This window comes from Salmo salar, chromosome ssa02, assembly GCF_905237065.1.
Source record: "Salmo salar chromosome ssa02, Ssal_v3.1, whole genome shotgun sequence".
NCBI classification, from domain to species: Eukaryota; Metazoa; Chordata; class Actinopteri; order Salmoniformes; family Salmonidae; genus Salmo; species Salmo salar.
Genome location: NC_059443.1, coordinates 31,820,323 through 31,964,501, shown reverse-complemented (window position 1 = coordinate 31,964,501; position 144,179 = coordinate 31,820,323). Strand labels below are relative to the sequence as shown.

The 144,179-nt window shown below is 43.5% G+C and overlaps 3 protein-coding genes and 1 long non-coding RNA gene across 8 annotated transcripts in view; 2 read left to right on the top strand and 2 right to left on the bottom strand.

Annotated features, from left to right (window-relative positions):
- The window catches only part of LOC106580009 (ubiquitin carboxyl-terminal hydrolase MINDY-3), a 51,211-nt gene extending 44,071 nt beyond the window's left edge, over positions 1-7,140 (bottom strand). Inside the window, exons 1-9 of one of the 2 annotated variants that reach the window (XM_014160548.2) lie at positions 6,294-7,140; positions 6,096-6,175; positions 5,685-5,745; positions 3,686-3,871; positions 3,406-3,457; positions 2,876-2,990; positions 2,712-2,785; positions 1,128-1,207; positions 563-633 (exon numbers count right to left, since the gene is read on the bottom strand). In XM_014160548.2, the coding sequence (XP_014016023.2) occupies positions 563-633; positions 1,128-1,207; positions 2,712-2,785; positions 2,876-2,990; positions 3,406-3,457; positions 3,686-3,871; positions 5,685-5,745; positions 6,096-6,175; positions 6,294-6,387 (813 nt within the window). In that variant the 5' untranslated portion in view covers positions 6,388-7,140. Of the gene's footprint in view, positions 1-562; positions 634-1,127; positions 1,208-2,711; positions 2,786-2,875; positions 2,991-3,322; positions 3,458-3,685; positions 3,872-5,684; positions 5,746-6,095; positions 6,176-6,293 lie in introns of those variants that run through there. The other variant, XM_045702356.1, reaches the window with a different exon arrangement.
- Positions 7,141-7,289: 149 nt separating this feature from the next.
- si:dkey-12j5.1 (probable assembly chaperone of rpl4) lies at positions 7,290-35,968 on the top strand. 4 transcript variants are annotated; one of them, XR_006760717.1, is made up of 12 exons: positions 7,300-7,687; positions 11,465-11,574; positions 11,723-11,869; positions 11,987-12,139; positions 12,318-12,439; positions 14,098-14,221; positions 14,935-15,039; positions 15,191-15,259; positions 22,044-22,097; positions 25,228-25,368; positions 32,691-32,945; positions 32,977-33,610. XR_006760717.1 is itself a non-coding variant. In XM_014160570.2 (12 exons), the coding sequence occupies exons 1-11, from the start codon at positions 7,621-7,623 to the stop codon at positions 32,859-32,861; spliced, it is 1,263 nt and encodes a 420-aa protein (XP_014016045.1). In that variant the 5' UTR covers positions 7,300-7,620; the 3' UTR covers positions 32,862-32,894; positions 35,579-35,968. The 4 variants fall into 4 exon arrangements, 3 of the variants coding, with proteins under 3 accessions (XP_014016053.1, XP_014016045.1, XP_014016035.1); XM_014160570.2 differs by lacking the exon at positions 32,977-33,610 and adding an exon at positions 35,579-35,968 and having other exon boundaries at positions 32,691-32,894; XM_014160578.2 differs by lacking the exons at positions 32,691-32,945; positions 32,977-33,610 and adding an exon at positions 15,513-15,664 and having other exon boundaries at positions 7,290-7,687; positions 25,228-25,359.
- An 18,865-nt stretch (positions 35,969-54,833) lies between these two features.
- Positions 54,834-127,225, bottom strand: LOC106579994 (G patch domain-containing protein 8). The gene is made up of 4 exons (XM_014160507.2): positions 126,082-127,225; positions 89,826-89,963; positions 65,210-65,340; positions 54,834-64,869 (listed from the first exon to the last, which is right to left on the bottom strand). The coding sequence occupies exons 1-4, from the start codon at positions 126,202-126,204 to the stop codon at positions 60,621-60,623; spliced, it is 4,641 nt and encodes a 1,546-aa protein (XP_014015982.1). The 5' UTR covers positions 126,205-127,225; the 3' UTR covers positions 54,834-60,620.
- On the top strand, positions 109,489-111,526 carry LOC106580004 (uncharacterized). Its single transcript, XR_001322781.2, has 3 exons — positions 109,489-109,738; positions 110,504-110,593; positions 110,996-111,526. It is a non-coding gene; the product is annotated as an uncharacterized lncRNA (long non-coding RNA).
- Positions 127,226-144,179: the final 16,954 nt, after the last annotated feature.

Sequence of the window (144,179 nt, the reverse complement as noted above, 5' to 3'; positions counted from 1 at the left end):
ATATGTACAGTAATAGAGAAGAAAAGACTGTCATATTGTTGCTAATACGATGGTTGTTCAATGAGCAGGTTTATAGCATGAACATACCAATGTACCCAGGTCTAACTCATCTACCCAGACTTACTCAGCCATTCTACTACTCTACTGTAGTCCCTGCTCCTTACACATTTCCTGTAGCCACTCTTATTTTTATATGTTTTTTTTTCTGTAAAATGTTATTTTCTCCCTCGGATCTCCCAGTATGTGTGAGTGTGGGTAGGGTTGGGGTTAGGTGGTGAGGACTATTGCCTCAAAACCCATTTTCACATGGGATCTCGCAGAGTGGTTTGTTTTCCACCACCAATCATAAATGTCCTACTGCACAGTCAGTCACACACAAGAAGTGGCAGTATGTGTGAGAGAGGAGTGTGTATGACAATGTGTTTATTTGTGGTGCTGATTCTCTCACAGAATGTTTGAATCTCTCTCCGCAATCATTCGTGACTAGTGAACAAGAACAAACTCACCACTATGGTTTGGACATAACAAGCCTGAAGAAATGTCAGTCTGTGTTTGTTCGTACCTTGCAGTAGCGTAGTGACTCCATGAGAGTGAGGAAGCCCACTGATGCCTGGTTGTGGATACCATGGAGCTCTGAGGGAGGGAGGGAAGGAGGGAGGGAGGGAAAGAAGACCAGCTTAGACCAAAAAAACTAAGTGAAACAGCTTCTTTGGTCTCTGTGTGTATGAAAGTTTGACTGATCACTGCCATCTAGTGTTCAGATGTGGGATCACAGTCATCAGGAAACTGGACAACGTCTTCGTAACACCTTCCGTAACCTGAGCAATAAAGTCACCTAATGCTCATTGAAGAAAAGATTCAAATTAAATTACGCTGCCAGATAATGAGGTTTATTGGAGAACACTTTGTACTAAGATAATGTAATCCGCTGTGTGTGTCCCGTTTGGTAGAGCATGGCGCTTGCAACGCCAGGGTTGTGGGTTCGATTCCCACAGGGGACCAGTATGGGGGGAAAAAAGTATACAAATGTATGCACTCACTACTGTAAGTTGCTCTGGATAAGAGTGTCTCCTAAATGACAAAACCATTTACAAATAAATAAGTCAGCCTGTGTGTGGAGTACTTACTCATGCCAGAGCACTCCCTGTCTCCGTCCCACACATTAGAGACAGCATGGCCCGTCACTAAGAGGTTAACCAGACTCTGACTGCAGAGAGAAAGAAAAGTAATGGCTTAACCTGTCTGGGCTAGGAGGCAGTATTTTCACGGCCGGATGAAAAACGTACCCAATTTAAACAGGTTACTACTCTGTCCCAGAAACTAGAATATGCATATTATTAGTAGATTTGGATAGAAAACACTCTGAAGTTTCTAAAACTGTTTGAATGGTGTCTGTGAGTATAACATAACTCATATGGCAGGCAAAAACCTGAGAAGAAGTCAACCAGGAAGTGGAGGATCTGAGAATTATAGTTCTTTCTAGTCCCTTTCGAAACTACAGTATCCGTGGGGTTACGTTGCATTTCCTAAGGCTTCCATTGGCTGTCTAAAGCCTTCAGAAAGTGGTTTGAGCAGTCTCCTGTCACTGGGCAGATAATAGGAGCTCAGTTTCTGAGTGGACTGCCTGGCAACAAAGGGATTGGATATGCGCGGTCACGCGAGCACGCCGTTCCTTCTTTTTCTCCTTGAATGAATACGCTATTGTCCGGTTGGAATATTATCGCAATTTTACGTTAAAAATAGCATAAAGATTGATTTTAAACAGCGTTTGACATGCTTCCAAGTACAGTAATGGAACATTTTGATTTTGTCTCTGGTTCCGCGCTCGCGTGTTATGCCTTTGGATAAGTGATCTGTACGCACGAACAAAACGGAGGTATTTGGACATAAATATGGATTATTTGGAACAAAGACAACATTTGTGGAAGTAGCAGTCCTGGGAGTGCATTCTGATGAAGATCAGCAAAGGTAAGAGAATTTCTAATACTAATTCTGAGTTTAGGTTGCCCCGAACTTGGCGGGTGTCTGAATAGCTCGCCGTGATGGCTGAGCTATGTACTCAGAATATTGAAAAATGTGCTTTCTCCGTAAAGCTATTTTAAAATCTGACACAGCGGTTGCATCCAGAGGTAGTCTATCTATAATTCTTTAAATAATTGTTATACATTTTGTCAACGTTTATGATGAGTATTTTTGTAAATTGATGTGCACATTCACCTTACGTTTTGGTGGGAATGTAAAATGCTGTTTTTGGATATAAATATGAACTTTATCGAACAAAACCTACATGTATTGTGTAACATAATGTCCTAGGAGTGTCATCTGATGAAGATCGTCAAAGGTTAGCACTTCATTTAGCTGTGTTTTGGGTTTTATTGACACGTCCTTGCTTGGAAGATGGCTGTGTGATTATTTTTGTCTATGTACTCTCCTAACATAATCTAATGTTTTGCTTTCGCTGTAAAGCCTTTTTGAAATCGGACAATGTGGTTACATCAAGGAGAAGTGTATCTTTAAAATGGTGTAAAATAGTTGTATGTTTGAGAAAGTTGAAATATGACGTTGTTTTTTAATTTGCCGCCCTGATATTTCACTGGCTGTGTCCCGCAGGTGCCATAGAAGTTAAGCTTTTTGGAACATCACTAAGCTCAAGTTGTCAAAAGAAATGTAGCTGATAAAGATTCAATAAAGTGAGGGATCAGGGGTCATACCTGCCGTGGCCATAGACTGGATCTATGAGAGGCTCTGTAGTATCTTCAATCTCATTCCTGATGTTCTCTATACTCTGTAGAGACAGAAAGAGAAAAGTGGTTATATGCACGCACACAAGAGTGCAGAGTAATATGCACACATACAAACACACGCAGAGCCTTACCTTGGTGAGGATGACAGAGTAGAGGAAGAGCAGGACTCCACAGCGCCCTTTCCAGGTTTCGTAGAGAGACACCACCTCCTCTCTAAGCTCCGATAATGACTTCACAATACGCTTCCTGTAGAGATTAGAGGTCAAAGGTCAGGGGCTAGAAGTCAGCGAGACCACCTCTAATGGCATTGCACTCATTTAGAGGTCAAAGACAGGAGGGCTCATGCTGACAGTGTTGTATAATGTCATTATGCAATGTGCCAGATGGCAATCGGATGCTCCTCTGGCAGAAAATCAAAGATTGTGTGTGTCTCATTAATGAATCAATGAGGAGTGTGCGTGCTGAGTCAGGAGTGTGTGCTGAGTCAGCAGGTTGTACATCATTATTGAGAAACTCCAGTCACACACACAGGCTTAGCCAATCCCAGACAGATGGAGACACACACTAGCATTCCTGACTTTCCTGCAATGCAGTGGTCCTTTCATCTCCACGGAAGTCATGGCCAATAGAGAGATGAGCCACAGTCAGTAGAGTTACTTACTGGAGGATGCTGTGAAACAGCTCAAAGCCAAGATCCTCAGCAGCCAAAGCAGCTACACACAGGAGACACACACAGATGCAAACACACATGTTTTAGTCAAACAATTTAGGTAACCTTGACAGAACACAACATGTCATTATTCTAGATTAACAGTGACAGCAATACTACTCACTATGCGGTCTAACCACTATCATATGCGATGATTAATACCATCTCACTACAGCAATGCAGTTATTCATATTAGATGGGTATTAGTGGATAGATGAGTAGTGGGACTCACTGGGTTGCTGGTCTTGCAGGGTCTGGCTGGTCTCCGGACCCCCTGTGAGGGGTGTGTGAGTGGTAGTGCGGGGGCACTGTCCTTTGGCCCAGGTCACCAGGCAGTAGGTGGTGGTGGAGGAAGTAGAGCAGGCCTGTTCCAGGATCTCAGCCAGAGTAGAACATAGGGCCGCTTTCTGCTCCTCCTCTACAAGGAACAGAAGATTTAGGCTAGGTTTCTCATATATATATATATATATAGCTCAAAAAAATAAAGGGAACACTTAAACAACATAATGTAACTCCAAGTCAATCACACTTCTGTGAAATCAAACTGTCCACTTAGGAAGCAACACTGATTGACAATACATTTCACATGCTGTTGTGCAAATGGAATAGACAACAGGTGGAAATTATAGGCAATAAGCAAGACACTCCCAATAAAGGAGTGGTTCAGCAGGTGGTGACCACAGACCACTTCTCAGTTCCTATGCTTCCTGGCTGATGTTTTGGTCACTTTTGAATGCTGGCGGTGCTTTCACTCTAGTGGTAGCATGAGACGGAGTCTACAAACCACATAAGTGGCTCAGGTAGTGCAGCTCATCCAGGATGGCACATCAATGCGAGCTGTGGCAAGAAGGTTTGCTGTGTCTGTCAGCGTAGTGTCCAGAGCATGGAGGCGCTACCAGGAGACAGGCCAGTACATCAGGAGACATGGAGGAGGCCGTAGGAGGGCAACAACCCAGCAGCAGGACCGCTACCTCCGCCTTTGTGCAAGGAGGAGCAGGAGGAGCACTGCCAGAGCCCTGCAAAATGACCTCCAGCAGGCCACAAATGTGCATGTGTCTGCTCAAACGGTCAGAAACAGACTCCATGAGGGTGGTATGGGAGCCCGACATCCACAGGTGGGGGTTGTGCTTACAGCCCAACACCGTGCAGGACGTTTGGCATTTGCCAGAGAACACCAAGATTGGCAAATTCGCCACTGGCGCCCTGTGCTCTTCACAGATGAAAGCAGGTTCACACTGAGCACATGTGACAGAGTCTGGAGACGCCGTGGAGAACGTTCTGCTGCCTGCAACATTCTCCAGCATGACCGGTTTGGCGGTGGGTCAGTCATGGTGTGGGGTGGCATTTCTTTGGGGGGCCGCACAGCCCTCCATGTGCTCGCCAGAGGTAGCCTGACTGCCATTAGGTACCGAGATGAGATCCTCAGACCCCTTGTGAGACCATATGCTGGTGCGGTTGGCCCTGGGTTCCTCCTAATGCAAGACCTCATGTGGCTGGAGTGTGTCAGCAGTTCCTGCAAGAGGAAGGCATTGATGCTATGGACTGGCCCGCCCGTTCCCCAGACCTGAATCCAATTGAGCACATGTCTCGCTCCATCCACCAACGCCACGTTGCACCACAGGCTGTCCAGGAGTTGGCGGATGCTTTAGTCCAGGTCTGGGAGGAGATCCCTCAGGAGACCATCCGCCACCTCATCAGGAGCATGCCCAGGCGTTGTAGGGAGGTCATACAGGCACGTGGAGGCCACACACACTACTGAGCCTCATTTTGACTTGTTTTAAGGACATTACATCAAAGTTGGATCAGCCTGTAGTGTGGTTTTCCTTTTTTGAGCAGTGTATAAGAAACAGCCTATATCTTCTGTTCCTTGTGTGTGTATATATATATATATATATATATAGTTATGATGCATCTGCGTCTCCATTTAGAGCTCTCTCTGTTTAACAGGGTCAGTAGTTAGGGTTACCTGTGATGTTTCTCTAGTTACAACTTTTTCTGTTAAACAGGGTCAGGGCAAGGTTTCCCAAACTCAGTCCTTGGGACCCCAAGGTGTGCATGTTTTGTTTTTTCCCTTAACACCACAGAGCGGTTTCAAATAATAAACTAATCATCGAGCATTAAAAATTTGAATCAGCTGTGTAGTGTTAGGGCAAAACCCAAAATAGGCTCCCCTTGGGGTCCCGAGGACTGAGTTTGGGAAATGCTGGGTTAGGGTTAGAGGTCAGGGTTACCTGTGATGTGTCTCCAGTTAGAACTCTCTCTGTTAAACAAGATGTTCTTCAGAAGGAAGGCCTGCAGAAACACACAATCAGGAAAAATTCTACAAGCTGTAACCCATCTCTATAGGATCAAAAACACAACCTGACGTCCTCATCAACCCTATCCACTCTGTCTAAGAACATATGTTTACGAAGACACTCCAGCACAATAGAGTACTATAATAAATAAACAGTAGTAGAGAAGGCTTCTCAGCTGAGTGCCTGTCGGGTGATTTCTGTAACCTCTAAGAAGAGGTGTGCCTGTCCTGATATCATCATTCTGGTAACAGACACCAACACCCTCTACCTGGTCATAGGCTGGGCCACCTAACTCATGTTTGTGTGTAAGGTTATGCACGGTCTGGTCTGGTGACTGGTCCATACCTGTACAGGAGCAATGACAGCGCAGGGTCCTCCTTCAAACTGCTCCAGTGCTGTGTGTTCGGTCTCACTGAAAACCAACCCTGAAATACAGGAATCAGAGTCACTTATTTTGCCCCACCACTGACAATGTCTAGGATTGTGTTCAGGTTAGAGGGGGTGCGCCAGAATGGAGCGAAGTTGAGGCGAGAGGTAGCTTACCTTGGGTCCATCTCCGGAAGAGTGAAGCGGACACCGCGTTGCTACCTGGTCTTTCCCAAACTAGATCCACAACCTCTTTATTTAACTCCCCCATCGCTCTATAACACTGGTCCAACAGCCCTGGCAAACGGTTAGCTAACTACAAATCAAATACAGAGCCGTCACTGCGCACACAGCCACGGTCCCGTTCGGGTTGGAGGATAGCTAACCTTAGCTAGCGTTGTGGTTTACTCTTCGACTTTCCAGGAACTGGTGCTTCGATTCCCTCTGCAAATGGGGCCGGTGGCATCGGCCACAACAAAGCTCCGTGGCAGGGCAGTCTCCCCGGTCTGACCAGCGGATAGACGGGAGATAGGAGCATCAACGTTAGTTAGCTACCTAGCTAGTAATGTTATGTGGGCGCGTCTGACCAGCTATCTTAGCGTAGGCCGACTTCAACAGCAAAGCAGCGTGCGTAAACTAGTTAGTTGCCTGGTCAGCTGTCCAGATAACAATAAATTATGGAGCCAGACTGATAGTTGACTGCTCAATTCTCCTTGGTCCAAGTCGTAACGTTACCTTGCTACTAGTAGCCTGCTAACGATAACTCGTTAGTACCAGTTTGCTATGTTTTAACTAGCTAAATGCATAACGTTTTGACGTTCCAAATAGCGCTGAGGCGGTGGCAGTTTAAATTCAGGTCTGAATGCCGGTAACTTTCGTTTAGTCAGTTGTTAGAAGGCAAACGCCTGTAATAGATATCCGAAGTAGTAAAATCTTGAAAATAAATTTGCTTGTCGTCGGTATCAAAGACTAGCTAGAAGTATGTCATTCGTCTATTTACAACAGCTGTTTGGAAATGTGTATTGAGTGACGAAACCGCTCGTAGCTGTGGATTGGTCCAAATCCAGAATGTTCTTGAGGCACGTGCTCCAGCTTGGCAGCCCATTGGTGAGTTCAGACTGTCATTTATTCACATCATATCTTTCCCGCCTATTTTCCGTCTACATTACTTCAGTGACGTTTGTTTCAACACTTTCTCAATGGAATTTGATGAAAGACTCAACTAATTAAGGTTGTATATAGTACATGAGACAAGAAAACGCAACATCAAATCGATTGCCTTTGACATTCTCAAACAGCGACTGTTCTTACTGTCATTCATTTAACTGGAACTGTTTGTCCACTATCATTCTCCGTAGCTGCTGGGTTAGCAGTACTGAGCATGTGCACTCACATATACGCAGTACTGCGCGTGTGCACTCACCTGACGCGTGGACTAATTTATCCCCATATTTTTACAGTGTTTCTAACATAAATTATTTGATCACAAATCGTCATTGTTGTAATGGGAGGTCAAACCAAGGGCAAAAAGAAGAGCAAAGCCAGAAGGAAAGATCCGCGCTCTAACGGAGGTATGTTACACACAGTAACTAACGTGTTAGCTACATCGCTATAAAGGACAGCTAGTGTTGTTGTCCATGTGTGATATCGGTTATATTATGTGTGATAGCTACAGTGCCTTCAGAAAGTATTCATACCGGTTGACTTATTTCATATTTTGTTGTCTTACAGCCGGAATTCAAAATGTATTAAATATATTTTTTTCCCCTCACCCTTCTATACACAATACTAAATCAAATGTATTTATAAAGCCCTTTTTACATCAGCAGATGTCACAAAGTGCTTATACTATTAACCCCAAACAATGCAGATGTAGAAGCACGGTGGCTAGGAAAAACTCTAGAAAGTCAGGAACATAGGAAGAAACCTAGAGAGGAACCAGGCTCTGAGGGGTGGCCAGTCCTCATCTGGCTGTGCCAGTAAGGCCAGATTGTTCTTCAAAATGTTCAAACTTTCATAGATTACCTGCAGGGTCAACAAGTAATCACAGTGGTTGTAGACCACCGGTCAGTACCTCAGGAATAATTGTCAGTTGGCTTTTCATAGCCGAACAGAGGTCGAGACAGCAGGTGTGGTAGAGGGAGTCGAAAACAGCAGGTCCGGAACAAGGTACGGTAGCACGTCCGGTGAACAGGTCAGGGTTCCATAGCCACAGGCAGAACAGTTGAAACTGGAGCAGCAGCAAGACCATGTGGACTGGGGACAGCCAGGAGTCATCAGGCCAGGTAGTCCTGAGGCATGGTCCTAGGGCTCAGGTACTCTGGGAGGGGAGGGAGAGAGGGAATTAGAGGGAGTATACTTAAATTCACACAGGACACCAGATATAACAGACTGACCCCAGCCCCAGGCACATAGACTGTTGCAGCATAGCTACTGGAGGCTGAGACAGCGGGTGGGTCGGAGGACTTTGTGGCCCCTTCCGATGATACCCCCGGACAGGGCCAACCAGGCAGGATATAACCCCACGACATTGCCAAAGCACAGCCCCCACACCACTAGAGGGATATCAACAGACCACCAACTTACTGCCCAGAGATATCCCATATTAACAAAGTGAAAACATTTGTCAGTGATTACAGCTGTGAGTCTTTCTGAGTAAGTCTCTAAGTGCTTCCCACACCTGGATTGTGCAACATTGGCCCATTATAAAAATAAAAAAAATATTAATGTTATTCATCTTTGCTAGACAACCATTTGCAGGTCTTTCCATAGATTCTCAAGTAGATTTAAAACAAAACTGTAACTCGGCCACTGTCTTCTTGGTAAGCAACCCCAGTGTAGATTTGGCCTTGTGTTTTCGGTTATTGTCCTGTTGAAAGGAGAATTAATCTCCCGGGGTCTGGTGGAAACCATTCTGAACCAGGTTTTCTTCTAGGACTTTACCTGTGCTTAGCTCCATTTGGTTTATTTTTTTATCCTCAAAGTGAAATCCCTGATCAGTTTCCTTCCTCTACAGCAACTGAGTTAGGAAGGACGCCTGTGTCTTTGTAGTGACTGGGTGTATCGATACACCATCCAAAGTGTAATTAATAACTTCACCATGCTCAAAGGGATATTCAATGTCTGCTTTTTGTTTTACCCTTCTACCAATAGGTGCCCTTTTTTGCGAGGCATTGGGAAACCTCCCTAGTCTTTGTGGTTGAATCTGTTTGATTTTCACAGCTCGACTAAATTACTTTACAAATAATTGTATGTGTGAGGCACAGGGATGTGGTAGTCATTCAAAAATCATGTTAAACACTATTATTGGTCACAGAGTGAGTCCATACAACTTACAGTTGAAGTCAGAAGTTTACATACACCTTAGCCAAATACATTTAAACTCAGTTTTTCACAATTCCTGACATTTAATCCTAGTAAAAAGTCCCTGTCTTATGTCAGTTAGGATCACCACTTTATTTTAAGAATGTGAAATGTCAGAATAATAGTAGAGAGAATGATTTATTTCAGCTTTTATTTCTTTCATCACATTCCCAGTGGGTCAGAAGTTTACATACACTCAATTACTATTTGTTAGCATTGCCTTTAAATTGTTCAACTTGGGTCAAACATTTCAGGTAGCCTTCTACAAGCTTCCCACAATAAGTTGGGTGAATTTTGGCCCGTTCCTCCTGACAGAGCTGGTGTAACTGAGTCAGGTTTCTAGGCCTCTTTTCTCAAACACGCTTTTTCAGTTCTGCCCACAAATGTTCTATAGGATTGAGGTCAGGGCTTTGTGATGGCCACTCCAATACCTTGACTTTGTGGTTCTTAAGCCCTTTTGCCACAACTTTGGAAGTTTGCTTGGGGTCATTGTCCATTTGGAAGACCCATTTGCGACCAAGCTTTAACTTCCTGACTGATGTCTTGAGATGTTGCTTCAATATATCCACATAATGTTCCTGCCTCATGATGCCATCTATTTTGTAAAGTGCACCAGTCCCTCCTGCAGCAAAGCACCCCCACAACATGATGCTGCCACCCCCGTGCTTCACGGTTGGGATGGTGTTCTTTGGCCTGCAAGCCACCCCCTTTTTCCTCCAAACATAACAATGGTCATTATGGCCAAACAGTTCTATTTTTGTTTCATCAGACCAGAGGACATTTCTCCAAAAAGTACGATCTTTGTCCCCATGTGCAGTTGCAAACTGTAGTCTGGCCTTTTTAATGGCGGTTTTGGAGCTGTAGCTACTTCCTTGCTGAGCGGCCTTTCAGGTTATGTCAATATAGGACTAGTTTTACTGTGAATATAGATACTTTTGCACCTGTTTCCTCCAGCATCTTCACAAGGTCCTTTGCTGTTGTTCTGGGATTGATTTGTACTTTTCACACCAAAGTACATTAATCTCTAGGAGACAGAACACGTTTCCTTCCTGAGCGCTATGACGGCTGCGTGGTCCCATGGTGTATATACTTGCGTACTATTGTTTGTACGGATGACCGTGGTACCTTCAGGCTTTTGGAAATTGCTCCCAAGGATGAACCAGACTTGTGGAGGTCTACATTTTTTTTCTGAGGTCTTGGCCGATTTCTTTTGATTTTCCCATGATGTCAATCAAAGAGGCACTGAGTTTGAAGGTAGGCCTTTAAATACCTCCACAGGTACACCTCCAATTGACTCAAATGATGTCAATTAACCTATCAGAAGCTTTTAAAGCCATGACATCATTTTCAGGAATTTTCCAAGCTGTTTAAAGGCACAGTCAACTTAGTGTATGTAAACTTCTGACCAACTGGAATTGTGATACAGTGAATTATAAGTGAAATAATCTGTCTGTAAACAATTGTTGGAAAAATTACTTGTGTCATGCATAAAGTAGATGTCCTAACCGACTTGCCAAAACTATAGTTTGTTGAAAATACATTTGTGGAGTGGTTGAAAAACGAGTTTTAATGACTCCAACCTAAGTGTATGTAAACTTCTGCCTTCAACTGTATGTGACTTTAAGGACGTTTTTGCTTCTGAACTTTAGGCTTGTCATAACAAGAATAGGGGTTGAATAGTTATTGAGTCAAGACATTTCAACTTTTCATTTTACATTTTCAAAAACATCATTCCACTTTGACATTATGGGGTATTGTGTGTAGGCCAATGACAAAAAAATCACAATTTAATACATTTTCTATTCCGGCTGTAACACAACAAAATGTGGAAAAAGTCGAGGAGTGTGAATGCTTTCTGAAGGCACTGTAGCTCGCTAGTCCACTCTGGAAAGAACAATTTTGCGAGCTAACTTGATAGGTCTGGCTACAGTTACAGTAGCTAACTATGTAGGCTATTGTTGACAATAGGGACTGTGTTGCAACAGGCTCTGGATTGGCAGGTCTGTCACCTCAAGATAGAATGAAGCTGAAGATGCAGGAGAAAGCCAAGAAAAAAACTGCTGAAAAATATACTGTAGAACAACTATTGGAGAAGGTAGGACACACACACACACACACACACACACACACACACTCCAGACATGCTCTCTCTTTCTCCTGTTTCAGATGGAGTCAGGAGTGTACGGACAGTTTGGAGTTTGCCACACGCTGTACACTAACATCTGTCCTGTGTTGTGTTTCAGACAGAGGAGTGTATGGACAGTTTGGAGTTTGAGATGGCGGGGAGGTTCTGTCAGCGAGCACTAGAGGTGGCGCCTGACAACCTCCTTACCCTGGACCTGCTAGGTCACATCCACTCTGAACTGGGAGACACACAGAGGGCCAAGGAAATATCCTTCAGTGTATGTGTATGTGTATGGTGTTTGCATGCATCTCTGTGTGCATGCATCTCTGTGTGTGTTGTGCAAATGCACATTTGTGTTTGTGTTCCTTAACCCCAGCTCTAAGTGTTTCTGCGTGCAGTGCAGTTGAGTCCTGAAGAAGGTCATAGTAAATACATGTCTCTAGGGCAGATGCACACAGGCCAGGAGGCTGTGCAATACTACACCAAAGGAGTACAGATACTACTGTGTATGCTGGAGAAACACGCACAAGCCACAGTGAGTACACACACACACACTCATGGATCTTGTTGAATGCATGTCTAACACAGAATACTAGGAGGAGCTGTTTCTTCAGTCTGAACACTTCTACTGACTGTATCATAAACTGACTGTCACAAACTGGCAGCCAGAGATGCTGAATACTTCTACGCTCAACCATCCCCTGTCACCCCAGGCTGATGCAGGAGCTGAGGCAGCAGCCTCCCCACCCCAGGACTCGGGGTCAGAGATCCCGATAGCCAGAGACTTGTGTGTGGCCTACTGTTCTGTGGCAGAGATCTACTTCACTGACCTCTGGTAACACAAAAATCATATATACACTGCTCAAAAAAATAAAGGGAACACTTAAACAACACAATGTAACTCCAAGTCAATCACACTTCTGTGAAATCAAACTGTCCACTTAGGAAGCAACACTGATTGACAATACATTTCACATGCTGTTGTGCAAATGGAATAGACAACAGGTGGAAATTATAGGCAATTAGCAAGACACCCCCAATAAAGGAGTGGTTCTGCAGGTGGGCACCACAGACCACTTCTCAGTTCCTATGCTTCCTGGCTGATGTTTTGGTCACTTTTGAATGTTGGCGGTGCTTTCACTCTAGTGGTAGCATGAGACTGAGTCTATAACCCACACAAGTGGCTCAGGTAGTGCAGCTCATCCAGGATGTCACATCAATGCGAGCTGTGGCAAGAAGGTTTGCTGTGTCTGTCAGCGTCGTGTCCAGAGCATGGAGGCGCTACCAGGAGACAGGCCAGTACATCAGGAGACGTGGAGGAGGCCGTAGGAGGGCAACAACCCAGCAGCAGGACCGCTACCTCCGCCTTTGTGCAAGGAGGAGCAGGAGAAGCACTGCCAGAGCCCTGCAAAATGACCTCCAGCAGGCCCCAAATGTGCATGTCTCTGCTCAAACAGTCAGAAACAGACTCCATGAGGGTGGTATGAGGGCCCGACGTCCACAGGTGGGGGTTGTGCTTACAGCCCAACACCGTGCAGGACGTTTGGCATTTGCCAGAGAACACCAAGATTGGCAAATTCGCCACTGGCGCCCTGTGCTCTTCACAGATGAAAGCAGGTTCACACTGAGCACGTGACAGAGTCTGGAGACGCTGTGGAGAACGTTCTGCTGCCTGCAACATCCTCCAGCATGACCGGTTTGGCGGTGGGTCAGTCATGGTGTGGGGTGGCATTTCTTTGGGGGGCCGCACAGCCCTCCATGTGCTCGCCAGAGGTAGCCTGACTGCCATTAGGTACCAAGATGAGATCCTCAGACCCCTTGTGAGACCATATGCTGGTGCGGTTGGCCCTGGGTTCCTCCTAATGCAAGACAATTCTAGACCTCATGTGGCTGGAGTGTGTCAGCAGTTCCTGCAAGAGGAAGGCATTGATGCTATGGACTGGCCCGCCCGTTCCCCAGACCTGAATCCAATTGAGCACATCTGGGACATCATGTCTCGCTCCATCCAACAACGCCACGTTGCACCACAGACTGTCCAGGAGTTGGCGGATGCTTTAGTCCAGGTCTGGGAGGAGATCCCTCAGGAGACCATCCGCCACCTCATCAGGAGCATGCCCAGGCATTGTAGGGAGGTCATACAGGCACGTGGAGGCCACACACACTACTGAGCCTCATTTTGACTTGTTTTAAGGACATTACATCAAAGTTGGATCAGCCTGTAGTGTGGTTTTCCACTTTAATTTTGAGTGTGACTCCAAATCCAGACCTCCATGGGTTGATAAATTGGATTTCCATTGATTATTTTTGTGTGATTTTGTTGTCAGCACATTCAACTATGTAAAGAAAAAAGTATTTAATAAGATTATTTCTTTCATTCAGATCTAGGATGTGTTGTTTAAGTGTTCCCTTTATTTTTTTGAGCAGTATACATTTTTGTTACCTGAAAGGCCTGTTGTGTATTGAATTCACAGATTTGTGTGTGTTTGTGTGTAGTATGGAGGAGAGGGCAGGAGATCAGTGTCGAGAGGCCATAGAGAAAGCGCTGACCTATCACCCTGACAACCCAGAGGCTCTACAGCTGATGGCCAGCTACCTGTTCAGTACAGAGAAGAACCAGGTCAGTACACATACACAATATGACTATAAATCAGAGGCAGGTATGTCTCACGCTAAGTTATCATCTTGTTAAAGCAGCGATCAGAGTTAATTCATGTGAGAAAATGGAATCATTTGGACACAGGGATCACATCTGACAAAGAGAGGAGGAGGAAAGATGGGGAGAGAGAGAACAAAAGAAAGTGATGAGGGGAGAAAGAAAAATGGTAAATAAGTGAACAATCAGAGCATTTGCAATTGTCATACAATTTTATGATAATCTGCTAGTCCTAGCACTGCAATGAGACAGGCCTCCAATTCTTCGGAGAGCCTTAATCTTTAGGTAGCAACAATAACAGCTAGCTAAGGATTTATTCCTAAATGACTCTTACATTTCAAAGAGGGGACAAGTTTTGGAATACTGCAGCTCTTCTCAAGGTTACTTCTGTAAATATCTCCTCCAGCCACCAGATGGCACTGTGGATCTAACCAGATGGAGTTGATTTGACAGTTGTGTGTAACCTTTATTTAACTAGGCAAATCAGTCAAGAACAAATTCTTATTTACAATGACGGCCTACTCCGTCCAAACCCCGACGACGCTGGGCCAATTGTGCGCCGCGCTATGGAACTCCCAATCCGGCTGGATGTGATGCAGCCTGGAGCAGGGGAGCAGATGTCAGATTTTGTGTGTGTGTGTGTGTGTGTGTGTGTGTGTGTGTGTGTGTGTGTGTAGGAGGGGAAGGAGTACCTGATGAGGAGTGTGGATGCGTGGCTACCTGCCCTGAAACAGAGTGAAGCTCCACCCAGCAGAGAGGACATAGAGGAGGAACACACACAGGTGAGAGACTTATACCAAACACACACACAGGCGAGTCAGACAACCCAGAGCATAAAAGCCAAGTCAGAGGGCCAACTTATCGCTCTGTGTGTTTGTGTGACTTTGTGTGTTTCTGTGAGTGTGTGTCTAACTGGTTTTGTTCCCTTTCCAGAGTGACATCCCACCATATGAATCCCGCATCACCACGGCCAAACTCCTCATAGAGGCAGAAGAGTACGAGGTAGGAGTATGTGTGTGTAGGATGAGTTTTCTATGTGAAAAGGCCAGTGCTCTGTATTCTTTATCTTTGCCAGAGATCATCTTCAATAATAGAGGAGTGGTCATTACCCAGAGAGAGAGGTAAACGGAGGGAGGAACAGAGATGATAGGATAGATGGCTTTAGAAAAGATCTGGAGGGAGAGGGGTAGAAAGGTGTGTGTGTGTGTGTGTGTGTCTGACACATTGTTTGTCTTCATCCTCCTGCATGTGTCAGCAAGCCACACACACAACAGACTCAGAATCAGAAACAATTGAGGTGGAGATGAGGATGAAGATTGCTGTGAGCCTGGAAACATTCACCACGATAACAACAAGATGGAAGCAGCAGATAACAGGAGATGCAGGACAAGATTACTCAGATCTAGAGTAACTGAGACTATTTTAGTCTTCTATTGTTAAAAAAAGTATAATTCTGTGTTGTTTCCACACAGCATTGCTAAACCCAGAGGCAAGTCATTAACATCACAGTTTTCAACTCCAAAAACAACAACATTCTAACTCATAAATTACACACACACATCGGAATCGAATAGGGAATCCGTTGTTAAACAGCAGACAAGAAGAATTTGACCCTAGTAGAGCAGAGGGAACAAGGGACGGAAATGGAGGAGAGGAAGACGGTGGTTATAACCAGGGTCAAATATAATTAGCAGAGGCTACGAATACGGATTTCTCACCCACCTCCCGCCCATCTGGAAACCTTTTTCTCATAACTATGGATCCGAAAGTTCTACACATGTTATTTTACACATTCAAGTTTTTCTCTTTACTGTACGCTTTACTCACCCTCTTCTGAACTCTTAACCAATTTGATATTTCTGAACAGCTGAAATAAAAACTCAGTGGTGATACACTATATATACAAAAGTATGTGGACACCTTCAAATTAGTGGATTCGGCTATTTCAGCCACACACGTTGCTGACAGGTGTATAGAATCGAGCACACAGCCATGCAATCTCCGTAGACAAACATTGTCCTTACTGAAGAGCTCAGTGACTTTCAACATGGCACCGTCATAGGATGCCACCTTCAACATGGCACCGTCATAGGATGCCACGTTTCCAACAAGTTCATCAAATTTCTGCCCTGCTAGAGCTGCCCTGGTCAACTGTAAGTGCTGTTATTGTGAAGTAGAAGGAACAAAAACTGCTCAGCCGCAAAGTGGTAGGCCACACAAGCTCACAGAACGGGACCGCCGAGTGCTGAAGTGCAAAGCGTGTAACAATCGTCTGTTCTCGATTGCAACACTCACAACTGAGTTCCAAACTGCCATGGAAGCAACGTCAGCACAATAACTGTTCGTTGGGAGCTTCGTGAAATGGGTTTCCATGGCTGAGCAGCCGCACACAAGCATAAGATCACCATGTGCAATGCCAAGCGTCGGCTGGAGTGGTGTAAAGCTCGCCGCCATTTGGCTCTGGAGCAGTGGAAACGTGTTCTCTGGAGTGCAGAATCACGCTTCACCATCTGGCAGTCAGACGGACGAATCTAGGTTTGGCTGATGCCAGGAGAACGCTACCTGCCCAAATTCATAGTGCCAACTGCATATTTGGTGGAGGAGGAATAATGGTCTGGGGCTGTTTTTCATGGTTCGAACCCTTAGTTCCATTGAAGGGAAATCTTAACGCTACAGCATACAATGACATTCTAGACAATTCTGTGCTTCCAAATTTGTGTTCAGCATGACAATGCCCCTGTGTACAAAGCGAGGTCCATACAGAAATAGTTTGTCGAGGAACTTGACTGGCCTGCACAGAGCCCTGACCTCAACTTGGGATGAATTGGAATGCCGACTGCGAGCCAGGCCTAATCACCCAACATCAGTTTCCGACCTTACAAATGCTCTTGTGGCTGAATGGAAGCAAGTCCCCGCAGCAATGTTCCAACATCGAATGGAAATCCTTCCTCAGAAGAGTGGAGGCAGTTATAGCAGCAAAGGGGACCAACTCCATATTAATGCCTATGATTTTGAAATTAGTTGTTTGACGAGCAGGTGTCCACATACCTTTGGTCACGTAGTGTGTATGTATATATACAGTTGAAGTCGGAAGTTTACATACACTTCGGTTGGAGTCATTAAAACTCATTTTTCAACCACTTCCCAAATTTCTTGTTGACAAACTATAGTTTTGGCAAGTCGGTTAGGACATTACTTTGTGCATGACACAAGTAATTTTTCCAACAATTTGTTACAGACAGATTATTTCACTTATAATTCACTGTATCACAATTCCAGTGGGTCAGAGGTTTACATACACTAAGTTGACTGTGCCTTTAAACAGCTTGGAAAATTCACGAAAATGATGTCATGGCTTTAGTAGCTTCTGATAGGCTAATTTACATAATTTGAGTCAATTGGAGGTGTACCTGTGGAGGTATTTAAAGGCCTACCTTCAAACTCAGTGCCTTTTTGCTTGACATCATGGGAAAATCTAAAGAAATCGGCCAAGACCTCAGGAAAAAAAAATTGTAGACCTCCACAAGTCTGGTTCATCCTTAGGAGCAATTTCCAAATGCCTGAAGGTACCACGTTCATCTGTACAAACAATAGTACGCAAGTATAAACACCATGGAACCACACAGCCGTCATAGCGCTCAGGAAGGAGACGCGTTCTGTCTTCTAGAGATTAACGTACTTTGGTGCGAAAAGTGCAAATCAATCCCAGAAGAACAGCAAAGGACCCTGTGAAGATGCTGGAGGAAACCGGTACAAAAGTATCTATATCCACAGAAAAACGAGTCCTATATCGGCATAACCTGAAAGGCCGCTCAGCAAGGAAGAAGCCACTGCTCCAAAACCACCATAAAAAAGCCAGACTACGGTTTGCAACTGCACATGGGGACAAAGATCGTACTTTTTGAAGAAATGTCCTCTGGTCTGATGAAACAAAAATACAACTGTTTGGCCATAATGACCATTGTTATGTTTGGAGGAAAAAGGGGGAGGCTTGCAAGCCAAAGAACACCATCCCAACCGTGAAGCACGGGGGTGGCAGCATCATGTTGTGGGGGTGCTTTGCTGCAGGAGGGACTGGTGCATCACGAGGAGGGAAAATTACGTGGATATATTGAAGCAACATCTCAAGACATCAGTCAGGAAGTTAAAGCTTGGTTGCAAATGGGTCTTCCAAATGGACATTGACTCCAAGCATACTTCCAAAGTTGTGGCAAAATGGTTTCAGGACAACAAAGTCAAGGTATTGGAGTGGCCATCACAAAGTCCTGACCTCAATCCTATAGAGAATTTGTGGGCAGAACTGAAAAAGCATGTGCGAGCAAGGAGGCCTACAAACCTGACTCCGTTACACCAACTCTGTCAGCAGGAATGGGCCAAAATTCACCCAACTTATTGTGGGAAGCTTGTGGAAGGCTACCCGACATGTTTGGTCCAGTCAAACAATTTAAAGGCAATGCTACCAAATACTAATTGAGTGTATGTAAACTTCTGACCCACTGGGAATGTGATGAAAGGAATCAAAGCTGAAATAAATCAGTCTCTCTACTATTATTCTGACATTTCACATTCTTAAAATAAAGTGGTGTTCCTAACTGACCTAAGACAGGGAATTTCTACTAGGATTAAATGTCAGGAATTGTGAAAAACTGAGTTTAAAAGTATTTGGCTAAGGTGTATGTAAACTTCCGACAACTGTACTTGTTAACAAAAAATCAAGACCTAGAATTGCCTTTGGTGTATCCCACAAAAAAGGTTCACTGTTATAAGCTAACCTTTTTTGATTTCAAGCAAAATTCCCGGGCTTAACTTCGGAAACCGGAAAGTTTCAGACCCTTTGCAACCCTAGTCCCCAGCACAAGGTCTACCTGTGTAATAATCATGCTGTTTAATCAGATTCTTGATATGCGACACCTGTCAGGTTGATGGATTATCTTGACAAAGGATAAAAGGCTCACTAACAGGGATGTAAACAAATTTGTGCACAAAGTTCGTGAGAAATAAGCATTTTGTGCATATGGAACATTAATGGGATCTTTTATTTCCATCACATTTCAATATTTTGTTCAGTGTATATGAAGGCTAGGCCTGTCTGTTTTATCGTATATTACCATAGCACAAGAAAAACGTAGTCTACACGTTGCATTGCAGTGATGTTAAAGGCCCAGTGCAGTCAAAAATGTGATTTCACAGTTTTTTTATATACACTCGACCAGTTTATTAGGCACGCCAGTCTAGTACTGGGTTGGATCCCCCTTTGCCTCCAGAACAGCCTGAATTCTTCAGGGCATGTACATGTTGCTCAATTGGTATCAAGGGACCTAACTTGTGCCAGGAAAACATTCCCCACACCATCACCATTACAACACCCCCACCACCAGCCTGTACTGTTGATGTTAGGCACAATTGGGCCATGGATTTGTGCTGCTTCCACCAAATTCTGAAGTTGTCGGACCAGGCAATGTTTTTCCACTCCTCAATTGTCCAGTGTTGGTGATAATGTGCCCACTGGAGCCACTTCTTCTTGTTTTTAGCAGATAGGAGTAGAACCCAGTGTGGTCGTCTGCTGCAATAGCCCATCCGTGACAAGGACCGACGAGTTGTGCATTCTGAGATGCCATTCTACACACCACTGTTGTACTGCGCCGTTATTTGCCTGTTTGTGGCCCGCCTGTTAGTTTGCACGATTCTTGCCGTTCTCCTTCGACCTGTCACCAATAAGCTGTTTTCGCCCACAGGACTGCCCCTGAAATAATGTTTTTTTGTTTGTCGCACCATTCTCTGTAAATTTTAGACACTATCGAGCATGAAAAGCCCAGGAAGCCGGCCGTTTCCAAGATCCTGGAACCGGCGCTCAGTCACTTACGTCACTCATTTTGCCCATTCTAACGTTCAATCGTACAATAACTGAATGCCTCAATGCCTGTCTGCGTGCTTTAAATAGCAAACCACAGCCACATGACTCACTGTCTGTAGGAGTGAACCATTTCACAATTTTTGTGAATGGGTGGTGTACCTAAAAAACTGGCCACTAAGTGTATATTTCCACACTATAATAATATTGTGAAAATTATCATAATGCCCTTTTAGTGTAAGAGCTGTTTGAAAAGACCACCTAAAGTATCAGCCTGTTTTGGTGGGATGCAGTTTTGGCCTACTTGGTGACATCACCAAACCTTTTCAGTTTTCTCCTCCCCACTCAGACCAGTCATAGCTAAATTCTTGCTTGAAAACTTGCTCTTTTCTAAGAAGCTATTTTAGTTTATTTTTGACCATTTTAATTGAAAATCACAGTAAGGTACTTAATTGTTACCCAGAAATGATTTGATATTGATATGAAAAATAAATAGAAATGCTGCATTGGACCTTTAGGTCAATACAATGTGTCAAATGAATCACTTTGTAACCTCCTGTCGTATGAGTGAAAAACAAAGGTACGGGAGTCTGACTGAACAGACACTAATAAAGACACTTCAAACAAACACAAGCATGCTCACGGGTACACACAGACACACAGACACACACACACACAGAGGGAGTTATAAATGAGCTACTCCCAGGAGGGCGGTTTCTAACTGGTTCTGAAGCAAAGGGGGCGACACGTTTCGTGTGTGTATTTGTTGTTGCTGTTGAGTAATCTGCAGGCAACGTTGCTAAACAGAATCATTTTACCAGAGTGCAGCGCATGGATAGGGACAAGACAAATGACTATAACAGTCTGGAGGGCTGTCTCGCTCTCTCTCACACACACACACACACACCGTTTCAGAGACAGAGATGCAGGAAAACCAAAGCAACTGTGAATGACAATCCAGTGTATTTCAACTAAGTAAATAATGCAGGAGGTACATGTATATAAAGAACATATAAACAGGTAAAAGTACCTAGCAATTCACACAGGAATAATATTTTGTCCTTGCAAGAGGTAGTGTCATGACAACCAGTCTTAGAGTTGAGTTGTTGTCGTCGGTGGAATGTCTGTCTGTCTGTTGTGAGTTGATGTCTGTTTTCTAGTAAGCTATTACTCAGTGGTTGGCTCCATGGAGGTCTGGAACTAACACCGATAGTTGTGTGTTTCACTAAATCGGCTAAATAGTTTATTGATCAACCTCAGCTCTAATACAAAACATGTATCTGACCATCAGGAATGAGATGTTGATTTCCCTGTAATCAGAATGTGTTAATTAATAAAACGTAATACCTCTCAGTAAGTAATCAGCCCCACAATTAATCAACACACACACCCTCCGTCTCTCGCATACACAAGTGATGATAAAAAGTGGAAGAGGGATGAAGGAAATGGGACAGGTAACTCTTTGAAGAGGAAGAGATGCATGAGATCGTGTAGACTGGGGAGGGGTAAGGTGAACTAGTCTGGAATCATCAGGACAGGAGGGTGTGGACTGGTGATCAGGTCCGTTGATGAGGACTAGCTGTTGACCATGACCAGTTCTGTATTGGTTGTTGAGGTCAAGGAGTATTGGACAGGAGGGATATTGACTGGTTATTGATAGTAATCATGAGATTAGCTTCATTGTGTATTGATGACTGTGTAAGCTGTCTTGTTGCTATTGACGACCGTGTCTACAGAACACTGGGTTTTGAGAGTGATCAGACTCCGATCACACCCATTGATTAGGGTGGCAGAGAGAGCGAGATGTGTGTGACAGGAAACACCTCGCTCTCTGCCTCCACACACATAGCGACTCAGGCTAGGAGCAGGATGTGCTTAATGTATAATGAACAATGGAAATGATGGTTTGTGTGTTTTTTATGATTTCTCTCTCAGACAGCAGTAGATGTGTTGGAGGGTCTACTAGAGGAAGACGACGAGGTGGTACAGGTAAGTCATGATGATAATGTCATTTTTTTTTTTGTATTATTATATATGTTTTTACAATACAAAACATTCACATACAAACGATAGCATACAGACGTACACAAACATCAACAGCATCACCCTTGCCCAGGCCCACCTGCTCACACCCCCGTCTCTAGCACTCGCATCACTCTCTCCGCCACATGGCCTCAGACGGCACCATTTTGTTTCTCTCTGTCGCCCACGCACTTTCAACATTTAGACAATAAAGCATTTTACCTTTTCCATTATGTTAACAATGGATTGGTTGATTTGCAGTTTTAAGTATGTTTTTTTTCAGATTGATGAAAAAAGTATCGTCCAACCCATCGGGTATCTCACTGTACCCTCATATGCCGTGTCTTGAAATGCAGTATGCCGACAGACTGATTTAAAAGTTAATTTACATTAATACTTCTGACAGCCAACTTTCTAACGCTGCCCATAACTTTTGGACTTTACCATTCCCAGAAGGCATGGATTATTGAGTCATTGTTAGTTTTACACTTAAGACATGACTCTGCCATTATATAGAATGTTCTGAATTTTGTCTCTTGCATAAGAAATGCTGTACATTAGTTTATACTGGATTAAGAATACATTTTTGTTAACTGTAATTCCATTAGTTATGTTCCAACATTCCCTCCATCTTGTGCCAATATCAGTTGTTTTTAAGTCTTGGTTCGAATAGTTTATATATTCTTTTTCTATGAGATTGTCAGTTGGATAGTTTTTCTGCAAGGTTTTGTATATCTCACCTATCATATGAATATCCTTTTCTGACTCAAATGGGATTCCCTCAAGATTGCTCTGATGTCCATAAGATTTCAAAGTAAAATATCTTGATATGAAACTTGGGGCAGCAGGTAGCCTGGCAGGTTGGAGCGTTGGGCCAGTAACAGAGAGGTTGCTAGATCGAATCCCAGAGCTGACAAGGTAAAAATCTGTCGTTCTACCCCTGAGCAAGGCGGTTAACCCACTGTTCCCCGGGCGCCGATGATGTCGATTAAGACAGACCCTCGCACCTCTCTGATTCAGAGGGGTTGGGTTAAATGCGGAAGACACATTTCAGTTGAATGCATTCAGTTGTACAACTAACTAGGTATCCCCTTTTCCCTTTTTAAGTTGCATGTATTTGAAAATATCTACATTGGTCAGTTCAAAATTGCTTTTTAATTCTGTAATGGAAATACATGTATTTCCTATTACCTAGTAATTTATGGTTTCTATGCCTTTAGTTTTCCATGTGGACTATTTTATCATTGTATTATGAAAAGCTATCCAAGGATTGTTCCGTAAGGTTGTGTTTTTAGGAAGTGATTGGTTCTTGAAGAATACGTTACATTTTCTTCCATATTGTTATAGTGTTCTTAACTATGAAGTTGTTAATGTTTTTAGCTTTATCCTTTGAAAATAGACACGTGAAAAGATTCTGGGGCAGTTTTGTGTGTGAAGTGAGCAGGAGACACACCTGCAGCCTCCATTCAGTTCTCTCTGCTCCAGAGCCATATTAGTATTCTTTGCAAGGTGTATGTGTGTGACGATCTAACCTCAGTGTGCTCATTCTTTCTCACCCTTCCTCCTACACACCTCAGCTGACAGATTGAGAGCAGTCACTTGCTCAACCTTTGAACTCATTCAGGAGACACCTGCTCTAAGCAGAAACACTCACACACATATATATATATATACACACACACACACAGAGTTTTAACTCCTATGAATATACAGTGTAGTGTTCTCGAGCACCATCAGAATAACACAACTGGAAATGATGATGACACAACCTAGTCTAAACCCTCTACCCACAGCTCAAACTGTTTTGTGCTAACCATTCTTTTTGATAACTCATGCATTGTTAATGGACCCAAACAGCTGCCAGTAGTCAAGGTGGTGGTACCTAACTAACTCCCTGTACAATGTAGTACTTTGTCAACAGGTTTGGTAAACTTGGAATTCTGACTCTTTCTAAGTCTTTACATAGACCTTGTTAAAACTCTCTAGAACCAGATGGTATCTGTGACTGTTGTCTCGTCCAAGAGGACTGATTGACACCTACTTATCATTAAGAGAGTAACGTGTGGGTGTTGTGTGGATTCTCTGAAGTTCTTAATTAGCTGGCTCGTTAATTTTGTGAGACGAGTGGTGGGTGTGCTCATGAAGACTGTGTGTGTGCTTAGTTTAATACAGCCATAAATACGAGCAAAACGGACCATATTTCATAAACACTTTCAAAGAGACTTATTCTAATGGAGTTTCTTTTGAGGAAGCAAAGACATTCTGATTGAAGTAATTACCCAGATCTAGACACACACACAGGTCAGTATTCAAAAGTTCTGAAACCGCTATGCTCAACTTAAGTTACGGAGTTGTAGATCCGGTCATGAAGAGGATGCTTCTAATAATTGTATAATCATTCAAAAGGCATAAAGTTATGTTCAGCCTTCAAGCCTCTCGTCTTCATGAGTGTGTGCGTGCATGTAATGGGTCTGCTGATAGAGGTGGAGGTCGCTGTTGTTTTCTGCTGTAAAATGAATAGTAAATGAGGGGAATGTTAATGTCCTGCTTCTGCAAGAATTGTGGGTGGCTGATCCTTGTCCTCAGATGAAACACACACCCACACGCATGTTTCTGAAGTACAAGTGTGCGGTGTGTTGTAGGTGGAAGGATGAGGGTAAACTATGTAGGGTGTGTTTAATGTGGGTGTGTACAGTATTGGTATGAGGGAGAGAGAATACAACAGGTAGTTGAGAGGAGAGAAGGAATGGTGTGTGTGTGTGTGTGTGTGTGTGTGTGTGTGTGTGTGTGTGTGTGTGTGTGTGTGTGTGTGTGTGTGTGTGAGACAGCGCTTTCAGATTGACGCGTGGAGACGAAAGTTTGCAAAGACAAACTGCAGCAGCACAGGCCCAGCTCGTTACCATAGTGGCAGCTCATGAGGATGCCGTGAGCATTTCAATAAGTGCCTCCTGTGTGTGTGTGTGTGTGTGTGTTAAGCCTGTTTGTCACAGTTCCAGGTACAGATTTCACGTAGACTAGACCGTTAAATGTGTTTCCCCCGTCACAGCTGAGCTCACTTAATAAAACACACATATTTCTTTCTCTCTCTCTCTCACAGGTGTGGTATCTCTCAGGCTGGGTGTGTTACCTGCAGATGGAGGAGAGAACAAGGGAGGAGAGAGAAGAGATCGATGAGGAGAGGGAGGAGCGTGAAGCATTGAAGGAGGCAGCCAGATCTTACCTGACCAAAGCCAAGAAGGTAAACACACACACACACACACTGATGAGGCTATGTATTGATGTCCGTCTGTTTGGTCGATATTGTACTGTCCGCTTGTACAGTCAGTAATACACATGTACGATACAGAGCTTCACTGCTGGCAGTGATTCTGAAATTTTAGCCTTATCTTAATTGTTTTCTTACATCGAGGAGCTATGTGTCGGTCTTAGAATGTTGTGTGTTTTTGTGTGTGTGGTGTGGATGTGTATAGCTATACTTGTGGAGACCAGAAGTCCCCACGAATAGTAAACAAACAAAGGGGGTTTAGGGTTAAGGTTAGAATTAGTTTTAGGGTTAGGAGCTAGGGTTCATTTTTAAGGTTAGGGTTATTAGGTAAGGTTTTGGGGTTAAGGCGAGGGGTTAGGGAAATAGGATTTTGAATGGGACTGAATTGTGTGTGTGTCTACAAGGTTAGCTATACAAGACTGTGTTTTAGTTATGCGCGGGTCAGCTGTTTGTTCAACCGCCCACAATTGCTAATAACCCATCTGCAACTGCCAAACTATGAGCAACAGCCAACCATCCGACCCGCTCATATAGAAAATGCGCTGTACAGTCAGAGATTTTATTTTTTTACGCCTAATTTAGATAGGCCTATGTTTCTGCTGTCCAACATTTTGTTAGGCTATTTGTTACTCAACTTGTCTATAATTAGATACATGCAGCTTCTGTCATTTACTTGTTGCCTTAGAACAGTGGTTCCCAAACTTTTTATAGTCTCGTACCCCTTCAAACATTAAACCTCCAGCTGCGTACCCCCTCTAGCACCAGGGTCAGCACACTCTCAAATGTTGTTTTTTGCCATCATTGTAGTCTGCCACACACACTATACAATACATTTATTAAACATAAGAATGAGTGAGTTTTTGTCACAACCCGGCTCGTGGGAAGTGACAAAGAGCTCTTATAGGACCAGGACACAAATAATAATATAATAATAATCAATAATTTTGCTCTTTATTTAACTATCTTACATATAAAACCTTATTTGTTCATCGAAAATTGTGAATAACTCACCACAGGTTAATGAGAAGGGTGTGCGTGAAAGGATGCACATAACTCTGCAATGTTGTATTGGACAGAGTCTCAGTCTTAAATCATTTTCCACACAGCCTGTGCCTGTATTTAGTTTTCATGCTAGTGAGGGCTGAGAATCCACTCTCACATAGGTACATGGTTGCAAAGGGCATCAGTGTCTTAACAGAGCGATTTGCCAAGGCAGGATCTGGCAGTGGCTTCTGATTTTAAATAACATTTTCACAGAACCGCTTGTTGCAATTTCGATGAAGCTCTTGTTCAGATGTGGACTGGAGGCAGGGCATGTAAGGGATAGCGAATCCAATTGTTTGTGTCATCCGTTTAGGGGAAGTACCTGCGTAATTGCGCACCCAACTCACTCAGGTGCTTCGCTATATCACATTTGACATTGTCCGTAAGCTTGAGTTCATTTGCACACAAAAAAATCATACAATGATGGAAAGAGCTGTGTGTTGTCCTTGTTAATGCAGACAGAGAAGAGCTCCAACTTCTTAATCAAAGCCTCAATTTTGTCCCGCACATAGTTGCAGAGAGTCCCTGTAATCCTAGATTCAGATCATTCAGGCGAGAAAAAACATCACCCAGATCGGCCAGTCGTTTGAGAAACTCGTCATCATGCAAGCGGTCGGACAAGTGAAAATTATGGCCAGTAAAGAGAACTTTAAGCTCGTCTCTCAATTTAAAAAAAACATGTCAATACTTTGCCCCTTGATAACCAGCGCACTTCGGTATGTTGTAAAAGCATTACATGGTCGCTGCCCATATCATTGCATAGTGTACAAAATACACGAGAGTTCAGGGTCCTTGCTTTAACAAAATTGACCATTTTCACTGTACTGTCCAAAACATCTTTCAAGCTGTCAGGCATTCCCTTGGCAGCAAGAGCCTCTCGGTGGATGCTGCAGTGTACACAAGTGGCGTCGGGAGCAACTGCTTGCACGCGTGTTTCCACTCCACTATGTCTCCCTGTCATGGCTTTGCGCCTTCAGTACAAATACCAACATGAGCCGCAGCTACGTTTGGCTACATACGGACCATTAGTGGAATTCCCGCAAGAGAGTAACGGTTAATGTGATTGGATGTTAATTATTTGACTAGGCTACCTGTATTTGACATTGTTGTTATTTTGCTGAACACTAGATGGTTTAATTTTATTTTGGGCAGTGAAACAAGGCTTCTCAGTCGAGGAAAAAAAACTCATCCAAATGTATAGCCCCATTAGAAAATATAAATGGACTGTTTGAAAATGTGGATATATGTAAAAAAATATATATATATACACACACACACACACACATACAATTGAAGTCGGAAGTTTACATACACTTAGGTTGGAGTCATTAAAACTTGTTTTTCAACCACTCCCCAAATTTCTTGTTGACAAACTATAGTTTTGGCTAGTCGGTTAGGACATTACTTTGTGCATGACACAAGTAATTTTTTCCAACAATTGTTTACAAATGGATTATTTCACTTATAACTAACCGTATCACAATTCCAATTGGTCAGAAGTTTACATACACTAAGTTGACTGTGCCTTTAAACTGCTTGGAAAATTCCAGAAAATTATGTCATGGCTTTAGAAGCTTCTGATATGCTAATTGACATCATTTGAGTCAATTGGAGGTGTGCCTGTGGATGTATGTCAAGGCCTACCTTCAAACTCAGTGCCTCTTTGGGAAAATCAAAAGAAATCAGTCAAGACCTCAGAAAAAAAATTGTAGAGCTCCACAAGATTTCATTTTGGCTTGGATACATATTTTATGTGGTTGAAATACTATCAGCTTTTTCAATGTTGATAAAGATGGGACCTTTACAGACAGTCCCTAACTGCGCATTCATTCTCTCAAGATAAATAAATAATATTTCTCCACTGCTCTTTCTAAGTCAAAATTTACATTTGGTGTATAAATTTACTGCAAGAACTGCTTAATTCTGCAGGAGTTAATATTAAGACTGTGAGAGGTTATAGACCCACAGTTAGTGACCAGATTTCAGTTCCTATTCCATTTAACCCATCTGAACAGTACAGGTCCCTTGACATATTTGAAGTCCCAGTCTTGTGCCTGTCAAATTTGTATACCTCCTCACAACCATCACACATCATCTTTCCCATATATTACTTTTCTGGTCCTCCTTCTCTTTATTTTAAATTCTCCTTTTCGCAGCTCTTCTCTTATTAAATTATACGCCGACATTGTCCTTTTTGCTTCAGTAGACCACCGTGAACTTTTTCTGCTAGTGTTCCCAAAAGCATTTGGCAATTGCTGTATATTTGGCGCCTGTACAGTTAGGCCCTGAAGCTTAGGCTTACGCACTGACGTAAGATACAAATAATTAAACAAAAGCCCCAATGTAACCTATAGTTATGAATTGCACAAGAATTATACATTTTATATGATTTTTCTCTTTATTCAGCCCGCCCGCCTGCCAGCCCTTAATCCACAAAATATTTCATGACCATAAACCTGCCCACCCCGCGGATATATCTATGGGTACTGCGGGTTAGCGTCAACCCGCGCATCGCTAGTGTGTGTGTGTGAGTCTTCCCTTGTAACAGACCAGTGTTTGTGAGCGTGCTAATTATTAAAATGTTCAGTCTCAGTTAGTCAGAAAAACTGAAAATGTTAATGAGGCCTAGTTCACACTGGCTTGTTTAGACACAAGTCCACTTCTAGCATACTTAATTATGTTGTTAGCACTCTTTGTGTGAGTGTGCATATTTAATTACATTTTTGCATGTCTGTGTGTGTGCATGTGTCTGTGCACATTTTGATTATGTTCGTTGAAATATCTCCATTATTCATTTCCCCTCTGATGAATGTGCTTCACCACATTACTTCTAAAGAGACAGACCTTGTTTCTCTTCGGCTCTTTCTCATGGAAGGTTACAAGGGGGTTGGATGATGGTTGACCTTGACACCCCTCCAACCATCCCTCAACCCCTCTGAGAGGAGAGAAGAGGAGCTGTAAACTCATAGCCCCTTATAAAGCCACACATAGCTGTATGCAATTTGTATGTTTGTCACAGGCCACAGGCATGAACACCATGCATACTGTACACACACACACACACACAGGTAGTGGTGTGAACAGTACATGTCTTTGGCAATTTATCTCTCTAGGGGAGTCGCACACACATACATGCACACACCAGGGTTTCTGTTAGCTGACAATAGCCGGCTTTTGGAGTAAAATATATATATATATTTTTCAGCCTTTAAATAAAACTGTCCAGCGAAGAAAAAGAATCCCATGGCAAAATATAGCTTTTTGGAAATAGCAGTTGTTGTAAACATTTGACCACTCATGCTTAATGGTCTTTAGATTCATTTGCATAATTTTGTGGAATTAAATTGGCGGCCTGGTAGGCCTAATTGAAGCGCGCTTCCCATTCGCCATTCAAGTGCATGTAGGCAACTTTAGGCAGGCTTCAGGGCGTCGCACATCACTTTGCAATGAGCTGGAAGCCAGTATGCATTTTGAAAACATACTTAATTGTTTGAAACCTGAACATTTGACTTCATATGATGAGGCATGTCTTACCTTGCTTCCAAGTAAAATCCGACCGTAGAACTGGGGAGGCAATTATTTATTTCTTTGTCCAGTAGTCAAAGGCACAATCATAGTCATATTAGCAACCCATGCTAGTTGTTGCATCTTTAAATCTCCCCTCTTTCTAAATTTCGAATGGATATTTTTCATCTGTCACATGAAACTACTCGCATGTGCGGTGTGCTTTTGACAACAGTGTCTTACCACTAATTGCATACATTCGCGTGTAGCCTTGTGCACATTGCTGCGCTTATAATGTGAAGAATTAATACTTTATCAACGTTCAAATCTGTTGCATCAGCCTCATTGCTTATACATTTTTGTTATGTAGCCTAGGCCTACTGGTTGTATGAATTTGGGATATATTGTCCCACAACTGTCCCAGAGTCTGTTTGGAATAGGCTATTTCTTTCTCAACAAGCTGACCAATATAATAGGTCAACTTTTCTACTATGTGGATAGTAGATTGACATAGGCTAGTGATTTTTCTGTTCGTTACTCGTCTTGTTGGCTGAGGAAAAGTATATGTGGCAGTTATTCTAGCATCTTCAAATAGCTCATCGAAATTCGGTAAGACGGACGCACACTGTTGCATTGTCGACTTGCATGTTCTGAGTAACCATTATCTTAACGTGAGTTCTGTCATTCTGAGCACCCTGGGTGGATGCCCTAATCAGGTTACGCACCCAATGCATATAGGTCCGGTAAATCTCTCAAATGTCAGTGAAGTTAAAATGCTGCCGGTCAAATGTCCGGCGCCACATTTTCCTAACAAAAACCCTGACACGCATACACACACTATTAACACTTCACCACTCCTGGAGTTCACACACGCTTTTGAGCCACAGCATTAAAATTACATCACACACATGCCCTCCAAGCCATCCATACCCTAAGGGATCGCCTTTAGCTCATCAAAGAGTAAAACGCTTGACCTCCACTTGCTCCTTCCCACCCACACACATTTATACACACACACATACACTCTTTTACTCCACGCACACAATGCTGCCTCTCTCTGTGATGTTTTTACTATTGATTTCACCTCCTCTGCTGTTAACCATACCACACCATCCCTCAGCCCTCTACTCCCCTACACTCCACCTCTCACATCATTCCCTACCCTGCTCTCCTCATCTCCTGAGAGAGTGTGTGTGGGTGTGTGTTTCTAGGTTGGAGTTTGAGCAGTGATCTGTCACACAGACAGGAAGGTCACTTGTGGAGCAGAGAGACAAGGGGGGATGGAGAGGTGAAGAATGAGGGATGGAGAAAGTAGTGTGGGTCAGGAGGAAAGGGTGAAGCATGGAGGGAGTGGAGACACAGCAGGAGAGATTTGTGGGAAGTTTGAGAGGAGCTGAGATAGGAGAGGGGGATTGTGATTTAGAGGGAGGTGAGGAGAAAGTCCTTGATCTCTATTAGATTCACCCAAAGAAAGAAAGTAAGTATATCATTCATTTTGCCTCAAGGGCACATCGACTCTCGCTTTCACAATTCTTGCTTCACTTTTTATATGAGATATGTGCCATTTATTGTATGTACACTTAATCAACCTGAACCTCAAGAAAATAGATAGAGATCTGGAGCATGAGGAGGGGAGAGAGAGAGTGCGATAGTTAAAGGGTTAATTTCCCTCCTCTCTCTTTACAGGTCAACACCCTCACCCCCTGTCACAACGGCTTAGGAAAGACGTGTTATTGGGGGTGTGTGTGTGGCAGTGGCCAGATGTGCCTCAGAGACTCCAGGCTTTGAGGGAAAGCTTCTTCTTCTCACACACAGAGAAAGACACAAACACTCTCTCACACATACACACCACACAGAGCAGCCAACCTGTGAAAGAAGGGAGGAAAACTTGCATTACTCTAAATGAGTAATGTGTTGAATTGATTGTGTGGCTTTGCTGAGCTCAGCACTCATCTCTAATGTATAACACAGTTAAATAAACAAACGGCTATCGCAATGAAAAATCATACTCTCCTGGCAGATGCATTCCTTTTTCTGTATGGGTATTCCATAAACGTCACAGCTTAAGTTGAATAAGTACATTTTATCGATATGCCATGCTACTCAAGTGATCAGCTTGAAAATGAAGGACATCAACTTTCTCCAAATGAGCTCCTAGGGGGCCAATCGTCTTCAGTCAGGGCCTACTGCTTGGTGACTGTTCCTGGGGCAACACCAACGCATGCACGTATGCGCACACAAACTATTTTGGCCGGGTTACACTGGCAGTGTGAAGGTGATCTGTTCCTTCTGCTGTTTGTACTTTGTGTGCACGTGTGTGCATGCATGGATGAGACAGAATAATGCAGTTCAGCCCAGATTCTCATACCTGCTTTTCTCCCTCACTAGAGGAGAAGTTGTTTCGAGCAAAAGGAATGTGTGTGTGCTCGTGCGTGTGCTGATTGCTGTGTCGGTGGGTTCCATTCTGTTATCAGTCCAGTGCTTCCACTCAGGCAGAGAGTTTTATACACCGGGAAATCTACTGGTCCCCTCTACAGGGGGACCAGCTTTTGTAATGGTCCCGCTTCACAGCACATTTCACTGAGATAACAACAGCAATACTGTGTATGTGAGAGAGAGCAGAGAAAAATACTATCCGCTTTCCTTGTTCTGCTGAGCCCAATACCCAAGGAAAGAGGCATTTTTCACATTAAGTCCTGGTGGAAACATGCATGTATGTAACAAACTGTGTGTCTCTCTCTCTCCAGCTGTACATGAAGTTGCGCTGTGACGACGGACCCATACTGGAGCACATGGAGCAGCTGCTGGGGGAAATGGGTGGTGAGACAGAGGGGGAGGAGGGGGAGACAGACCCTGCCTTGGACGAAGACTTTGAGCCCAGCAGTGACGATGAGGAAGAGGACGCCATGGAACATTGACCACACCCCTCTCTCCCTACCAGCGATCTAGTGGTAAAACAGTGGGTTGGTAAACGCTGAGACGTTCGCGGTGAATAAAGTAACACTCCCTATGTTTCCAATGTCTTTTTCTGCGATAGGTGCATAAATAAATAAAAAAGTACGTAAACAGCGTTTAGCCTGCATACCACTCTCTACTTTTATAGTGCACTATTAACTCAGACATTTAAATAAAGGTAAAGTTTATAAAAATGTTGTTTATAAAGACCTCTTACCTATCTTTGTACACCTCCACAAACTAGACCCAGATGCAACACTTTGTTGGAAAGCAGCAGAGTTGCGACAGTCGATGGGCCCTTGAGAGAGGATGAATTGGCCCTTGAGTTTTCTCTGAATCTTTCTCTCTCGCTCGCTAGATATTGTCTGTATCGTGTTCTCAGAAGTGCCTTTCTGCTGTTCAACCCTGAGTTTCCCAGAATCATATAACCTCTCTCTCTGTCATATTAGTGCTGAATTGTTTTCTGTATTAGAAAGGAGTGATTGACATGTCGACTCGAGCTTTGTTTCCATTGTCCTGGAATGAACTAGATAAAAAAACAACTTGAATACTGTTTGAGAGAAAAAGACAAAGAACAATCAGCTTTTTTGGGGGGGGTTCGTGTTGTAATAATGAGGTGAATGTTTGCTTCCCTTCATGACCCAGGCTCACTTTAGAAAGAAATTCCAATCTGAATGTGACCTGCTAAAATAAAGAGCTAATGCAGAACAGATTCTGTAGTGTTGTAGAGTTCATGAGAGGAGTGAGCATTAAGAGATGGATGGGTGAAGTTTCAATGTCACATGCACAAGTACAGTGAAATGCCTTTCTTGCAAGCTCTAACCCCAACAATGCAGTAATCAATAACAATGTAATACTCACAATAACGAGGTAGAACAAATACACACAAGATATAACAAAGGAAATGATCAAGTCAGCACACTATATACAGTTTCAGTACCATATTTGCAATGTTAAGGGATACTGGATCGATAGAGGTAGGTACTGTATGTATTAGGGGTAAGCTGACTAGGCATCAGGATATATTATAAACAGTAACAGCAGCGTATATGATGATTGTATGTGAGTGGGTGTGTTGTCAGTATAACATGCAACTCCTGTAAAGTAGCCAATAAAAAGTCATTTTCAAACATTTGCCAAAATTAAATTAATGGGAAAACACCATTCTAAACAGTGCAAATTATTTGTGTGGTTCCATATCAAATAAAAGTTTTTTTTGTCGCCATATGCAGATTAGCAGATGTTAAAACATGTTGAGCGAAATTCGTATGTTTTTAGCGCCATAAGTGCAGTAAATGTCTAACAGTACAATACTAAAACACATAAAGAAGAAACAAGAAACTAAAAATTAAGAAAGCTGACCTGGCTGGAAATATCAGAAAGAGCAATATCAGAATTAGAAATGTCAGAGTCCACAATATAAATACGTGGTGTATATAGACAGCATGGACAATATATAAGTAGGAAAAGGTAGTTATACCGGATGAGCTATGTCAAGAATACAGTATGTGCACTGTAAATGTAAAGTCAGTATTCAATTAACTTAGTTTCTCACGTGACAGAAATGAAAATCTCTGTTAGAAACATAGAATGAGGGGGAGATCTAAAGATGCAACAACTAGGATGGCTTGCTAATATGACTAGGATTGTGCCTTTGGCTTCTGGACAACAAAAGAAAGTTGATATGAAAACCAATATAACAGGAGAGAAATGCTGGTTTCAATGGCATATGAAGAAGTCTTTAAAACATAATTGTCTCTGTTTCTATGGTCAGATTTTTCCTAGGCTACCTCGAAGCAAGGTAAGACATACCTCAAAATATGAAGTAAAACATTCAGGTTTCAAACAATTAAGAATGTTTGATATACATTCTGCCTCCAGCTCACATTGTAAAGTGGTAGGTGATGATGGGCTGATAGCCTGCCTACCATTGCCTATGCACTTTATTGGGAAATAGGCTCTGTATGCTGTGGTGCATGTCTGATAAATAAGATACATGAGAACTAATAAAAATACACAAGGCTCAATTTAATTCCACAAAATGTAGCAAATTAACATATAGACCAATAAGCATGACGGTCAAATGTATTTCCATCTACTGATATTTCCATGAATGTATAAAAAGCATTATTTTGCAATGGGATTGTATTTTCTCCTGATCAATTTGGCCGGCAACAATTTAATTTATTGGTTTTTACATTTTTTTAATCGGCCAAAAGCCGGCAATTACAGATAATAGAAACCCTGTTGTGTGTGTGTGTGCTTGCACGTGTGTGCATGGATGAAGCAGACTAATGTAGTTCAGCCAAGATTCCCAGATCTGCTTATCTCCATCACTGCGGACTAGAGAAGTTTCATTTTGGAGCAAAAGGAATTAATCAGTGTGTGTGTGTCTGTCTGTCTGTCTGTTTCTGTGTTGTGATTGCTGTAGCGTATGCGTGTGATAGTGGGTTGTTCATTAATCGGTCCAGTGCTTCCACTCATGCAGAGAGAGTATTACACACAGGGAAATCTACTGGTCCCCCCTACAATAGGCTTTTATAATGGTCCCGCTTCACAGGGTATTTCACTGAGCCCAATACACCAGGAAAGAGGCATTTGGTAGCAGTCACATTAAATCCTGGTGGAAACATCTATGTATGTAACAAATGTTTATTTCTGTGTGTGTGTCTCTCTCCAGCTGTATGTGAAGTTGCGCTGTGAAGACGGCCCCATACTGGAGCACATAGAGCAGCTGCTGGTGGAAATGGGTGGTGAGACAGAGGGGGAGGAGGGGGAGACAGACCCTGCCCTGGACGAAGACTTTGAGCCCAGCAGTGACGATGAGGAGGTGGAAGAGGACGCCATGGAACATTGACCACACCCCTCTCTCACTACCAGTGATCTAGTGGTAAAACAGTGGGTTAGTACACGCTGAGAGACGTTCGCAGTGAATAAAGTAACACTCTATATTTCCAATGCATTTTTCTGTGATAGGTGGGGGAAACGCTTGGGCAAAATAAAGTGTAAATGGACTGTATACCCCTCTACTTTTATAGTGCACTATGAACTAAATAAAAAACAACTTGAATATTGTTTGTTCTTTCTATTCTCCTCTCAATCTGATTATTTTTTGGATACATGTTCTAATAATGGTGAATGTGTGCTTCCCTTCATGACCCAGGCTCACTTTACAAAGAGATTCCAATATGAATGTGACCTGCTAAAATAAAGAGCTAATGCAGAACAGATTCTGTAGTGTTGTAGAGTTCATGAGAGGAGTGAGCATTAAGCGATAGAGGGGGTAGAGATGGATGAGGGGAGAGGAGTGACAGATGAAGGGAGAGAGGAGAGTGAAGGTTGAGAGGTGAGTGTTGTAGACACACAGGCATGGTCACTAACTAAAGCTATAATTGTTTTGTTTTTATCTGTTTTGGTCTAGTACTGATTTTTGCTAGCTAGGGCCATCTACTTTAAGTGCTGCCTGTCTTCCCAGTGGTCTACTTGGTGTGTGAACTGCTGACTGCTCATAATTTCCAGATAGTTGTTGACACATCAACCAGGATCAAGCGGCAGGGCAATTTGTGATTTGTTTTGGTAATCAGTGGCTGTATTGGAGGGGGAGTGGTTTCACCTCTCCTAGGCAACCAGCTATTAGTATAGGGAGGTGTGCTCTCCACCTCTGCTAGGCAATTAGAAATTAGTGTTAGTTCTTCAGTCTCCCCTGGTTTCTCAGCAGCAGCTGTAAGTGACGGTCGTGTCAGTTCTGTTATAAACTAAGAAGGTTGACGAAACTAAGACTGTTCTGCGGAGTTGTTCGAGGAAGGAAAGAGAGGAAAGCTCCACACCACGCTCTCACTTGAGTATCTTACCTAGTTATCTACAGATCTTATTTTGCTCTTTTTTTTTTAGCTTTGTCAGCAATGTGTGTTTTCTTTACCCGTTTGCACCTCTCCCTGTAGGCTTCAGAGATGCTCCCCACCCCTTCCAATTTAGTGTACCCTGCACGTGCAACCCATGTGGAATTCTGTGTCTCTGGCAGCATTTGGAACTGCTGATTTGCGGTCATGAACGCTGAGTTCATCTCAGCCTATGCTGCCCTTCAGTCCCTTGGCTTTTTGGTCCTGACGGAGACCTGGATCACCCCAGAGAACACTGCTGCTCTTTCTTCATCTGACTGTTTTCTCTCATAGTCAGAGAGCATCCGGTGGTGGCACAGGTCTACTCATTTCTCTTAATTGGAGATTCTCTTTTCTCCCTCTCACCTGTCCATCTCAATATTAGAATTCCATGCTGTCACTTGTCCACTCAAGTTTAACATTATTGTCATCGATCATCCACCAGGTGCCCTTGGAGAGTTCCTCAATGAGCTTGACACATTAAGGTATTTCCCTGACGATGGCTCGCCGCTCTTCGTACTTGGTGACTTAAACCTCCCGACGTCTGCCTTCGATTAATTTCTTTCTAACTCTTTCCCCTCCTTGCCTCTTGACCTCACCCTTTCCCAATCCCCTCCAACTCATAAGGCAGGCAATATGCTTGTCGTCATCTTTACTAGCGGCTGCTCGCCTACTAGTCTCACTGCAACCCCCCCCCTTCAGGTCTTTGATTACTACTTTGTTTCCTTTCCTATCTCCCTTTCCTCCAACCCTAACCACTCAGCCCCTACCCAGATGGTGATGTGCCATCACAATCTTCTCTCCCTCTACTCTCTCCTCGTCTATCATCTCTTCCTTCTGCTAAATCCTTCTCCCTCCTGTCTCCTGATTCTGCCTCTTCGACCCTACTCTCCTCCCTTTCCACATCCTATGACTCACACTGTCCCCTTTCCTCCTGGCCGGCTCGGCCCTCCCCTCCGTGGCTGTGACTCACTCTACCTTCTTTTCCTCTGTATCTGCTGCTAAAGCCACATTCTACCACTCTAAATGTCAAGCACCTGCCTCTAACCCTAGGAAACTCTTCCACCTTTGCCCCTCCCTCCTTAATCCTCCACCCCTTCCTCCTCCCTCTTTGCGAACGACTTTGTCAACCACTCTGGAAAAAAAAAAAAAAAGGTTGACATCTGCTACTCATACACTAATAAGTCCACTGGTCTCACTCTCACAAGTATCGTATGTCTTGACCTCTTTCTCCCCTCTCTCTCCAGATGACATCCTGCGATTGAGATCTGGCCCCGCCATCCCCTGCTCCCTTCTCCAGACCATCTCTGGAGACCTTCTCCCATTCCTTGACCCTAACCAGTCAAGCTTCAAGACGGGTCATTCAACCGAGACTTCTCTTTTGTGTCACGGAGGCTCTCCGCACTGCCAAAGCTGACTACCTCTCCTGTTCTCATACTCCTAGATCTAGCCGCTGCCTAAGACACCATGAACCATCAGATCCTCCTCTCCACCCTCTCACGGCTGGGCGTCTCAGGCGCTGCACACTCTTGGATTGCATCCTACCTGGCAGACGGCTCCTACCAGGTGACGTGGAGAGGATCTGTGTTTGCACCACGTACTCGCACTACTGATGTCCCCCAGAGCTTGGTTCTTGGCCCTCTCTCTATACACCAAGTCACTCAGCTCCGTCATATCGTCACATCATTGCTATGCGGATGACACTTTACTTCTCTTCCCCCCCCTTCTGACACCCAGGGGGTGACGCGTATCTCTGCGTGCCTGGCAGATATCTTAACTTGGATGTTGGCCCACCACCTCAAGCTCAACCGTGACAAGACGGAACTGCTCTTCCTCTTGGGGAAGAGTCATCACAGTTAACAACTGTAGTGTTGCCCTCCCAGTGCAAAGAACATTGGTGTGACCCTGGACAACACACTGTCGTTCTCTGCAAACATCAAACCAATGACACGCTCCGGCAGGTTCATGCTCTACAACAACTGTAGAGTATGACCCTACCTTACACAGGAAGAGGTGCAGGTCCTAATCTAGGCACTTGTACTCTCCCATTTGGACTACTACAACTCGCTGTTGGCTGGGCTTCCTGCTTGTGCCCTCAAACCCCTGCAGCCCGCCTAGTTTTCAACCTTCCTAAGTTCTCTCATGTCACCCCGCTCCTCCGCATACTCCATTGGCTTCCAGTTGAAGCTCGCATCCACTGCAAGACCATGGTGCTTATCTACAGAACAGCAAGAGGAATTGCCCCTCCCTGCCTTCAGGCTATGCTCAAACCCTACTCCCCAACCCGAGCACTCCATTATGCCACCTCAGGTATCTTGACCCTCCCACCCCTACGGAAGGGCAGTTCCTGCTCAGCCCAGTAGAAGCTCTTCTGTCCTGACACCCCAATGGTGGAACTAGCTTTCCCCTGAAGCTAGGACAGCAGAGTCCCTGTCCATCTTCCAAAAACATCAAACTCTACCTTTAAACAGTATCTTAAATAATCCTCACCTCGACAATTCTCCCCCTTCTAGTTCTGACTCTACGGATGGTTAAGTTGAGCAAAAATGTACTTTCTATGCTTGTGCCACCTAGATATCTTAAGATGAATGCACTAACTCAAAGTCACTCTAAATCAAACATGTACAATGTTTTTCCTCCCAATTTAGACAGTCTCATAGATTATTCTCTTGGTGCCTGACCAAGCAGCCATACAATTGCACACAAAAAATACCCACAATCCTTCAGTGTAAGAGGGAAAGATTCAAACTTGAAGGACTTTGAATTAGTGGTGGGGGGAAAGTACTCAATTACCATACTTGAGTAAAAGTGAAGATTCCTTAATAGAAAATGACTCAAGTGAAAGTCACTCTAAAATAAACTCAGCAAAAAAAAGAGGGTCCTGAAGGGACATTTGTCTTTCAAAGATAATTCGTAAAAATCAAAATAACTTCACAGATCTTCATTGTAAACGGTTTGAACACTTCCCATGCTTGTTCAATAAACAATTAATGAACATGCACCTGTGGAATGGTCGTCAAGACACTAACAGCTTACAGACGGTATGCAATTAAGGTCACAGTTATGAAAACTTTGGCCTCTAATGTCCTTTCTACTGACTCTGGAAAAACACAGAAAGATGCCCAGGGTCCCTGCTCATGTGTAAACGTGCCTTAGGCATGCTGCAAGGAGGCATGAGGACTGCAGATGTGGCCAGGGCAATAAATTGCAATGTCCGTACTGTGAGACGCCTAAGACAGCGCTACAGGGAGACAGGACGGACAGCTGGTCGTCCTCGCAGTGGCAGACCATGTGTAACAAAACCTGCACAGGATTGGTACATCTGAACATCACACCTGCGGGACAAGTACAGGATGGCAACAAAAACTGCCCGACTTACACCAGGAACGCACAATCCCTCCAGTGCCCAGACTGTCCGCAATAGGCTGAGAGAGGCTGGACTGAGGGCTTGTAGGCCTCTTGTTAGACAGGTCCTCACCAGACATCACCGGCAACAACGTCGCCTATGGGCACAAACTCGCCGTCGCTGGACCAGACAGGACTGGCAAAAAGTGCTCTTCACTGACGAGTCGTGGTTGTGTCTCACCAGGGGTGATGGTCGGATTCGCGTTTATCGTCGAAGGAATGAGCGTTACACCGAGGCCTGTACTCTGGAGCGGGATCGAGGTGGAGGGTCCGTCATGGTCTGGGGCGGTGTGTCACATCATTGGACTGAGCTTGTCATTGCAGGCAATCTCAACGCTGTGAGTTACAGGGAAGACATCCTCCTCCCTCACGTGGTACCCTTCCTGCAGGCTCATCCTGACATGACCCTCCAGCATGGCAATGCCACCATGCACAGAACGAGTAGTATGACTGATTTCCTGCAGGACAGGAATGTCAGTGTTCTGCCATGGCCAGCGAAGAGCCTGGATCTCAATCCCATTGAGCACCTCTGGGACTTGTTAGATCGGAGGGAACTTCTGGGAACTTGCAGGTGCCTTGGTGGAATCTGGTGCAGTCCATGAGATGCACTGCAGTACTTAATGCAGCTGGTGGCCACACCAGATACGGAGGGGGATACACCCCCCCCGCAGCTGGTGGCCACACCAGATACGGAGGGGGATACACCCCCCCCCTTTGTTCAGGGACACATTCCATGTCTGGAACTTGTTCAGTTTGTCTGTTGTTGAATCTTATGTTCATATAAATATTTACATGTTAAATTTGCTAAAAATAAACAGTTGACAGTGAGAGGATGTTTCTGTTTTTGCTTAGTTTACTTGAGTAAAAGTATTTGGTTTTAAATACTTATCAAAAGTAAATGTAACTGCTAAAATAGACTTAACTATCAAAAGTAAAATTTCAAATCTATTATATTAAGTGAACAAGATTGCACTTTAAAAAAAATATTTACGAATAGCCAGGGGAACACTCAGACATAATTTACAAACAAAGCATGCGTTTAGTGAGTCTGCCAGATCAGAGGCAGTAGGGATGTTCTTAAGTGTGTGCATTTGGGCCATTTTCCAGTCCTGCTAAGCATTCAAAATGTAACAAGTATGGAGTAAAAAGTACATTTTTAGGAATGTAGGAAAGTAAAAGTAGTCAAATATAAATAGTAAAGAATAGATATCCCCAAAAATGTCTTAAGTACTTTACACCGCTGCTTTGATGTCATTATCACTACTGAAACAGTCAACAACCAACATTAACCCAATGGCCATGCAGTGCAGTCGGAAAGTATTCCGACCCCTTTACTTTTTCCACATTTTTTAACATTACAGCTTTATTCTAAAATGTTTTAAGTCAATATTTTTTCCTCAACACACAATACCCCATAATGACAAAGAGAACAGGTTCTGACAATTTTGCACATTTATTTAAAATTAAAAACAAACCTTATGTACATACAGTTGAAGTCAGTTTACATACACTTAGGTTGGACTCATTAACTAGTTTTTCAACCACTCCACAAATTTCTTGTTAACAAACTATAGATTTGGCAAGTCGGTTAGGACATCTACTTTGTGCATGACACGTAATTTTTCCAACAATTGTTCACAGTGAATTAAAATTTCACTTGTCTGTATCACAATTCCAGTGGGTCAGAAGTTTACATACACTAAGTTGACTGTGCCTTTAAACAGCTTGGAAAATTACAGAAAAGGATGTCATGGCTTTAAAAGCTTCTGATGGGCCAATTGACATCATTTGAGTCAATTGGAGGTGTACCTGTGGATGCATTTCAAGGTCTACCTTCAAACTCAGTGCCTCTTTGCTTGACCTCATGGGAAAATCTAAATAAATCAGCCAAGACCTCAAAAGAAATTGTAGACCTCCACAATTCTGGTTCATCCTTAGGAGCAATTTCCAAACACCTGAAGGCACCATGTTCATCTGTACAAACAATAGTACGCAAGTATAAACACCATGGGACCACACAGCCGTCATACCGCTCAGGAAGGAGACGCGTTCTGTCTCCTAGAGATGAACGTACTTTGGTGTGAACAGTGCAAATCACTCCCAGAACAGCAGCAAAGGACCTTGTGAAGATGCTGGAGGAAACTGGTACAAAAGTATCTATATCCACAGTAAAACAAGTCCTATATCGACATATCTTCCTTGCCGTTCAGCAAGGAAGAAGCCACTGCTCCAAAACCGCCATAAAAAAGCCAGACTATGGTTTGCAACTGCACATGGGGACAAAGATCATACTTTTTGGAGAAATGTCCTCTGGTCTGATGAAACAAAAATAGAACTGTTTGGCCATAATGACCATCGTTATGTTTGGAGGAAAAGGGGGAAGACTTGCAAGCCGAAGGACACCATCCCAACCGTGAAGCACGGCAGTGGCAGCATCATGTTGTGGGGGTGCTTTGTTGCAGGAGGGTCTGGTGCACTTTGTCACGGACCTGCTCGAAGTTCGTAACAAAAGGAGACAACGTGGAGATGAGGAATAACAAAATATACTTATTAACTGAAGTCAACTAAATACAATTAACAATGGTGTGTGTAGTCAGTAATCAGTAGTGTAAGTGAGTGGTTGCGTGCATAAATGTGATGAGAGATGTTGAAACGTGCCAACGCAAACAAAACAGCCACAAAAATGCCACAACCAAAATCTAAAGTGTGTCTGCATGGAGAGTTTCCCCAATGAATGGGGAAGAGGTATTTATCCTGAGACACACCCGAGCCCAGGTGTCCCATTTTGCTGACAACCCTCCTGGCTCCGCCCACTGACATCCTATTAAGGAAAACAAGAGCAAATAGACAGAATATGGCAGGCAGCGCTTCTTTTTCAATGACCGAGTAGTTCAATTGATAATGGTTAAACTTTTTGAAAAGAAACTAAGAGGCCTCTCAACACCAGACACATCTGCTTGCAGCAAAACTGCACCTGCCCCCACATGACTAGCAGCCACCTGCAAGGTAAATGACAAATCCACGCGAGGAGCAGCCAGCACCGGAGTTGAGGTAAACAACTTCTTTGCATCTTCAAAAGCCTGTTGACAACGAGAAGACCATTCGTAAACAGCCTTAGCTTTCAGCAAATCTGTCAAGGGAGCGACTACAGTAGAGAAGTTCCTTCAAAAACTACGGTAATAACCAATCATTCCCAAGAAACACATCAGTTCCTTTAGTGGTTGGTGGAAAAGTATCAATAGCTACCACCTTAGCCCGAACAGGACGCACTTCACCCTGCCCAACCACCTTTCCAAGGTATGTAATGGTCGCCTGAGCAAACTCACATTTAGCCAGATTGATCGTGAGGCGACCCGCATCTAGGCGGTCGAACAAGGCTTGAATACGGGACAGATGTTCCTCCCAAGTATCTGCATATATCACTACATCGTCCAGATAAACAGAGCACCCAGCCAGACCGGAGACAACCCTGTTCGTAAGTCGCTGAAAAGTGGCAGGTGCATTACGCAGGCCGAAACTCATAACCAAATACGAGTACAGACCAGAGGGTGTAATAAAGGCAGAGATTTCACGTGTTCTACTCGTCAGTGGCACCTGCCAATAGCCCTTTAACAGGTAAAATTTGCTCACAAACTTAGCTGCTCCGACTTGATCAACGCAGTCCATCTGAGGAAGAGGAAAGGAATCTGGCTTAGTGACACTGTTTACCTTATGGTAGTCCGAACAAAATCTGTTTGTCCCATCCGGTTTACTGACCAAGATACAGGGAGAAGCCCAACTAGAGAAAGGCTCTGCCATCTCACTCTCCAGCATGTTCCTGACCTCAGCATCCAGACAACTCGATGTCTCTGCAGAAACTATAGAACCGCTGACGATTGGGGTCAGCATCTCCAACGTCAATATTGTTCTATTAAGTTTGTACGTGTAGGTGTATCTGAAAACAAACCTGGAAATCGTTGAATCAGACCTACCATCTCGTCCCGTCCATCAACAGGTAGATGGGCGAGAAGCCTGTCTAAAATATCCAGCGTCTCTGAATTTTTCAATCTACCCTGCAGTATGCAATTGTCGGGACCAAGAGCATCTTCCTCCTCATGCATGGACCTAGCATGACAAGAGCCCAGCGAAATAACGGTATCAGCCAAAATAACAGGTTTTACCGTCCTCTGTAGACTCCCACTGTTCAGCCTCAGAGGACCGTGCATAATAGGGTTTTAACAAATTTACATGGCACAGTTGGTGTGCTTTTCTCCGTTCTGGAGTGGCAACTGGATAGTTTTGCTTTGTGCACTGGCTCACAACAGTATATGGACCTTGAAACTTGGCTTGAAAAGCAGAACCAATAATTGGCAGCAGAGCAAGAACCTGGTCACCTGGACTAAAGTGACGAGGCTCAGTTAGTCGATCAAATATGCCCTTCATCCTCTCCTGTGAAGATGATAGCTTCTCTTTAGCCATTTCACCAGCGGCGTACAGGCGGCGGAAATCACACACAAGATAACAGGTACTGAGGGGTCTCGTGAAACTTCCAGTCATCCTGGAGAACAGAAACAAGTCCACGCACCCTATGTCCAAACACAAGGTCATTTGGACTGAAACCCGTGCCCTCCTGTGATACCTCCCTAGCGGCTAACAGTAACCAAGGTAACCCCTCCTCCCAATCCTTATCCATCTCAGTACAATAAGCTCTCAACAAAGACTTAAGTGTTTGATGGAAACGTTCCAGCGCTCCTTGACTTTGTGCGTGATAGGCGCTAGACACATTTGTGTTTAATATGGAGCTGTTAGAGAACCTGACCAAACAGATTAGAGGTGAAATTAGATCCTTGATCATTCTGAATGACCTTAAGGATCACAAACAGTGAGAAACTGAGTCAAAGCTTTTAGCACAGACTTAGTCGTGATAGAACGCAGAGGATAGGCAGCAGGAAACCTAGTGGTCTGACATCACAGTGAACAGATAATTACTCTTTTTAGAACGAGGCAGAGGACCAACAGTCAATAATCAGATACTCAAAAGGTTGGCTGAGTACAGGAATAGGAAACAGTGGTACCGGCTTAATAGCTTGATTAGGTTCAGCAGTTAATTGACAGGTGTGACAAGTTTTGATGAACTCAGAAACATCCCTCTTTAACAAAGGCCAAAAGAAATGTCTTAATATGCGATTGTAGGTTTTCCTCACACCCATATGTCCAGCAACGTCATTGTGGGAAGTTGTCAACACCAACTCACGAAGCTTAACTGGTAAAATAACCTGACTAATCGCCTCCCCCAGAAAACTACCATGAGACACCCACTTTCTCATCAGGACATCCTCTGAGAAAATAGCCATGGGCGACATCTCCCAACTATTCTACAAGCACAATTTGGTCACGCAACTCTTCAAATGTGGGGTCAGCCCGTTGCACCTTGATTAGATCAGAGTGGGATACAGATAATGGGATAACAGGGAAAGTAGTGACAGATTTATTTGTGGCATTCTCGTTAGCCAGCGCAGTGACTAGGTCGCCACGGCTCATAGAACACGTCACTGCACACGCAGAGAACACTTCTGGGAAACTCTCCGCACTCTCATCAGGAATCCCTACAAATGACGGCTTAGCAGAAACCACTAGAGATGGAAACATGACAGGCCATACCCGCTCACCAGCCAAGTTATTCCCAAGGATAATGACGATACCCTCAATAGGCAACAAAGGATGCACCCCCATAACAACCTCACCTTTCACCAGTCCACAATCCAACATCAGTTTATACAATGGAACTGACAGAGTGTTCAAACCTATTCCCCTAATTAGAACACTATTCCCCGAATCAGTCTCAGCAGAGAAGGGTAACACAGACTCCAACACATACAATTCAGAGGCACCTGTGTCTCTCAGGATCGTCACTGGAACTAGGTCCTTACTTCCTAACATAGACACAAAACCCTCTGTAATGAAAGGTAAATAGTCTGGGTCAATATGGACTTTCACATGCCCCTGGGCATGAGACAATGTGTCAGGAGTGAACTGATGTGGAACAGGCGCAGCTAACGCCGTAGGCTTAGATTTAACGTAAGCACTGAATTTATCCCTAGCCCTGAGAACCAGACATTCGTTTTTCCAACGACCCGAACCTTGACAGTAGTGACACTTGACGAAAGTCAGCTTTACCACGGGAGTCAGGCTCAACTCTAGTTGATTGAAACTCTGTCGGTGAACCAAAGTATTTTGTGAACGAGGCCCTAATCTCTCTGAACGCCCCCACTCACTCCGAATACAGGGCTCTGCAAAGACACTTTTGTGAGTCAAAACATACTCGTCCGCCAAAACTGCAGCTTCAGTCTTTACTTTTCATTCGTTAATGTACGTGGCTATAAGATCAGGGATTGTGTCCTTAAATTGCTCTAGCATAATCAGATCACAGCCCTTGAAGTCATAACTGCAGGGGCGGAACACCAGCGATTAAACTGTGAAGATAACTCTTGCGCAAACTCAGAGAGCTGAATATGCTTCCTGCGCTTTACCAGTCAGCACACACACTGCAACATTAAAGTGCGGTCAGTATCAGGCCAAGTCCTAGCATCTGCAACACGCCCAAACAACAAAGAATGTCTCAGGGTCCTTCTCATTAAATTTAGGCAACAACCGTAAGTTACCAACAATATCAAATGTGTCCAGGGCACGACCAAAAGAGGAGCGACCAAAAGAGGAGCGACCCCTAGGTACACCTGGGTCACCTTCCCAGAGCACGACCACATGAGGAGCGACCAAAAGAGGAGCGACCCCTAGGTACACCTGGGTCACCTTCCCCTGAGAGCTTTCCTTCCCTAACCAGCTCTTGTTGCAGCTTGATCCAAATCCTGTTTAAATTCCAATTCCTTTTCATACTTTACACGATCATGCTCTAGCTTCTCACGATCATGCTCTAGCTGTAACAGAAGCAGTTCTTTCTGCTGTTCAAAAAGAAGACTACTAGGACTAACAGATGGAGCGGCCATTGTAACGTTACGGGGAGACGGCGAGTCCTCAGAGGCTGCCCCAGTGGTAACTTCAAGAATACCACTCTCAGATTGGCCTTCAATATCAACCTAATAGAATTTGAGACATTTATCGCTAATTTCAACCTTGTAGTGTTCAGCAACCTTCAACAGCCGTTCTTTAGTACATAATTCAAACAGTTCCACTGATGGAAAGCGAATGAACTCATCCACATAAGACACCATAGTCACAAGAAAATACAACAACAAAAAATCTCACTCTTCCCCTCTGCTGAGCACACCTGACCAGACCACAACCAGAGAAATGACAATCACACTGGGCACCACAGAAGAGAAATATGGAGCTTCCCCAAAACCTACAATAACTCAAACCTAGTCTTCGTGCAGATTTGCAGTGGGTAATTACACACTGTAGCCCACTGGCAAGGAAGAAAAAAAAAAAACACCACACTCTGGCAGATTCCCCCAAGCCACAGATGTGCCCGAGACAACTGTTCAGTCCACAGACACCACACAAAAATAACCATGCCCAACATATTCCAAAGTGAAACACGTCACTACGTCTAACAGAGGAAAAAGGCAATCGCACCGGGTAGCTAGTGTCACTACCCTACCCAAATCTCCCACTGAAGTACATAGCCGATTGTACTCACCTCCTCAGACCGATGTTCCAACAGCAAGAGTCTCCAGCCTGGACAGGGGCCTGGAAACTAACCAATGTACTTTCTCCAACGCAGCACACAAACTATCCACCGCAGTGGCAAGTTTTCCAAACAAAGGCAACCAACACTGGGCACCAAACATTACAACTCAATGGCTGTAACAAAAGATGCAAACAAAGCACCTACAGAGTTTAACATTAACTCCACATGTTCTCCCAAACACAACACACATACTAGTAAGCCCAACAACACTAGTATTAGTCCTTCATAATGTAACAAAGTGCTATACGCCAAAATGTCTAGGAACCAACCTTATGATCCCGGACGAGCCCCCACTTGTCACAAACCAGCTCAAAGTTCATAACAAAAAGGGAGACAAAGTGGAGATAAGGAATAACAAAATATACTTATTAACTGAAGTCAACTAAATACAATTAACAATGGTGTGTGTGTGTGTAGTCAGTAATCAGTAGTGTAAGTGAGTGGTTGCGTGCATAAATGTGATAATGAGAGATGTTGAAAAGTGCCAGCGCAAACAAATAAAACAGCCACAAAAATACCACAACCAAAATCTATAAGTGTGTCTGCATGGAGAGAGTCTCCCCAATGAATGGGGAAGAGGTGTATTTATCCTGGGACACATCCGAGCCCAGGTGTGTCCCATTTCGCTGACGTCACTCCCGGCTCCGCCCACCGACATCCTATTAAGGAAAACAAGAGCAAAGAGACAGAATACGGCAGACAGAGTGGGAGGGTCGTCACAACTTCACAAAATAGATGGCATCATGAGGGAGGACAATTATGTGGATATATTGAAGTAACATCTCAAGACATCAGTCAGGAAGTTAAAGCTTGGTTGCAAATGGGTCTTCCGAATGGACAATAACTCCAAGCATACTTCCAAAGTTGTGGCAAAATGGCTTAAGGACAACATAGTCAAGGTATTGGAGTGGCCATCACAAAGCCCTAACCTCAATCCTATAGAGAATTGTGGGCAGAACTGAAAAAGCGTGTGTGAGAAAGGAGGCCTACAAACCTGACTCAGTTACACCAGTTCTGTCAGGAGGAATGGGCCAAGATTCACCCAACTTACTGTGGGAAGCTTGTGGAAGGCTACCCGAAACGTTTGACCCAAGTTAAGCAATTTAAAGGCAATGCTACCAAATAGTAATTGAGTGTATTTAAACTTTTGACCCACTAGGAATGTGATGAAAGGAATAAAAGCTGAAATAAATCATTCTCTGTACTATTATTCTGACATTTCACATTCTTAAAATAAAGTGGTGATCCTAACTGACCTAAGACAGGGAATTTTTACTAGGATTAAATGTCAGGAATTGTGAAAAACTGAGTTTAAATGTTTTTGGCTAAGGTGTATGTAAACTTCCGACTTCAACTGTAACTATTCAGACCTTTTGCTATGAGACTCGAAATTGAGCTCCGGTACATCCTGTTTCCATTGATCATCCTTGAGATGTTTCTACAACTTGATTGGAGTCCACCTGGGGTAAATTCAATTGATTGGACATGATTTGGAAAGGCACCCACCTGTCTATATAAGGTCCAACAGTTGACAGTGCATGTCAGAGCAAGAACTGAGCCATTTCTGCAGCATTGAAGGTCCCTAAGAACAGTGGCCTCCATCATTCTTAAATGGAAGAAGTTTGAAACCACCAAGACTCTTCCTAAAGCTGGCCGCCCAGCCAAACTGAGCAATCGAGGGAGAAGGGCCTTGGTCAGGGAGGTGTCCAAGAACCCGATGAGCTCCAGAGTTCCTCTGTAGAGATGGGAGAACCTATCTCTGCAGCACTCTACCAATCAGGCCTTTATGGTACAGTGGCCAGACGGAAGCCAGTCCTCAGTAAAAGGCACATGACAGCTCGCTTGGAGTTTGCCAAAAGGCACCTAAAGGACTCTCAGACCATGAGAAATAAGATTCTCTGGTCTGATGAAACCAAGATTGAACTCTTTGGCCTGAATGCCAAGCCTCACATCTGGAGGAACCCTGGCACCATACCTACAGGGAAGCATGGTGGTGGCAACATCCTGATGTGAGGACAATGACACTAAGCACACAGCCAAGACAACACAGGAGTGGCTTCTTTATAACCTACTTTATGCTTCACACACTATGAAACACCTCCTGGATCTGAGACAGATAAACACACTATGTTTAATCAAACACACAAACACACCGACCTAGGTGCATCTTCACGGCTGTTAGCTAACCCAACACAGCACAGCACCTTGTCTCTTTGAAAAATTCCCACACCTCTAAACAGGAATGTTATCTGAGATTCCGGGACTGATTACCATCAGGCAGGTGGGAGAGAGAGCTGCTTTGGGAATGCTGGGGTTTAGGTGAGGAGAGCTGATTTTGGATGTGTGTGTGTGGGGGGGGGGGCTTGTGTGTGTGCATGGAGGGGGGTGTGCAACTGTGTTGGTGTCTGCAGAGTGCAGGTATACACTGAGTGCACAAAAATTAGAAACATCTTCCTATTGCGCTGCACCCCCTTTTGTCCTCAGAACAGCCTCAATTCGTCAGGGAATGGACTCTACAAGGTGTCCAACTTTCCACAGGGATGCCGACCCATGTTGACTCCAATGCTTCCCACAGTTATGTTAAGTTGACTGCATGTCCTTTGGGTTGAGGACCATTCTTGATACACACAGGAAACTGTTGAGGGTGAAAAACCCAGCAGGGTTGCAGTTCTTGACACTCAAACCTATGTGCCTGGCACCTACTACCATAAACCATTCAAAGGCACTTCAACATTTTGTCTTGCCCATTCACCGTCTCACCGATCCTCGACTTCGGCGATGTCATTTACAAAATAGCTTCCAACACTCTACTCAGCAAACTGGATGCAGTCTATCACAGTGCCATCTGTTTTGTCACCAAAGCCCGTTATACCACCCACCACTGCGACCTGTATGCTCTAGTCGGCTGGCCCTTGCTACATATTCGTCGCCAGACCCACTGGCTCCAGGTCATCTATAAGTCTGTGCTGGGTAAAGCTCCGCCTTTTCTCAGCTCACTGGTCACGATAACAACACCCACCCGTAGCACGCGCTCCAGCAGGGATATCTCACTGGTCATCCCCAAAGCCAACACCTCCTTTGGCCGCCTTTCCTTCTAGTTCTCTGCTGCCAATGACTGGAACGAATTGCAAAAATCGCTGAAGCTGGAGACTTATATTTCCCTCACTAACTTTAAACATCAGCTATCTGAGCAGCTAACCGATCGCTGCAGCTGTACATAGCCCATCTGTAAATAGCCCACCCAATCTACCTACCTCATCCCCATACTGTTTTCATTTACTTTTCTGCTCTTTTGCACACCAGTATTTCCACTTGCACATCATCATCTGCTCATCTATCACTCCAGTGTTAATTTGCTAAATTGTAATTACTTCGCTACTATGGCCTATTTATTGCCTTACCTCCTCACGCCATTTTCTCACACTGTATATAGACGTTCTTTTTTTCTATTGTGTTATTGACTGTACACTTGTTTATTCCATGTGTAACTATGTGTTGTTTTTTGTTTCGCACTACTTTGCTACATCTTGGCCAGGTCGCAGTTGTAAATGAGAACTTGTTCTTAACTAGCCTACCTGGTTAAATAAAGGTAAAAAAAGAATGGCACACATACACAATCCAATTGTCTCAAGGCTTTAACATCATTCTTTAACCTGTCTCCTCCCCTTCATCTACATTGATTGAAGTGGATTTAACATGTGACATCAATAAGGGATCATAGCTTTCACCTGGATTCACCTGGTCAGTCTATGTCATGGAAGAGCAGGTGTTCCTAATGTTTTGTACACTTAGTTTGTATGTGTGTGGTGTAATTGTGAGTGTGTTTTATTAATCAGAACATGAGGCTTGTGGGAGAGAGCTAATCCTGGATTAGCAGATTAGAACACTTGCGTTGTCATAACAACACATTGATTGGGACTGAACATTGATCACTGTGTGTTTGTAGTTAATTAGTGAGTTAATCAGGCCATCTTGCAGGGGATTAATGAAGAAATCATCACATCTCAGAATTACAACAGGATCCTACCAAATGAACACATCAGACCTGTGTGGGTGTAACCTCCCTCTCCCACACACTCTCCCTTTCTCTCATTCTCTCTCTTTCTGTGTGTGTGTGTGTGTGTGTGAGAGAGAGAGAGAGAGAGAGAGGTGTATCTAAGCTAATATCCTTCCTGATGAGTATGATAGATAATGCCCCCAAAGGGATAATACTTCCTAAAGACAGTAACATCCTGGAAATTTAGAGTGATGGATTCTCTGTAAGTGGTGTGATTAGAGACAGATAATAGATGAATGGATACACACATCCTGAGTTATCACATATTATACACTGATGGTTTCCTGAATAGCTGAGATTTCAATGTGTGGTCACTGTCGGTCAGCACAAGGGATGTGTGTGCGTAAAGCTGAGTTTACGCAGGCATCCCAATTCTGGTATTTTTTCCACAAATTTATCTTTTGACCAATCACATCAGATCTTTTCACGTCAGATATTTTTCAGAGCTGATCTGATTGGTCAAATGACCAATTAGTGTAAAAATATCAGAATTGGGCTGCCTGTAAACACAGCCTTACACACACACACACACTGTGTAACAGCTGAGAGTATGAATTGAAAGTGTTGATAAACAAACATTCTAATACACTGGCCCTTTTTATAGGATCGCTGTAGAGAGGGGTGTGTGTATTTTTATCATTGTGGGCGGTGTGTGTGTGTGTGTGTGTGTGTGTGTGTGTGTGTGGGGGGGTCCTGAAAGGTTCTGAAGCCTCCATCTGTCTGTCAAAACATCAGTGGAAAGTTTTTAATTAAAACGAAGTATTCTGTTTTCCCTCTCTACAGTACAACAGAGTCAGTAGAAAGGAGGCGAACTCACTCTCTACTTAGCAGAAACTCACTAACTCTCACTAACTCTCATTAAATTTCTCAAAATGGAACGCCATTCATTAATGATCTCACTATTCTGTCAACTCTACTTCTAACACCGCCTGCTTTGCTCTGTCTCTCTCTCTCTCTCTCTCTCTCGTTCTCTCACTCTCTCTCTGTCCTATCTCTCTCTCTCTTTCTGTGTGGTGTGTGTGTGTGAAAGAGCATTGTGATTGTAGTGTTTGTCTGTGTATACATGAGCGCTGTTATCTTTAGTAGATACAGCTGTGCTTCAGAGATAACATAACCAGCCAATTAGCCATGCTGTCTTAGAGCTACACCTCACATCTGACTGCTGTACTCTGTAGTTACAAACAGTGGTGTGTGTGTGTGTGTGTGTGTGTGTGTGTGTGTGTGTGTGTGTGTGTGTGTGTGTGTGTGTGTGTGTGTGTGTGTGTGTGTGTGTGTGTGTGTGTGTGTGTGTGTGTGTGTGTGTGTGTGTGTGTGTGTGACACCTCCCTTGTTTTCATAAATCATTAGGCCACCGAAAAAGCCTATTCCTGGTCGTAAATCACCACACACACACACACAGGGTTTTGATTTGAGTGATAATGATTTAATCAGTCACTGACAGACAACAGGAAATGCTGTGACATCATGATTAATAATGGCCCTTTCCCCTCATCCTGGGGTGTGTGTGTGGTTTGTGTATGTGTGTGTGTTAGCGTGTGTGTGTTTTTGTTGTTACAGAGTGTCATACTGGTGAGGTTCTTTCTCTCTCAGCAGTACACCTCCTACATCACTCCATCACATGCTATTGCTCACCCTCAGAGAAGTCCGACTGAATGTTAACTTCAGTGAGCTTTGGGTTCAGCATCGCTGCTTCACTTCAATAATAACCATTGTGTGTGTGTCTGATAGATGATAGGGGAAGATTGATGGCTGACTGGTGTAGCTTGATTTTGAAACATCCACTAATTATCAGTGCCTTCAATTTGAGTGTCTGTGTTTAAGAGGAGAGGTTTGACGCTGTAACGGGTGCTAATTATTGCTGCTCTGGATTTCACTCAATCTGTTTGATCTGCTGTCCTGTGGAGACGGATCGAGGGCATGCGTGCACTGGCGCGCGCACACACACAGACACACACACACACACACGCAATTAGGGGTCATAAGGAGGAGAGAGGAGGCTTGAGCTCTAATTACTGAGACTCTTGTATTCTGCTTGGTTCCCCATCCTTACACCACAGGGATGTGTGTGTGTGTGTGTGTGTGTTTGTGTGTGATTTTGCATTCTGCAGCAATACGCCATCCCATCTGGTTTGAGCTTAGTGGGACTATCATTTGTTTTTCAACAGGAAAATTACCCAAAACACACCTCCAGACTGTGTAAGGGCTATTTGACCAAAATGGAGAGTGATGGAGTTACTGCATCAGATAACCTGGCCTCCACAATCACCCGACCTTAACCTAATTGAGATGGTTTGGGATGAGTTGGACCACAGAGTAAAGGAAAAGCAGCCAACAAGTGCTCAGCATTTGTGGGAACTCCTTCAAGACTGTTGAATTGAAAAAGCATTACAGGTGAAGCTGGTTGAGAGAATGCCAAGAATGTGCAAAGCTGTCATCAAGGCAAAGGGTGGCTACTTTGAAGAATCCAAAATATAAAATATATTTTCAGTTGTTTAACACTTTTTGGGTTACTACATGATTCCATATGTGTTATTTAAAAGTTTGATTGTCTTCGCTATTATTCTACAATGTAGAAAATTGTAAAAATAAAGAAAAACCCTTGAGTAGGTGTGTCCAAACTTTTGACTGGTACTGTAGGTGTGTGTATCACCCCTAGCAGGAGTCTCCTAATCTCACAGAGGCCAAATCAATCAAATCTCTAAAAGCACTCTGGGTAATCTACTCAATATACGCCATCTGGACCTGAACTGAGATAGTGTGTGTATATGTATGAGCGTTGCACATGTGTGTGTAAATGTTTGTGTGTGCCCATGCGTGCATGTTTGTGTGTGGTTGTGTGTGAGAGCAGACATTGAGCCCCAAAAAACTAAGAGCATAGCATGTGAAATAAGCAGACAGAGAAATTGAGTTTCTGTAAAGTCATTTTATTGTCCCATGGTTGTATAATGCAGTCAGTCTTTGTCTCTCTACCCCTCAGCAGGGCAGATATATTTACATGACATTGTACACCAGATATATGGAAACATGTTATTACATTTTCCTGCATTCCATTTTATGTGTGTGTGTGTTGTCCCAGGGATGATAGTCTTTATGTTTAAGTTACAATATTTCCAGCTTTTAATGTGATTGATGCCTTTTTGTACAAATGCTTAACTAACCTGTACGAAATGGAGATGGCCCTTACTTTTTCTTGATCTCTTCTCTCTTTCTCTCCCTCTATTTCTCACCTTTCGTTCTCTCACTATATCCCTCAAGCGCTCTCTCTCTCCCTTACACTTTCTCTTCCTTCTCTCTCGCTCTGCTCTTTCTCTCAATTCAATTCACTTCAATTCAAAGGGGATATACGGTCATGGGAAACGCATGTTTATATTGCCAAAGCAAGTGAAAAACAATAAACAAAAGTGATATAAGCAATCAGAAATTAATAGTTAACATTACAAACACAAACGTTTCAAAAGGATAAAGACATCTCAAATGTTATATTATTAAAATAGTTGTAGTATGAATGGCAAGGGAAAATAAACAGATATAGGTTGTATTTACAAAGGTGTTTGTGCTACACTGGTTGCCCTTTTCTTGTGGCAATAGGTCACAAATATGGCTGCTGTGATTGCACACTGCGGTATTTTGACAAATAAGGGAGTTTGTCAATATTTGATTGGTTTTCAAATTCTTTCTTGGTCTGTGTGAACTGAAGGAAATATGGCCCTTTCCCCTCAGGAGGTTAGGAAGTGCATCTTAGTTTCCACCTTGTTTTGTTGACAGTGGGCACATAGCCTTTCTTCTCTCTCTCTGCCTATGGCGGCCTCTCTCAGTAGCAAGGCTCATGGAGTCTGTAAATAGGCAAAGCTTTTCTTAGGTTTGGGTCAGTCACCGTGGCACTGGTGTACTGGATACCCCCACAGCCCAATGAGGGCCCATGCGCCTGTCTGACATTGGTCTATTTGTATTTTATTTAATAAATCATTTTCAAAGTAACCCTCCAAAAGGTCATTCATAAACCTTTTTAATTTACATATGTACTAGGAAGCTAAGTATTTGTTTATTGGGCTTCAATAATGTGACTGATCAAAGTCCCTCAGGCCTTGAAAAAAATGAAACTGATTGAAATTAAGGGGATATTGGTGAGCAAATACCTGGTCAGAACTACGACGGCGCCAGTGCCATGAGTGGAGCTTACTTAGGTGTTCAAAAGTGCATGTCAGACCGAGAGTCTAACTCTTCTTAATTCTTCATGAGTTTTAGTTTAGAAAACGATCTCTTCACAGACAGACAGTTACAGGGATGGTTATAAACCGCTTGATTTCCGTAGCAACATCAGGGAAACTGGGAAGAATGAAGTGGTGCTTCAAATATAGCAGTTCTGCAACATCTTTAATTGAGCCTATCGCATTCTCCTTAATTGTAGGCCTAGGAAGCGCTGGGACATGTTGTCTGTATACTGGACAGCCAGTAAATTGGCAGATGCAAACATATATCTTTAGTGGATAACAGTTCTTGCGTTCTTGATTTTGTTCACACTGGTGAACTGTCATTTGAGTTGTGGTTGCAATATTAACAGTCCCTTATCTCTGGTATATCATGCTATGCACCATTCAAGACTAAGTTTAAATTGTGTGCAGCGCAATGGACAAATAATGCACAATGTCGCAGAAAAATCTGTATGGGTTGTCAATAGTCAGTATAGAAAACAGTCGGGCCTGTAACCTGGACCTACAGGCTGTGCTAAACATTTGCACACAAAAATGCAAGCAGACGCAGCCGCATACTGTAGCAACTACAGGCCTCTACATAGAAAAAAAGAAATTGGTTTTACACAACTTTCTATCTAAGCTGGGAGAGAGCCCGAGGAATGGCTCATGTCATGCACGTTCAGGTAGGATATACAGGACAGTTGCGAACTCCGACCTTTGGGGGGTCCAGAGAAACTGCATTATGCCAGTGCACAGTCCTCAGGTATTCTGCCACTGTATATTCTCTTTTTAGGGCAAGGTAGCATTCCACTTTGCTCAGTTTTTTTGGTTAATTACTTCCAATGTGTCATATAGTTTTCTCATGATTTGGTTGGGTCTAATTGTGTTGCTGTCCTGGGGCTCTGTGGGGTCTGTTATTGTTTGTGAACAATGTCCCAGAACAAGCTGGCTGAGGGGACTCTTCTCTAGGTTAATCTCTTTGGAGGTGATGGCTCTGTTATGGAAGGTTTAGGTGTTGCTTCCTTTTAGGTGGTTGTACAACATAACGTCTCTTTTCTGGATTTTGATCATTAGCGGATATCGTCCTAATTCTGCTCTGGATGCATTAGTTTGGGTTTTATGTTCTACACAGATATTTTTTTTCTTCAGAATTAAGCAAGCAGAGTCTCAATTTGATTTGGTGTGTGTCCCATTTTGTAACTTTTTGGGTTGGTGAGTAGACCTCAGACCTCACAACCATAGAGGGCAATTGGTTCTATAACTGGTTCCAGTATGTTTAGCTTTTGATGGCATAGAAGGTCCTTCTTGGCTTGTCTCAGATCATTCACAGCATTGTGGAAGGTACCTGTGGTGCTGATGTTTAGGCTGAGGTAGGTATAGTTCTTTGTGTGCCCGAGGGCAATGGTGTCTAGATAGAATTTGAATTTGTTGGACACCATTATTTTTGTCTTACTGAGATTCACTGTCAAGGCCCAGGTCTGACAGAATCTGTGCAGAATATCTAGGTGCTGCTGTAGGCAGGCCTTGGTTGGGGACAGAAGCACCAGATCATCGCAAACAGTAGACGTTTGCCTTCAGAGTATAGTAGGGTAAGGCCGGGTGCTACAGACTGATCTAGTGCCCTCGCCAATTCATTGATATATATGTTGAAGAAGGTGGGGCTCAAGCTGCATCCCAGTCTCACCCCATGGACCTGAGGAAAGAAATCTGTGTTTTTTGCCAATTTTAACTGCACACTTGTTGTTTGTGTACATTCATTTTATAATGTTGTATATTTTCCCCCCCAACACCGCTTTTCATCAATTTATATAGCAGACCCTCATGCCAAATTAAGTCAAAAGCTTGTTTTGAAATCAACAAAGCATGAGAAGACTGCTTTTGTTTTGTTTGTTTGTCAGTTTGGGTGTGCAGTTTACGTGGTCTGTCGTACAGTCATTTTGTAAAAAGTCAATTTGACATTTACCCAGGACATTGTTTTCACTAAGGAAATGTAGGAGTCTGCTGTTGATGATGCTGCAGTGGATTTTCCAGAGGTTGCTGTTGAGGCATATCCCATGGTAGTTTTTGGGGTCGGATTTGTCTTCACTTTTGTGGATTAGGGTGATCAGGCCTTGGTTCCAAATTTTGGAGAAGGTGCCAGAGCTGACGTCTGTATATTTGATTATTTTGTTAAGGATATTGTCAACCCCACAGGCCTTTTGAGGGTTTGTATTTTGTCCTGTAGTTCATTCAATGTAATTGGAGAATCCAGTGGGTTCTGGTTGTCTTTAATAGTTGATTCAATATTTGTGATTTATCATGCATACGTTTTTGCTCTTTGTTTTTTGTTAGCACATTCTAAGCATGTATATCTAGAACCTAAAAGGGTTCTTTGGCTGTCCCCATAGGAGAACCCTTTGAATAACTATTTTTGGTTCCAGGTAGAACCCTTTTCAATTCCATGTAGAACCCTTTCAACAGAGGGTTCTACATGAAACCCAAAAAGATTTTACCTGGAACAATAAAGGGTTCTCCTACGGAACCCTTTTTTTCTAAGAGTGTATGACCAAAACGATTGGATAAGTGGTTTATCCATACATCTCCATTTTGGATAGATAGCTCTTTGTGTTGATTCCAGAAGTGGTTTGATTCTATGTATTCTTCAATTACATTGAGCTGATTTCTGATGTGCTGTCCCTTCTTTTGCCTTAGTGTATTTATGTAGTGATTTAATATTTCACCATAGTGAAGACGTAGGCTCAGGTTTTTTGGGTCTCTGTTTTTGAACGGATAGGTTTCTACATTTCTTTCTTAGGTTTTTGCATTCTTCATCAAACCATTTGTCATTGTTGTTAATTTTCTTAGGTTGTCTGCTTGGAATTGTTTTATTTCATAGGGAAGCTGAAAGGTCAAATATTCAGTTTAGGCTTTCTACTACAGGTTTACACCTTCACTATTGCAGTGAAATGTTTTGTCCAGGAAGTTGTCTAAGAGGGATTACATTTTTGTTTGCCAATTGTTTTTTGGTAGGTTTCTACACTACTTTCCTTCAATCTATAACATTCCTTAATAGCATGCAGTTTGTTCGGCTTTGACGCCTCATGTTGAGTTTTGCTCTGTTCAAGCAACTGTAATTTTGCTGTGATCTGATAGGGGTGTCAGTGGGCTGACTGCGAACGCTCTGAGAGACTCTGGGTTGAGTTCGGTGATAAAGTGGTCTACAGTACTACTGCCAAGGGATGAGTTTTAAGTGTATCTACTGAAGGAGTCCCCTCAAAACCTACCAGACCCAGCGTGCGATAGAGTTGCAGGATTTGTGACCCGTTTTTGTTGGTTGTTTTGTCAAAGTTGTGTCTGGGGGGGCATATTGGGGAGGGAATGCTGTCACCTCCAGGTAGGTGTTTGTCCCCCTGTGTGCTGAGAGTGTCAGGTCCTTGACTGGTTCTGGCGTTTAGGTCGCCACAGACTAGAATATGAAAAGGGTTGATCTCCCCATCTAGGATGGAGAAGCTGTTGTCATTAAAGTATGGGGATTCTAGTGGAGGTATACAAGTAGCACACAGGAGAACATTTTTCTCTGTTATTTCAAACCAGATGTAAAATGCTCCTGTTTTGATTAATTCAATAGAGTGGGCTAGGTCTGATTTACACCAAATTAGCATACCCCCTGAGTCTCTTCCCTTTTTCACTCCTGGTAGTTTGGTGGATGGGACTAACAGCTCTCTGTAACCTAGAGGGCAACCAGTGGGTCTGTCTCCTCTATACCATGCTTCTTGTAGGATGACAATGTCTGTATTTCTGATGTCTTTGGTGAAGTCTGGGTTCCTGCTCTTTAGGCCAAAGGCAGATGACCTCAGACCTTGGATATTCTAGCATGATATAGTAAAAGCTTTGTGTTCCATAGTGTCCAGTGTTGTGCTTGGGGCTGAATGGGCCTTGGGCGGGTGTAGGAGTGGGGGTTGGGCCTATTGCTCTGCTCACAGCCTGAGCGTCTGTCTGTCTGTCGCTCTCTCTCAGGTGTTACGGTACTTCAAAAGAAAGCCAGTGTGCCTAACGTTCAGAGAGGAAGAAAGAGATGAGAGAAAGCCAGCTAGTCTTAGCAGGTGCACGGTTTCCCTTGATTCATACTTAAATGGGGATCAAAAGGAGCTTCTCTCTCGCGCACACAGTCACTGTCGAAGGAAAACCTAATCTCCAACTTTTCAGGATTTAAATGTGTTCTTTTTTATTAACAAACATACAATTATGAAACTTCAGAAGCTATTTTGAGTACATTGAGGGGAGTTAATGCTTCCAATACATGTATAAACATGAAAATGGGCAAAAATGGAGTTAAAAGGTTTTCATCAGACAGCGACGAAATGCACACACATGCTCACACACGCATGCACTCATACAAAAACACATGCACACATACACACACAAATTAAGAAAATTCTGTGGATTGTTATACTGTATGGGACATAATTGTCCAGGAGTTGCTAACATGGCATTGTATTACTATGTGATGTCATCAGAGAGCATCATAATGCTTTCTGTTGAAACCTCAATGACCAAAGTCTTTCTGGATACGGTGGTCTCGGCGGTGGCAGTGTGAGGGGGGAGAGAGTGGTGAGGGGAGAGGGGTGGATGGCAGAGGGAGGGAGGAGATGTAGAGGAGGATGGGAGAGTAGGATGGAGGGAAAGATAGAAGAGATAGAGAATGGATGGGGGAGAGGGGGGTGTAGGAGGGTCAGGTGATGAGGTGGTGAGGTGTGGGAGGCGAGAGAGGAAGAGGTAGAGGAGGGTGACGAGAGTGCCATACTAAAAGATGTGTGTTGTAGAATGAAAGGATGAAGGGTGAGTGGAGGAGGGTGGGGTATGGGGACAGGGGGATGAGGAGGGGGGAGGCTGGGGGTAGAGTGTGTCTGTAAGAGCTGTGTTTGTACGGGGTGTGCGTCTAGCTTTAGAGAGGTATTTAGGGAAGTGGCGTGTGTGTTTTTCTCTTGAGTCTGTGCCACATGTGTACGTGTGTGTGTGGGGTGTGTGTATGGCTCTGGGGAGGGGGTATGGTGTGTGTGTGCCAGTGTGTGTGTCTCTGTCCCCTGTAGCAGTCTCTGCATGTGCTCTCGTGCCTGCTCCTGCAGACAGCGATACTTGCCCATCTCCTCAGCGCTGAAACTGATTGGCTGTTGAGCCAGAGGAGGGGAGGGGCCTTGTGACCACTGACCGCTGTGAGGTAAAGTTAGGGCAGGATATGAGGTCACAGCAGGATGTGATGTCAGGGAAGGACAGGATGAGTCCTCTCCAGTTTTCTCAAGGCTCTGAGGCGAGAGGGGTTGAGGGCACGGTCGACCACTTTGAACCGCTCCATTCTTCATACTCTCCTTCCCTTGGTTGTGGTCCTGGTCCTGTGTCTGGACGTGGTCTTGATTGTGGTCCTGTTTCTCTGTTTGGTCAGGGCCCTCCCTCTCTCTTTCTGCCCCTCGTCTCTTAGTTCCTCTCCTGATCGCTGGTAGTTTCCCGATAAGTGGCAGGTGCAGAGTTCTGCTGGGGTTCCCCTCTCTGGGCTTTGGGGGGGCTTTAGGCTCTCTGTCTGAGAGACATGTAGGCTGTGCTGTGGGGTTGGGGCTCCTGTCCTGTGGATGGGTGGTATCAGTGCTGGACAGAGGTCTAGGAGGAGTAGGTTTGAGGCTGGGGGCTTGGTGTTTCTCCTTTGTGGGTGAGGGAGATGGTGCTCGCCTGGGCACCCCTGTTGTTTTTCTCCCAGTCAAGATGAGTCTTGAGCGGGTACTAACACTACTCCACCCCCCACTCAGGTCTGACACACTGGTGCTGCTGCTACAGGAGCCAGGGCTGGGCCGTCGGGGCAGCCAGTCAGGGCTAGAATCAGGCCAGGAGCTGGTGCTGGAGATGGGGCATCTGGTAACCTGCACACTGGGGACAGACTGGGAGCCAGGACTGGGGCTGTGTCTATGGTCAGGGCATCTGGTAACCCAGTCCCAGCTAAAACGATCAGGGCTGGGGCTAGGTTGTGATCCCTTCTCCCACCTGCTCCAGCTTTTTCTACCTTCAGTGGACCTCTGTCTCTCCCAGTTGTCATCCCAGCTGTATCTGTCCTCCCTGCAGTATGTCCTCCTATCCTCCCAACTGTCACTGCTGCCCCAGGTACATCTGTCTGGGCTTGAGTTCCCTGGTCCCCTGTCCCAGACCTCTCCAGGACTAGACCTCCATCCCCTGTCCCCCTCCAGAGTCCTGTGACTGGGGGCCAAGAGATACCCATGCCAGCCCCCTCCACTGACTTCTCCAGGGTTGGATCCCTTGCTTACCAAACCATGCCTCCTACTTCCCCTATCCCTGTTCCCTCTCTCCCTACCACCCCTCTCCCTGCTCCCTCTTTCCCACCAGCCTCTACTCCCGCCATCCCAGCTCTCCCTCCTCCCACTCTCTGTTCTCTCCCACTCCTCACTCTCTGACCACTTTCTATTCATGTATTTCCTGTTTCTGTGGATGTATTTACTCTTCCTCACTGGGCTACAGGAAATGTTGCTACCAGGGATGTTGTCATGACGACTGTAGACTGGTTTGTCCCCGCTGCAACTGTGGAGACCATATGCCACTGGGAGGTTGTGAGCCTTTCCCCAGGGCGACCCGGAAGTAGAACACAGAGAGGAGTCTGAACACCAGTTGAAAGGCCATCCCTCCCTTTCTCCTCTCTCTACCTCTCCATCTCTCTCTCTGACTATCTCTCTATACAGCTGAGATTCTGAGCTGTAATACTCCGTCCTCTCTCTGACTCTTTGTGCTGTGTTGAACAGGGAGGCAGAGTTATAGATATAGTGATGTTGGTCTCTACTGTGACTCCTGTGAAGCCTCTGTCTGTCAGAGCAGGGCACAGACTCAGAGTCACACTCCCCCACCAGGCACAGAGTCCCACCCCTCCTCCTCTTACCCCTCCTCCTCTTCCCCCCTGCCTTTCTTCTCCTCTTTCCGCCCGTCTCTCCCTCCCGCTCTATTTCCCTGTCTCCTTCTCCCCCTCTGTCTCCGTCACATCTCCTCTTTCCGCCCCACCAGGTGGAAACAGAGGTTATGACGCTCCTAAGACGCTGCCGCTCTCCCTCACACTTGTTTGAAGTCCCATTATACCTTTCCCCTTTCCTCCTCTTCTTCTTTGTGCTGTCGTTTACATTTCGGCATGACATATCTGTCAGAGTGCTTACTGAACCGCCCACGGAGTGTGTGCGCGAGCTGGCAGCGTGCGTACACACACATCTAACCTCGCTTGCACACACACACACGGCGGCACGGGGCTGGATGACAGCCTCTAATTTAGGCCTGGGGGTTCTGATGGCTCGTTCTCTCTCCTGTCTCACATGTCCTCCTAATCTGCCTTCCTGGGGATTGTGGGGGTTTGTGTGAGTGTTGTCACCACAAAGGGGGTCACCGTTCCCGAAGAGGGGGTGGTGCCATCTGAACCCAGATTCACCTCCACTCTCTGGCACTGTTGCTTCTGCCTGGAAGGCTGCTGTCACTCCATGTGCTTCTGTCTTCTCTACAACGTGACAGGATGATGAGGATCTCTCATCTGTCCCGCCTGTCTCTGTATATAGATCTGTATAGGATTCTACATTTTCTGTGTCCTGAGGAGGAGGCTGGGAGCTAGAGAACATGAGGGAGTCGGACTCTGTGTGTTTCTCTGTCTCCTGCTGGCTTGCTGAGTGGTTACAGTGTGACTTGGTTTGACAGTGGTTGTGTTCAGGGTTAAAGTGTAGTGGGTTGGTGTGGGGTTGCCAGTGTGTGGGCTTGCAGCTGTAGGAGAGGTGAGGTTTGGCTGTGGTAAACTGCAGCAGTTTTACTGGCCATCGCAGATGGGTGGATCCGTCTCTGGTAACCACATGGAGATAAGAAGACATAGGAGTCTGATTCACCTCATGGCCCTGTTGTCTGTGCTCTGTACTCCTGTTCCTCTCCTCCCTTTCTTCCCCCTCCTCTCTCTCTTCCCTCTCATCTGCTGTCCCGTGTTCAGGGCTCTGGTCTGTTTCTCTCAGTCTGGCGTTCCGGGTAGGACAGCCTGAGTCATGGCTAGCAGAGAACCTGTCTCTCTCCTCCCCTCCTCTCTTCTCTCTTCTCTCCTCCCCCTCTTCCCTGCCTGAGGGTTCTGTCTTGTTTCCGGGGTGAAGGCTGTTGGTTGGTTGCCCTAGTAACAGGTTGTCTGGGTGACACAGGCGTAGCTCATCTCCTCCCCTTCCCTTCTTCATCTGCCCTCTTCCTCCACTCCCCTCCTCCTCTTGCTGGTCTGAGAAGACAGAGGCAGATGGCTCTAGCCTTGGGCCCCTCCTGGAGAAACAGAAGGAGACCCCCACCCTTCCTCTGCCTCTGCCCCACGGAAAGGCAGGGTCCTGGGGAGAGCTGTTCAGGCGAGGCTGGGGATCCTCCAGTGAAGGTCCACATCTGGAATGCAAGGCTGGGGGTGGGGAGGCTTGGATGGGCCCTCCAGAGAAGATGGGTATGTTGGTAGGGTCCTCTGGCTGCTGGGGCTGGGAGTTGGAGAGAGGCTTGGTCTGGAGCTGGGGGGAGTCCTCTACCTGGAGGCTGAGAGGGATGGTCTGGGGCTGGGTTAGAGGTAGGGTAACAGCGGGTCGCTGGGAGTTCCCTGTGGTTTGGATTAACCCTGTTTGGGTCAAGGGGACATGGTGGTCCCCTGGTCTGTTGTCTCTCTCTCCACAGTGTCTCTCTGAATGCTGGATCTCAGCTCTCACTGTCCCTCGGAACCTAACAACCTGGCCTGGTACCCTGGTGCAAAGGAGAGGAGAGGTGGAGACGAGAGGATAGCAGAGCAGAGAACAGAATAAATATACAATTAGTGAAAATGTCAAACACTGTCCATATTATGCAGTTTACTGTGAGTGTTCATGTTATATTAACCTGTGTTTACAGTATCTAGGCCAGCTCTTACATCCATCACTCTGAGGACCAGAAAGACTGACAGAGTGTGTGCAAGTGAGCGTATGTGGACAGTATGTGTGTATCAGAGATTTCCTTGCAGTGCAGGTCTCCACCCACCCACCCACCCACCCACCCACCGACCCACCCACCCACCCACCCACCCACCCACACACACACTCTCTCTTACCTGTGTGTCTGTTGTCGTAGCAGTGCTAGTTGGTGCAGGCGTCTCAGAGCTCTCTCCTGCTTGCGGTCGTCCTTCCACGACTTAGACGCAACGTTCCGAGCAAACTCCCTCTGCTTCAACTCCTTTAGTCTCTACAGGGAGGAGAGGGTCAGTGTGTGTGTGTGTGTGTGTGTGTGTGTGTGTGTGTGTGTGTGTGTGTGTGTGTTGTGTGGAAACTCTATTTCAGCTCCCTCTATCTGTGGGAAGAACCATCTCTGAGTATGAATTGTGTATCAATCAAACGCGTTGTTTCTACATCCTCTGCATGTTGTTTCTACATCCTCTGCCATAGAAACTGTATGACAGGCAGAATGGTGATGATTGAGTACTGACAGTGTTATAAGCCTAATGATGATGAGTGTTGCAGTCTGTCAGATTGTCATCTCTCAGCAGGCTGCAGTGTATCAACCCTTCAATCATCAGCCTAAATGCCAGCAACCATCTGTCACATTAATATGGACTTCATCATAAGAGGATCATTTAGGAAACTTACTTCATTACGCAAATCTCAGTGATAATCCTGCTTATTGAAATTTTACATTGAAAACATTGACTGAAGTATGATGTTGTTACTGATAGAAACTACAGACCACGGATAGGATAAATAAAGCATAGACAGCACTACAGGAACTGCATTGGAAGGCCCTAAAATCCCTCTAACTTAGAATCATCTAGAACTGCCCTGGAACTCCTGTCTAACTCCCTAGAACCCTCTAGAACTGAACCTGGAACTCACCTCTAACTCCGTAGAACTCTCTAGAACTGAACCTGGAACTCCTAAGATCACAGCAAGCACCATCTCTGTATCATCAGCACTGAGAAACAGATCACTGCACTGTGTGTGTGGGTCTCCTCTCCATCGGTCTGCTCCTTCAGGTGTGCCAGCTCTTTCAGGGAAATAGTGATTCATGTCTCTTTCTCTCTTTCTCTGCCTTCCTTTGTTAATCATTTTTCATCCTGCCTTTATCTGCGCTTGGCAGGCAGAGGTATATATATATATGTGTGTGTGTGTGTGTGTGTGTGTGTGTGTGTGTGTGTGTGTGTGTGTGTGTGTGTGTGTGTGTGTGTGTGTGTGTGTCAGTCTTCAGGCTGTAGAGGGATGTAAGGTGTCTGACAATAGCTACTTCACTCTCCTCTATTCTATCAGCCTCTCTCTCCTCTCCTGTCTCCCCTCACTCTTTCCATATCTCCATATCTCCCTCCCTCTCTCTCTCCTTCCCTCTCTCTCTTTCTCTTGCTCTCTCTCGCTCTCATTAGTTGATCATATTTACACCTAACTTACTGTCTAGGAGCCTCCATTTGATCTAACAATAGATCTATAAATTTATCTAGCCACTATCTATCCCAACAGCTGATTATTTCCTGCATCTCTGTCTGACATGTCGTTCAGTCCCTCCTCTCTTCTATCTTTCTCTCTCTCTCCTTCCCTCCTTACTCCTTCTACCCCTCCTCTCCTCTCTTGCTATCATGAAATCACACACACAGTAAACCCTAAGGGCACATCTTGATACACTCAAATGAGCATGCATTTATTCATGCACACTCTCACCATCACACCTCCCGTGGCTGCTAATCAATGTCAGATAAATTAATCCTGCTAATCCAGGAACACACACACACACACGTTGACAGTTTTCAGGTTAATCTATAGTGAGCAGAACGCAAACGAGTGTTTCTATGTATTATCACTCACTACTTAACATCCCACTGTCAGCTCACTGTAGACGGCTTTGATGTGCTCTACTGCTGCGTGTGTGTGTGTGTGTGTGTGTGTGTGTGTGTGTGTGTGTGTGTGTGTGTGTGTGTGTGTGTGTGTGTGTGTGTGTGTACGTGTATTAATGTGTGCGTGCCTGCGTACGTGTGTGTGTAGGTAGCGTACAGTAGAGCTTTGAGTCTTTGATGCCAAATGCTGGTATGTGGGAAATATTAATCATATTCCTACTCAGATGCATACATAATACATAACTAACTCTCTATATGTGTGTGTGTGTGTGGACATGTTTAACTATACTTGTGGGGACCAGAACTCCCCACAAGAATAGTAAACAAACAAAAATTTGACCAACTGCGGACATTTTGTTAGTCCCCACAAGGTCAAATGCTATTTCTAGGCGGTTTAGAGTTGAGGTTAGAATTAGGGTTAGAATTAGGTTTTAGGTTATTGTTAGGAGCTAGGGTTAGTTTTAGGGTTAGGGTTAGGAGCTAGGGTTAGGTTTAGGGTTAAGGTCATGGTTAAGGTTAGGGAATATAGGATTTTGAATGGAACTTAATTTTTTCTCTCCACAAGGTTAGTTGTAGAAGAATGTGTGTGTGTGTGACAGGACTTATGTCAATCATAGAAGGAGCGGATCTGTCAGTGACTGGACCAACTGAGAGTAGAGGAGTGAAGAGGAGGGAATAGAAGAAACATTTTTATTTGTCACATGTGCCGAATACAACTTTACAGTGAAATGCTTAAGAGCCCTTCCCCAACAATGCATAGTTAAAAAGTAAGAAAAAATAGCAAAAAAGAAAAACAAATTAAATGTATTAAAACGTAAAGCTGATATGTCTTCAGTTAATAAGTATTCAACCCCTTTATTATGGCAAGCCTAAATAAGTTCAGGAGTAAAAATGTGCTTAACAACTCACATAATAACTTGCATGGACTATAGTGTTTAACATGATTTTTTAATGACTCACACATACAATTATCTGTAAGGTCCCTCAGTCGAGCACTGAATTTCAAATACAGATTCAACCACAAAGACCAGGGAGGTTTTCCAATGCCTCGCATCTATTGGTGAAGTTATTAATTACACTTTGGATGGTGTATCAATACACCCAGTCACTACAAAGTTGCAGGTGTCCTTCCTAACTCAGTTGCTGAAGGGGAAGGAAACCACTCAGGGATTTCACCATGAGGCCAATTGTGACTTTAAAACAGTTACAGAGTTTAATCTTCAGCGTCTCATCCCGTCAGCGGGATCAAAATCCAGCGAAAAATCATATCGCCAATTAGCATTAAAAAAAAAATCATAATTTCTTTTAAAAAAAATTATTATTATTTTTTATTTTTTATAGATACACCTCTCCTGAATCGACCCACGTCGTCCGATTTCAAAAAGGTTTTACAGGAAAAGCAAATCATTAGATTATGTTAGATGAGTCCATCGTAAAAAGCAGCTTCATAGCCATTTTCCGACCAACCACTTGCATCACATATAATCAAAAAACAGCTAAATGCAGCACTAACCTTTTACAAACTTCATCAGATGGCACCCCTAGGACATCATGTTATACAATGCATGCATTCTTTTGTTCAATAAAGTTCATATTTATATATAAAAACAGCATTTTACATCGGCGTCTGACGTTGACTAAATAATTTCCCCTCAAATGCGTCCCGGTAAACAATGCTACATTTCCCTAAATTACTATCCGATAACGATTTTTTTAATTTATATTGTCAATCTAACATTTATAGATGAATATCTCTTGAGAACACCTGTCATACCAGATTTTAAATTAACTTTACTGGGTAATCACACATTGCGATAAAAGGAGATGCGATACTCAGAAAATGAGCTAATATACAGAGCTCGGCGCCATCTTGGAAACAATCGCATGTCACATCTCATCTTGTATAATATTGTCAATAATCGCCTACCTTTAGTTGTCTTCATCAGAAAGCATCCCAGGTCCACAACAGATGTATTTTCGGTCAAAAAGTCCATACTTCACGTTCCATTAGCCTGCTGTTGGTAGCGCGTCCTATGGCTCTCTCCAAGCGCAGGGCTGAAGTTCCGGATAAAATGAGATTCTCCCGCCTGTAGGTTCGTTCAAACATGTCAAACGTTGTAAAACATTAATCTTCAGGGCCTGTAACACCAAGAGAGCCAATAAGATTCGAGGGGGATGATTTAATTGCCTTTAAAACCGTTTCCAAAGGTGGGGGTAGACATGGCCGCCGGCGTCATAATGGTGATGGCCCATCCCCTGTGACCAATTTCCAATGCGTGTCATTCACTGAGTTTCGACTGTATAAGGCTCAAACCACTGTGAAAAGACTGGCGACATCTAGTGGAAGCAATAGGAAGTGCTCACTGAACCATTGTTAACGGTGTGATTAATAGGGAAAGATGAGAAGTCGAGTCCACAATTCAGAATTCCACTTCCTGTTTCAATCGGTCTCGGGGTTTTGACTGCCATTTGAGTTCTGTTATACTCACAGACACCATTCAAACAGTTTTAGAAACTTTAGGGTGTTTTCTATCCATATATAATAAGTATATGCATGCCCTAGCTTCTGAGTTTGATTAGTAGGCCGTTGAAAATGGGAACGATTTTTTTTCAAAATGCGCTGTGGCGCCCCCTATCCTAGGGTATCCTCAAGAGGCTGTGAAAGCAGAAAACTGAGGATGGATCAACAACATTGTAGTTACTCCACAATACTAATCTAAATGACAGAGTGGGATGAAAGAAGCCAGTACAGAATAAAAATATTCCAAAACATGCATCCTGTTTGCAATAAGGCACTAAAGTAAAACTGCAAGAAATCTGGCAAAGAAATGAACTTTATGTCCTGAATACAAACCGTTATGTTTGGGGCAAATCCAACACAACACATTACTTTCCATATTTTTAATCATCATCTTATGTGGTGGCTGCATCATCTTATGAGTATAATTGTAGTCGTTAAGGACTGGGATGTTTTTTAGGATAAAAAATAAACAGAATGGAGCTAAGCACATGTAAAATCCTAGAGAAAAACCTGGTTCAGTCTGCTTTCCACAAGACACTTGGAGATTAATTCAGCTTTTAGCAGGACAATAACCTAAAACGTGAATCTACATTTGAGTTGCTTACCAGGAAGACAGTGAATGTGGCCGAGTTTTTACTTAAATCTGCTTGAAAATCTATAACAAGGCTTGAAAACTAATCTGACAGAGCTTGAAGAATTTTGAAAAGAATAATGGGCAAATATTGTACAATCCAGGTGTGTTAAGCTCTTAGAGACTTACCCAGAAAGACTCACAGCTGTAATAGCTGCTAAAGGTGATTCTAACATGCATTGACTCAGGGGTGTGAATACTTATGTAAATGAGATATTTGCAAACACTTCTAAAAACACGTTTTCACTTTGTCATATGGGGTATTATGTGTAGATGGGTGAGACAAAAAATATATTTAATACATTTTAAATTCAGGATGTAACATAACAACATGTGGCATAGGTCAAGGGGTATGAATACTTTCTGAAGGCACTGTAGGTAGAGGGAGAAGTGTCTAGGCAATCAGGATAGATAGTAGCAGCAGCAGCGTATGTGAAGAACGTGAAAAGAGTGTGAAAGTGTGTCTGTGTGAGTGTGTGTGTATGTGGCGTCAATATGCATGTGCTTATGTATGTGTGTGTTGGAGTGTCAGTGTAGTATTTGTGAGTGTGTGGGTAGAGTCAATTGAGTGTGCATAGAGCCGGTGCAAGGGAGTCAATGCAAATAGTCAGAGCAGCATGTTCAGCAGTCTTATGGCTAGAGGGTAGAAGCGGTTCAATAGCTTTTTGGTCCCAGACTTGGCACTCCAGTACCACTTGCCGTGCGGTAACAGAGAGAACAGTCTATGACTTGGGTGGCTGAATTCTTTGACAATTTGTATGGCCTTCCTCTGACACCGCCTGGTATAGAGGTCCTGGATGGCAGTGAGCTCGGCCCCAGTAATGTACTGGGTTGTACGCACTACCCTCTGTTGCACCTTACGGTCGGATGCCAAGCACTTGCCGACCCTCTCAATGATGCAGCTGTATAATTGTTTGAGGATTTGAGGGCCCATGCCAAATTTGTTCAGCCTCCTGAGGGAGAAGTGTCGTAGTTGTGCCCCCTTCACAACTGTATTGGTGTGTTTGGACCATGATAGGTCCTTAGTGTGGTGGACACAGAGGAACTTGAAGCTCTCGACCCGCTCCACTACAGCCCAGTCAATGTGAATGAGGGCGTGCTCGCCCCTCCATTTCTTGTAGTCCACAATCAGCTCATTTGTCTTGCTGACGTTGAGGGAGAGGTTGTTGTCTCGGCACCACACTGCCAGGTCTCTGACCTCCTCACTATAGGCTGCGTTATCGTCGACGGTGATCAGGCCTACCAGTGTTGTGCCGTCGGCAATCTTAATTATGGTGTTGGAGTTGTGAGCGGCCCCTGAGGGGCCCCGTGTTGAGGGTCAGCGTGGTGGATGCGTTGTTGCCTACCCTCACCACCTGGGGACGGCCCATCAGGAAGTCCAGGATCCAGTTGCAGAGGAAGGTGTTCAGTCCCAGGGTCTTTAGCTTAGTGATGAGCTTGAAGGCACTATGGTCTTGAACGCTGAACTGTAGTCAATGAACAGCATTCTCACGTATTCTTAGCTCATCTGGTAGGCTTGCGTCACTAGGCAGCTCATGGCTGGGTTTCTCTTTGCAAGCCCTGTCACACCCGATGAGCGTCAGAGCTAGTATAGTAGGATTTGATCTTAGTCCTGAATTGATGCTTTGCTTGTTTGATGGTTTGTCGGAGGGCGTAGCAGGGTTTCTCATACGCATCCGGATTAGTGTCCCGTTCCTTGAAAGCGGCAGCTCTAGCCTTTAGCTCAGTGCGGATGTTGCCTGTAATCCATGGCTTCTGGTTGGGATATTGATAGAATCATTTGTATGTTTAAGATAATGACTAAAGTATTCCACCCTGAAACTGTATAACTGTGTGAAATGTGTTATAATCATAAGAATATAATCTGATGATGTGTGTAGCTTGGTTAGAATTATAACTAGGGCATTGTATTCTTTTGTAGCTATGCAAGCAGGGTGCAACTGTGAGGCGAGATAACTATGTATGGGGATAGTGGAAAAAATACTGCCTGCCTAAGCAGGGAGTAGCCTATGATAAGAAACTTGTGTGTGTGTGTGTGTGTGTGTGTGTGTGTGTGTGTGTGTGTGTGTGTGTGTGTGTGTGTGTGTGTGTGTGTGTGTGTGTGTGTGTATAAAAAGACTTGCTCTGCACTGGGGGGCAGAGCGCTCTCTGAATAAAGGACCTGATCTATTGCAGACTGGGACTTTGTCTAATTCTTCATTAGCCAGAGCCTTACAAACTCTGGGAATTGGTCAAAGCTTGAGTGATAGTTGAGTTCAACCATTGAGATAGCAAATTTCTCGTGACAGATATGTACGAACGGTCACTGTGGGGTGATGTCATCGATGCACTTATTAATGAATCTGGTGACGAATGTGGTAAACTCCTTAATGCCATCGGATGAATGCCAGAACATATTCCAGTTAGTGCTAGTGAAACAGTCCTGTAGCTTAGCATCCGCTTCATCGGACCACTTCCGTATTGAGCTGGTACTTCCTGTTTGAATTTTAGCTTGTAAGCAGGAATCAGGAGGATATAGTTATGGTCCGATTTACTAAATGGAGGGTGAGCTTTGTATGTGGAGTAAAGGTAATCTAGAGTTTTTCCGCCTCTAGTTGCACAGGTAACATGTTGGTAGAAATAAGGTAAGACGGATTTAATTTTTCCTGCATTAAATTCACTGGCCACTAGGAGCGCCGCCTCTGGGTGAGAATTTTCTTGTTTGCTTATGGCCCTATTCAGCTCGTTGAGTGCGGTCTTAGTGCCAGAATTGGTTTGTGGTGGTAAATAGAGGGCTATGAAAATTATAGATGAAAACTCTCTTGGTAAATAGTATGGTCTACAGCTTATCATGAGATATTCTAACCAATGCGAGCAGAACCTCGAGACTTCCTTAATATTAGGGATCGCACACTAACTCTTGTTAACAAAGAGACCCCCCCAAGTTTATCCCACGCTGCCGTTCTGTCCTGCCGATGTTTAGAAAAAAACAGCTAGATTTATATTTTCCATGTCCTTGTTCATCCACAACTCAGAGAAACAAAGGATATTACAGTTATTCAGATCACGTTGATAAGATAGTTATAAACGGAGCTCCTCCAGTTTATTCTCCAGTGATTGCACATTCGAGGGAAGAGGCGGTTTACACACTCGCCGATGTAGTCTCATCATAAGAAATGATGGCGGAAATATTATGTACAAAAAAAGTTAAGATCAGCGCAAAAAAACACACAAAATAGCACAATTGGTCAGGATCCCGTAAAACAGCTCCTATTCCCTCCAGCACCATAGACCTGGAAAAAAGCACTAGAAAATAAGAGGTATGGAATGGAGAGGAAGAGTAATGACTGAAAGTACAGTGGTTCTTCCTTTAACCTCTATGGGCTAGGCGGGACGAATTCGTCCCACCTACGTAACAGCCAGTCTAATCCAGTTGCGCGATTTTTGAATCGTTTGAAATAATATTACTTCAATTTCTCAAACATATGACTATTTTACAGCTATTTAAAGACAAGACTCTCGTTTATCTAACCACACTGTCCGATTTCAAAAAGGCTTTACAACGAAAGCAAAACATTAGATTATGTCAGGAGAGTGCCCAGCCAGAAATAATCAGACACCCATTTTTCAAGCTAGCATACAATGTCACATAAACCCAAAGCCACAGCTAAATGCAGCACTAACCTTTTATGATCTTCATCAGATGACACACCTAGGACATTATGTTATACAATACATGCATGACTGTTCAATCAAGTTCATATTTATATCAAAAAACAGCTTTTTACATTAGCATGTGACGTTCAGAACTAGCATACCCCCCGCAAACTTCCGGTGAATTTACTAACAATTTTACTAAATTACTCACGATAAACGTTCACAAAAAGCATAACAATTATTTTAAGAATTATAGATACATTACTCCTCTATGCACTCGATATGTCCGATTTTAAAATAGCTTTTCGGATGAAGCACATTTTGCAATATTCTAAGTACATAGCCCAGCCATCAAGGGCTAGCTATTTAGACACCCAGCACGTTTAGCCTTCACCAATATCAGATTTACTATTATAAAAGTTTGATTACCTTTTGTTGTCTTCGTCAGAATGCACTCCCAGGACTTCTACTTCAATAACAAATGTAGGTTTGGTCCCAAATAATCCATCTTTATATCCAAATAGCGTCGTTTTGTTCGAGCGTTCTAGACACTATCAGAATGGTAATCCACGGTCGTGCGCATGGCGCAGAACGTGACAAAAAATTTCTAAATATTCCATTACCGTACTTCGAAGCATGTCAACCGCTGTTTAAAATCAATTTTTATGCAATTTATCTCGTAGAAAAGCGATAATATTCCGACCGGGAATCTGCAATAAGCTAAACAGCCTAATGAATATACTCCACGGGGGCTAATCGCGCACGCGCCTCATTCAATGGTCCTCTGATCGGCCACTTGGATAAGGTGATAATCTGTTTCAGCCTGAGGCTGCCTTCAGGATTTTCCCGGCTTCTGAGAGCCTATTGGAGCCCTGGGAATTGTCACGTTACAGCTAAGATCCTTACTCTTCAATAAACAGATGCAAGACGCACGACTCCTTGTCAGACAGGCCACTTCCTGCATGAAACCTTGTCAGGTTTTTGCCTGCCATAGGAGTTCTGTTATACTCACTGACACCATTCAAACAGTTTTAGAAACTTTAGGGTGTTTTCTATCCAAACCTGAACAATAATATGCATATTCTAGCTTCTGAGTTGGTGTAGGAGGCAGTTAAAAATGGGCACATATTTTTTCCAAAATTCTCAATACTGCCCCCTAGCCCAAACAGGTTAAAAGTTGTGTCATACTCCAGCACACCTTGCGGGCTGCAGCAGAATTCAATGGCACGTTATTTAACCTCTATGGGCTAGGTGGGACGCTAGCGTGCCACCCGTGGTGCACTCCATCAACAGCAGGTGCATTTCAAGAGCGGCAAATTTGAATCCAAATAAATGTCAAAATTCAAATTTTTCAAACATACAACTATTTTACACCCTTTGAAAGATAAACATCTCCTTAATCTAACCACGTTTTACGATTTCAAAAAGGTTTTACGGCGAAAGCATAAATTTAGAGTATGTTAGGACAGTACATTTACAAGAGTTGTGTGTAATGTTTTGTCAAGTCAAAGACAGGGTCACCAAAACCATAAAACCAGCTAAAATGATGCACTAACCTTTTACAATCTCCATCAGATGACACTCCTAGGACATTATGTTAGACAATGCATGCATTTTTTGTTCTATCAAGTTCATATTTATATCCAAATACAGCGTTTTACTATGGCATTGATGTTGAGGAAATCGTTTCCCTCCAATAACCGGCAGTCAAGTCAGCGTCACAAATTAAATAATTAAAATTAGAAAACATTGGTAAAATATTATATTGTCATTTAAAGAATTATAGATTTACATCTCTTGAACGCAATCAACTTGCCAGATTTAAAAATAACCTTACTGGGAAATCACACTTTGCAATAATCTGAGCACTGCGCCCAGAAAAATACGCGTTGCGATACAGACTAGACGTCATGTTGGGGAGATCTAAAATCGAAAATACTATGTAAATAATCCATTACCTTTGATTCTCTTCATCAGATGTCACTTCCAGGTATCACAGGTCCATAACGAATGTAGTTTTGTTCAAAAAAGCTCATCATTTATGTCCAAAAATCTCCGTCTTGTTAGCACATGATCTGAGGCCAGCCGGACTTCTCGTCATGAACGAGGGGAAAAAATATATTTTCGTTCGTTCAAACATGTCAAACGTTGTATAGCATAAATCATTAGGGCCTTTTTTAACCAGAACATGAATAATATTCAAGGTGGACGAATGCATACTCTTTTATAACGTATTGGAACGAGGGTACCCAACATGAACTCGCGCGCCAGGTGTCTAATGGGACATCATCGTTCCATGGCTCTTGTTCGGTCAGATCTCCCTCCAGAAGACTCAAAACACTTTGTAAAGGCTGGTGACATCTAGTGGAAGCAATAGGAAGTGCCAAAATATTCCTCAGCCCCTGTGTTTTTCAATGGGATAGGTTTAAAGGTAATACAACACATCAGGTTTCCACTTCCTGTCAGAAAATGTCTCAGGGTTTTGCCTGCCAAATGAGTTCTGTTATACTCACAGACACCATTCAAACAGTTTTAGAAACTTTAGAGTGTTTTCTATCCATATATAATAAGTATATGCATATTCTAGTTACTGGGTAGGATTAGTAACCAGATTAAATCGGGTACATTTTTTTATCCAGACGTGCAAATGCTGCCCCCTAGCCCTAACAGGTTAAGTGTCAGCCATTGTTGCCATTTATGCTAGTTAGTGCCAGAGGGCATCTTTGAGAAGCATTTGACTTTTTTAATATTGGCTGTCCTCGAGAATTTAAAACTTTTTTGTAAGAATGGGATTGATTTTAAGAAATTTAGCTTAATTAATTTGATGAATATTATGGTGTTTCTATTCCAAGAAAAACGAAAAACTAAACCCTCAGGGTTTCCATTAGTAAAATATGGCGCTGTACAACGTGACCGGTCGGGAGTAGGCTACTGTACTAAGAGCAAAATAATCCTAACATTTCCACACCCTAATTGTAGGCTAGCCAATACCCAAACGGAGATTCAGTGAAAAAAAATTGAAAATCTAATTGATTTATCAACAAATTGGTTTTTCCAAGATGGCGTAGCAGTCAGACATCTTTGTCCTTCGTCTTGTAGTGTCCCATGTATATATATTTTTCTATATATTTTCTTCGCATATCTCTTTTCTATTTTTCTAAACCTCAACTTCAAAATACTCTCCTGCAACCCGCCTCACCCAATGTGGTGTGGATCAGTTTTTTCTAAAGTATATTTATTTACCTCGGAACCGGAATCCTCCAACAGAAGCTAGCCAGCTCACTAGCTACTAGCTAGTAGTCAGCTAACCACTGCTAGCGGTCATCAGCTAACCTTTAGCTCGGAAAGCTCTCGCCAGTTTGTACAACGTGACTCAAACCAGAGCATACCGGACTTATTTTTTCTCCATATCCCCGGATTCCTACCGCAAGCTCTGAACCTCTTCACCTGGATCATCGCAGCTAGCTAGCTGCAATCTGAGTGACTACTCCTGGCTAATGTCTGTCCCGAAGCAAGCACCAATTAGCCTGGAGCTAGCCCATGCTAGGCCCATTCTCCGGGCTAGCTGAAGAGGCCCATCAGACACTCCTGGGCTACAATAGCTGCTAGCCATAGCCCGCTAGCTGTCTAGAGCATATTGGACTGTTAGCTGAATAGATCCATCGGCCAATTTCTTGGGCCACTATACCTATTTTGCCAATTGGACATGGACCCCTCTGCTACTCGGAACCCTACTAATCTATCACGACTGGTCTATCGATGTCACCGCACGCGGAGGCTAAAACATACTTTCCTCCATCGCGACGTCCCTCTAAGGCCCTTCTGCTAGCTTGCTAGCCCCGGGCCTGCTAGCTGTCAGAATCGCCATGTCTCCAGCCAGCCCAACCACTCACTGGACCCCTATGATCACTCGGCTACGCATGCCTCTCCCTAATATCAATATGCCTTGTCCATTACTGTCCTGGTTAGTGATTGTTGTCTTATTTCACTGTAGAGCCTCTAGCTCTGCTCAATATGCCTTAACCAACCATTTAGTTCCACCTCCCACATATGCGATGACATCACCTGGTTTAAACCTCTCTAGAGAAAATATTTCTCTCATCCTTACTCAATGCCTAGGTTTACCTTCACTTTGTCTGTACATTATGCCTTGAATCTATTCTATCGCGCCCAGAAACCTGCTCCTTTTACTCTCTGTTCCTAACGTACAAGATGACCAGTTCGGATAGCCTTTAGCCGTACCCTTACCCTACTCCTCCTCTGTTCCTCTGGTGATGTAGAGGTTAATCCAGGTCCTGCAGTGCCTAGCTCCACTCCTACTCCCCAGGTGCTCTCATTTGTTTATTTCTGTAACCGCAAAAGCCTTGGTTTCATGCATGTTAACATTAGAAGCCTACTTCCTAAGTTTGTTTTATTCACTGCTTTAGCACACTCTGCCAACCCGGATGTCCTAGCCGTGTCTGAATCCTGGCTTAGGAAGACCTCCAAAAACCCTGAAACATCCATCCCTAACTATAACATTTTTCGACAAGATAGAACTGCCAAAGCCTGTTGCAATCTAGTCTTACTATCCAGGTCTGTACCCAAACAATTCAAGCTTCTACTTTTAAAAATCCACCTTTCCAGAAACAAGTCTCTCACTGTTGCCACTTGCTATAGACCACCCTCTGCCCCCAGCTGTGCCCTGGACACCATATGTGAATTGATTGCCCCCCATCTATCTTCAGAGCTCGTGCTGCTAGGTGACCTAAACTGTGACATGCTTAACCTGTTAGCGCTAGGGGGCAGTATTGACACGGCTGGATAAAAACGTACCCGATTTAATCTGGTTACTACTCCTGCCCAGTAACTAGAATATGCATATAATTATTGGCTTTGGATAGAAAACACTCCAAAGTTTCTAAAACTGTTTGAATGGTGTCTGTGAGTATAACAGAACTCAAATGGCAGGTCAAAACCTGAGAAGATTCTGTACAGGAAGTACCCTGTCTGACCATTTCTTGGCCTTCTTTGTCATCTCTATCCAAAACAAAGGATCTCTGCTGTTACGTGACACTTCCTACGGCTCCAATGGGCTCTCAGAAGGCGGCAAAAAGCTGAATCGTGGCTTTGCAGGCTCTGGCTGAAAAAAAGTAGCGCGTTTGGGTAGTGGCTGGTTACAGTACTGTGAGACTCAGGCGCGTGCCCGCGTCGACCGAATGCTTTGTTTTCTTTCCTCTGTTTACTTAAACGCAGATTCCCGGTCGGAATATTATCGCTTTTTTACGAGAAAAATTGCATAAAAATTGATTTTAAACAGCGGTTGACATGCTTCGAAGTACGGTAATGGAATATTTCGAACGCACGAACAAAACGCCGCTATTTGGATATAACGATGGATTATTTTGGACCAAACCAACATTTGTTATTGAAGTAGCAGTCCTGGGAGTGCATTCTGACGAAGACAACAAAGGTAATCAAACTTTTGTAATAGTAAATCGGAGTTTGGTCAGGGCTAAACTTGGTCGGTGTCTAAATGGCTAGCCGTGATGGCTGGGCTATCTACTGAGTATATTGCAAAATGTGCTTTCACCGAAAAGCTATTTTAAAATCGGACACCTCGATTGCACAAAGGAGTTCTGTATCTATAATTCTTAAAATAATTGTTATGTTTTTTGTGAACGTTTATCGTGAGTAATTTAGTAAATTCACCGGAGGTTTGCGGGGGTTATGCTAGTTCTGAACGTCACATGCTAATGTAAAAAGCTGGTTTTTGATATAAATATGAACTTGATTGAACAAAATATGCATGTATTGTATAACATAATGTCCTAGGTGTGTCATCTGATGAAGATCATCAAAGGTTAGTGCTGCATTTAGCTGTCTTCTGGGTTTTTGTGACATTATATGCTAGCTTGAAAAATGGGTGTCTGATTATTTCTGGCTGGGTACTCTGCTGACATAATCTAATGTTTTGCTTTCGTTGTAAAGCCTTTTTGAAATCGGACAGTGTGGTTAGATTAATGAGAGTCTTGTCTTTAAAATGCTGTAAAATAGTCATATGTTTGAGAAATTGAAGTAATAGCATTTCTAAGGTATTTGAAAATCGCGCCACTGGATTACACTGGCTGTTGCGTAGGTGGGACGAATTCGTCCCGCCTAGCCCAGAGAGGTTAACACCCCGGCCATCCTACAATCTAAACTTGATGCCCTCAATCTCACACAAATTATCAATGAACCTACCAGGTACAACCCCAAATCCGTAAACATGGGCACCCTCATAGATATCATCCTAACCAACTTGGCCTCCAAATACACCTCTGCTGTTTTCAATCAAGATCTCAGCGATCACTGCCTCATTGCCTGCATCCGTAATGGGTCTGCGATAAAACGACCACCCCTCATCACTGTCAAACGTTCCCTAAAACAGTTCAGCAAGCAGGCCTTTCTAATCGACCTGGCCCGGGTATCCTGGAAGGATATTGACCTCATCCCGTCAGTAGAGGATGTCTAGTTATTCTTTAACCTGTTAGGGCTAGGGGGCAGTATTGACACGGCTGGATAAAAAACGTACCCGATTTAATCTAGTTTCTACTCCTGCCCAGTAACTAGAATATGCATATAATTATTGGCTTTGGATAGAAAACACCCTAAAGTTTCTAAAACTGTTTGAATGGTGTCTGTGAGTATAACAGAACTCCTATGGCAGGCCAAAACCTGAGAAGATTTCAAGCAGGAAGTGGCCTGTCTGAGAAGTAGTGTTTCATCTTGGCTCTTTTTATTGAAGACTCAGGATCTGTGCAATAACGTGACACTTCCTACGTCTTCCATAGGGTCTCAGAGCCCGGGAAAAAGTTGAACGATATCGAGGCAGGCTCTAGCTGAAACACTTTATCGCTTTTGGCAAGTGGCCACTCAGAGTACTATGGGCTTAGGCGCGTGCCCGCTTCGACCGAATGCTTTCTTTTCCTTTGTCTGTTTATCTAAACGCAGATTCCCGGTCGGAATATTATCGCTTTTTTATGAGAAAAATGGCATAAAAATTGATTTTAAACAGCGGTTGACATGCTTCGAAGTACGGTAATGGAATATTTAGAATTCTTTTGTCACGAATTGCGCCATGCTCGTCACCCTTATTTACCCTTTAGGATAGTGTCTAGAACGCACGAACAAAACGCCGCTGTTTGGATATAACGATGGATTATTTTGGACCAAACCAACATTTGTTATTGAAGTAGAAGTCCTGGGAGTGCATTCTGACGAAGACAACAAAGGTAATAACATTTTTCTTATAGTAAATCTGACTTTGATGAGTGCTAAACTTGCTGGGTGTCTAAATAGCTAGCCCTGTGATGCCGGGCTATCTACTGAGAATATTGCAAAATGTGCTTTCACCGAAAAGCTATTTTAAAATCGGACATATCGAGTGCATAGAGGAGTTCTGTATCTATAATTCTTAAAATAATTGTTATGCTTTTTGTGAACGTTTATCGTGAGTAATTTAGTAAATTCACCGGCAGTGTTCGGTGGGAATGCTAGTCACATGCTAGTCACATGCTAATGTAAAAAGCTGTTTTTTGATATAAATATGAACTTGATTGAACAAAACATGCATGTATTGTATAACATAATGTCCTAGGGTTGTCATCTGATGAAGATCATCAAAGGTTAGTGCTACATTTAGCTGTGGTTTGGGTTTATGTGACATTATATGCTAGCTGATTATTTCTGGCTGGGTACTCTGCTGACATAATCTAATGTTTTGCTTTCGTTGTAAAGCCTTTTTGAAATCGGACAGTGTGGTTAGATTAACGAGTCTTATCTTTAAAATGGTGTAAAATAGTCATATTTTTGAAAAATTGAAGTAATATCATATCTAAGGTATTTGAATAACGCGCCACAGGATTCAACTGGCTGTTGAGTAGGTGGGACGCAAGCGTCCCACCTAGCCCATAGAGGTTAAAAGTGCCTTCCTTACCATCTTAAATAAGCATGCCCCATTCAACAAATGTAGAACCAGGAACAGACATAGCCCTTGGTTCTCTCCAGACCTGACTGCCCTTGACCAGCACAAAAAAACATCCTGTGGCGTTCTGCATTAGCATCGAATAGCCCCCGTGATATGCAACTTTTCAGGGAAGTTAGGAACCAATATACACAGGCAGTTAGGAAAGCTAAGGCTAGCTTTTTCAAGCAGAAATTTGCATCCTGTAACACAAACTCAAAAAAGTTCTACAGGGCTACACAATCTGGACTCTCTCTTTATAAAATTATCTGACGAAATTGTTGCAACCCCTATTACTAGCCTTTTCAACCTCTCTTTCGTATCGTCTGAGATTCCCAAAGATTGGAAAGCTGCCCCCGTCATCCCCCTCTTCAAAGGGGGAGACACTAGACTCAAACTGCTACAGACCTATATCTATCCTACCCTGCCTTTCTAAGGTCTTCGAAATCCAAGTTAACAAACAGATTACCGACCATTTCGAATCCCACCGTACCTTCTCCGCTATGCAATCTGGTTTCAGAGCTGGTCATGGGTGCACCTCAGCCATGCTCAAGGTCCTAAACGATATCATAACCGCCATCGATAAGAGACATTACTGTGCAGCCGTATCCATCGACCTGGCCAAGGCTTTCGAATCTGTCAATCATCAGATTCTTATCGGCAGACTCAACAGCCCTGGTTTATCAAATGATTGCATCACCTGGCTCACCAACTAGTTCTCAGACAGAGTTCAGTGTCAAATCGGAGGGCCTGTTGTCCAGACCTCTGGCAGTCTCTATGGGGGTGCCACAGGGTTCAATTCACGGGCCGACTCTCTTCTCTGTATACATCAATGATGTTGCTCTTGCTGCTGGTGATTCTCTGATCCACCTCTACGCAGACGACACCATTCTGTATACCTCTGGCCCTTCTTTGGACACTGTGTTAACTGACCTCCAGACATGCTTCAATGCCATACAACTCTCCTTCCGTGGCCTCCAACTGCTCTTAAATGCAAGTAGAACTAAATGCATTCTCTTCAACCGATCGCTGCCCGCACCTGCCTGCCCGTCCAGCATCCTACTCTGGATGGTTCTGACTTAGAATATGTGGACAACTACAAATACCTAGGTGTCTGGTTAGACTGTAAACTCTCCTTCCAGACTCACATTAAGCACCTCCAATCCAAAATTCAATCTAGAATCGGCTTCCTATTTCGCAACAAAGCATCCTTCAGTCATGCTGCCAAACATACACTCGTAAAGCTGACCGTCCTACCGATCCTCGACTTCGGCGATGTCATTTACAAAATAGCCTCCATCACTCTACTCAACAAATTGGATGCAGTCTATCACAGTGTCATCCGTTTTGTCACCAAAGCCCCATATACTACCCACCACTGCAACCTGTACGCTCTCGTTGGTTGGCCCTCGCTTCATACACGTCGCCAAACCCACTGGCTCCAGGTCATCTACAAGTCTCTGCTAGGTAAAGCCCCGCCTTATCTCAGCTCACTGGTCACCATAGCAGCACCCACCCGTAGCATGCGCTCCAGCAGGTATATCTCACTGGTCACCCCCAAAGCCAATTCTTCCTTTGGTTGTCTTTCCTTCCAGTTCTCTGCTGCCAATGATTGGAACAAACTGCAAAAATCACTGAAGCTGGAGACTCATATCTCCCTCACTAGCTTTAAGCACCAGCTGTCAGAGCAGCTCACAGATCACTGCACCTGTACATAGCCCTTCTGTAAATAGCCCATCCAACTACCTCATCCCCATACTGTATTTATTTATTTATCTTGCTCCTTTGCACCCCAGTATCTCTACTTGCACATTCATCTTCTGCACATCTACCATTCCTGTGTTTAATTGCTATATTGTAATTACTTCGCCACCATGGCCTATTTATTGCCTTACCTCCCTTATCCTACCTCATTTGCACACACTGTATATATAATTTTCCGATTGTATTGTTGACTGTATGTTTGTTTATTCCATGTGTAACTCTGTGTTGTTGTATGTGTCGAACTGCTTTGCTTTATCTTGGCCAGGTCGCAGTTGTAAATGAAAACTTGTTCTCAACTAGCCTACCTGGTTAAATTAAGGTGAAAAAAAAATAAAAAATGTCCCCATGCTGGTCTCAGAGCAGCGCGAAACGGTGCTGAAATAGTTGACCACATGTCATTCAATTATATTTATTCCCATAGTAATTCGTTATGGATCCATAACGAAATAAACATCTGCATTACAATTATAATGCAGGGTTAATAATAAATGTATATATTTGTAGGGCTTGATGCATTTTTTTGTTGGGGCAAATCTGGTTTTCGACACGGTAAGATGGACTCACTGATGGTTGAAGATGATGAGCGATCGGCAAAGGCAATCAACATCGCTCTAATCACAGTCAGAAGACAGTTGAAGAAACTTGTGTGGACCGGTCGGGATTAGGCCTAGGCTACTAAGTGACTACGAGTGAAGAGCAAAATGATCCTAACATTTTAAAATAAAAATCTGATTTATCAAGACCAGTCCCCATGCTCTGTCATTCATTGATATGTATTCCCTATAATCCTGCTGATAGTTGAAATAAACATCTGCATTTTGAAAGAGTATTTTTATCATTATTTTATTAAGGAAAGCATAAACACTGTACCATTTATGCTTGATCTGACATTTTGCGGTTGCATGAAGTTTGGAGTTAGAAATGTCAAACTTTAGAGTGGGGGGTTTTCACACCTACAGTAGCCGAGCTACTAGACTATCCTTTGTAATGGTTGAAGGGACTATTGTCCTGCTAATAGCCCATTCTAGAAACGTTGTTTGCAGAATTCACAGCCTGCTACGCTTGTTTTCTCTCCCTGTTTTTAGAGGGAGAGAAACCAAAATGACACCGCCCGGCCGGCCAAACCCTCCCCTAACCTGGACGATGGTGGGCCAATTGTGCGTCACCTCATGGGTCTCCCGGTCGCGGCCGGCACAGGTATCGAACCAGCATCTGTAGAAAATGCAGTGTCTTCAACCACTGCGCCTCTCGGGTGGCCCATTCCACAAAGTTTTTAATGCTGATCAATTGTCTTGCACAAAGTATCTAAAATTCTACTTAAACAGGACTCTTAAATTATTTAATTTAAATGTTAATTTTATAAAGCAGCCCGTGTGTAACGCCCTGGCCATAGAGAGGGGTTTTTGTTCTTTATTTTGGTTAGGCCAGGGTGTTACATTGGGTGGGCGTTCTATGTTCCTTTTTCTATGTTTTTGTATTTCTTTGTTTTGGGCCGTGTGTGTGGCGCTCCCAATCAGGCACAGCTGAAGCTCGTTGTTGCTTATTGGGAGTCACACATAAGGAGCATGTTTTTCCTTTGGGTTTTGTGGGTAATTGTTCTTGTTACTGTGTTAAATGTGACAGGACTGTTTTGGTTGTCTGTTTATTGTTTTGTATTGTATAGTGTCCGTTTGATCATTAAATATATGATGAACACTAACTCCGCTGCACCTTGGTCTCTCTCTTCAGACAGCCCTTACACCATGTAATCATCTGCCAGAGTAGCCACAATCGGCCTGAGCCCCAAGTAATACATTTGGGCCAGATAACTCACACCGGAATCGGCCCGAGCCTGATCATCATCAAGAGATATGCTGGACCCTATGTCAGAGAGGTGTTTTTGGGACCACATCGTGTCTATTGTCTTGCAAACAGCCCTTGTGAAAACATGTTTTCAAAAGGCCTCCAGGGCCGACAGAATTTCTTACTTTTTCCCCTTTCCACTTGCCTCTTCCATTTATTCCCATAGTAATTTGTTATGGTTTGCATTGCAAATGAGGGCATAAACTGGGTCAAGACGCCAGAAGAGTAAGTAGACCTTACTCATGTTGCCTACGGCAGGCCTATGGTATAGCTATAAATATTTTTTTTATCTCTACATGCAGGTCTCCTGATTTAAACCCGATTGAACTTGTTGCAACTAAAATGTTGTTGAAATAATCATCTGCATGTTTGCCTGGCATGGATTGTGACTCCATCTCGTTCCTCGCCCTCTTCAACTCCGCCAATCCCGCCTGACTCTACGCCAATGACGTGACTCTCCGCCAATAATTACATTTAGATGATTGGACGATTCTAAATGAATATCTAAGGGGCATTTTTCATTAGGGAAAATCTGTGACGATATCTAAGGGGCTTTTATAGAATTGTAATGCTGAGTTAATAATAATAATAATCGCTTTGTTTAAAAAATAATTATATTTTGGAAATGATTTAGTTTTAAATAACCGAAAGTGAGCAATTGCAATCTGAATAAATTGGAAAAAAGCCATTCTTGAACATGGGGTGAGACATTCTTACTAATTTGAAGATAAAACCAGTTTGTTATTAGAGAGAGAGAAACCAAAAGCCCACCGCGTCTATTTTTTTGAAAATCGTCAGTCCACATGTCAAGTGAAATTCCCACATTGTATTTACCCAAGTTCACCCTTAACTCCAGGACCACCAACATGTTGTTGCTGCCTGATGCAGGACTCTAGTGTCAGATGAGACTCTCAGACTGAAAACGCCTCCATTAATTGCCACAGTTTAGACTACCCATAGATCAGCGTTCTAACTCCCCTTGTAATTAGAGGTCGACCGATTAATCGGAATGGCTGATTAATTAGGGCCGATTTCAATTTTTCATAACAATCGGTAATCTGCATTTTTGGTCACCGATTATGGCCGATTACATTGCACTCCACGAGGAGAATAGGCTGACTACCTGTTATGCGAGTGCAGCAAGGAGCCAAGGTAAGGTGCTAGCTAACATTAAACTTATCTTATAAAAAACAATCAATCTTAACTTTATCACTAGTTAACAACACATGGTTGATGATATTACTAGTTTATCTAGCTTGTCCTGCGTTGCATATAATCGATGCGGTGCCTGTTAATTTATCATTGAATCACAGCCTACTTCGCCAAACGGGTGATTTAACAAGCGTATTCGCGAAAAAAGCACTGTCATTGCACCAATGTGTACCTAACCATAAACATCAATGACTTTCTTAAAATCAATACACAAGTATATATTTTTAAACATGCATATTTAGTTAATATTGCCTGCTAACATGAATTTATTTTAACTAGGAAAATTGTGTCACTTCTCTTGCGTTCTGTGCAAGCAGAGTCAGGGTATATGCAGCAGTTTGGGCTGCCTGGCTCGTTGCGAACTGTGTGAAGAACATTTCTTCCTAACAATGACCATAATTAATTTGCCAGAATTGTACAGAATTATGACATAACATTGAAGGTTGTGCAATGTAACAGCAATATTTAGACTTATGGATGCCACACGTTAGATAAAATACGGAACGGTTCCGTATTACACTGAAAGAATAAACGTTTTGTTTTCGAAACGATAGTTTCCAGATTTGACCATATTAATGACCTAGGGCTCGTATTTCTGTGTGTTATTATATTATAACTAAGTCTATGATTTGATAGAGCAGTCTGACTGAGCGGTGGTAGGCAGCAGCAGGCTCGTAAGCATTCATTCAAACAGCACTTTCCTGCATTTGCCGGCAGCTCTTCGCTGTGCTTCAAGCATTGCGCTGTTTATGACTTCAAGCCTATCAACTCCCGAGATTAGGCTGGCAATACTAAAGTACCTATTAGAACATCCAATAGTCAAAGGTATATGAAATACAAATAGTATAGAGAGAAATAGTCCTATAATAACAACAACCTAAAACTTCTTACCTGGGATATTGAAGACTCATGTTGAAAGGAACCACCAGCTTTCATATGTTCTGAGCAAGGAACTTAAACCTTTTTTACATGGTACATATTGCACTTTTACTTTCTTCTCCAACACTTTATTTTTGCATTATCCTCTTGACGGTCGCCTAGGATAGGGGGTGCTACAGCGATTTTTGAAAAAAATTCGTGCCCATTTTAAACGGCCTCCTACTCAAACTCAGAAGCTAGGATATGCATATAATTAATACTTGTGGATAGAAAACACCCTAAAGTTTCTAAAACTGTTTGAATGGTGTCTGAGTATAACAGAACTCATATGGCAGTCAAAACCCCGAGACAGATCGTAACAGGATGTGGAATTCTGAATTGCGGACTCAACTTCATCACTTTGCCTATAAATCACACCGTGAGCTATGGTTCATTGAGCACTTCCTATTGCTTCCACTAGATGTCCCCAGTCTTTACAAAGTGGTTTGAGTCTCCTACTGTGAAAACTGACAGAATGAGAGTCTGTGGAAAGTGGTCACATGGAGAGGGCCATCATCATTATGACGCCGGCGCGCCTGGCTACCCTCCCATTTCGAAACGTTTAGAAAGACAATGCAACCGTCCCCCTTGAATCTTATTGGAGCTCTGGTTGAAAAAGGCCCTAAAGATTTATGTTATACAATGTTTGACATGTTTGAACGAACTTAAATAATAAAAAAATGCATTTTGTTGAGAGAGAAGTCCCGCGGCCGACGGTACTTTTGGAGCAGCCTTCAGAACGCGCTAACAACAACAAGCTATTGGGACATAAAGGATTAACTTTTTCGAACGAAAATACATTTGTTGTGGACCTGGGATCCCTGGAAGTGCCTTCTGATGAAGATAATCAAAGGTAAGGGATTATTGACAATATTATACAAGAGTAGATTTGATATGCGATTGTTCCAAGATGGCGCTGACCTGTAACGGTAGCCTATTTTTCTGACTATCGCATCCCCTTTTATCGCAAAGTGTGATTACCCAGTAAAGTTATTTTTAAATCTGGCATTACAGGTGCTTTCAAGAGATGTTAATCTATAAATCTTAGAATGACAATATTACATTTTAAAAATGTTTTCGAATAGTAATTTAGTAAATTGTAGCGCTGTTTCACCGGATGCATTTGAGGGAAAATAGTTAGTCAACGTCACGCACCGATGTAAAATGTTGTTTTTATATATAAATATGAACTTTATCGAACAAAAGAATGCATGTATTGTGTAACATGATGTCCTAGGAGTGTCATCTGATGAAGATTGTCAAAGGTTAGTGCTGCATTTAGCTGTTTTTTGGTTATTTGTGATGCATGTGGTTGGTCGGAAAATGGCTATGTGGCTACTTTTACGATATACTCCTCTAACATAATCTAATGTTTTGCTTTTGCTGTAAAGCCTTTTTGAAATCGGACAACGTGGTTCGATTCAGGAGAGGTGTATCTATAAAACGATATACAATATTCCTATATTTGAAAATATATATATATTACATTTTGTAAAGAAAATGGCGATAGGATTTTTCGCTGGATGTTGATCCCGCATACGGGACGGAGCCCGTCCAGAGGTTATTTAAACCAAATTGAACATGTTCATTATTTATTTGAGACTAAATAGATTTTATTGATGTATTATATTAAGTTAAAATAAGTGTTCATTCAGTATTGTTGTAATTGTCATTATTACAAATAAATATATATATATATATATATATATATATATATAAAAATCGTCGGATTAATCGGTATCGGCTTTTTTTGGTCCTCCAATAATCGGTATCGGTATTGGCGTTGAAAAATCATAATCGGTCGACCTCTACTTGTAATAGTGTGGTGCAATGACAGAATGCCACCATCTACCACAAACGGTCACGGCATAAACTCGTAACTTTTAAAGGAAGAACCACTGTACGTAATCAGTGTGTAATGTGTTTCTGTAGTTTTATACAATCCCAACATGTTTATTTCACTAGAGGAAGAACAGACATGTGTCTTTATAGCGGCAGCCTCTGAATCACAAACAGAACAGCCAGCACAAATAGGCTACATTCACCATTCTCTACATTACAGATCGGAAACTGGTGTGTGTGTCTATGTGTGTGTGCGTGTGTGTGTGTGTATGTGTGGGTACAATGCCCATGGCTAAAGTCTCTCTGCCGCTCCTATAGCTTGTTTCATGTCTTTGCCGCTGGCAACAACAAAGCCTTAACTCTGGGCTGCTGTAATTCAGAACAATGACAACTAAGGAACAGCTTTATGTTTATTTGACATTTCTCTGTGTGGGAAGACTTGGTCTGCGTGTGTGTGAGGGGAGGTTTGCGTGTTTGTGCTTTTGTTTTTGTGTATCTTTGTTACCTGTCTGTGTGCGTGGTCATAGGAGTTGATATGGTTGTCATACTCCTGGTGTCTCAGGTACTGTTTTTCACACAGCTGACAGAAGAAACTCGACTTCCCATCATTCTCCACTGTACCTGCTGCACTCTCACCATGATCCTAGAGAGAGAGAGAGCGAAAGAGAGAGACAGAGGGACAGAGAGAGAAAATTAGTGGAGAGAGATAAAGAGAGAAGGGTTAGAAAGAGGGAAAGAGAGATGTTAGTTATGTTGTCACAGATGTCAACTCAAGATGTTCTGACCTCAGTGGTGTTTATGGAAAGCAGCTGTGTAGAGTGGGACAATTTCATCCTTCATAACACTACGTTAAACCTTCATAACGCTACGTTAGATCTTCATGTCACTATGTTAAAACAGACTTGTGTTGGTGTGGTTGATCTTGATCTAAGAGAGGAGACATGGGCTAGCCTAGGATAAAATAAAAAAATTCTCACCCATCCACCCCCACACCCAGTCATGCGTCTAGAGTGACTTGACGTGAGTGGGTTTCCTCAGCGGCCACCCCTTAGGACGCAAACCGCTGTCTATCAGTGTGTGTGTGGGTGTGTGGGTGGGTGGGGGTGTGTCAGCGTGTTCACGCTCTGCAGCAGAATGTAATTTCCCTGAGGCTAGGAGCTGCCAATAAACACTACTGAATCCTGCTCTACCCTGACATGATGGGAATTTAATTTGAGCCCCTCTCTTGCTTTCCCTCTCGCTCTGTGCCCCTTTCTCCATTTTGCCCATTCTGTCCCTCTGTTTCCCGCTCCTCTTCCCATTACCGCTGCCTGTTTCCTCTACACTTCCGCACCCGTCTCTGTTTCCCTCCCCTCTTCCCCCTCTTTCTTAATCTCTCTCATTTTCTTCTGTAAGCTCTAGGTCATACAGTGACAGACTCCATCGGCACCAATTTCTTCACTAATATGCTTGAGCCAAGGAAAAGAGAAAGGAGGGAGGGAGGGGTGGTGATGGAGGAGAACACAAAGGGAGGGAGGGAGTAGTAGAGAGGGGGTGTTTGTGTTCAGGTAATATTATAGCAGTGAAAATGTCAAAGTGACACTAAGCTTTAGAGGCTGGAACATGCAGAGTTATAAAAAGGTGTGTGTGTACTGTATGTGGGTGTATGTGTGTATTTTTGTGCACTTGTGAGTGTGTACACTTGCATGTTTGTGTGTGTGAGTGAGTGTGAGCATATACAGTTGTGTGTGTGTGTGTGTGTGTGTGTGTGTGTGTGTGGAGCGTGAAAGCCCTCAGAAGAGAGAAATTATGATTATATTTTTATGAGTCTGTGCTTTGGAAGGTAATCACTAAGCATATGGCCACACTCTGGAAAGTCAAATCACCTCTTTCTAGGCTGTTTTGACATTTCACCCTCTTCCTCTGAGCTAGGCATCTCTCCCAAGTGGAACATCAGCAGAAATGGGTCCATCGAAGTGATTGAGCAAATCTGGCCACATAATAATATGGTGATAGAACTTGAACAGAAATAACTTCAAGGTGGTTTGGGGCTTTAACATCTGCTCTATGGATTTCTTTGGACACTCAAGTTAGTATGCTAAACTAATGAGAGGCTGCTGAAAATACCTACATTGGTTGCTTGGCAACAGTTTAGGTACACTGTAAGTGGAAACATCAAACAACATAGTTTTGGGGGTAAATTCTCCTTTAACTAATGAGTACACTGATCAATCAGTCTAACAAGCAGGAGGCTTATCTCCCACTGCAAACTCTGTATGTGTAACGGCCGTCGTCAGAATTAGACCAAGGTGCAGCGGAGGATGTGTTCATCATTAGAATTTTAATGAAAAGAGAACACTATAAAAATAAACAAAAACGACAGCCAAACAGTCCTGTCAGGAAAAACTCTAAACAGAAACAATCACCCACAAAAACCCAAAGGAAAACCAGGCTACTTATGTGTGACTCCCAATCAGCAACAGCGAACTACAGCTGTGCCTGATTGGGAGCCACACACGGCCCAAAACAAAGAAATACAAAAACATAGAAAAATGAACATAGAACGCCCACCCAATGTAAGACCCTGGCCTAACCAAAATAAAGAACAAAAACCCTTCTCTATGGCCAGGGCGTTACAGTGTGCTTGTTTGTGTTTATCTATCTTCTAAGCACCTCACACCTCTCTCGTGTGTCTGACAAATTAAGCTGAACAAGGGAATTATGTGTGCATGTGTGTGCATGTGTGTCGTTTGATCGAAAATCAAATCCAAATCTAAGTTTATTGATCGCGGACACTGATTTGCAGATGTTATCACAGGTGCAGTAAAATGCTCCAACATTGCAGTAGTACCTAGCAATAACATATAGAAATACAACCCCCCCCCCAATGTCAGAGTTTATAAATTATACATTGTTTTCAGTCCTCACAAAAAACGCAAAAAAGTGTCTGTGTCTGCCTGCCAGCTGAAAACCTTTACCTGTGTGTGTGCGCTACCTGCCCCTCCCCCTCTGAAGCATAGGCTACTGCAGCCTACTGATGTTACAAGCGTGATTCAGAAATTAGAGAGAGATTTTTAATTACAGAAGAATGGATTCACTTTTTCAGTGCTAGTTAAGGATACTATAGTTATCAGTTTCCACATTGGATTTATTAACTACAAAAAGGTAAGACATGTTTTTTATTGTTTTCTGGTGCCCCTCTGCACACACAGTTTTGTTAGCCACCTGGCTAGCTCTGGTCCAACGTTAAGCCAAATATCTGAAGTTCAAAGACAATCAAAGTTGCTCCATAGAAGCCGCTCCTCCGTAGGTATAATTCTATGGGCGTAATTCAGATAATGCATGTCATAACAAAATGACCAGCGCTTTCAGTTGTACAACTGACTAGGTATTCCCATTTCCCTTTCAAGCCAAGCCTCCTCCTCGGCTCCTCCATCTCTCGCTCTCTCCCCACCTGCAAAATGTCAGCTGTGCTGCCCTGTTCTGAACCAGTTGTTATTTTCCTAAGTCTCTCTTTGTGGCACTTGACCACATGACTGGACAGTAGTTCAGGTGAGACAAAACTAGGGCCTGTCTTGTTGATAGTGATAAGAAGGCAGAGTAGGAGGCAAACCTCTCCCCATCTTAGCTACTGTTGCATCAATATGTTTTGACCATGACCATTTACAATCCAGCGTTACTCCAAGCAGTTTAGTCTCTTCAACTTGCACAATTTCCACAATATTCATTACAAGATTTAGTTCAGGTTTAGGGTTAAGTGAATGATTTGTCCGAAATACAACGCTCTTAGTTTTTTAGATATTTGGGACTAATTTATTGCTGGCCACCCATTCTGAAACTGACTGCAGCTCTTTGTTAATTAAGTGTTGCAGTGATTTCGCTTGTTGCGGTAGCTGAGGTGTATAGTGTTGAGTAGACACACAGGCTTACTCAGAGCAAGTGGCAGGTCATTAGTAAAGATTGAAAAAAGTAAGGGGCCTAGACAGCTGCCCTGGGGAATGCCTAATTTACTGGATTATGTTGGAGAGGCTTCCTTTAAAGAACACCCACTGTGTTCTGTTAGAAAGGTAACTCTCATCCACAATATGGCAGGGGATGTAAAGCCATAAAGCATACATTTTTCCAACAGCAGATTATGATCGATAATATCAAAAGCTACACTGTAGTCTAACAAAACAGCTCCCACAATCTTTTTATTATCAATTTCTCTCAGCCAATCATCAGTCATTTACATGTGCCGTACATGTTGAATGTCCTTCCCTATAAGCGTGCTGAAAATCTTTACATTTTTATTGCTTTACTGGGAGGCTTATCAGAGGTAGACATGATATTTATGTTTGAGCTGATAGTGCAGGGTGAGCTACAGTGGACTTCCTACTAGGGCAAACTGCCTCAGTTCTAACAGTATAACTCAGGTTCATACTGTACGTGGATCACTCCATACATTAAATGTAGGATTGACAGAGGTATTCAGGGGAGTAAGAGGTACATAAATGAGGTTACTTGCATTATGACTGCCAACGGCCCTGGGACAATGTACATTTGCAGCAGCACTACAACAACTCAGCGAGTTGTCGGTAGAGATTATCTGAGCAGGACTTGGGTCACAATTATGACACAGACACATTTTTGTTCACGCCTGTCATTTCTGGTAGACATGTTGGTCACGCTTCGAATGGTTTACATGCATGTTGTGCGTGATTATGTCTGTGCTATAGACTGTGAGGTGACAGCTTAATTTTCCACTCCTCTGCTGTTCTCTCCTCTCTCCCCCTATCCTCTTCTCTCATCTCCTATACTCTCCTTTCATTGTCCCTGTTCACACAGAGTTTATCATATGATCCAACTTTCAAAACGAGTCTGTTTTGGCTAGCCACAGCAGTCAACTAGCTAGCTAAGTAGCTCTTTAGCTTTCTAGCACATTCACTAATTAGTTTGTAAACAATAACAAGATAGTTAGCTACCACATGTTCTTGTCAAACTGTCAAACAGGCAACAAGATATGCAAAATAACAGTCTAAAAACCACTTGAGGGTTCAGATACAAATCGTTTGGCCAGAAATCAGATGTGTATGTGGCTTGAAATATCAGATTCCATTTGCTTTTCGGCAGTTCAGACTGCAGGAAAAAAAACTGATTCGAATCTGTATTATTTTATTTACTTGAGTCACTTCAAACTGTCAATGTGAACAAGGCTTTAGTGAAGGAGGCTCACAGATAGCCATCTGTACTACTGCTACAGTAGGTAGGGGAGGCTAATATAGTCAGAGACTCTTAATTGCATCTGTGTGAAGGGTATATTCATAATTTTGTAGATCAACTCCTATAATTGCTATCCTGCCTTAATGACGGGAAATACTGTACACACACTCACAAACACAGTGGTGTAAGTACTTACTTTTGAAGTCAGAAGTTTGCATACACCTTAGCCAAGTACATTTAAAATCAGTGTTTAACAATTCCTGACATTTAATCCTAATAAATATTCCCTGTCTTAGGTCAGCTAGGATCTCCACTTTATTTTAAGAATGTGAAATGTCAGAATAATAGTACAGAGAATGATTTATTTCAAATTGTATTTCTTTCATCACATTCCCAGTGGGTCAGAAGTTTACATACACTCAATTAGTATTTGGTAGCATTGCCTTTAAATTGTTTAACTTGGGTAAAACGTTTCAGATAGCCTTCCACAAGCTTCCCAGAATAAGTTGGGTGAATTTTGGCCCATTCCGCCTGACCGAGCTGGTGTAACCGAGTCAGGTTTCTAGGCCTCCTTGCTCGCACACGCTTTTCAGTTCTGCCCACAAATTTGCTATAGGATTGAGGTTAAGGCTTTGTGACCAGTCCCTCCTTCAGCAAAGCCCCCCCACAACATGATACTGCCACCCCCGTGCTTCACAGTTGGGATGGTGTTCTTCGGCTTGCGAGCGTCCCCCTTTTTCCTCCAAACATAACGATGGTCAATATGGCCAAACATTTCTATATTTGTTTCATCAGAGCAGAGAACATTTCTCCAAAAAGTACGATCTTTGTCCCCATGTGCAATTGCAAACCGTAGTCTGACTTTTTTATGGCGGATTTGGAGCAGTGGCTTCTTCCTTGCTGAGCGGCCTGTCAGATTATGGCGATATAGGACTTGTTATACTGTGGATATAGATACTTTTGAACCTGTTTCCTCCAGCATCTTCACAAGGTCCTTTGCTGTTGTTCTGGGATTGATATGCACTTTTCGCACCAAAGTACGTTCATCTCTAGGAGACAGAACGCGTCTCCTTCCTGAGCGGTATGACGGCTGCGTGGTCCCATGGTGTTTATACTTGCGTAATATTGTTTGTACAGATGAACATGGTACCTTCAGGCATTTGGAAATTGCTCCCAAGGATGAACCAGACCTGTGGAGGTCTACAATCTTTTTTCTCAGGTCTTGGCTGATTTAACATAAGTGTTTGTAAACTTCCGACTTCAACTGTATGTAAAATACTGAAAGTAAAGTATCTGTTCTTTACCATTTATATTTGACAACTTTTACTTCTACTTCACTACATTCCTAAATATTTTCTATGACACCCAAAAGTACTCGTTACATTTTGATTGCTTAGCAGGACAGAAATTTTTTCCAATTCAGGCACTTATCAAGAGAACATCCCTGGTCATCCATACTGCCTCTGATCTGGTGGACTCAAACACACATGCTTCGTTTGTAAATTATTTCAGAGTGTTGGAGATCACCCCTGGCTATTCATAAATATAAAAACAAGAAAATTGTGCAGTCTGGTTGGTAAATAAGGAATTTGAAATTATTTATACTTTTACTTTTGATACTTAAGTATATTTTAGCAATTACTTTTGATACTTAAGTATATTTAAAACCGAATACTTTTACACAAGTAGTATTTTACTGGGTGGAGGCCTTTTTCTTTTATGATTTTTTTTTTTTTTACCCCGTTTCCTCCCAAATTTTGTGGTATCCAATTGGGAGTTACAGTCTTGTCTCATTGCTGCAATTCCCATACGGACTCGGGAGAGGTGAAGGTCGAGAGCCGTGCGTCCTCAAACAACCCATCTAAGCCGCACTGCTTCTTGACACAATGCCCACTTAATGTGTCGGAGGAAACACTGTGCACATGGCAACCGTGTCAGCGTGCACGTCACAGGAGTCGCTAGTGCGCGATGGGACAAAGACATCCCTGTATCTAAGAGACACGCATTTACTGCTGAGGTCTCACTAAAACCCTCCTATTGTGTGTGTGTGTGTGTGTGTGTGTGTGTGTGTGTGTGCGCGTGTGCCTATCCCCATCGGTTACAGAAATGGCCAAAACAGATGAAAGGACTAGATTGAAAGGCCAGAAACAGATGTCTGAAAACTAGATACTGTTGATATACTAGCCAAACACACAGATATGAACGATGCAGGATGGAGACGTACCTGCCATTACACCAACAGCCAAAATGTTTTTAAAACTGGATACTGTAACTCTGGCCAAAAACACAGATCTGTTATAACTAGATACTGATGATTTGCCATCATAGTAAAGGCTGAAAGTACAGATCTGAGAATACTGCAGCACTAGCAGGGAACATAGATCTGTGAAAAGATTACTGGATGCTGGAGCATTTCCAGATGGAACAATGTAGCTCTGGACTGCCTGTTTGAGAATGACCGTGTCCCTAACCAACCTGCTGGAGATGTCACTGGTAGAATCAGACAGTGTGTAGCTGCCATTGTGACTGATCAGCATGTGTCAGAGAATAGATAATGGTATCTACTTTACACTCCAGTCTACCTGCTGTGAAAATATATGAGAGAAAGAGAGCAGTGTGACCTATCACATCCAGATTGGATGGGAATGAAAAGGAGACACGCAACACACACAACAGCGGCAAGAACAAAACATGTTCCTCTCATCTAAGAGTCATAAATCAATGATCAGTCCAATCAAATAATCAATAATGAATTACCTGTCCATCTCCCAGCTCAGTCCTTTATACCCTGGCCAGAGAGTCAGTCAACAGATTCCTCTTTCTTTCTGCCTCTGTTCCATTCTCCTTTATTTTATTATTGTTCATCAAACATTATTTCTGTCTCCTCTTTCCCTCCATCTACAGGATTCTTGTACTGAGTGAACTATAGCACCTTACAGTGAGGGAAAAAAGTATTTGATCCCCTGCTGATTTTGCACGTTTGCCCACTGACAAAGAAATGATCAGTCTATAATTTTAATGGTACGTGTATTTGAACAGTGAGAGACAGAATAACAACAAAGAAATCCAGAAAAACGCATGTAAAAAATGTTATAAATTGATTTGCATTTTAATGAGGGAAATAAGTATTTGACCCCTCTGCAAAACATGACTTAGTACTTGGTGGCAAAACCCTTGTTGGCAATCACAGAGGTCAGACGTTTCTTGTAGTTGGCCACCAGGTTTGCACACATCTCAGGAGGGATTTTGTCCCACTCCTCTTTGCAGATCTTCTCCTAGTCATTAAGGTTTTCGAGGCTGACGTTTGGCAACTCGAACCTTCAGCTCCCTCCACAGATTTTCTATGGGATTAAGGTCTGGAGACTGGCTAGGCCACTCCAGGACCTTAATGTGCTTCTTCTTGAGCCACTCCTTTGTTGCCTTGGCCGTGTGTTTTGGGTCATTGTCATGCTGGAATACCCATCCACGACCCATTTTCAACGCCCTGGCTGAGGGAAGAAGGTCCTCAACCAAGATTTGATGGTACATGGCCCCGTCCATCGTCCCTTTGATGCGGTGAAGTTGTCCTGTCCCCTTAGCAGAAAAACACCCCCAAAGCATAATGTTTCCGGTGGGGATGGTGTTCTTGAGGTCATAGGCAGCATTCCTCCTCCTCCAAACACGGCGAGTTGAGTTGATGCCAAAGAGCTCCATTTTGGTCTCATCTGATCACAACACTTTCACCCAGTTGTCCTATGAATCATTCAGATGTTCATTGGCAAATTTCAGACGGGCATGTATATGTGCTCTTGAGCAGGGGGACCTTGCGGGCGCTGCAGGATTTCAGTCCTTCACGGCGTAGTGTGTTACCAATTGTTTTCTTGGTGACTATGGTCCCAGCTGCCTTGAGATCATTGACAAGATCCTCCCGTGTAGTTCTGGGGTGATTCTTCACCGTTCTCATGATCATTGCAACTCCACGAGGTGAGATCTTGCATGGAGCCCCAGGCTGAGGGAGATTGACAGTTCTTTTGTGTTTCTTCCATTTGCGAATAATCACACCAACTGTTGTCACCTTCTCACCAAGCTACTTGGCGAAGTTCTTGTAGCCCATTCCAGCCTTGTGTAGGTTTACAATCTTGTCCCTGACATCCTTGGAGAGCTCTTTGGTCTTGGCCATGGTGGAGAGTTTGGAATCTGATTGATTGATTGCTTCTGTGGACAGGTGTCTTTTATACAGGTAACAAACTGAGATTAGGAGCACTCCCTTTAAGAGTGTGCTCCTAATCTCAGCTCGTTACCTGTATAAAAGACACCTGGGAGCCAGAAATCTTTCTGATTGAGAGGGGGTCAAATACTTATTTCCCTCATTAAAAAACAAATCAATTTATAACATTTTTGACATGAGTTTTTCTGGATTTTTTTGTTGTTATTCTGTCTCTCACTGTTCAAATAAACCTACCATTAAAATTATAGACTGATCATTTCTTTGTCAGTGGGCAAACGTACAAAATCAGCAGGTGGATCAAATACTTTTTTCCCCCACTGTACATAAGACCTTTCTAGTTGAACAGAAAGCTACACAGAGAGGACATAAAGGACAGTTCCAGACAGACGAAGAACAGTACAACTGCTACAGTCAGATCCCAAAGAGAGATGAGAGCAGATTGTCACGAACCGGCTCGAAGTTCATAACAAAAACGGAGACAAAGTGGAGATAAGGAACAACAAAATATATTTATTAACTGAAGTAAGCTAAATACAATTAACAATGGTGTGTGTAGTCAGTAACCAATAGTATAAGTGAGTGGTTATGTGCATAAATGTGATAATGAGGGGTATTGAAAGGTGCCAAAGCAAACAAACAAAATGGCCACAAAAATGCCACAACCAAAATCTAACAGTGTGTCTGCATGGAGAGAGTCTCCCCAATGAATGGGGAGGAGGTGTATTTATCCCGGGACACACGCTCCGCCCGCCGACACACGCTCCGCCCGCCGACATCCCAGCATCCGCTCGCCGACGCCGACCCCCCCCCAATAAAACTGTGAACCAACAAGGACCCCGGAACACCATACCAGCCTGCGTCCCAAATCGACCCAGCCTGCGCCCCAAATCCATGAGGGGGGTACGTGTTCACACTTCCACTTGCCCCAGCCAACCTCATCCTCCCCAGACCTCAGCAACCTTTGCGCACAGGAAGCAACCTTTAAGAGGAAAGAAGAAAACGAGACCAGAAGGGAACAAACAGGAGCGATAGAACAGGACAATACATAACATAAAATAAACAGTGGAAAGTCACGTGGACATTCAGGAACAGGGCGCACGAGAGCACGTCAGCAACAACATTATCAGTCCCCCTGATGTGCCGCACATCGAGATGGAATGCTTGGTAAAATAAACACCATCTCATTATCCTCAGGACACATCATGGACCTCAAGAAGGTGAGAGGATTATGGTCGGTATAGACCACAATAGGTACTACTCCCGACCCGACATACACCTCAAAGTGATGTAGCGCCCATATGAGTGCTAGCGCTTCTTTTTCCATGACCGAGTAGTTCAACTGATAGTTTATTTTCCAAAAAGTTTAACCAACAGGCCTCTCAACACCAGACACATCTGCTTGCAGCAAAACTGCATCTGCTCCCACATGACTAGCATCCACCTGCAAGGTAAATGACAAATCCACGTGAGGAGCAGCCAGCACCGGAGTTGAGGTAAACAACCTCTTTGCATCTTCAAAAGCCTGTTGACAACAAGAAGACCATACGTAAACAGCCTTAGCTTTCAGCAAATCTGTCAAGGGAGCGACTACAGTAGAGAAGTTCCTTCAAAAACTACGGTAATAACCAATCATTCCCAAGAAACACATCAGTTCCTTTAGTGGTTGGTGGAAAAGTATCAATAGCTACCACCTTAGCCCGAACAGGACGCACTTCACCCTGCCCAACCACCTTTCCAAGGTATGTAATGGTCGCCTGAGCAAACTCACATTTAGCCAGATTGATCGTGAGGCGACCCGCATCTAGGCAGTCGAACAAATATCTGCATATATCACTACGTTGTCCATATAAACAGCGCACCCGGCCAGACCGGAGACAACCCTGTTCTTAAGTTACTGAAAAGTGGCAGGTGCATTACGCAGGCCGAAACTCATAACCGAATACGAGTGCAGACCAGAGGGTGTAATAAAGGCAGAGATTTCACGTGTTCTACTCGTCAGTGGCACCTGCCAGGCGTAACACCAGCGATTAAACTGTGAAGATAAACAGACTCATGTTGAGTTTGCGCGAGTTATCATTCCTTTTTAAAGTTCTAAATCGTTGGCGGTAAGCCTCAGGAACCAATTCGTAAATCTGTAACACCGCCATTTTAACCTTATCATAACTGACACTGTCGGCTACACTAAGAGCTGAATATGCTTCCTGCGCTTTACCAGTCAACACACTGCAACATTAAAGTGTGGTCAGAATCAGGCCAACTCCTAGCGTCTGCAACACGCTCAAACAAAAAGAATGTCTCAGGGTCCTTCTCATTAAATTTAGGCAACAACTGTAAGTTCAACCATATCAAATGTGTCCGGGGCACGACTGAAAGTGGAGCGACCCCTAGATAAATCTGGGTCACCTTCCCAGAGCAAACTGTCCCCTGAGAGCTTTCCTTCCCTAACCAACTCTAGCCACTCTTGTTACAGCTTGATTTTAGCACGCTCCAAATCCTTTTTAAATTCCAATTCCTAAAAATAAAGAAAAACCCTTGAATGAGTAGATGTGTCCAAACTTTTGACTGGTACCGTACATATCTACCGCAATTACATTGTAGCCCTGCACATCGACTCGGTACTGGTACCTCGTGTATAGCCAAGTTATCATTTTTATATAGTTTTAAAAAATGTTCTATCTACATTGTTGTGAAGGGCTCGTAAGTAAGCCTTTCAGTGTTAGTCTACACCTATTTACAACTGTTGTTTACCAAGCATGTGACAAATAAAATTCGATTTTATTTTGATTTAAACAGCTGTGTGTTCTCTCCTGTGACTCATAATGTACTGTTTTGATCCCGCTGCTCTGCTCTTTCTGTGCTCTTTAGGGCTTTGCATGATGTGTGTGTTGGGGGAGGGTACTTCTGTAGCTGCAACTAATGCTCTGAATTTAGAGATTTTCCCTCTCTCTGCTTTAAGAAAACGTCCCAAACTAATTAGAGAGAGAACATCTTTCTCTCTAGAGAGATAGAGAGAAAGATGTTTGTGTATCCACTTCGTTAAACTCCCACACAGACTGTCCCCCAAGGCACAGCCACTTTCCCTTTTTTCACCCCTTTGTTCTCCCCAATTTCGTGGTATCCAATTGGTAGTTACAGTCTTGTCTCATCGCTGCAACTCCCGTACGGACTCGGGAGAGGCGAGAGCCATGCGTCCTCCGAAACACAACCCAACCAAGCCGCACTGCTTCTTGACACAATGCCCATCCAACCCGGAAGCCAGCCGCACCAATGTGTCGGAGGAACCACCTGGCGACCGTGTCAGCGTGCACTGCACCCGGCCCGCCACAGGAGTCACTAGTGCGCGATGAGACAAGGATATCCCTGCCGGCCAAACCCTCCTTAACCCGGACGACGCTGGGCCAATTGTGCGCCGCCCCATGGGCCTCCCGGTCGCGGCCGGCTGTGACAGAGCCTGGGCTCGAACCCAGAATCTCTAGTGGCACAGCTAGCACTGCGCCCCTCGGGAGGCCTCCACTTTCCCTTTTTATCCCCCCTCTATCTCTCTCTCTACCTAACTCCATCCTAATCTCCCTCCCTCCACTTCCATCCTCACCCCTTCTCTCCTGCTCTCTCCCCTCATTTTCTCTTATTTCACTCTTTCCCCATCCAGTCTTTCAGCTCGTTCCCACTGTACAATAATATCATACTTTAACTCTCTGCTTCTCAAACTGACTGGTCTCCTTCTGACAGTCTCTCTACACACATCACCTCATACTTCTCCACAGGCTGGATCACACTAACAACTTTCTACCTCCATCTCATTCATATCTTCTCTCTCTCTCTCTTCCTCTTCCTCCTCCTCTTCCTCCTCCATCTGCCTCTCTGTTCCATTCTTCTGTATTTCATCACTGTTCATCAAACATGATTTCTGTCTCCTCTATCCCACCATCTATAGCAGGGCTCTCTCTATACAGGACGGGAGCTCTCCAGGAACAGGGTTGTAGAGCCCTGATCTATAGCATTATTGTACTGAGTGAACTATAGCGTCTTACTTAAGGCCTTTCTAGATGAACAGTCATAGACATATAGCAGCTACATAGAGAGGACACAAAGGACAGTTCCAGACAGACGAAGAACAGTACAACTGCTACAGTCAGATCCTAAATAGAGATGGAGGGAGCGAATGGGTAGATGACGGAAGGAACTGATGAATAAACAAGTGCCTATTCGAAGCACTTTCTACAGCTGCATGACTACGCACATGAATACCTGAACAGCAGTCTCTCTCTCTCTGAAGTCACACCCAGCAAGTCCCTGGGACATGTCTTCTATTCTTTTTTTAATCATTTATCATACCCCTCTCTCTCTCTCCTTTCTCTTTCCCTCTCTTTGTATGCTTTTTTTAAAATCTCATACGAAAGACCACACAAAGAGCAGGACAAGACAGAAGTTCCTAGAAGACTATCACACACACAGACATACACACACACAGAACACTCACTACCATTTAAACAGCTATGCGTTCTCTCCTGTGACTCATAATGTACTGTTTTGATCCCGCTGCTCTGCTCTTTCTGTGCTCTTTAGGGCTTTGCATGATGTGTGTGTTGGGGGAGGGTACTTCTGTAGCTGCAACTAATGCTCTGAATTTAGAGATTTTCCCTCTCTCTGCTTTAAGAAAACATCACAAACCAATTAAAGAGAGAGAGAAAGGGAGATTTTCGTGAATCCACTTCTTTAAACTCCCACACAGCCTGTGTCCCCAAGAGCAGCCATAGCCACTTTCCCTCTTTATCCCCATTCTCTCTCTCCCTCCCTCCATCCTCATCTTTTACTTCCTCCCTCCTCACCCCCTCCACTTCCATCCTCACCCCTTCCTATTCTTTTCTCCTGCTTCTCCCCTCATTTGATCTTATTTCACTCTTTCAGCTCATCCCTCTGTACAATAATATCATACTTTTAACTCTCTGCTTCTCAAACTGACTGGTCTCCTTTTGACCGTCTTTCTACACACATCGCCTCTATCCCCTACACTTCTCCATAGGCTGGCTCACACTAACACCTTTATACCTCCATCTCTATCTCCCTCTCTCACTCTGTTTTTCTTGTTCATTATGTCTCTCCACTTTATGCCTAAATGCCATCTCCGGCATCAAACATCCTCATTTTACAGGAAAGTAACACGATTATGTGGAACATATTTCAATGCACGCACGCAGGTAGGATGGATCTCTCTCTCTCTCTCTCTCTCTCTCTCTCTCTCTCTCCCTCCCTCCCTCCCTCCCTGCATTAGTATGTATAGTATGGAGTAAAATGTGGAGGGGTGATGTTTCCTAATCGGTCCAGATTTGTTCTGTCACATCAACACCCACATACAGCTTGGAGAGAGAGAGGGGGGGAGGGGAGAGGGAGAAGGAGTGAGAAAGGGGGAGGGGGGAAGGGGAGAGAGAGAGGGGGGAGGGGAGAGAGAGGGGGGGTGGTGAGATCTCTAAGTGTGTCTCAGGAAGGAAAGGTCCAGCAGTTCTCCCCCTTGACTCCCTCTCTTCTTCCTCTCTTCTCCCTCTCCATCTCCCTCCCTCTCTTCTTTTTCTCCCTCTCTTCTCCTTCTCCCTCTCTTCTCCATCTCCCTCTCTTCTCCATCTCCCTCTCTTCTCCATCTCCCTCTCTTCTCCCTCTCCCTCTCTTCTCCCTCTCCCTCTCTTCTCCCTCTCCCTCTCTCTCTCTTCTCCCCCTTGACTCCCTATCTTCTCATACTCCGTCTTTCTCTCTGTGATGAACTTACTGTAAAGAAACAGATTTCAAAGTGAAGGGATGATTGTATGGAAGGAAAGGTAGTGATGAGGCAATGTTAAGCTAGTGGCAGCTTTGCGTGATTTATTGTTGTCTCTACCTTATTGCCCTTTGTGCTGTTGTCTGTGCCCAATAATGTTTGTACCATGTTTTGGCCTGCTACCATGTTGTGTTGCTACCATGCTATGTTGTCATGTGTTGCTGCCTTGATATGTTGTTGTCTTAGGTCTCTCTTTATGTAGTGTTGTGTTGTCTCTCTTGTCGTTATGTGTTTTGTCCCATATTTATATTTTATTTATTTATTTTTAATCCCAGCCCCTGTCCCCACTGGAGGCCTTTTGCCAGGCCGTCATTGTAAATAAGAATTTGTTCTTAACTGACTTGCCTAGTTAAATAAAGGCAAAATAAATAAATAAAAGCTTGTGTGTCTAAGGTGAGATGATGTTAAAATAAAAATAGTAGAGATGGATTAGCTGTGAAGGGGAAGTTAAGGAGTGTGTGAGTTTATGTGTGTGTGTAGAGGTGTGTTTTAAACCCTGCAGGAAGAGGAGAAGAGAGGAAGTGAGGCGTTTAGCTCTGAAGTGGGGCACTTTTAATCACAGGGAGCGGAATCCTGCATGCCCTGCTATGCCATCGATTATTGATGCCTGCCGCAGCCAGAGTGATGAATCATTCAGCCACTAGTTAGGCCTGGGAATTATCCTCCTCTACGGACGACAACACTCATCTACATAAATCACAAGCTTCTGATACACACACATTCTCCGTTACCTGAGAAGAAAGTTAACTTGAGCTGCTAAACTGAAGTGAACTTAAAACTTGCATACTGTGGGTCTTTGTGTGTGTGTGTGTGTGTATATATATGTGTGTGTGTGTGTGTGTGTGTGTGTGTGTGTGTGTGTGTGTGTGTGTGTGTGTGTGTGTGTGTACATTACTTGCTCCTGTAAAAGCATTAAGCTACATTGATTACCTGTTGTACTGGATAGCTACACACACTGTATAATATAGAGCTGGCGGGATTTTCCATGCATCGCCAGGACAGAGAAGCTACGTCTGGTAAGACAAGGGGCGGGGGTGTGTGTCTATTTGTCTATAACAGCTGGTGCACAATGTCTAATATTAAAGAAGTCTCGAGGTATTGCTCACCTGAGGTAGAGTACCTTATGATAAGCTGTAGACCACACTATCTACCAAGAGAGTTCTCATCTATATTATTCATAGCCATCTATTTACCACCACAAACTGATGCTGGCACTAAGACCGCACTCAACCAACTGTATAAGGCCATAAACAAACAAGAAAATGCTCATCAAGAAGTGGCGCTCCTAGTGGCCGGGGACTTTAATGCAGACAAACTTAAATCCGTTTTACATAATTTCTACCAGCAAGTCATATGTACAACCAGAGGAAAATAATCTCTAGACCACCTTTACTCCACACACAGAGACGCATACAAAGCTCTCCCTCGCCCTCCATTTGGCAAATCTGACCATAATTCTAACCTCCTGATTCCTGCTTACAAGCAAAAACTAAAGCAGGAAGTACAGTAACTCGCTCAATACGGAAGTGGTCAGATGACATGGATGCTATGCTACAGGACTGTTTTTCTACTGTAGCACAGACTGGAATATGTTCCGGGATTCCTCCAATGGCATTGAGAATTATACCACCTCAGTCATCAATAAGTGCATTGACGACGTCATCCCCACAGTGACCGTAAGTACATATCCCAACCAGAAGCCATGGATTACAGGCAACATCTGCATCGAGCTAAAGGCTAGAGCTGCCGCTTAGAAGGAGCGGGACACTAATCCGGACGCTTATAAGAAATCCCGCTACGCCCTCAGACGAACCATCAAACAGACAAAGCGTCAATAAAGGATTAAGATGGAATCCTACTACACCGGCTCTGATGCTCATCGGATGTGGCAGGGCTTGAAAACTATTATGGACTACAAAGGGAAACTCAGCCGCAAGCTGCCCAGTGAAGCGAGCCTACCAGACGAGCTAAATGCCTTTTATGCTCGCTTTGAGGAAAGCAACACTGAAGCATGCATGAGAGTACCAGCTGTTCTGGATGACTGTGTGATAACGCTCTCGGTAGCCGATGTGAGCAAGACCTTTAAACAGGTCAACATTCACAAGGCCTCAGTGCCAGACGGATTACCAGGACGTGTACTCTAAGCATGCGCTGACCAACTGGCAAGTGTCTTCACTGACATTTTCAACCTGTCCCTGACCGAGTCTGTAATACCTACATGTTTCAAGCAGACCATCATAGTCCCTGTGCTCAAGGAATCGAGGGTAACTTGCCTAAATGAACGTCGGTAGCCATGAAGTGCTTTGAAAGGCTGGTCATGGCTCACATCAACAGCATCAATTTGCATACCGCCCCAACAGATCCACAGATGACGCAATCTCAATTGCACTCCACACTGCCCTTTCCCACCTGGACAAAAGGAACACCTATGTGAGAATGCTGTTCATTGACTACAGCTCAGCGTTCAAAACCATAGTGCCCAAAAAGCTCATCACTAAGCTAAGGACCCTGGGACTAAACACCTCCCTCTGCAACTGGATCCTGGACTTCCTGACGGGCCCGCCCCCAGGTGATAAGGGTAGGCAATAACACGTCTGCCACACTTATCCTCAACACTTAAATTTTTTATTGTTTAGTTCAGTTTATTTGGTAAATATTGTCTTAATTTCTTCTTGAACTGCATTGTTGGTTATGGGCTTGTAAGTAAGCATTTCACGGTAAGGTCTACACCTGTTGTATTAGGCGCATGTGACAAATAAAGTTTGATTTGATTTAATCACAAACAGACACTGACACACACACACACACACACACACACACACACACAGACACACACACACACAGACACACACACAGAGAAGTTCCCTACTGCTTCAACAGTGAATGGACACTAATAAGGACTGAGTAACAGAGACGTTTGTCTTTGTGTATTTTTTTCATGTGTTTTGAAGTCTGAAGTCTCTGTTTTGGATTTTCCTTAACTATTTGAAAGCATTCTCTTCCCAGTAAACTTCTAATACAACACAGATTCAGTACGCCATGGACTGACTACAAAATAAATGTGTTACAAAGCAGAGACATAGACAGAGAGAGAAATAGTGAGTCAGACACATGGAAAGGAAAAATAGGAAAGCAGAAGTATGTTGATGCTACTTGCTCCTGGCCTCTGTGCTTGGAGACAATGGAAGACTGTGAAATGTTTAAAGGGATACTTTCGGAGTTTGCCAACAAGGACCTTTGTCTACTTCCCAAGAGTCAGATGGGAAATTTATAAATACTGAAAATACGCACACACACACACCGCCTACATACTTTTCATCTTTGGAGGGGTTCCCTTCCTCTCCTCCCTCCGTTCTTCTCTATTTAATGAGTAATCCAACACCGCAGGACATGGATATACCTCACAGCCAGAAAAGACACACATACACACATTCACAATGTGGGCAATGGGCCTGCATACAAAACAACAAAACAACCCAGAGGCTCTTCGCAGTGGTGTGGGAAATAAAGAGTTCTGTCCAAACTCTCCATTGTTAATGTGCCCCATATTGCCTGTTTAGCTCTATTGTCTATCTCTGCTTTTACTTGTCTACAGTATTTCCACTGTCTATCACTGCTGTCCATCTCCACTGTCCTTCTCTACTGTCCTTCTCCACTGTCCATCTCTACTGTTTATCTATACTGTGCTTCTCTACTGTCCATCTCTACTGTCCATCTCTATTATATTTCTCTATGTGTAATATCTATCTCTAATATACTGAACAAAAATATGAAGGCAACATGTTTCATGAGGTGAAATAAAAGATCCCAGAAATTGTTTATATGCACAAAAAGCTTATTACTCTCAAATTTGTACACTAATTTGTTTCCACCTCTCTTAGTATTTCTCCTTTGCCAAGATAATCCATCCACCTGACAGGTGTGGCATATCAAGAAGCTTATTAAACAGCATGATCATTACACAGGTGCACCCTGTGCTGGGGACAACAAAAAAAGCACTCTAAAATGTGCACTTTTGTCACACAACACAATGCCACAGACGTCTCAGGTTTTGAGGGAGCGTGCAATTGGCATACTGACTGCAGGAATGTCCACCAGAGCTGTTGCCAGAGAATTTCATGTTCATTTCTCTACCATAAGCTGCCTCTAACATCGTTTTAGAGAATTTGGCAGTACGTCCAACCGGCCTCACAACCGCAGACCAGGTGTAACCAGGCCAGCCCAGGACCTCTAAAACTTGCTAAAAATGTATGGGGCAGAGAGATGAAAGGAGAAACGCAATATGGAGTGAGAGATGAGAGAACAGGTAGTGGGCAGAGAAAGAAAGAAAATTGGGAAAATAAAAAGTTGAGATGAGAGCTGAGGAGAGAGGGAAAAGGATGGCAAAGGGGAATGTACGAAGGAAACAAAGAGAGCAAAGGGCAGGTTGACGTTTATTGTCATGAGTCTTGTCCTGGATAGGTCAGCTTGCAAAGTCAAAATAGGCTATTATCATGAAAACAAGTATGAGCTTTTAGGTCTTAATTGGAGGTTAAGGTTAAGCATTAGGGTTATCAGTATGGTTAGGGTTAGGTTTAAAATCAGATTTTATGACTTTGCGGCTGTGCCAGCTAGTGACTACTGTGCAACGATGCCCCCAGAACAAGATTCATGGTGAAAAATAGAGAAGTTAGTAGCAACACAAAACATGTTTTCAGAGATGAACCAGGGAAAAGCTCCCATATGAGATAAACCTTGAAGAATGTTTTCACTTCTATCTATACACCAATGATGTTTCTTCCATATTGATTTGTGGCTGTGAGTGCATTTTCTTAAAGGAAAATTTCACTGCTGCTCTATTTCACTATATATGTCCATTAATATATTATTAACACATCATATGTGTAGTAAAAAAAATAAAAATCCTCATTATACACAAATACAAGTGTTTCTGCATCTCACCGGTAGAAACAGCCAGCTACATTTCCTGGTTGTAAGCAAACCACAATGTCCAGAATTCATTGCGATTTGGAGATGTATACAGTTGACGTGAGAAAAATCAACATGTCTGAGTTTGCAGCCAGCACTTTCAGCCAGAGGATTTCGAAACGGAATTGAAGCCTCAACTGATGGGGTTGCAATGTCGTTGAGCTTTGAAAAGTGATGATATTCCATTGAAATTCCCCTTCACCTCAAAGAGGAAGGCATCCGATCCGCGCAGCAGAAAATAAGTTAAGCTGAGGTAACGTAGCTAACTTTACCTAGCTAACTAACTAGCTAGACAACTAGTGAACTACATTTGTTTATCTAAACCAAAATCTAGTTAGCTAGCGTTCATAATATGCAGGCTAGACATTTCAAAGCATAACAATGCAATTAGCCAGCTGCTGTCTGGCGATGTGATTTTTAACTTTGCAAGCTAACATTAACTTCGTTAGGTTATGTTAGCTAACCATTAGCTAGCTAGCTAACTAACTATCGCAGAGGCTAACGTGGCTATGTGTACTACTTAGAGTATGATCCCATCAACATCTGCAGCGGCATCAACATCAAGCTCACCACCAAGAACCTAAAATCTACTAAATCTTTCCATGACTCCATGATGAGCAAATAAATTAACTGGAGCTAGGCACAAACATGGTCCGTTTCTTGTCAGTTGGTGTGTTTACAAGTAGGCTACAACTAATACTGTAGTTTTCTCTGTATTATGGAGGCTTAGTTGATTGTTCATGCAAGGCTTGAAGTCTAAATTGGAAAAAAATAGGTATTAGTAAGGAGGGGATAGTGTGGGTGACTGACTTGTGTCTGTTGGAGGTGGGTATTGTGTGAAGGTTAGTATGCATGATCTATTGACATGAAGGGGATGGGTGGATATAGTATCTTGTTTGAGTGTGTATTGATGGGGACAAAGTAGTAAAATGTTGCCTAATCACTGGCTTCTGTTTGTCCTACACACTAATCCTGCTGCTGCTGCTGCTGCTGATGGCCTTGACACCGGCTTTAGTAGTACAGCGCCTGTAGACCCATTGGATGAAAGCTTTCAGCCTGGCATAAGCTCAACATCATCTGACTTTGAAACAAGCCAGGACAGCCAACGGTATTTATGAAAGCACAATACCCTCTTTAGAAAACAAAATCACCAATACACTAAGCTGCCTACAAGACAAGTGCTCATCAAATTTTTCACACTCTTCCAGTCAGTTCTTTGGCATGGGGGAAAGGGGCTGTTCATATACTCTTCATTCTATTCCCTCTATTGTTGGCAGTTCTTGTCTACTCAAAAGCACAGCTGTACATGCTCATACACAACTAGACTGTTTACAAGTCAAGCCCCCCCTCAAACTTTTCTCATCTTTGCTAACAGCCCATCTCAATGCCCCGTTATTGACTCTGAGTGTAACAACACATACCAGTCTATTGTATCCTTTTTTTGTTTACAGATGAACACAGATCATTGTATGGTTACACATCCTCATAATCAGTCTTAATGCCTTTCCAGGAGACTTGCAGTACAAAACAATCTTCTGCAAGAGGTTGAAGCAGTGGGGGGTGAAGAAAGTGTACGAGAGGCCACATGGCTGTGAAGTGCAGAAAAGAGCAGATGGTTGTCTACAAGGAGCCAGAGTCACAGCTCCGCTAAACATCTCTGCCAACATCACCACAGTGCCAAAGCCTGCTAAACCAGCTATCATTACCCAACACAAGAAGAGGTTCACCAGCTGAAAAACATTCAGGAACCTGCCTGGAACATTCAACCAACACAACATCCATATTTTGTAATATAATATGTAAATGCCTAGTATGCTCACAACTGCATTGTGGTGTATATATTTTGCTAGCTGTTGTACATACAGTTGAAGTGGGAAGTTTACATACACCTAGGTTGGAGTCATTAATTTGATTTAACCACAAAACAAATTTCTTGTTAATAAACTATAGTTTTGGCAAGTCATTTAGGACATCTAATTTGTGCATGACACAAGTAATATTTCCAACAATTGTTTACAGACAGATTATTTCACTTATAATTCACTGTATCACAATTCCAGTGGGTCAGAAGTTTAAATACACTAAGTTGACTGTGCCTTTAAACAGCTTGGAAAATTCCAGAAAATCATGGCTTTATAAGCTTCTGATAGGCTAATTGACATCATTTGAGTCAACTGGAGGTGTACCTGTGGATGTATTTCAAGGCCTACCTTCAAACTCAGTGCCTCTGCTTGACATCATGGGAAAATCAAAAGAAATCAGCCAAGACCTCAGAAAAAAAATTGTAGACCTCCACAAGTCTGGTTCATCCTTGGGAGCAATTTCCAAATGCCTGAAGGTACCACGTTCATCTGTACAAACAATAGTACGCAAGTATAAACACCATGGGACCACGCAGCCGTCATACCGCTCAGGAAGGAGACGTGTTCTGTCTCCTAGAGATGAAAGTACTTTGGTGCAAAAAGTGCAAATCAATCCCAGAACAACAGCAAAGGACCTTGTGAAGATGCTGGAGGAAACCGGTACAAAAGTATCTATATCCACAGTAAGACAAGTCCTATATCGACATAACCTGAAAGGCCGCTCAGCAAGGAAGAAGCCGCTGCTCCAAAACCGCCATAACAAAGCCAAATTACGGTTTGCAACTGCACATGGAGAAATGTCCTCTGGTCTGATGAAACAAAAATAGAACTGTTTGGCTGTAATGACCATTGTTATGTTTGGAGGAAAAAGGGGGATGCTTGCAAGCCGAAGAACACCATCCCATCCGTGAAGCACGGGGGTGGCAGCATCATGTTGTGGGGGTGTTTTGCTGCAGGAGGGACTGGTGCACTTCACAAAATAGATGGCATTCATGACGAAGGAAAATTATGTGGGTATATTGAAGCAACATCTCAAGACATCAGTCAGGAAGTTAAAGCTTGGTCACAAATGGGTCTTCCAAATGGACAATGACCCCAAGCATACTTCCAAAGTTGTGGCAAAATGGCTTGAGGACAACAAAGTCAAGGTATTGGAGTGGCCATCACAAAGCCCTGACCTCAATCATATAGAACATTTGTGGGCAGAACTGAAAAAGCGTGGAGGCCTACAAACCTGACTCGGTTACACCAGCTCTGTCAGGAGCATTTGACCCAAGTTAAACAATTTAAAGGCAATGCTACCAAATACTAATTGAGTGTATGTAAACTTCTGACCCACTGGGAATGTAATGAAATAAATAAAATCTGAAATAAATCATTCTCTACTATTATTCTGACATTTCACATTCTTAAAATAAAGTGGATCCTAACTGACCTAAAACAGGACATTTTTACTTCGATTAAATGGAATTGTCAGGAATTGTGATAAACTGAGTTTAAATGTATTTCGCTAAGGTGTATGTAAACTTCCGACTTCAACTGTAGGTCCTGGATGGCAGGAAGCTTGGCCCTAGTGATGTGGAGATGGGAGAACCTTCCAGAAGGACAACCATCTCTGCAGCACTCCACCAATCAAGCACTTATGATAGAGTGGCTAGATGGAAGCCACTCCTCAGTTAAAGGCACGACAGCCCGCTAGGAGTTTGCCAAAAGGCACCTAAAGGACTCTCCGACCATGAGTAACAAAATTCTCTGGTCTGATGAAACCAAGCTTTTACTATTTGGCCTGAATGCCAAGCATCACGTCTGGAGGAAATCAGGCACCATCCCAACGGTGAAGCATGTTGGTGGCAGCAACATTGTCTGGGGATGTTTTTCAGCGGCAGAGACTGGAAGACTAGTCAGGATTGAAGGAAAGATGAATGGAGCAAAGTAGAGAGAGATCCTTGATGAAAACCTGCTCCAGAGTGCTCAGGACCTAAGACTGGGGCGATGGTTCACCTTCCAACAGGACAACGATCCTAAGCACACAGCCAAGATAACGCAGGAGAGGCTTCGGGACAAGTCATTGAGTGGCCCAGCCAGAGCCCGGGCTTGAACCCGATCCAACATCTCTGGAGAGACCTGAAAATAGCTGTGCAGCGACGCTCCCTATCCAACCTGACAGAGCTTGAGAGGATCTGCAGAAAATAATGGGAGAAACTCCCCAAATACAGATGTGCCGAGCTTGTAGCGTCATACCCAAGAATACTCGAGGCTGTAAACGCTGCCAAAGGTCCTTCAAAGAAGTACCGAGTAAAGGGTCTGAATACTTGTGTGAATGTGATATTTCAGTTCTTTCTTTTTTCTTATTTTTTCGCAAAAATGTCTAAACGTGTTTTTGCTTGGTCACTATGGGGTATTGTGTGTAGATTGACGGGGAAAAAAATATTTAATCAATTTTAGAATAAGGCTGTAACGTAACAAAATGGGGAAAGTCAAGGGCTCTGAATACTTTCCAAGTGCATTGTATATAGTGGTGTTTTTTATGTTTTTTTTTTTTTTTACAAATGTACTGACAAGTGACTAAATGATTACAGCTGTATCAGAAACCAATAAAGTGTCGGTGACAACTTCTGGATTAATTCATTGTGAAATTCTTGAAATGTATTTGGATAAACTAGCTTCAAGCTTAATGCTAAAATAAATGATGCAGGGAGTTGGTGTATCATTTAAACTTTAACTTGATGGCAAGTACACATGCTTCAGTAAATGAGTGGTGGTTAATTTCTGTCTTATCAAATGAGGAGAGACAAACTTAACACACGAGTCAGTTATACTTAAACTACATCTTTAATAATAAGAGCTTTGCAATAGCAATGACTTTCAACGATTCACCATTTTCTAATGATCTGTTGAGAGTGACAACACAATGGCTACTGAGATCTTTTATAGCAAAGATCCACCCCCTAGTCGACATAACAAACCACAGATATTAGCAACAGTTCAAAGTGAAACTATATCAATGAGAAAGGAGTATCCCGTAGCCAGATAGCATTCGCTATAAATTATCGTTCAGTTTGGTCCCTAAGACGAGGTTCTAATCTCGTTCCTGGTACTTCATAGCACAAAAACACCAATTCATCCAATGGCATAACTCAATTGTCAACTCTAGATACTCCCATCTCAAGTAAAACCCCTTCTTGATCCCACTCCTGGACAAGCTCACTGAGGGGAGTGAGCCTCTAGGTCATACACTATCCCAGGATAAGTGCAACATCACAGAGGACATACAATGGTTCCAGACACTGCCATACACCTCCGCCAATGCCAAAGGAGGGAGTGACTTGTGCACAGACATTGTGGAGACAAGTAATTGGTTCCCCATTAATCACGCCATCCCTTCACATGGTTTAAGAATAGGTAAAGACACATTCACATATGAAGACAATGTTCCATCCTGTCCTCTTCCATTTCTGATATTCTGCATAGCACCAGAGACATGTGAAAGACCTGCCTAACCTCTCCCCTCTCTGGGCCCCAGGTGACTGAGCCCCAGCTGAGGGAAGAAGTGCAACTGCCAACACCAGAGTCCAAAGGGATACATTCTAATAACAAGTACAGTGAGGGAAAAAAGTATTTGATCCCCTGCTGATTTTGTACGTTTGCCCACTGACAGAGAAATGATCAGTCTATAATTTTAATGATAGGTTTATTTGAACAGTGAGAGACAGAATAACAACAAAAAATCCAGAAAAACACGTCAAAAATGTTATAAAATTATTTGCATTTTAAATGAGGGAAATAAGTATTTGCCCCCTCTGCAAAACATGACTTAGTACTTGGTGGCAAAACCCTTGTTGGCAATCACAGAGGTCAGATGTTTCTTGTAGTTGGCCACCAGGTTTGCACACATCTCAGTAGGGATTTTGTCCCACTCCTCTTTGCAGATCTTCTCCAAGTCATTAAGGTTGAGGCTGACGTTTGGCAACTCGAACCTTCAGCTCCCTCCACAGATTTTCTATGGGATTAAGGTCTGAAGACTGGCTAGGCAACTCCAGGACCTTAATGTGCTTCTTCTTGAGCCACTCCTTTGTTGCCTTGGCCGTGTGTTTTGGGTCATTGTCATGCTGGAATACCCATCCACGACCCATTTTCAACGCCCTGGCTGAGGGAAGGAGGTTCTCACCCAAGATTTGACAGTACGTGGCCCCGTCCATCGTCCCTTTGATGCGGTGAAGTTGTCCTGTCCCCTTAGCAGAAAAACACCCCCAAAGCATAATGTTTCTACCTCCATGTTTGACGGTGGGGATGGGGTTCTTGGGGTCATAGGCAGCATTCCTCCTCCTCCAAACACAGCGAGTTGAGTTGATGCCAAAGAGCTCCATTTTGGTCTCATCTGACCACAACACTTTCACCCAGTTGTCCTCTGAATCATTCAGATGTTCATTGGCAAACTTCAGACGGGCATGTATATGTGCTTTCTTGAGCAGGGGGACCTTGCGGGCGCTGCAGGATTTCAGTCCTTCACGGCATAGTGTGTTACCAATTGTTTTCTTGGTGACTATGGTCCTAGCTGCCTTGAAATCATTGACAAGATCCTCCTGTGTAGTTCTGGGCTGATTCCTCACCATTCTCGTGATCATTGCAACTCCACGAGGTGAGATCTTGCATGGAGCCCCAGGCCGAGGGAGATTGACAGTTCTTTTGTGTTTCTTCCATTTGCGAATCATCGCACCAAATGTTGTCACCTTCTCACCAAGCTGCTTGGCGATGGTCTTGTAGCCCATTCCAGCCTTGTGTAGGTCTACAATCTTGTCCCTGACATCCTTGGAGAGCTCTTTGGTCTTGGCCATGGTGGAGAGTTTGGAATCTGATTGATTGATTGCTTCTGTGGACAGGTGTCTTTTATACAGGTAACAAACTGAGATTAGGAGCACTCCCTTTAAGAGTGTGCTCCTAATCTCAGCTCGTTACATGTATAAAAGACACCTGGGAGCCAGAAATCTTTCTGATTGAGAGGGGGTCAAATACTTATTTCCCTCATTAAAATGCAAATCAATTTATAACATTTTTGACATGTGTTTTTCTGGATTTTTTGTTGTTGTTATTCTGTCTCTCACTGTTCAAATAAACCTACCATTAAAATTATAGACTGATAATTTCTTTGTCAGTGGGCAAACGTACAAAATCAGCAGGGGATCAAATACTTTTTTCCCCTCACTGAATATCACATAAGCATATTATGCAGATATGACATCTTAATTATCTATGTTACCCAACTCATTCTGATTCATCCACCACATTAGTCTGTCAAGATAGCAAATAAGTAGGCATAGCTTGTATTAAAAACAACATTTATTTTTCTCAAGGTGAGTTGACAGAGCAGGAACAGTTATGCCAATTTATGACATACAGTACCAGTAAAAAGTTTGGACACACCTACTCATTCAAGGGTTTTCGTTTTTTTTAAAACTATTTTGTGCATTGTAGAATAATAGTGAAGACCTCAAAACTATGAAATAACGCATATGGAATCATGTAGTAACCAAAAAAGTGTTAAACAAATCCAAATATATTTGAGATTCTTCGAAGTAGCCACGCTTTGCCTTGATGACAGCTTTGCACACTCTTGGCATTCTCATCCAGAAAATAATAAAAATCAAGAAAACTCTGGAATTAGTAGGTTTGTCCAAACTTTTGACTGGTACTGTATGTACAGTAAAAGAAAAATATACTACTAAAGATTATAATAAATACTACACCATTTGCGAGGGAATACACGTGGTGTGTTTTTAAGTGGTGCAGTGAAGTGTTCAGAGTAACTTTGATACAAGGGGAGATTGTTATTATGAGACCTTTCACATCTCTTAAGAGTCATCAACTTTTTTGTATCCAAGTGGTATTGTCTGTGAGAGGAAGACATTAGACAAGCATGGGCAATCGTTGTGTACTGTCTGTATTCCTATTGTAGCAGCATGGTGTACAATACGAGAAATCTCACAGACACATTACAGCTAGCTACAACACACAGGTATAGTTACCCCAATACTAATATGAGTCATAAAGCCAAAGTCATTCCTTTACTCTATGCCATCATCATCAAAACATTTCTTCTTTTTTTTCCCCTAATGAGAGGCACTGAGGCTAGCTAGGCTAGTTAGTCAGCTGGCTATAACGCTAGACTACAGTACATTTTAGGTATAGCAAACATACCTAGCTAGCTAGCAAAACTTGGCTAGCTTGGCTTGTTGTGTTACTAGCGAGGCCGTTATGGCTGAATCGATCACTAAATTGTACTGTACTGAACAATATTGCCTTGCGTAAAAAGAGAGCTGGTATTGTTACAGTAGCTCGGTACCGACAGCAAAACAACTTACTTATTTGTCATTTGCCCTCCCGAGTCCTGGTCCAGCTGGTATAGGCTGCTGCCGCTACTTGCTGGTCTCGCAATTATTTTTCTTTCTTGCTCTTCAGTGTATTCTGGATCAAATAAATAGGGCTGTATGTTCCTATGTAAAATAGCAACAAATAAATTGTCATCCAGCTCTTCTTGGAAAAAGGAATCATCAGAAGCAGCCATTGTAACTAATTATTTAGCAATCTCGGATAGACACTGCACCTTAACATAGCTCCCATGAACCTGTAAATGTACAGAGGGTGGGAGGGAACAAGGAAGTAGGGCTCCCGTTGGCTGTAATCTTTAAAAAGCCAGGGACAATGAGTCAACCTAGATATCCAGCAAATACTGCAATAGTGCATAATTATGTCTGAAACACCCTCTCATCACTCATAATTATGTAGGGAGACAGAAAAAACACCCCAGCGGTGACATTTCCCTTTAAGATCTCTCCCTCCCTCTACACATCTCTCTCTCGCTCTTTCTTTCTAGGTGATTAGCTAGAATGGTGCTCCAGATGGTTGGTAATTATCAAATTCTCCAATCACTTGGGTGTGTGTGTTAATAATGATCAAACGTGCAGATCAGTAATGACCATAAAGGAAAACAGCTGCCTCTAATCCACAGGGAGAGAGGTGGGCAACCTGAGAGAGAGTTAGTGTGTGTGTGTTCAGGACTTCATTACTACAACTCCATATAGGCACTCAATCACCAGAGTAGACTGAATGTGCATCTAGATCAGAATGTCCTTTAGTCTGAGTTTAGCGTTTAGTGCCCAGACTGTATTTTTCTCCCTGTATGTGTGTGTGTGTGCCTGCTTGCCTGTGTGGTCCTGTTGCAGGGGCACAGTGCTGATATTACACTTGCATTTATCAACCAAAGGCGATGCAATTAAAACCGTAATGAATTCATCAGTCTGCGCAAATCAAATATTAGCAATGACTGAACTGAAGTCAAACTCTGTAAAATGTAATTATCTGAGTCAGAGAATCACACATTCATACCTCTTTCTCTCTCTCTCTCACACACACACACAGTTATTTTGCTGCCCTTACCCCTTTCTCTCCATCTTTGCAGTAGTGTGATTGACAGCTGAAGAGGGAAGTGTTGAGAGCTCTGTTTATTCCCCATACCTGGATCAGAGGTGTGTGTATTTGTGCGCTCGTCTGTGCGTGTTTCAAATCAAGTCAAATTTTATTAGTCACATGCGCCAAATACAACAGGTGTACTGTGAAATACTTACTTACGAGCCCCTAACCAACAATGCAGTAAAAAAAAGTAACAAGTAATTAAAGAGCAGCAGTAAAATAACAATAGCGAGACTATATACAGGGGAGTATCGGTACAGTCAATGTGCGGGGCACCTGTTAGTCAAGGTAATTGAGGTAATATGTACATGTAGGTAGAGTTATTAAAGTGATTAAAGATAATAAACAGAGTAGCAGCGGTGTAAAGAGGCGGGGGGGAGGCAATGCAAATAGACTGGGTAGCCATTTGATTAGATGTTCAGGAATCTTACGGCTTGGGGGTAGAAGCTGTTTAGAAGCCTCTTGGACTTAGACTTGGCGCTCCGGCACCGCTTGCGTGCGGTAGCAGGGAGAATAGTCTATGACTAGGGTGGCTGGAGTCTTTGACAATTTTTAGGGCCTTCCTCTGACACCGCCTAGTATATAGGTCCTGGATGGCAGGAAGCTTGGCCCCAGTGATGTACTGGGCTGTACGCAGTACCCTCTGTAGCGCCTTACGGTCAGATGCTGAGCATACCATGCGGTGATGCAACCGGTCAGGATGCTCTCGATGGTGCAGTTGTATAACTTTTTGAGGATCTGGGGACTGTCACGACTTTCTTGGTGTGCTTGGACCATGTTAGTTTGTTGGTGATGTGAACACCAAGGAACTTGAAGCTTTCAACCTGCTCCATTACAGCCCCGTCGATGAGAATGGGGGCGTGCTTGGTTCTCTTTTTCCTGTAGTCCACAATCATCTCCTTTGTCTTGATCACATTCAGGGATAGGTTGTTGTCCTGGCACCACATGGCCAGGTCTCTGACCTCCTCCCTATAGGCTGTCTCGTCGTTGTCAGTGATCAGACCTACCACTGTTGGCCTACTACCACTGTTGTATAATGATGGTGTTGGAGTCGTGCAGTCATGAATGAACAGGGAGTACAGGACGGGACTGAGCATGCACCCATAAGGGGCCCCGTTGTTGAAGATCAGCGTGGCGGATGTGTTGTTACCTACCCTTACCACCTGGGGGCGGCCCGTCAGGAAGTCCAGGATCCAGTTGCAGGGAGGTGTTTAGTCCCAGGGTCCTTAGCTTAGTGATGAGCTTTGAAGGCACTATGGTATTGAACACTGAGCTGTAGTCAATGAATAGCATTCTCACATAGGTGTTCCTTTTGTCCAGGTGGGAAAGGGCAGTGTGGAGTGCAATAGAGATTGCATCATCTGTGGATCTGTTAGAGTGGTATGCAAATTGGAGTGGGTCTAGGGTTTCTGGGATAATGGTGTTGTGAGCCATGACCAACCTTTCAAAGCACTTGAAAAAGCACGTGCTATGGGTCGGTAGTCATTTGGACAGGTTATCTTAGTGTTCTTGGGCACAGGCACTAAAACATGTTGGTATTACAGACTCGGACAGGGAGTGGTTGAAAATGTCAGTGAAGACACTTGCCAATTGGTCAGCGCATGCTCGCAGTACACGTCCTGGTAATCCGTCTGGCCCTGCGGCCTTGTGAATGTTGACCTGTTTAAAGGTCTTACTCACATCGGCTGTAGAGAGTGTGATCACACAGTCTTCCGGAACAGATGGTGCTCTCATGCATGTTTCAGTGTTATTTGCCTCGAAGCGAGCATAGAAGTAGTTTAGCTCATCTGGTAGGCTCGTGTCACTGGGCAGCTCTCGGCTGTGCTTCCCTTTGTAGTCTGTAATGGTTTGCAAGCCCTGCCACAACTGACGAGCATCAGAGCCGGTGTAGTACGATTTGATCTTAGTCCTGTATTGACGCTTTGCCTGTTTGGTGGTTCATCGGAGGGCATAGCGGGATTTCTTATAAGCTTCCGGGTTAGAGTCCCGCTCCTTGAAAGTGGCAGCTCTATCCTTTAGCTCAGTGCGGATGTTGCCTGTAATCCATGGCTTCTGGTTGGGGTTTGTACGTACGATCACTGTGGGGAAGACATCATCGTTGCACTTATTGATGAAGCCAATGACTGATGTGGTGTACTCCTCAATGCCATCGGCGGAATCCTGGAACATTTTCCAGTCTGTGCTTGCAAAACAGTCCTGTAGCTTAGCATCTGCTTCATCTGACCACTTTTTTAATGATCGAATCTCTGGTGCTTCCTGATTTAATTTTTGCTTTTTAATCAGGAATCAGGAGTATATAATTATGGTCTGATTTTCCAAATGGAGGGGGAGGGTGGGCTTTGTATGCGTCTCTGTGTGTGGAGTAAAGGTGGTCCAGAGTTTTTTTCCCCTCTGGTTGCACATTTAATATGCTGATAGAAATTTGCTAAGACCGATTTAAGTTCCCCTGCATTAAAGTCCCCGGCCACTAGGAGTGCCGCCTCTGGGTGAGCGTTTTCCTGTTTGCTTATGGTGGAATACAGCTCATTGAGTGCAGTCTTAGTGCCAGCATCAGTCTGTGGTGGTATGTAGACAGCTACGAAAAATACAGATGAAAACTCTAGCAAAACCTCGAGACTTCCTTAGATATCGTGCACCAGCTGTTATTTACAAAAATACATAGTCCGCCGCCCCTTGTCTTACCAGACGCCGCTTCTATCCTGCCGATACAGCGTATAACCAGCCAGCTGTATGTTGATAGTGTCGTCGTTCAGCCACGACTCCGTGAAGCATGAGATATTACAGTTTTGAATGTCCCGTAGGCAGTTTAATCTTCCGTGTAGGTCATCGATTTTATTTTCCAAAGATTGCACGTTTGTTAGCAGTATGGAAGGCAGTGGGGATTTATTCGATCGCCTACGAATTCTCCGAAGGCTGCCAGCCCTCCGGCCCCTTTTCTCCGCATTCTCTTCACGCAAATGATGGGGATCCGGGCCTGTTCTCGGGAAAACAGTATGTCATTCACGTCGGGCGCGTCGGACTCATTAAAGGAAAAAAAGGATTCTGCCAGATAGTGGTGAGTAATCACACTTCTGATGTCCAGAAGTTATTTTTGGTCAAAAGAGACGGTATTAGCAACATTATGTACAAAATAAGTTTTAAAAAATCAGTTACAAACAACGCAAAGAAACGAACAAAAACACAATTGTAACACGTAAAACGTCAGCCTTCTTCTCGGCGCCATCTTAAAACTGTTGGTGTGTGTGTGTGTGTGTGTGTGTGATGCATAGTTACAGTATCTATTCCACTAGTCTGCTTTGATGTACAGGTATATTTCACTGATATGTTAGATATCAGATGAAACACCAGTAATGATATAGCACAGTATAACATACACACACATATACCAGCAATAGGCTGAAACAGCAGAACTTTGACTGTGTCTGAAAGTTTAGCAGTGGCAGTTTGGTATTCAACACAATACGTGCCAAGAGGTGCCAGTCTGAAATGCTTTCGGTTGGGCCTGATGGTGTTTGTGCGCGCGTGCATTTGTGTGTGTGTGTGTGTGTGTGAGACCCTGCTCCACCACATCAGTGTTAGACAGGTTCAGTGCTGACCACCACAAAGTGTTCTACTGATCACCACTAATGTCCTCCTACAGCACTGTTCGAACCCCTGGTGGCTAACTGGCTATAGGCAAGTCGATATTGGACACTTGCCATATAAGTGACGGTAGCCGTTATGGCGGTGTGCTGCTATAGTAATCAAATAGTGCACCGGTTCCAATTGGCTCATTCATCCTCCCTCCTCTCCCCTGTAACTATTCCCCAGATCGTAGATATGAATGAAAATGCATTCTCAGTCAACTTACCTGGTAAAATAAGGGTAAAAGAAACAGTCTAAATGCTGAAATGGAGTTGAAATAACCCCATCAGGCCACTTTAAGGCAATGAACAAAATGGTACTGCGTTGTGCTGACAAACCGCTCCAAACACACAAAGAGAGAGAGAGAGAGAGAGAGAGAGGAGCTGAAGGGGTAAGGAGTCCCTTGCCTTGAGGGGTATAGAGAATTCCTCTCTCTCCCCTCTCTAATTCTTCTTTTTTCTCCTACTCTCTTTACTTCCTTTCTCCTCACTCCCCCTCTTCCCCCGCTGCTCTTAAACCCTCAGGCCTCAGATAACTATAGGAAAGTAAGCTTTGTAGTGGTAATGAAGGTTGGAACAATGACTCACCAGTGATGATGCTACAGGAGCGCTGTACTAATGATGATAATAATGTACATATGGAAACACAACTTAGATACGGCCTCAGGACTCCACTTCACAAGTTGGTTCAACTGTTAAAGACTTTGTTAAAGCCTTGTTCAAGAACGACAAGACTCCACGCACTGTATAGTTTGTTAACTAAACTTTACATCACACACACAAATAACAACACACGCATTATTATTAAAATAATTCAAATAACCAACTCATCATCAAGCTTGGATTATTTGAATCAGCTGTGCAGTGCTAGGGCAGGACCCAAAACATGCAGGACCGAGTTTGGGAGACCCTGCTGTAGAAGACAGTGGTTCTGTTCTCTCATAACACCCTCTTATCAGACCGAACACGACAGCCTGGTAATAGGAACAGTAAACACACACACACGGCAGCTGCTCCTCTCTTCCGTCAGCTCTGCCAGTTCATCTCATTCTCACATTAAGAAATCAGAAATCATTTGTGAATTACTTGAGACCCTTGGAGCATGCCCAAATATCACCCCCACACACACACACACACACAAATGTAGAGAAGGCGATAAAGTCTGGGCACTGAGAGGTCAACTCAGACTGAAGGCCAGTCTAATCCAGAGACCCATTGGCACTAAGGAAAGTTTAGGAGGATACTCTGAAAGGTTAGGGAGTGAACGTTATTTATATTGAAGATACCTAGAGGCAATCGGACCTCTTTGAAATGAAAATGGATGGCATGTAACCTTTCCCCTCCAAAATGATAATTAAAACCAAATAGCAGGGAATATTAAAATCAATTCTTAGTCGACTATGAATGTTGCAGTCGGGATTTCTATCAAATCAATCCGTGGTTGAGAAACACTGCTGTATTCATCCCATCTTCTAGAGGGCAGCATTTACCAATTTAAGCCTTAGGGGCCGTCCACACCACTGAGCAATAATAAGAACGGTCCACACCAAGGACGATAACTATAATGAAAAACTATAGGCTACATAACTAGAAAACGTTGGCGAGCATCCACACTAGAGGAAAGTTTATCGGTCGACAGTAGCCTACACCTGTCAATCAACAAATCAAAGCATCCTACTGCACACTGTATAGGCCTGTTATTAAGGTGGTAACACAGACCATTCAGTGGTTCAGGATGTGTTTGTCATCAGAGTGACAACTGCTAATACTACTTCAATACTACTATGTAGGCTAATGAAACATATAATATAGAAACTCGCATTTAAATGAAATGTAGATATTCAACCACAAATGCTGTTTAGCCTGCACATCTTTTACATCGTGACATTTCTTGCCTCATTGCTCAAGTGGTTTGCAAGTGATTTCCATTTTTCACTGTGCTCATCGCTGTCTGTCCTGTGCAACCATTTAATACATCAGAGCAACAATATTATTATCACTGGCCAGTGATGCATTCTCTCCGCAACTTTGCCCGACAGGTCATTTGGCCTAGGCCAATTTTACATTCAGCAATTAGCAAGAGCAAGCCTCCTTCTCTCCACAAAAAAGCCTATTAGGCCTAATATTAAAAATACATCTTTTTTTGCGGGTACTATTTAATGAAGCTGCCAGTTGAGGACTTGTGAGGCGTCTGTTTCTCAAACTAGACACTCTAATGTACTTGTCCTCTTGCTCAGGTGTGCACCTCCCACTCCTCTTTCTATTCTGGTTAGAGCCAGTTTGCGCTGTTTTGAGAAGGGAGTAGTACACAGCATTGTACGAGATCTTCAGTTTCTATTTCTCTCATGGGGTCTTCCGGGGGTCCACACATTTCTCAGAACAAGAATAGACTGACGAGTTTCAGAAGAAAGTTCTTTGTTTCTGGCCATTTTGAGCCAGTAATCGAACCCACAAATGCTGATCCTCCAGATACTTTAATTCGGAACAACAGTTTTCAGCTGTGCTAACATATTGCAAAAGGGTTTTCTAATGATCAATTAGCCTTTTAAAATGATAAACTTGGATAAGCTAACACAACGTGCCATTGGAACACAGGGGTGATGGATGCTGATAATGGGCCACTGTACGCCTATGTAGATGTTCCATTGAAAATCTGCCGTTTCCAGCTACAATAGTCATTTACAACTTTAATGTTAAAATATATTTTTACTAATCAGATTTATATGAAATAACAGGCAGCCTAGGATAAACTTATCACTCAAAAAGAAGAGGAGAACTCGTAGGCATCCAGATAGTCCAGCCCTCCACATGGACTGTTATCTTCTCCATTCTGTCGCCACTCCTCCAACACCAGATTTAATTAATCTATTTACTTTTTTCCGCATTAAGGAACCATCTCCTATCAACTCCAAAATTCCATTGAACTTTTCTAGGCTCTCTTCCACAGACAGAGACTGCAAGAACCCTATACATTATTGTGAAGATAATTTTTCACGAGCTGTGTTCCTTGCTTAATTGTACGGCATAGTGCTGTTTTTTTGGTGCTTTGAAAACAACTGGGAACTCAGATTTTAAAAATGACGTCAGTGATCTTCAGGTCGGAAAGTCTGAGCTTTAGAAAGATGCCATAGTTTCCGACTTTGAATTCAGAGTTTAATCAACGCCCTACGTCGTCACTACACGCGCTATTTTATTCGCCAGATACTCTACACGCCCACCTTCTGGATACGCCAAACACAAAGAGGGACTGATCGAACAGCCAATGGAAAGGCAAACGCTAAATGCCCACACAGTTGGTCTAAGCGAGGAGATGAGAGAGAGCAGGGTTGTACACTGAAGTTACACATAGTCGAATTCAATACCTAAATTCCAAAATACTGACAAATGCTTACATTTAATCGATAAAAAATGACATGACCCTCCCCTGGATAAAAAATAAATAAATACTAAACCCTCCAGGTGACTGAAATTGCAATAGCATGACACTCCCCCATTTGCCTCCAGGTAACAATTGCTTAAATTTCGAATGGTGCCTTAGAAGGATAGTCTGCCAGCACCACCATCTGTAGAGAAAGAAGGTTCCACCTGAGCACCAAAGTATCTTAGAAGGCTTGGCATTTTCCACACACACACACACACATTACCGGTGATTGGTTGGAGGCCGTGCGACAGAGTGGTCCCCTGAAGACACCCTTTACACGCCGGAAGTGGCCGTTGCTCAGGTGTGTGGAGCTGATGACCAGGTAATAGCACGTGCTGCACGACATCCGACCTTGTGGGGCCGCGCTCCCCCATGCGCAGGGGTTCGCGTGTGTGCGGACGTCGGTCTGTCCGGTTTACCGCACTCTTCACCAGGTGAAGCAGAGTCAAGTGTCCCTCCTCTCAGTCCGAGTCCGACCAAGGGGAGGGGAGGCGAGGATATTCAGCTACTCCTCCGGGAAAATGGAACTTCAATAAAAAGTGTTTCTTCTTTGTTATTAAATTAATCCTTCAGGTTGCTTACAGAAATAAGCATGAGTTATGCACTGAGGGTCCGTTAAATAGTCAGGGCGGTAGGATTTGTAGCCTGTTGATGCGCTAGCTTTCCATGCCAATGTTCTAGTAAAATGAGAAATCTAGCTCCTGGTAAAGAACAGTTATTATTTATATCTCTCTTTCCTTCTTCCCTTTCCCCTCTCTCGACTATCCCTCTCTCATTTCTCTCTCCTTTCAGTTCTGGGGAGAGGCGAGGGTGTTTAGTGTGGCGATATCTGATGACATTGAGAACGTCTCGAGCAGATTTACCGAGCAGAGTTTGATGCTGGTGACAGGTGTATTGCGCCCCTGGAGTCTCTCGGAAGAAAAAAAGCAGACAGAGACACAGGCGCAGCAGAAGCTGTGTCCGTTCTCTGAAAAGAGCGCGTGAGGTTTTGGTGTTTGCTGTTGCAGCACGGAGTGTTCAACAAAGCTACAGAGTCCGTTTCCCGATAATCTGTCTCGTCTCTTTGGTTGGTGGAGCTGTCACTGTGACACGCGCGCTCCAGTCACCCGGGTTCCGGCGCAGAGAAAGAGAGGAGGGGGGTATCGCTCATGCCTCCGTTCAGTCTGAATAATTAGAGGTGCCTTTTCACTCTCTCTCTTTCCTCCGCACACTGTGAGAGGGAACGGGGTCGATGAGGAGAGAGAGTCCCGTCTGCGTAATCGGTGCTGCACTACAGCTAAAACTGGTTCTGTTGTGTCTGACAATCAGTCCGACGTGTGTGTGTGTGTGTGTGGCACGCTCATGTCTTGGGGACGGTGAACCGGCGATTCTAGTCTTCCAGGAAGTTTCTCTCCGCCCGCCCTCCCTCTTTCCTTCTCCTTTCCCTCACTCATCATTTCATAGCAACCATCAAATTAAAAGCGCCAATTCAATAAAGACCCCCAATGGCTCTTTTCACAGAGCTGATAGGCTACTAGTCAAACATTGGTAGTCAACTCGTATTCGTTTTAGGATCCATGACCATTGTGCAAACTCGATTCACGAGGAAATGGGACAACAAATGACAGCGATGGCAACGTTTCCACATATAGGGCACATTTGGGTGATAACACAGTCAGTCCTGTGATTTTACAAAGTTCCAAATTATTTATCTGAAAACATATTCCAAGCGTTTATAAATTCGTAACATATTGTACGAAATACAATTCGTAGCATATCATACGAAATGGATTATGTTAAACACAACTGTCCAAAGTGTTTAGTGACCCATTTTGGCTCGTGAGCACTACAGATCTTAATTTGCTACAGCAGGAAAATAATCATGTTGCAACAGGAAATTAGAATTATTATGTCGTTTATAATGAATGGATATTTTTTTTGAGGCGTTGATACATTTTATGTTAGGGTAAATCAAGTCTGAAAGTTAAAAGGTTAAATTACAAACTTTAAAAGCCTTTTTAAACCTTGAATACACTACAAGTTTGCATTTCCTGCTGTGCAGGTCAATTCTCATAAACAAAAGAATGATCAATACATCTGTACATACAAAACTACTGGCTGAAATGATACAAAACCTTTGTATCATCACTTTAGTTAGCTGGACAAATAGAAAACAAGAACCACTTGACAATGAACACCTGACTGCAATTGGTTGAAAATTATGGGAGAGATCTAGAAACTGTAATGTTTGGTTAATGACTGAATGAACTAAGCACATACACAAACACAACTTGCTCTATAAATACTTTGAATAAATACTTTGAATAAATACTTTGAAGAAATACGTGAAACACGAATGTCTTTAGTGAAGGCCATGCCTTCACAGTGTGTGATGTAACTGTCTGTATCAGGACGTCCTGAAACATCCCATCACATCCCCAGGGACTTTCTACTGCCCATAAATATAAAGATACAATACAGGAGAGATACAGTATGAAACTAGTCCATCTATATACAGTGGGGGCAAAAGTATTTGATCCCCTGCTGATTTTGTACGTTTGCCCACTTACAAAGAAATGATCAGTCTGTAATTTTAATAGTAGGTTTATTTGAACAGTGAGAGACAGAATAACAACAAAAAAATCCAGAAAAACGCATGTCAAAAATGTTATAAAATGATTTCCATTTTAATGAGGGAAATAAGTATTTGACCCCTCTGCAAAACATGACTTAGTACTTGGTGGCGAAACCCTTGTTGGCAATCACAGAGGTCAGACGTTTCTTGTAGTTGGCCATCAGGTTTGCACACATCTCAGGAGGGATTTTGTCCCACTCCTCTTTGCAGATCTTCTCCAAGTCATTAAGGTTTCGAGGCTGACGTTTGGCAACTCGAACCTTCAGCTCCCTCCACAGATTTTCTATGGGATTAAGGTCTGGAGACTGGCTAGGCCACTCCAGGACCTTAATGTGCTTCTTCTTGAGCCACTCCTTTTTTGCCTTGGCCGTATGTTTTGGGTCATTGTCATGCTGGAATACCCATCCACGACCCATTTTCAATGCCCTGGTTGAGGGAAGGAGGTTCTCACCCAAGATTTGACGGTACATGGCCCCGTCCTTTGATGCGGTGAAGTTGTCCTGTCCCCTTAGCAGAAAAACACCCCCAAAGCATAATGTTTCCACCTCCATGTTTGACTGTGGAGATGGTGTTCTTGGGGTCATGGGCGGCATTCCTCCTCCTCCAAACACGGCGAGTTGAGTTGATGTCAAAGAGCTCCATTTTGGTCTCATCTGACCACAACACTTTCACCAGTTATCCTCTGAGTCATTCAGATGTTCATTGGCAAACTTCAGACAGGCATATATATGTATTCTTGAGCAGGGGGACCTTGCGGGCGCTGCAGGATTTCAGTCCTTCACGGCGTAGTGTGTTACCAATTGTTTTCTTGGTGACTATGGTCCCAGCTGCCTTGAGATCATTGACAAGATCCTCCCGTGTAGTTCTTGGCTGATTCCTCACCTTTCTCATGATCATTGCAACTCCACGAGGTGAGATCTTGCATGGAGCCCCAGGCCGAGGGAGATTGACAGTTCTTTTGTGTTTCGTCCATTTGCCAATAATCGCACCAAATGTTGTCACCTTCTCACCAAGCTGCTTGGCGATGGTCTTGTAGCCCATTCCAGCCTTGTGTAGGTCTACAATCTTGTCCCTGACATCCTTGGAGAGCTCTTTGGTCTTGGCCATGGTGGAGAGTTTGGAATCTGATTGATTGATTGCTTTTGTGGACAGGTGTCATTTTTTACAGGTAACAAGCTGCGGTTAGGAGCACTCCCTTTAAGAGTGTGCTCCTAATCTCAGCTCGTTACCTGTATAAAAGACACCTGTGAGCCAGAACTCTTTCTGATTGAGAGGGGGTCAAATACTTATTTCCCTCAATAAAATGCAAATCAATTTATAACATTTTCTGACATGCGTTTTTCTGGATATTTTTGTTGTTATTCTGTCTCTCACTGTTCAAATAAACCTACCATTAAAATTATAGACTGATCCTTTCTTTGTCAGTGGGCAAACGTACAAAATCAGCAGGGGATCAAATACTTTTTTCCCCCACTGTATCTCTTCCTATATACAGTTGAAATCAAAAGTTTACATACACCTTAGCCAATTCCTGACATTTAATCCCAGTAAGAATTCTCTGTTTTAGGTCAGCTAGGATCACCACTTTATTTTAAGAATGTGAAATGTCAGAATAATAGTAGAGAGAATGATTTATTTCAGCTTTAATTTCTTTCATCACATTCCCAGTGGGTTAGACGTTTACATACACTCAATTAGTATTTGGTAGCATTCCCTTTAAATTGTTTAACTTGGGTCAAACTTTTCTGGCAGCCTTCCACAAGATTCCCACAATAAGTTTGGTGAATTTAGGCCCATTCCACCTGACAGAGCTGGTGTAACTGAGTCAGGTTTGTAGGCCTCCTTGCTTGCACACGATTTTTCAGTTCTGCCCACAAATGTTCTATAGGATTGAGGTCAGGGCTTTGTGATGGCCACTCCAATACCTTGACTTTGTTGTCCTTAAGCCATTTTGCCACAACTTTGGAAGTATGCTTGCGGTCATTGTCCATTTGGAAGACCCATTTGCGACCAAGCTTTAACTTTCTGACTGAGTGGTTGAAAATTTTTTATATATACATATACTTATATATATACAACACAAATATATACATATATATACATATACTTATATACTTTACATAGACACCTGTTCTGAAAGGCCCCAGAGTCTGCAACACCACTAAGCAAGGGGTACCACCAAGCAAGCGGCACCATGAAGACCTAGGAGCTCTCCAAACAGGTCAGGGACAAAGTTGTGGAGAAGTTCAGATCAGGGTTGGGTTATAAAAAAATATAAAAAACTTTGAACATCCCACGGAGCACCATTAAATCCATTATTACATTTTTTTAAGAATATGGCACCACAACAAACCTGTCAAGGGAGGGCAGCCCACCAAAACTCACAGCCCAGGCAAGGAGGGCATTAATCAGAGAGGCAACAAAGAGACCAAAGATAACCCTGAAGGAGCTGCGAAGCTCCACAGCGGAGATTGGAGTATCTGTCCATAGGACCACTTTAAGCTGTATACTCCACAGAGCTGGGCTTTACAGAAGTGTGGCCAGAAAAAAGCCATTGCTTAAAGAAAAAAATAAGCAAACATGTTAGGTGTTTTCCAAAAGGCATGTGGGAGACGCCCCAAACATATGGAAGAATGTTCTCTGGTCAGATGAGAATAAGATTGAGCTTTTTGGCCATCAAGGAAAATGCTATGTATGGCGCAAACCAAACACCTCGCATCACCCCGAGAACTCCATCCACACAGTGATGCATGGTGATGGCAGCATCATGCTGTGGGGATGTTTTTCATTGGCAGGGACTGGGAAAATGGTCAGAATTGAAGGAATGATGGATGGTGCTAAATACAGGGAAATTCTTGAGGCAAACCTGTTTCAGGGCAATAACCCTAAGCATACTGCTAAAGCAACAATCAAATGGTTTAAGGGGAAACATTTAAATGTCTTGGAATGGCCTAGTCAAAGCCCAGACCTCAATCCAATTGAGAATCTGTGGTATGACGTAAAGATTGCTCTGCACCAGTGGAACCCATCCAACTTGAAGGAGCTGGAGCATTTTTACCCTAGAAGAATGGGCAAAAATCCGAGTGGCTAGATGTGCCAAGCTTATAGAGACATACCCCAAGAGACTTCCAGCTGTAATTGCTGCAAAAGGTAGCTCTACAAAGTATTGACTTTGGGGGGGTGAATAGGTATGCACGCTCAAGTTTTCTATTTTTTTGTCTTATTTCTTATTTGTTTCACAATAAAAAATATTTTGTGTCTTCAAAGTGGTAGGCACATTGTGTAAATCAAATGATACAAGCCCCCCCAAAAATCTATTTTAATTCCAGGTTGTTAGGCAACAAAATAGGAAAAATGCCAAGGGGGGTGAATCCTTTCACAAGCCACTGTATGGAAGCAACAATCTATCCGCAATATTAATGCTGATCCACCCCCTGAAAAAACTGTAGAAACTAATGTTTGCTTCCAAAACCAGATATTTTATCTGTACCACCAGGGAAGCGCTCTTTAATTGCCCTTTTTCAGTATATAGCCATGGCAGTATGGTCAATCAGGAATTCTATGCTCCTTTTTAGCCTTCTTACCCATGGAAATAATGTTAACTGGGTTATTCACCATCACTTCACCATCCTCTTTACATGCTGCATGCTTCTGGGTTCATATTTACAAAGTATCCAACACTGTAATTGCTGATCTTGGATCACTTTTGCTTTTCAGATCATGAAAAATAAGTCAGGGGGGACCATATCAAGTGCCTCTAATTAGGAATTATATCAGGTGCGTTTAAAAAAAATGTAACGGCCGTCGTAGTGATTGGACCAAAATGCAGCGGGTATGTGAATGCTCATCTTAACTTTTATTGAACACTACACAAAACAAGAAAAACTAACGACAGCTAGACAGTTTGCAGGCAAACCACAGCAGTACAAAAACAACTTCCCACAAAAGACAGGTGGAAAAAGGGCTACCTAAGTATGGCTCCCAATCAGCAACAACGAAATACAGCTGTCCCTGATCGAGAGCCATACCAGGCCAACACAAAGAAATACACAACATAGAAAAAACATAGAAATACAAAAACATAGAACCATACCCAAAAACACAAAACAAACACACCCCTGCCACGCTCTGACCAAACTACAATAACAAATAACCCCTTATACTGGTCAGGACGTGACAGTAACAGTAAATTTTTAAATGTTTTATTATTTACAGTCTAAATTCTGCATTTCTGACTGGATTTATGAATCTGCACGAAATAAAGACATCCTCTCTTTTAGTAGAGTATATCTGAGCTTCACTGTCACCTTTTTTTTCCTAAGGAAACAAATAGAATATGTGAGATTTAAACCTGCGCTATTCAAAACCGCAGCCAGATAATTAACAGTGGCCTTGTGTTTTCAGTGAAATATGGTCAAATATTCTCTTCATATGCTGTGTATTTGTAACATCTTATGAAATGTGATTTCATTGAGTAGAGCTTCATTTAAATACATTTTATTATTTTGTATGCTTCCTGATTCTTCCTGATTGACCATAGCTTTGCACACTCTTTGATAGCTGTGGCCTTCTTTTTTTTCTTCTTATAAAGATATAAAGAATATAAAGAAAAATATAAATATAAAGAACAAAAAAACAAGGCCACAGCTATCCCATGGTTGTGGAGAGGGTTAACGATCTGGTTAAGGAACCAAACATTGTAGGTTCAAACCCTGCATGAGCATATAAGGAGAGGGAGAGAGAGAAAGAGAGAGAGAGAAGGAGAAGCAGAGGTAGAGGGAAGAGACAGTCGCTCTCTCTGGTATATTTTCTTTACAGTTCCTCCCTCTGGCTCTTCCCTCTCTCCTCTCCTTATAAAATCAGTGAAATATTACACTTATGGTTTGGCCTCATATTTTCATTCTTATTTCTCACTTTTATGCTCTGCAGTGACGATTTCTTTCACATATATTATTATTTGGGGGAGGGTGTGTGTGTGTTTTGTGTGAGTCTGTGGGTGGAGGGCTAGCAATAAAGGGCTGCACCCCTAAACACTGGATATTGGCACTGTACAAAGATTAAAAGAGTGAGAGGGAAAACGAGAGAGGGAGAAACAGAGAGAGAGAGAGGGAGAAGCAGAGAGAGAGGGAAGAGACAGTAGCTCACTCTGGTATCTTTTCTTTCCAGTTAATGCCTCTGGCTATTCCCTCTCTCCTTTCCTTATAAAAACAGTGAAATATCACAGTTATGGTTTGGTGTCATATTTTCACTATTATTTCTCACTTTTATGCTCTGTGGTGAAGATTGCTTCCGAATGTATAATAATCTAGTGTGTGTATGTGTGGGTGTTTTGTGTGGGTGTGTGGGTGGAGGGATAGCAATAAAGGGCTGCACTGCTTAACCCTGGATATCGGCTCTGTGCAAAGATTAAAAGAGTAAGAGAGAAAGAGAGACCTAGAGAGAGAAAGAGAGAGAGAGCAATTAGTAGCCAAAAAATACAATCTCTCCTAGACAACCTTTAGCCTTAACATTCTCCTACAGCAAGGTGCAAATTTGGCCGTTTGGAACATAAACGTATATTTGACAAATTAGCCTCCTTGGCTAATCTAAAGAAATATAAGAGCAAACAAATAATGAAAAATGGTTTGATGTGATTGCAAAAATCTATGGAAGTCATTGAGAAATACAGTACCAGTCAAAAGTGTGGACACACCTAATCATTCAAGGGTCTTCTGTATTTTTACTATTTTCTACATTGTAGAATTAATAATGAAGACATCAGAACTATGAAATAACACATGGAATTATGTGGTAACCTATTTTTTTTTAAACAAATCAAAATGTGTTTTATATTTGAGATTCTTCATAGTAGCCACCCTTTGCCTTGATGACAGCTTTGCACACTCTTGGCATTCTCTCAACCAGCTTCATGAGGAATGCTTTTCCAACAGTCTTGAAAGAGTTCCCACATACAGTATGCTGAGAACTTGTTGGCTGCTTTTCTTTCACTCTGCGGTACAACTCACCCCAAACCATCTCAATTGGGTTGAGGTCGGGTGACTGTGGAGGCCAGGTCATCTGATGCAGCACTCCATCACCCTCCTTGGTCAAATATCCCTTACACACCCTGGAGGTGTGTTTTGGGTCATTGTCCTGTTGAAAAACAAATGTTGGTGTTCTTTAGTAGTGGTTTCTTTGCAGCAATTCGACCATGAAGGCCTGATTCACGCAGTGTCCTTTGAACAGTTGATGTTGAGATGTGTCTGTTACTTGAACTCTGTGAAGCATTTATTTGGTCTGCAATCTGAGGTGCAGTTAATTCTAATGAATTTATCCTCTGCAGCAGATGTAATTCTGGGTCTTCCTTTCCTGTGGCGGTCCTCACGACAGCCAGTTTCATCGACTGCACTTGAAGAAACTTTCAAAGTTCTTGAAATTTTCTAGATTGACTGACCTTCATATCTTAAAGTAATGATGGACTGTCATTTCTCTTTGCTTATTTGAGCTGTTCTTGCAATAACATGGACTTGGTCATTTACCAAATAGGGCTATCTTCTGTATACCACCCCTACCTTGTGAAAACACAACTGATTGGCTAAAACGCATTAAAAAATAAAGAAATTCCATAAATTAACTTTTATCAAGGCACACCTGTTAATTGAAATGTATTCTAGGTGACAACCTCATGAAGCTGGTTGAGAGAATGCCAAGACTGTGCGAAGCTGTCATCAAGGCAAAGGGTTGCTACTTTGAAGAATCTCAAATATAAAATATATTTTGATTTGTGTAACACTTTTTGGTTACTACATGATTCCATATGTGTTATTTCCTAGTTTTGATGTCTTCACTATTGTTCTACAATGCAGAAAATAGTAAAATAAAGAAAAACCCTTGAATGAGTACGTGTGTCCAAACCTTTGACTGGTACTGAACATATACTGTAGGTAGGGGTAATGTGACTAGGCAATAGGATAGAAAATAAACAGTAGCAGCAGCGAATGTGATGAGTCAAAAGGGTCAGTGCAGACAGTCCTCCCGTCATCTACCCATCTGCTCCCCCCATCTCTCTTTGGGATCTGACTGTTGTCAGGAATCCCGCTTCCTGAGTCTGTTTTCTGCCTGAGCTGACTGTTTTTTGTTTTGGAGTCTGTTTCCTGAGGTTCCTGAACGCACCCTGTCTGGTTGCCAGGCGACAAAGCTAGGCGGGAGAACTCTTGATTACCCGCACCTGCATCTCACCAGCCATCTGCACACCTGGTCCTGATCATCACCTCTTCTCTTCATAAGCCCTGACCTGACATCCATTCCCTGCCGGATCATTAGCAATAAACAGTATGTTGTGTCAGCGTATCAGCCTCATGTTACCAGAGTTAGTTTTGTTGTTCTGTACTTTTTGTCGGTTACTCACCCCCTGTTTACTCTGTCTACAGTCATCCTCCCGGAACATTCAACTCCCTTGCCTGGCTGTCGGTGGTTTCAGTGACATCATTGGATCTGCCTATTCCCTCTCATCAACTCACCTCCGCTGCCGCTCCGTCTCCTGGATTATTCTATTTTCACCTCGACTGTAAATAAATACTCACCTTCATTTTACTCACCTTGTCCTGGTCTGCTTCTGGGTTCAGCTTTAGAGAATCGTGACAGAACAATCCGGCCAAAAATGAACCCAGCGGACCTGGACTCCGTTCGCCATACTATTTCCAATCAGGGGAAGATGTTGGGACAACACAGCACGGCGTTACAGGAGATCGCGCTTTCGGTTCTGAACTTTTCTGCTAGTCTGACGAGTATCCAGGCCCAGCTCAGTTTGCCGGCGGATCATCCACCACCTACTTCACCCCTCTCACCTGTCGCTTCTGGAGATGTTCCCTTCCGTGAGCCCAAGGTTCCGACGCCAGATAAGTACGAAGGGGATTTAGGAAGATGCCGTTTGTTTCTTATGCAGTGTGGGCTAGTGTTTGATCTGCAGCCCCACTCTTACGCCACAGACAAGGCTAGGATAGCTTTTGTTATTGCACTGCTGCGTGGAAGAGCTCTGGAGTGAGCTTCAGCCATATGGGAATGACAGGACACCTGCATGGTGTCATACCAGGAGTTCACGGCAGAGCTGAGGAGCTTTTTGACCTTCCTGTCCGAGATAGAATGCAGCTAAGCGTTTGTTCTCTCTTCGCCAAGGAGCGCGCAGTGTGGCAGAATTTGTTGTTGAATTCAGGACATTGGCTGTGGAGAGTGGGTGGAATGAGGAATCGCTGCAAGCGTTTTTTTACCAGGGGTTGTCGGAGCAACTCAAGGACGAGTTGATCTCCTATCCTGAGCCTAGTGACCTGGACAGTCTGGTAACATTAGCGATTCGGGTGGATAACAGAATCCGAGAGAGGAGGGAGAAGCATTGGGGCACGTCCCATCAATCAGCTACTCGGTTACCATTCGGGTCAGGAAGTGGACCGGAACGAGTCGATCATTATTCACCTCACGGGATTAGTGGAGGGGTCCTGCCTCCAGATCCTGAAACCATGCAAGTGGGGCGGCATGGGTTAACCAAGGAGGAGCGCCAACGTAGACGTGAGACCAACAGCTGCCTCTACGGTGGTAGCTCGGGACATTACATCTCCGCTTGTCCCCAGCGCCCGTTAAACTGCCCGGCTCGCTAAGGTTGGGAGGCCTTTTAGCGAGCCAGTTTCAACCTCTCAATAGTCCTGACAGACCCCGTTTTCCTGCAACACTCATGAACAAGAATCAGAGTTTAGCGATTAACGCTTTTATCGATTCAGGTGCCGATGGCAGCTTTATGGATGCCGACTTGGTGGAACAGCTGGGGCTTTCCAAGGAGCAATTACCGTAAGCCATTGAAGCTACCACTCTGAACGGTAGTAGTCTGGCACGTATCATTAAGAGGACTGAACTAGTTAAGATGCTGTTGTCAGGTAATCATTCAGAGGTTCTCATTCTTCATTCTGCCTTCTCCCCATGTTCCTCTGGTTCTTGGATACCCCTGGCTGAGAGAACACAATCCCACGTTCAATTGGGTGACTGGCAAGGTAACTAGTTGGAGCATTGAATGTCATGCTAACTGCCTTAAGACTGCCTGTTCCCATTCTGTTCCCAGTCAGGTCATTGAGTCTACCCCCCCAGATTTGTCCCTGGTTCCTGAAACATATCACGATTTGGGTGAAGTGTTCAGTAAGCAGAAGGCGCTGTCACTTCCTCCCCACCGACCATATGACTGTGCCATGAACCTGTTCCCTGGAGCTACCTATCCCAAGGGACGGTTATACAGTATCTCTCAACCTGAACGTGAAGCTTTGGAGATCTACATAAAGGAGTCTCTAGCTGCTGGTCTCATTCGTCCCTCGTCACACCCCTGGGAGCAGGATTCTTTTTTGTGAGTAAGAAGGATGGCTCTCTTCGACCTTGTATTGATTATCGGGGTTTGAATGATATTACGGTCAAGAACAAGTATACCCTGCCCTTGATGAGCTCTGCTTTTGACTCCTTACAGGGTGCTACTGTGTTCACGAAGCTGGATCTACGCAATGCGTATCATCTGGTCCGGATCAAAGAGGGAGACGAGTGGTTGACTGGCTTCAATACATCGATGGGTCATTTCGAGTATCTGGTGATGCTGTTTGGACTGACCAATGCTCCAGCAGTATTCCAAAGTATGGTTAATGACATCTTGAGAGATATGATCAGTTTGTTTGTGTTCGTTTACCTGGATGACATTTTGATCTTCTCTAAGGAGCCTTCCAGCCACGTCCAGCATGTCAAGCAGGTTCTGCAGCAATTGTTGGAGAACCGCCTGTTTGTGAAGGCCGAAAAGTGTGAATTTCACACCCACACTACATCCTTCCTCTGGTACATCATCTCCCGGGGAGAGATTAAGATGGACCAAGAGAAGGTTAGGGCAGTTCTGGATTGGGCCCAGCCCGATACGAGATTGCAGCTCCAGAGGTTTCTGGGGTTTGCGAATTTCTATCGTAGATTTATCCGTGACTACAGCCGTGTGGCCGCTCCATTAACTGCCCTGACTTCTAGCACCAGGACCTTCAGTTGGAATCCTGAGGCAGACCGAGCATTTCTGGAATTGAAGAGTCGATTCACCAACGCCCCGATTCTCTCAACCTGACGCTGCTCGGCAGTTTGTCGTGGAAGTGGACGCGTCTGATGTGGGGGTTGGCGCCATCCTGTCCCAGCAAAGCTCCACTGACGGTAAACTCCATCCCTGCGCCTTCTACTCTCGTCGTCTTTCGTCTGCGGAGTGGAATTACGATGTGGGTAACCGGGAGCTTCTCGCGGTGAAACTGGCCTTGGAGGAGTGGCGTCACTGGTTGGAGGGAGCGGAGCAACCGTTTATTGTCTGGACTGACCACAAGAATCTTGCTTACGGGCAATCGGCTAGACGTCTCAACTCGCGTCAGGCCAGGTGGGCTTTGTTTTTTGGACGCTTTAAATTTTCCCTGAAGTTCCGACCTGGGTCTAAGAATGGCAAGGCGGACGCCTTGTCCCAGATGTTCTCCAAGACGGAGGAGAGTGGGGCCAAGACTGAGACGATTCTTCCCCAGAACTTCGTCGTGGGAGCAGTCACATGGAGGATTGAGGAGGAGGTTCTGGCGACCCTTCGGACGCAGCCTGGTCCCGGTAACGGTCCACCCGGTCGGTTGTTTGTGCCTGAATCTGTCCGTTCTGCCGTCCTCCAATGGTCCCATGCCAGCATGATGGCTTGTCACCCGGGGGTGGCTTGGACAATGGCATTACTACGTAGACGATTTTGGTGGCCTGCCATGGGAGAAGATACCCGGAGGTTTGTTGCTGCATGCCCAGTATGTGCACAGAATAAAAGTGCCAATCGGGCCAGCTCTGGACTTCTTCACCCCCTACCTATTCTCTGGCGACCATGGTCGCATCTGGCATAGACTTTGTCACTGGATTGCCCTCTTCTGATGGGAACACGGTCATTCTGACTATTGTGGACAGATTCAGCAAGTTCGCCCACTTTGTACCCATCTCCAAGCTTCCCTCTGCCTCTGAGACGTCCGAGATCCTGGTTAGGGAGGTTTTCAGGGTCCACGGGTTGCCCAGTGACATAGTTTCCGACCGTGGTCCTCAGTTTACCTCTGCTGTCTGAATCCTTCTGTTTGGCCATTGGAGCTACTGTCAGTCTCACATCTGGATTTCACCCCCAATCTAATGGTCAGGTGGAGAGAGCCAACCAGAAGATGGAATCTGCACTGCCTTGTCTCCTCCAACCCCACCTCTTGGGCCTCTCAGTTGCCATGGGTCGAGTATGCCCACAATACTCTCCCTACATCTGCTACTGGGATGTCTCCCTTCCAGTGCCTGTACGGTTACCAATCTCCCTTGTTTCCTTCTCAGGAGAAGGATCTCTCGGTACCCTCGGTCCAGGCCCACATTCGTCGTTGCCACCGGACCTGGCATCGGGCCAGAAAGGCTCTCCTTAGAGTTTCTGACCGTTATCAGCTCCAGGCGAATCGTCGCCGGATTCCAGCCCCCGCTTATGCCATCGGAGATAAGGTATGGTTGGCTACACGGGATCTTTCTCTGCGGACTGAGTCAAAGAAACTGTCACCGAAGTTCATTGGTCCGTTTGTGGTGGAGAGAGTGATCAATCCTGTTGTGGTTCGTCTCAAGTTGCCTAGAACGCTCAGAGTCCACCCCACCTTTCATGTCTCCTGCCTCAAGCCTGTGCACCTCAGTCCTCTGCTACCCCCTCCGCCTCCTCCTCCTTGGATGATCGGAGGTGGTCCAGTCTACACGGTGCGCCGCATCATGGATTCCAGACGTCGGGGTTTCCAGTATCTCGTGGACTGGGAAGGGGTATGGTCCTGAGGAGTTGGATTCCTCGGCGTCAGATCCTTTGATGCCCTCCGTGGCTTCTACCGCCTCCATCCTGGCGCTCCGGGTTGTCCGCCCGGTGGCGTTCGGAGGGGGAGTACTGTCAGGAATCCCGCTTCCTGAGTCTGTTTTCTGCCTGAGCTGACTGTTTTTTGTTTTGGAGTCTGTTTCCTGAGGTTCCTGAACGCACCCTGTCTGGTTGCCAGGCGACAAAGCTAGGCGGGAGAACTCTTGATTACCCGCACCTGCATCTCACCAGCCATCTGCACACCTGGTCCTGATCATCACCTCTTCTCTTCATAAGCCCTGACCTGACATCCATTCCCTGCCGGATCATTAGCAATAAACACTATGTTGTGTCAGTGTATCAGCCTAATGTTACCAGAGTTAGTTTTGTTCTGTACTTTTTGCCGGTTACTCACCCCCTGTTTACTCTGTCTACAGTCATCCTCCCGGAACATTCAACTCCCTTGCCTGGCCGTCGGTGGTTTCAGTGACATCATTGGATCTGCCTATTCCCTCTCATCAACTCACCTCCGCTGCCGCTCCGTCTCCTGGATTATTCTATTTTCACCTCGAGACTGTAAATAAATACTCACCTTCATTTTACTCACCTTGTCCTGGTCTGCTTCTGGGTTCAGCTTTCTGGGTTCAGCTTTAGAGAATCGTGACAACTGTAGCAGTTGTACTGTTCTTCATCTGTCTGGAACTGTCCTTTATGTCCTGTGTAGCTGCTATATATGTAGAAAATAGTAAAATGTATGAAAAACCCTTGAATGAGTAGGTGTGTCCAACCTTTTGACTGGTACTGTACAGTATATCTAGAGAACCAGACAACAAAAATATACAACTTCAATAAGGGGAAACACTGAAGCAATACAAACACACCCTAAGAACAAAAAAGAACAGCACATTAGAAAACAGTTGGACGTAATTGAGTAATCCATAGAATCAAATCACTTCTGGGAGAATTGTAATAAATTAAAGAAACCTCATGATGCTATCCAAAATGGTGATATGTGGAGAAATCACTTTGCAAACCTCTACAGCAATATAACAGTCCAGGACAAAATGATGCACAAGAGAAATTACAAATCCTTGAATCAGCAGTCAAAGACTATCAAAGTCCTGTGGATACCCCAATTACAGAACCATAATTATTGTAAAAAGTATACACTCTACAACCCCCAAAAACTTGTTACTGATGGTATTTTAAATGAAATGATCAATTATACAGACCACAAATTCAAATTGGCTATAGTCAAACTCTTCAACATTCTCCTCACTGCAGGTATTTTCCTCTATTTGGAACCAAGGATTGATCACACCAATCTATAAAAATTTTGACATTTGACCCAAATAATTACAGGAATTTGCTTTAACAGCAACTTGGAGAAAATTCTCTGCAGTATCACAAATAGCAGACTACGTAATTTCCTTGATGAACACAACGTCCTGAGCAGAAGCCAGATTGGATATTTACCAAATTACCGTACAACAGACAACATATATATATATATATATATATATACCCTCCACATTCTAATTGACAAACAAGTAAACCAAAACCAAGGCAAAATCTACTCGTGTTTTGTAGACTTCAAGAAAGCATTTGATTCAATTTGTCACAAAGGTATTTTTTTTAATAAACAAATAGATAATGGTATTGGAGGGAAAGCATATGTTATTAAATCAATGTACACGAAAGAGAAATGTGGTTGAAATTGGCTTCTCCACTCAGGTACGTGGAGTGAAACAGTACTGCTCAATAAATCACTATTTAACATCTACATTAATGAATTGGCAAATACATTAGAAGAATCTGCGGCACCTGGTCACACACTACACAACACTGAAATCAAGTGTCTGCTGTACACAGATGACCTGGTGCTGCCGTCTCCCATTAAGGAGGGGTTACAGCAGCATCTAGATCATCTGCACAGGTTCTGTCAGACATGGGCTCTGACAGTTAACCTTAAAAAAACGGATGTAATGATATTCCAAAAGATGTCCGGAAATCAGGATCACAAATATAAATTATATTTCAAATCAAATTTTATTGGTCATATACACATGGTTAGCAGATGTTATTGTGAGTGTAGCGAAATGCTTATGCTTCTAGATCGATAGATAGTATAGAATATAATAGATAGTATAGAAAGATAGTGTAGTATACAGTATACAGTATACAGTATAAACATATGAGATAAGTCATGCGAGATATGTAAACATTCTTAAAGTGGCATTATTAAAGTGACTAGTGTTCCATTTATTAAAGTGGCCAATGATATCAAGTCTAGGTAGGCAGCCGCTTCTCTGTGCTAGTGGTGGCTGTTTAACAATCTGATGGCCTTGAGATAGAAGCTGTTTTTCAATCTCTCTGTCTCAGCTTTGATGCACCTGTACTGACCTCGACATCTGGATGGAAGCTGGGTGAACAGGCAGTGGCTCGGGTGGTTATTGTCCTTGATGATCTTTTTTGCCTTCCAGTGACATTGGGTGTTGTAGGTGTCCTGGAGGGCAGGTAGTTTGCCCCGGTGATGCGTTGTGTAGACCGCACCACCCTCTGGAGAGCCCGGTTGTGGGCGGTGCAGTTGCCGTACCAGGCGGTGATGCAGCCTGACAGGGTGCTCTCGATTGTGCACCTGTAAAAGTTAGTGAGGGTTTTTGGTGACAAGCCACATTTTTTCAGCCTCCTGAGGTTGAAGAGGCGCTGTTGTGTGGACCATTTCAGTTTGTCGGTGATATGTACACCAAGGAACTTAAAACTTTTCACCTTCTCCGCTACTGTCCCATCGATGTGAATAGGGGAGAGGTAGAGACAGAGCTGCATTTCCTAATACACTGTGACAAATACTCAGACGTAAGAGAATCTTTCTTTCCCAAAATTATCATTCAGTACAAAGAATTTGAAACTATAAAGATGAAGAAAAAATCTAATATGTATTGGGTGAAAAGCCTAAATGTTTCCTCCTGCCACAACCTGAGGGACAGCCAGTGAAAAGTGCAATGTAATGTCAGTAATATTTCCCATTTAGATTTTGTTTTGGCTTTCATACCATGTCATGTGGCTTCTCAGTCATGTTGAGACTGGTCTACTACTATTGCTTTAATGCATTGTTATTCTCATTAATATTGTTGTTGTAATTTCTGTTAATGGTAATCCCATTTCCACTACTGCTGTTATTAATTATGCCTTATTGCTGTTGGACCCAATGTGTGTGTAGAGAGAGAGAGCGATCAAGGGTGAGGGTTAATGTTATCAGCATATAGGGATCACACAGTTCAAGGTAAACAGCAGATTACACACACACACACACACACACACACACACACACACACACACACACACACACACACACACACACACACACACAAAGATGCTTCTGCACATTCACACACGCAGTTCAAGGTAGGCTACTACTGTGTATTACGTAGGTATTTACACCATTAGACACAATTTATAAACACAATGTATGTGCAGTCATCACACCCACGTACCCAAGTATCCACCGTGTGTTTTTGTGTGTGTGTGTGCACTGTACACACACACAGAGGCTGGCCCAGTAGTGGGAATACTGCAATTTACTGCCGTATATGTATGTGGTTTTTGTGTGTGTGTGTGGATGTAGAGCAGACAGAATATAAAAATGCCATGAACAACAGAGTAGTTTGTGCCTGGATATACAATCAGGCATCTGTCTTCTGTGTTCAAATTGATAGGAATGAAATATTCTGTAATCTAAATGTAAATGGAGGTGAAATTTACTGTTGGCTGCTATGTAATTACCTACACTAATATTTATTACTGTTGTGTTTGTATGAGAGAAGGAGAGAGAATGAGGGAGAGGATGGAGGGAATAGAAGAGAATGGA

What these genes read in the sequence shown, in the direction of transcription:
- si:dkey-12j5.1 (XM_014160570.2), top strand. Translation starts at nt 7,621, where the DNA reads ATGGGAGGTCAAACCAAGGGCAAAAAGAAGAGCAAAGCCAGAAGGAAA. An exon ending in ACACACAGAGGGCCAAGGAA is followed by an intron (nt 11,870 to 11,986) that starts ATATCCTTCAGT and finishes CCCCAGCTCTAA; the next exon opens with GTGTTTCTGCGTGCAGTGCA. An exon ending in AGAAACACGCACAAGCCACA is followed by an intron (nt 12,140 to 12,317) that starts GTGAGTACACAC and finishes CTGTCACCCCAG; the next exon opens with GCTGATGCAGGAGCTGAGGC.
- LOC106579994 (XM_014160507.2), bottom strand. Translation starts at nt 126,204, where the DNA reads ATGTCGTGCAGCACGTGCTATTACCTGGTCATCAGCTCCACACACCTG. An exon ending in CGGCCTCCAACCAATCACCG is followed by an intron (nt 89,964 to 126,081) that starts GTAATGTGTGTG and finishes CTCTCTCTCTAG; the next exon opens with GATCATGGTGAGAGTGCAGC. An exon ending in CTACGACAACAGACACACAG is followed by an intron (nt 64,870 to 65,209) that starts GTAAGAGAGAGT and finishes CCTTTGCACCAG; the next exon opens with GGTACCAGGCCAGGTTGTTA.